Genomic DNA, 144,179 nt, shown 5'->3' on the forward strand with positions numbered 1-144,179 from the left:
CGACACGTTACCGGCAACTGCTTCAATGATTCATCTGCGTTCACATTGTAATGAATGTAGGGTTTTGTACTCAATAAAAAGTGAGAAAATACGTATTATAACAGTGAGTTTTGTATAAAAACTTGTGTCTTCTGGTATTGGTGGACAAAGAAATAAATTCATAGAACTCAGGTCAATCCGGCCTTTTTTGTTATCCTGCTCTTCTGCCACATTAGGCGGAATACTCAGGAGTATACTGTATAAGGAACTTGCTTCATATGCTAATCATTTAATATATTTGAAATACAACAAGCATCATATCTGGACTTGAAATTTAAAATCATAAGCTAATACTTAGAAATTAAGTTATCTTAAAATTGTATTTCAACTGTCAAACCTTTTTTTCTGCAACGCTTGCTTTTCAGCTGGCGAGCCACCGTGGACAAGAATGCGAAGAAGAATGTGCTGTTGGCCCCTCTGTGTGACGAGGCGGAGGAAGCGTGTCGTGCCATGGTCAGAAAATTTGCCCTTCCTTCGAAAATCCCCATCCACTTTCCTAGGTGATGAATGAACGCCCATCCCCGGCGGCAGGTGCTCGCCTCCACGCAAATGATGGACGAGAAAATCCTCTCGCTGAAGGGCTTAGTGATGACTCGCTAAGCGATACAGATGATGCGTTGCTCTTCTTCGCAGATTTTTTTCTTTCTTCTTGCTCATTAAGCAAAAAAAAAAAAAAAAAATCAGAGCAACAACCTCAACTTCTATTTTTTTTCTCTCTCTTTTTGAGTGGTTGTTCTTTCTGTCGTCTTTGCTAAGTAGTTGAGATATCACAGTATGGCAATATTTTCAGTTGGTGTGGTTACTTTTTTTACCTAAGGATTTGCTGTGCACGCAATTTTATGGAAAAAAATTTAGTAATTTACTTAATCTTTGGAAAATATACAGAGAAAATATAGCAATCTCCAAAATTACTTTCGATTCCTTCTCGGGATTTTTGTAAATCTCCATGCTAAAGCAAACGGTCGTGGAACATTTTATAATAATATCTATCTAACGGAGTGCATGGGGTGACGACAGCTCGAAAACAGACGAATGAAACTTGAAATAATACCAAAACTCTGGATTTGTATGAAATTTTGGACGAAAGTCGTTCATTTTTAACAAAATTCGAAATTTCAAAATAAGATAAATATCTACACAATAATGCAGAATATAGTCTATAATATTTATGAGTTAAATGTGCAGGAAAATAAGAGAATTGCAATTTCTAAAACCATAACTTATGGTCCTTCATTTTCCCCACATATAGAGAGACCTCTGCTCCCTGATTTGAGTTATTGCACTAAAATTTTGACTGTCGTAATATCTTCTTGCCGCATGCAGTCAAAAATATTTTCAAAAAAAAATCACCAAAAGTGGGATTAATTATTAAATCATTGAAAAGAAATAAATTTAATTTAAGAAATTTAAGAAACACAGTAAAATAGTAATATTTTTAAAAATTATTTATACATATTTTTTTTAAAAAAATTAATACATTTATTATAAATATAAAAGTATCTTCAATTCAATGTTTTGACCCAAATACATTCATAGAAGTAAAATTTAATTTAATGAATCGATTATTTGTTGATTATGTTCTGACACTATTGAGATTATGCATTTCCATCGAGAATGCACAAGTATACAAGATTTCAAAGTTATTATATCAAGAAGTGACATCGATTAAAAAATTATATTTCCATGAACTAAAGAGGAGTCAAACCAAAGTACGGGAAAAAGTTTTTTTCCCTGACGGAAACAATTAGTTCATTTCTTAATAAAATTGTTCAGGGATTTCATCGATTTTTTTTTTTTTTTTGGAGAATGCGAAGGTACCATTTTTATTAAAATTACTCGTTAATATGTATCATCTGAAAAAAAAACCCCTACTAAATTAAATTTATGATGAAATATTAATTTAAAATATTTATTCAAAAGAACTTGAAGATCAAAAACTTAGAATAAAAGTCAATCTTTAATTTAAATGAGCTAAATATATTTCCCTTCACTGATATAATAATTGAAACTTTCAAAGGACTATATTTTTCGTATTAATGGTATATTGAAATATTTTTAGGGTTGATTTAAGAAAGAAATTCTCATTCATACCATTAAATAAAATTAATTTTTTATTAATTTTAATTAAAAATTAATTAACAAATCAAAGTACTCCATTATGATTTAAGGAAAAAAGTTATGTCATCTAGGTTTTTATTTCGTCGGGAATTTGGCAAGAACTTAGGCTCATCTTTCTTCAGCGTAAAGGGGTGACACATTATCATCCGAAAAAAAAAATTAATAATGATTAATTTCATTGTTGAAACCATATTATATATAAATAGGTATAAATTGTCATATTGTCATTTATGAAATTATAAGAGAAAAGTAAGGTCAATGGTGAAATAATTTATCATTAATATTTAAAAACTAATGAATTTATCGGCAACTATACTTCCTATGACATTAAAAAGGGGTAAAATAATTGAAATTAGGCAATGGAAAAATTTGTTTTCCGCTTTGGAAATGAACATCAATGCCAACATTTCTCTCCTAAGAGAAAATTAAAAAAAAAAAAAAAAAAAAGAATGTTAAGTCCGGATTACCTCAGGCTAATCTTGTAAATTTTATTTCACTCTTTCTCTCTATTTGTATTTATGAAACCATTATTGAAGTGAGCCAGTATGTTTGTTGCCTTGATAATTGAAATTAATTTTTAAAATTAAAAAATCAGGCTTAAAACTGAATAATACCCTTTGAATTAGCTTTATACAAGAACCATAACAAAAAGTTTACAAATCTCTTTAAAATCAAAAACAACACAAGAAGTTCAGCTCAGACAGGACTACTTTTCCACGAGTGATTAAAAAATTTTCATCAGATCTCTTTTCATTGTCTTCTACTATGAATTTTTTTTTGCAGAAAGTAATTTTAAAAACCCGAAATAAAGTCGAAATTTTCATCCTAAAATTGGATTTTCTTATTACGAAGTGACAGTTTTCTACCCAAAACCCGCCTTTCGTCTGCAAAAACCGCCTTCTATTTCCCTTCAATGGCTGATGAGATTTCGTAGCTTCTCTTCATTGGACAAGCTTCCGCCAATGAAAGGACGACATTCGCACTCGCCGGAAAGTTCGCCTCGGGCTACGAGAGTCTATTAACTGGGGACAAAACGTAATTTGGCCTCAGGCGACAAGAGCACGTTGATCCAAACACACCGTAAGTATTTCCTTTTCTTCTTTTATTTATCGTTTGTTTTCTTCACGCTACGTTGAATGCTTTCTGCAAGGTTTATGCGTAAACAAAGTATGCCATTGTCTCTCCTACCCATTTGTGAGCAAAATATTTTTTATATGTAAAACATTGTTGATTTTTTTTTCTATTCAGAACCTTTTTATATCATATACTGACAATATTTTTAAAAAATATTAATGTTGCCTGCTTATTTGGTTGATACAGTTTTTCACGAATCTATGAGCATATGATATATTGTGAATGGCAAATGGTAAAAATTTCCATGGAGTTCTATGTTGCAGTAATTTTTGATAAATTATTCGTTTTATACATAGTTTAAATACTTCCTTAGATCAGTCGCTTGCTCCACTCTAGTTATACTATGCAAATTCTCCGACCTTAAAAAAAACATCTCCAAAAGGAAGTCGCTTTTTTTAATGGTCTTGTATTTATTTATTCTTAAAACCCCTTTGGTTAACTTGCAATTGATCTAATGTGTTCATCTAGTTGAGATCATATACAGTTTAATCATTTCTTGGGAAATACTTATTTATTTTCTCATACTTGATCCTCAAAGTAATTTTGCTAAGAATCCGCAAATCACATTTTCTTATTTATAACGAATCTTAAAGTTCTTCTGTCAATACTTACATCAATATTTATAAATGCCATTTTCTTTTATTAAAGAATTACTAAATTCAAAGCAAATTCATTATTAAATTATTAGCATATTAAATACAAAGATTAATTAAACGAATATCAAAATAAAGAGTAATCATAAAACTGAATCATCATGTATAGAAATTACAGTGGCAGTATGTTACCTAAACGTAATTAACCGTTGCTAATTACACGTATAGGAGAAATGAAACAAATTTAAATGGTTATGGTATGAACACTATTAAACTTTGAATGAAACGAATTTGAACATTTACTGCGTTGATTTTCAAAAGAAATAAAAAATACTCAACTCAGAAAAGTTATGAATCTAATTGAGGATTGCCGTCAATAGTTTTAATTCTGATATTAACCACCAAAATTTCGAATGGTGTCTTACTAAATGTATAATGAAATCTTACTAAAAAGTGATTTAATAAAACATCATTCAAACTATTTGTCCATACTGTGTATAAACAAAATGAAATGAATTGAAAGGAAATAAAATATTTATTAAAACAAATAATAATATAAATATATGATAATAATAAAAAAATTTGAAGCAAAATATATGATTTGCAAGCGCATCAAATATAATGATTAAAAAAATTAAAAATAAAAGCGTTTGAATTAAACTAGATTATCAGCTAAAGATAAATATAAAATTTATTATTCAGTTACAGGTTTGTTTCAAAAACAGTAATGAAATATCTTAATAAAGATAGCATTTAGAAATATAATTTGGACCGTTAAAATTGATATCAGAGCCATAATTTAAACAGACCATAGAGATTTTAAGAATATTAATAGAAATACTGGGGTGGAAAATAAAATGGTATTACCAATAGTAAGGGGAGAGGTAGAAAGAAAAAAAAAGGAAAAAAATAAAAAACACTTTTTTTGCCAGGATTAATAAAAATTAATTATTACAGTTAATTAATTAAACAAATTAATTAACTGTGTGTACTGATCGATTACATTGCACAAGTAGCTTTATTAAATACATTTATTTTATTTAATTTTTAATTTTTATTTATTTATTTTCCTTTATCTCCTGGATTAGTAAATGCATTATATTATTTATTCGGAGGTAATGAGCTGGTCTAACAGGTCGTTAAAACAAATATCAAATTTGTCATTTCATTAAAACGTATCCCTGATTTTAGAAAGAAAATTCATTCCAAAGCTGGAAGAACTAAAGTTAACATAAAATATTGTTGCTACATTAAAAATAAGTTAAGTTATCCATTTAAAATTCTCAAAGGTTTTTCCAGTAAATATTGGGTTATGTCCGATTATTTTCCGTTCGTACAAACTTTTTTACAGTTTTTAAAATATGAAATGCTGCATTGTAAAAAAAAATATGATAATTTTTCATTAATATTATAAATAATTTTGAGGGAACGCATAAACACAGCATAAGAAACTATTTTAGCATTTTAAAATTTTCAAGAATTTTTATAATTTTCAACCACAGGTTTAAGTGGATAAGAAAAAAATAATTTTTCATTTCATGTTCAGATTTCTTCTATTATAGTTTTTAAAGTTTTTTTTTTTTTGAAATACTGAATGTATATTATTAAATTGCTTAGATTCGTAACTGATTTATGTTGTCGAAAGATTGTTCAGTTTCTAAAGTAATCCTTGTTTTACCTCTACGTTTGTTTTAAATAATAATATAATTATGGGTTTACCAACATTGAAATGGAATATTCGATGAAAAAATTGTAAACATTTTTTAAAGTGTTTATATTGAATAAAATATTATTCAGTGAGTTCAACTAAGTAAAGATAATTTTTTATTACATGAGTCAAGAAAATGCGTTGTCAATTCATGTGCAGCCACAGTTCTATGACAAACGTAATTGCGCATGACATTAGTCCTTTCACTTTTCATTGTTTTATGTTGAATATTAACGTCACGCCGTTCGCCCACCTGAAAGAATGCGAATGAATTCCGAAATTTTATTGACTAACGTGAGCACGAACTAACGCTATTAGTAACACTGAATACAAGGATTCAAAATTAATCATAAATTATTAATAATTAATCAATAATACGTTAAGCATAAATAAAAATGCTGTTATAAATGTCGAATATATTGTTTATTCGAATAATATATAAAATGTCTTCAGAAAGATCTACTATTCTTCAGAAGAAGTACTGTATTATTAAAAATAAAAAAAAAATATTTCAATCAATAAAATTAATATTTATTCATTTTTATTATCAAAATTTAATAGAGAAACATCTGCAAAAAATAATTAACGCGTTTATTATAATTATTTTTCTAAATTTTTATATTGAAATATAATGATAAGTAAAGAAAAAAAAATGCTGATTAAGAACAATTCCAGATTTTTTTAAAATTGAAATAGTCTTTAAAAATCCATATACAGATAATTAGAATATTTTTTAAAAAATTCATAAACATGAAATGGAAAAAATGCTAAGAAAAATATGTATATATTTTATAGTACTGATCTATACTGCGGTAACTGTCATACTTATATACTTAAATTATAAAGCCCTTTAATGTTTTCACAAACGAGACTTAAATTTTTAAAAAGTCTTTCGTGAATGAATTCTTTATGATAAAGGTAGGTCTAACTATTAAATCGTTAGTAGATATTAGTTCAGCAGTAAAATTAAGTCGTAAAAATTTTTTTTTATTCAAAAAAGCCATGTGGAGAAACATCTCATGTGTTACTGAACCCTATCAAGAATGGTATTAAAAAAAACTTTATCATGATTTTTTATGTCCTGATTTCAATGACTTTTGATACCTTATAATTAGTGACATCTTATAATTTTTTGATACCTAGAATTTTAATCACTTTATGTTTCAATGACTAGTTTCTTATCATTTCAATTTGGTTATTATTAAAGCTCGTGCTCTACTGAGAAGTATATAATGAACAATGGGATCAAGGATTTTTATTGCGCCTGCGGAGATTTTTACCGCAAGGCTGTGACGCTGCGTGTATGGGATCAGTTGGAGAAAATTCATTTATACTTATATGATGCGAACAAATGTACCGCTTCATTTCAGTTTTGAAACTTTCAAGTTACCTCACGGCACAGATTAAAATAAAGCCATATGACTGCGTATTTACTCTTGTCTAAGGAGATCGACTCTATTTACTTTAAAGTTACGTGAGATAAAATGCGATAAAATATAGCCTGGTGTTCATTTGTCCATTGTAAATTTAATCTAAAATTTATTTTTACAGTATTATTATTATTTTTTTTACTGCCTTTTCAATTCATATACGCTCGAAGAACATTTCTAAATGGTACATAGATGTGTAATATAATTATAGCTTAATAGGCATTTTCTACACTATTACATAAATTCCATTTATGTTTCAATTATTAGACAGGAAAATTCAAATATAGGAGAGAAGTGCTCTACTTAATTTAAAGAAAACTCTGTATCTATTTATTTTACATGGAAACTTTATATTTCATATCTGCTCATTATTTTTTTCGCTAATTTATTAAAACAAATTCCAATGCTGAAGTATACAGAGTATTATTCTAATCGTAGCTAATTTTCTGAATCATTAGAGATAAGTACACTGTTCTAAAAGAAAAAAGAAATCCTTTAAATAATGTAAAGAATTTCACATTAATTTTTATAAATAAATATTTTATGTTGTTTCAATTAATAACTTTACTTACAAAAAACTACTTAATCTAAATTTTTATTCAATCTTCCGATTCTATTAATAACATTTAATATTATTTGCATATTAATATTTGAAATGTTTAAAACGTTTCACACTTCTACGGCTAAAGCTGACCGAGTTATGAAGCCCTAATTATTTTAGATGATTTCAGACTATTTCAATAGCTGCTTCGAAGGAGACACACCGATAGGCTAATGGGGCTTACTAAATTGACTTTAAAAAATGAAATTCCAAATCTGATATTTAGGCCAATTTTATTAAGAAAAGAAATTTTCTTTCTTAATTTAAAATGTTACTGCATCAAGAATATTTCATTGAATAAGACAAATTGTGTTGTGGGGGGGGGGTGAGAAACTGTATTTTTGGCATTTCATTTAACGACTTAAACAAAATAAATATAATCTGTTATACGATTTAAACGAAATAAATATAGTTTATTATATTTACTTGGATCATTTTTTTTCATTGGAAATCTATGCCTACATCTAACGATTTAGAAATTATCTATTATGTCTCCATTTTTTTGTCTCCATTTTTTTTCTTGTGATATGATTATTTAAATAAAATTAAACAATCGTTTTCTATTAAAAAATCTCAAGGCTTAATTTTAGAGATTTTTTTAAAAAAATCTAAGATTGAAAAAGAAATGTCTTAACGTAGGTAAATTGAAACGTTGTTTGATTAACTCAGCTAAATAATGTAGACAATTCAGTGCCTCGTGTTGGATGGAACTTGTTTTGACTTTTCTTATATTCGATGAATTAACAGCTTTTTGAACTACTAGCAGCTAAAATAGATTTGTTTTGTATTTTTGGAACAGCGGTGTTGTTAAGCTTTGTATAATAATAATAACTAAGCCTTTTTTCAAACAAAAAAAATTGTTTCTATTCAATAAGAAAATGAAACGAAGCTTTACATTTCAATATTATTAATTTTAAAAACAGTTTGATCTCCGTTTCTCCCAACCTTCAGCATGGCAGGCATTCCATTGTATTGCTAGTTTGAAAACATTGTAGCCATTTATTTGTTACGGTGAGTACTCTAACAGCATCACGATGACAAATGATCATAAAGAGCAAGACAGCATGCTGATTTCATAGCTCCAGATTAAGACAAGATTATTAGGCAAAACTATCTCAAAATTACATTAACGACAAAGTCTCTAGTACCTTTTTTCCAGAAATGATAATAACTTTGTACTGAATAATTATTAATAAAATATTAAGAATCTGAAAATAAAGAAAAAAAATTAAGTGCCATTTAAATTTTATTTAAATATGAATTACTTTAGAAAAAATGCCCTATCCGTGCAATATCGATGTGACACAATAAAATATTATAAGTTTGATAAGATGAAAGGTATCAAAATACTACACTGTATTTTTTATTTTTACTTTTAGAAAAGAAAGAGAAAAAAAGAAGACATTTCGGACATCGGCAGTCTTTGATAAATGCCTCACACAGGTAAGCATACATTCTTAGTTTCCTTTTTCATAATCAGTTGTTTAATTTTGTACAGAACAATAGAACTTATGAAAAGTCAAGTCAGAAATGAACAATGAAGCATTTTCAATACCTAAAAATAATTGTACATGGTACAAACAGATTCAGATAAACGAAATTTATTCTAAATCCTACCTTATCTGATCAAAGACATTACTACTTTTTCGTATATTATTGAAGCTTTTTTTAAAATAAATAATTATTAATAAAATAAATAATTAGAGTTTCAGCTGGCATTTCTCTCTCACCATTTTGAGATAAATAACCAAACTCTGTTTGTGAAAATTCTGTTATTTTCCAAATTCAGTTCTTTATTCGAAATAATAATAGATCTATTCGAAATAAAGACTTTACGAAGTCATCTACACATTCAAATATTCATGTCATAGATAATTTAACTTTAAAAAAAATTCTAATTTTATTGAATCGAAAATTTTTAATTTCGAAATATTCAGCTTCAGTTTTTAAAAATATTGATAGAGTAAATAATTTATAACAATTCTGTCCTTTTGAATTTCTTAAAAAATAATATTCAAAAAGGAAATTATATAATAGCAAGGATTTGCAAAATGTTCTTATATTATTCTAAATAAACGTAAAGTACAATTGGCAAGCAAATAATTACGAAAAATTTCATAATCCTCACCAAATCTAAGTTTTTTAAAGTAAGGCTGAGAATAAAGATTGCAAGGGATTAAAAAAAAAGTATTTACATTAATTCTGTTTTGCAGCTAAATGTAAAAAATGCCGCATTCATGGGAAAGTCATTGTTTAGTTTCTCCCAAAGTTTTTAGTGCGGGAAAGAAACTTATAACAACTTACTCTCTGATTAGGATAAAATTCGCATCTCTTTCTTTTATTAATTATATTTTGAATTTTACGAAGATTTTTGCACTCAATTAAATTAGTAATCTAGATATTAAATGGCCTAATTAATAATTTTCGATACACCAAAAACCATCGTGTCTGTGTCTTTCAAATACTCACGTAAAACTACATATAATCGAAATTTTAATAGACTTTTATTTTACAAATTTAACTCTCCTGATACAATTTCAATTAAAAGTAATTACTCAAACTTTTTTTATTGTAGTTCTAGTATCTTATTATAAAATATTAAAAATAATAATTCATTTTAAAATAAAATATTTATTAATAAAAGACAGACAAATGAATCGCTAATTATACATTTTTTTATTTTGTATGATTTGTGTGTATGACATCAAAATTTGATTTTAAAAAATAATATGTAAAATATGAAGTAAGAAGTTCAAAGCTTTCAATTTCGAAAAGTTTTTTTGTTTTGTTTTTTCAAAGGGAGATGCAGTATTTTTTTCGAGTTCTTCTTCTTCATTGCTGAAATTAACACCAAGCGATTTGTTTTTTAGTGATTTAATGACATTCAATAATTCGAAATTTACAATATCGTTGTTACAGTTCATATATTCCTAGAAATCCCCCCGGGGGCACCTTGAGATGAGGATGAGAAGCTTCCGGCGTGGTGGTTGGTTCTCGCCACTCTGGAGGGTACACGAAAAGGTAGGGGTCCGGCTCCTCCCAACGATGACGGTAGTACTTCCTTAGGGAAGGGTTGAATCGTGGCCAGTGATGGCCCTTAGGATTCAACCACAGCTCCCTCTGCTGTTGCTGTTGCGGCGTCCGGTTATTCAGTATTATTTATCCGTGTGCCTTCGATCGGGTCGGAGAGTCAGTGATATGACTATACTCCTAGAAGGCGACAATGAAACCAGCCGGAAAAATGGCGTATAATCGAAACTTTGAGATCCTTTTGCAGTGTAAACGAAGTACTTTAATATTACAATGGTTAGAATCGATACAATGATGTTTAAATTTAAATGATATATAAGTGAGAAAAAATATAAATAAACGGTGCAGTACTGCATATTCATATAAAGAGAGAGTGGAAATGGAAAGGAATGGCAAAGAAAGATTAATTAAAAAAATGTTGTTTTGTTGATACTTATGCTCAAATTATGTCTGTATATTGAAGAAAATTATTATTAGGATTATTGTAAGGATCAAAATGGTTCATCTGCCTTCTCATTATCTTTGGTTATAGAGCTGCGGGATATCCAAATGTTACAAAATTTGTACACATACTTTTTATGCCATTTTCACAATCAGACATATTTTAACTAATAATTTTTAATGCAATTCTTCGATATTTGCAGATTTTAATTTTCCCTTTTTATTTCACTTTTACGCAACATTACCTCAAGTGACATTGTTCTTACATTTGTGTTAAATTTAATGCTATATATCAAATCTTCCCAGACTTCTTTTATAGCATTTTGACGAAGCATTTTAATTTTAAAACTAAACAGTCTTTCTCTATTGTTCTTTTTGATCTGCAGTAAGAGAAAATGCACCATTAATCAATGAATAGCATTCCTACGCATTCGAAATGACATTTAACAATTCATTTCATATGATGACAAATTCATTTTCATGCTTAACCTTTTCTTTTGGGAGAAAAAAAAAAAAAAAAAAAAAACGAGAAATTCTTTCTCTGTAAAGTGAACAATGATTGATCTAGCTCTTGATTGCTTGATTCATACTGTTTTATAGTCTGTGTATTTTCTATAGGCAGTTCAAGGTCACATTTTCTACCACGTTACTGGTACCAGACAATAATAAGACAACCGTGAACCGCCTACAGAAATTACATAGACTATAGCAATATATTATGTATTAATATATAATTTCTGTATTAATTGCAAATTGCAATTAATCTTTTTTTTAATCTCTTAATTAATCTCTTTGCTTGGAATGTTGAGTAATTTATTAATTTACGATATATATATATATATATATATCAGTATTATCATACAGCATTTGTGAAAAGGCAAACGTTATTTTTATTTAAAAAACAGTAAAACAAAGAATGAATGAAGAGTTTTTCTTTTCTTTTTATTATAAGAGTTAAGAAAGAAAAACTTTCAGTGTTCTAGCTAGCCTTGAGGGCCGCGGTGGCCTGGTGGTAAGGTCTCGGCTTGTGAGCCGTAGGGTTGCAGGTTCGAGACCCGATTCCACCGAAGAAGCGTCGTGTAAGGGGGTCTGTTGCACGTTAAATCCGTTATGCCAAACGTACTACTGCTGGTGTGGTGTAGAGAGGGGGCTGCCAGCTCAGGTTTCATTCTCGTCATCTGACCGCGGTTCAAAATTATGAGATCCGTCCTAGAGAAGCCCTAGTGTTGCTTTACAACGGGACGTTAATATAACTAAAAAAAAATCTAGCTGGCGTCGGTCATCTAATTATCTTGCTAACATTTCTTTAAAAAAAATGATACTCAAATCACAAAGAAACCTTGAGTCATTCACAACGAGGTTATTAGCATAACGGGGGTAGGTGATGCCAGAATCATAATATGATTTTTTCGCCCCCGTCTGTCATCAGTGGTAAAAAAGTTAACGATGTCCTGCGCATGACATTATTTTTACGCCGGATCATAATATTTCTCTTCAAAAACTGGCATAAATACACTAATGTTTTACTTAGCCTTTTATTTTATCAAAGCAATTAGAATTGCAAACATAGAAATAAGGATTCTATTTATCACTTTTGAAAGTTTTTTTATATAAATATACATTTAAAACTTGAATATCTAAAAAAAAAAAAAAAATACACGTGACTTAAGTAGAAATAAATATTTATAAATATTTAATATTATCTTACAAATATTTAATAAAAAAATTAAGTAAGCTGCAAACATGAAAATCGCATTTTTCAAACAATGAATTTGCGATTTTGTGGAAGACACAAGTTGCAAATTTTAAATCAATATATTAATTTTAATCAAAAGATATTTTAAATACGGAAATTTTACAATACAAGCAAAATAAAACAAAATAAATAAATGATTAAGAAAAGGAAAAAAATATATGCGCTTGCTTTTACATTTTTAAACAAAACAATGGTTATTCATTTCCCAGAAATTAAATTATACTTTAGAAATACTTTGATTTTATAACTTGAGCTTGTCTGGAGCGAATTTTTTACTTACTTTACATTTTGCTTTATTTTCTTTTAAATTTTATTTACATTTTTGTATTTTTCTTTTTACAAAACCATCATAAATATGATTTTTCACGAAAACTGCAAAGAGTCGCCCCTCCCCACAAAATCTATAGCCAAGATTATCAGACAATCCGATTCACCTTCATGACAAGAAATTTCTGGTAAAGGACGAACGAATCCGGGACAATCGGATGCTTCGTATGCAAGCGTCCGGGGGAGGAGGGGTGGTACGAAGGAGCGTAAAAGTCCAAAAGGCCTTTTTTTACGATCGCCGGATATATTTGAGCGAATCGGGGAAAAACGCCGAAGAAAATGTGTCCCAATAAAACGCTACTCACTCGGAATACCAAAACCGAAATCGCGGCCAATATTGATAAAAGGAGGGGGGGATGTCGCAAATCAGAAACCCCTCTCCCCTCCTGCATTATACACCTCATAGTCCGCAAGTGCCGGCGACCGACTTTATTACGCCACTCGCTCAGATTGTGACGTCACAGGTGGACAACAGGTTGAGGGGTCGTCTAACAAGCAAACAGTGGAGTTAAACACACTGTAGAACACTTGAAAAAATTGTTCCATTAATCTTATAGTCTTTTTTTTAGCATTTGTCTTATTAGTTGTAATAATAATCTATTTTTAATATAACAAATTTAAAAAAGCGATATTAATATCAGTATTGTTTTCGAAATTTCATATAGAGCTATGAAAGTTCGTAACATATTTTTCAACCACTCCCACCCCAAAATTGTTCGACGAATTTTAATGGAAGAAAATTATATATCATTAAATAAATTCTCTTTTCTTTCCGGAAATGTTTGTAATCTTCATATCATCAGCACAATCTAGAAAAAACTAAAGAACTAATAAGGATTTAATCCAAGGGGATTAAAGCGAATTTGGACTAAAATGTGATGACCAGCATTAAATCTGGCGATAAAAATGAATGCCAAAACACTTAAATCGATAATTTTATAAGTTACTTCATTCAGAGAAACATGGATATCAATTTCAAAACTGTTTTTTTTCTCCCGCTCTCAAATAGATTTCAAACGTAAAACTTCGTAAAAATTAAGAAATCGACTTTTTTTTTTTTTTTTTTTTTTTTGACGAGTACAATATAGTGTGTTCGAGATAAATGTCCCAAAAATATTCCCAATTTTACAACCTATGAAAAAAATAGAAATCGGAAATAAAAGAAATAGCCGTTGAAAGTTTAAATTCAACATATTTATAAGAGTTCAGTGTGAGCCCTCTCTAGAAATCCGAATGATAGCGAGGCTGTATGATACCTCATTCTATACTAATTTCTACAAGTCTGGTGCAGAACTTTGAAACGCTGCAGATATGCGTGTAGGGACATAGTAGAATTATGCGTGTGTGTACAACAAATATTTTTTCCACCGTACTCGAATGACGTTGACAAAATTAAGATATGCATATTTTCAGCCTTTCAAATATTACGCTAGATTTATAGAAAATGACAAAAAGTGAACCGGATGAGTTATAGAATCGGCTTGGTGCCGTTCGAATTTCTGGAGGACCTCGCATCGAAGACTTATAAACGTATTGAATCTAAACTTCCAATTATTATTTTTCATTTTCGATGAACAACAAAATTGCATTTTATTTTGTTCTGTCTTAAAAGCTATGAAAACAAAAGAATAATTATAAGTTAGAGATGTGTGATATCATAATATTCCATACATTTGTCTCTTTTTAAATTGCTGCGTAATTTAGAAAAAGATATTTTACAATAAAAAAGTACGAATTTTAAACAGTAATTAGGGGATTGCACCTCCTGCTCGCTATCCTCTAACAAGTACGCTGTGATGCTTGTGGAATCAGCACGTGATCCCAGCGCGCTTAGCTCATTAGCCATATGTTTATACATTTGAGTTCGAAATGAAAAATTAAAAACAATCTCTAAAAATAAAGTTAAATTATCTGAATTGCATGAATTGCCAATATAAATTTTTCATCAATTACTAAAAATTAAATAATCAATTTCTAAAATTAAAATCTCCTGGCAACCAAGAGAGATACTTATAAAAGTTACAAAACAAAAATATATAATTCTAAGATGTTTAAATATCAAAAACGACTTCTTTTCCCTTGTTTTGATTAGATACATTTCAACAAAATTGGTTTACATGATGTCAATAAAATTAAAATAGCATCGCGCAATAGTGCTAGATCATTCTGAGTGGTCACCAAAGTAGCAAGATTGTTAAGAGACGAAATTGACTGGTGATGGTCCTGTAGTTTGGAAGCTTCATACACAAAAGCACTTTGAACCTCTGTTTCGCTCATTCCTTCAGGATTGTGTTATGAATGATTCTTTAACATTTTCATTCGCCTTAACTTCTCGTTTTTTAACAATTTCGATTTATAATCGAAACTACTAGACTGGCTCATTTTTTCGTGTTATAGAACTAAAATAATAAAAAAAAAACATCACTGCCTCAATAAAGGCCATGGCGGAAAACATATAAACTGTTAAAAAATTACGACTAACAAATTTGGCCTCATTTTGAATAAGTGTTATATATATATACATATAAAGGTAGTTTGATTTTGTATTTTCTACCCTTTGTTTCTTAATAATAAGCATTTCACATTTTGCCTTTACCACACGACAGTCCAGCCAGCTGCTTTTGCACTGAGTGCCCCGTCCCTCCTGCTGTCGATGTGAGAGGTGACCATTTACCATGACGTGTGGTGCCGCCGCAAATGAAACAAAATCTCATATGGGGGGCCCTCCCATTCAATAAGCGAGGCCGGCGGTCGCATAACTTCCACCTGATTAGCTGCATCCCCGGCTTCCTCTGAAACTTTATGGCCGAACCCCATAGCATGGACCATCGACTCGCAAAGTGCCACCCCCCGATCACGCCACTTTTCGCTCATGTCCAGCAGGATTCGGATCTTTTGTTTTTGTTTAGCCCAGTTTGGGTTGTAAAATATGGGTGTAAGCGGTTTTACGCCCCGCTTGCTTTTCTCACCAAAGTTATTAAGTTCGTTCCCAATTTCTATTGAGTCGGTATATTTCACCCGGGCCTTTTTTCATTTCTCCGCTTTTTGTTCCGTGGGCATTTTTTTCTTCTTTTATTTATTTATTTAGTTCTTTTTGTTTTCCGTTAAGTTTTGTCGAGTGTATTTCTCTTTACAGCTTTTATTTTAGTGTCCGAAGCAGGCTTCTGTATAATGCGATTAAGAATAGAATGTTATAAGTCACAAAAGCTGAAAGGAAAGAGATGGAAAACTTTTTATAAAAAATAATAGGTGAATGTGATTTTTGCCTTGATTCTTTGTTATCTGCGTCCACTAAAGCAAATGAAAATATTTGTCTTAAAAACTGATTTTTTTTAATTTTCTAGGCATTTTGATGGCCTGCTTTTAAAATTAGCAGTTATTATTATTTCTCTTTTTCTGATTTGGCGCCATAGTTTTTAGTTTCTGGCGATATTTTCGATGCCTTACAGAAACAATAAGTACAAAAATGACAATCTGCTTTAGTTAAGCTAAATTGTAATAACATTTTAGCTAATTTTAATAGATGTACAAGTCAAGACGGCTCGTCAAATCAAATATTTAGGCTGTGAAATGAACACACTTCACACATAACGCCAGAGATTTTCAACAGAGTCATATCTGCAAACAAATTTTTTTTACAACAAAAAATATTTAAAATTTAATTTAATGATAAAAAAAAGTTAATCATTTCCAAAATTTTGATCAGAACCGTTCTCACGCACTCTACTGAAACATGGGTAATGACTGAGAAAGATAAAGAAACTCTTGCTATGTTTGAAAAGGAAATTTAACCCCTTAACGGGCCATTTTTTTCTAGTCATATTATGTTAAAATATTTTTAGGTTTGAAATTAGAATAAGAAAAGGGATTCATTTAGCTCATTAGATAAATTTAATTTGATTAATTAATTAATTTGGTTAATTAATAATTAAGTAACAAATCAAGACACATCATTTTGTCTGCGACAAAGAACTGAAGCATCTAAGTTTCTGACTTACTAAAAAAAATTTGTTAGAACTTAGGACAACCTACATAATTTCATACAAAGATTGAAAAATTTGGTGGGAAGCATACTTCCCACGGCCCTAGAAAGGGTTTTAAGAAGCAAATTCAGTGGGATGAAATGCGATAATTATCGAAGAAGAACCACCTCGAAAATTTGCAAACTATTTAGAGAACCAGATAATATTAAATTTAGAGCAATACAGACCTTTAAATTTTCAGGACACTCAATAAAATTGAATGATAAACGAGCCACTGAAAAGATCATTTTAGCCAAGTCATTTAATTTAAAGGAGAAGAGAACCGAAGAAGAAGACCAAAACTTAAGTAAATTGACTGCCTGGAAAAAGACTTGAAAACTATTAAGATGACAAATAAGAAGATCTTAGACTCTGTTTTTGACAGCACTATAATGATACGGTTTGATAACATTTTACATTTTGATCAGACCGTCAGTTCTCATACATACACATCAAAATTTCCACGCGAACGAAGTCGTGGGTAATGGCTAGTATGATATAATGAAGAAACTTGTAACTGATTGAGAAAGACCTACGGAAAAATTGCAACATTTATTTTTATTCTAATACCATAATGTATACAACATTAAGCCCCGGGATTTGTTGATCGCCATTGTTAAAGCCATTTTTAAGAGAAATTGCAACCTCTTGAAACAAAATGGCAAGATGTTTGAAATAAAAGATATGCAGGGAATTAAAACGCTGTCTTCTTTAGCTGCTTCTGTAATAATGGTAACTTTTATAATATTACAGCCAAGCTCTCTGATACGAAGCCTGGTGCCGTTGCACAGTGCATCAAGATTTCGCATCAGCAGAGCTGGAACGCCAAATTTAATGCACCTGTTATCTCTGAGGAATTGAGAAATTCAACGTGGTAGGCAGTACTATAGTCATTAGCCATCATAGTTTCTATGGATGTGTATAATTTTGAATTTCCAACGATCATGTCTACATTTTTTTTAGTTTATTTTATTGACTCACTCGTTTTTTGGCGACAGCACTGCCCTCTCACACAACCATTTTTCATTATTTATATTAACCTCCAAATTGGAAAAAACTTGCATCTTCTGCAGCCACTGGATAGGAAAATTCTTCTGAAAATAGAATCATCCGATCTGCATCCGTTTCTAGACGACCCTCTCCAATATGCAGAATATTATTTGCAAAGACACTTGATTCATGGGCGTTGTATAGTTGCACGCGAATGTTGCTCGTAAGATGGAGTTTTTCATTCCTAGACCACAGAGGTGACGCCTTGAGACATGCGTTTATTTCATCCGCCGGTATGGCCCTCTCAATAACTGTCAGCGTCTGTCTAAAATAGCCTGGGCGCAAAATGACAACGCCGCCCATCACCGCCTGGTTGCCGAGGATGTCCTGCAGGTTTTGATTTAACGCCTCTAATGCATGCTTGTGTGACATTGTGCACTGATCCCATACTATTAACTTGCACTGCTTCAAAAGAACTCCCCGGCAGCGGGTTTTGGTGATGTTGCATGTCGGGATATTTTCGCTTCTAAGATTAAGCGGCAATTTGAAAACGGAATGTGCAGTCCGACTACCGTTAAGCAAAGTTGCAGCAATGCCCGAGGAAGCTACAGCCAGAGCTATATTGCGTTCCTTGCGGAGTTGGGCTAGCAGGTGATTCAGCACAAACGTCTTACCCGTACCCTCTGGTGCGTCAAGAAAGAATAATCCCTCCTCCTCTCTATTAATCGGTGCAGAATCGTTTCGTAGACTTGACGCTACTTGGGAAGTAATCATAGTGTCATTTCATTAAACTGCACTTCTAAGACCGCGGTGTCGTAGTTCAGCTCCTTCACAACTTCCCTTGATAATTCCCCTCTTCGCTGCAGTGTGGGTAGGCCGAAATCAGGGAGACATTTTCCAGATATGGAAACCATTTTATCCTCAATTAATACCAATCTCTGTTAATGATTAGGTCATTTAAGTGCCATCCAGCCTATGCACGATATCTTCTTATAAAACGTCTCTGTATGTATCCCACAGATGGAGGGGATTTGACAGTCCGCAAGTGCTCACTAAGATTACAAACAAGTCTTCCAGCTACTTTCATAGCTCTAGCTTTATTACTCCTCCTCGAAAGATTAGATTTGCGTTTTCTGGGAATTTCGAAAAAGTATGAAGTAATAACAAATAAAAAAAATTAAACTAGCCTAAAAAAACGATGTACTTAAAACTATAAATAAATTTATTAAAGTATATAATAAAACAAAATAGAAAATCAAGTCCGAATTTCTTTAAAATCAAGTCAAATCTATTTTATTTATCGATCGAGTTTGAGATAGCTACAACAGTAAAATACATATAATTTTTAAACTTTTAATTAAAATGAAAATATAGTTGTCAACAATCAGAACATACCACGCATGAGTGAATTTTCAACACCAGTTGACGTAATGCAAATGCATGAATTTTCCACGTCAGTTAGGGTAACACAATGCAGATTAGAAATTTTTTATTTCCTTTATTCTTTTTTATTTTAATTTAAAAGTACTTCAGAATGAATCCGAAAGATCTTTTAATTAACAATTTTTAATTTTAAATGCATCAAACACTAAGAAAATGAACAGAATCATTTGAAATAATCGATCGAAAGCATGTTAAGCCTAACCTCTTTAGTGTGGGAAAGAAAAACAACGGAAGCCCTACTCATTTGGCGATGGGAAAATGAAGACTTTTGGCAGGAAAGTTAGTTTTTAATTAATAAAAAATTAACCACTCAATTGACCGGAACAAATAGTAGCCTATGTCCTAGTCCAGACTTTAATCTATCCCTGTGCTAAATTTCATATGATTCCGTTCAGTTGTTCTGGCGTGATTGACTAACAAACATCCATCCATCCATCTATCCGTCCAAACTTTCACATTTATAATAGTAGTATAGATTTTGTTATTTATGTAAATTTATCCATACTGATACTCGCATCTTAATGAAGCAAAATTGTGGGATGACTATGAAAGCACTATCTCCTATAAAGTAGCGATTGATTACAGCATGCCTTACGAAGTGGTGATTCTTGGAAGTCTGATATTTTGTTAAAAAAACTAATTTATATAGTCCCAAAAATAAATGCCAAAATGTAAAGCTTCATCAATTTAATTTTAAAAACTTTATATAAATTGATAGCTGAATTAGAAGCTCTGAAATGCATATCTCCTGATATCCTATAAAGTAAATCTTCATCAAGGGATGTGATATTTTAAGATAGATGGAAATTAATAAAACTATCATTTGAGTAAGGAGTTTGTGCAAAAATAGGATATTGTTAAAAGAAAAAAAAAACATGAAATAATAGTATGGAGTTTTTCATATCATTAATCACAGTAATATGCAAGTCTAGTTGTAACTAAATAGCTAATTTCTATTCTCTTAGAGAAAGGCATATACGTACTTCTTGTTAGGAAAGCGCTTTAAATGGCGTAAAAATAATTATATTTTTTTGGTTGCTTAACTGTATAAAAGTATTGTTGAAATATTATAAAATATAATTTTTTTATTCAGTTTCCTGGCTTTATAAATGACATTTAATAAAATATTCTTGACATACTAACCTTTTAAACAAAAGAAATTCCACTTTTATGCGATTAAACTGATCATATTATTTTCCTTTATTATTTATTATTTTCTGATTTATAATTTTCATTTCATTATTAGACCAACCAAATTCCTCTCGCGTAAGAATCAAGAATCGCCCATTGATTTGTAGATCTGTTTCGAGGCGACCTTTGAAATCCAAAATAGAGATGAGAGAATTTTATAAAAAATATAAAATAGATATAATAATTTTTAGTGTATATTTAAAGATATAAACAACACAAATATAACTCTGTACATTTTATAGAAAATTTTCGAACTTGTTGAATATACCTAACTCTAACGCTATAGAAATTAGTTGCTTAGCTACAACTAGAGTGAACACCCTATATATGTATAGTGATTATCTTTGACATGAATATCATTGTTTCAAATTTAAATATAAGGCTATGCATATTATAATTTTACGTCAAATCGGCGATTACATTTTTGTAATTGTTGTTTCTTTGCTGTTATAGCGTTTGAGAAAAAAACTTTAGTTTCCAAAATTTACCATTCAATTTTCAATGGCTCTTACTTAATAAGTATTTTTATAAAATGTTTATAATGCATTGAGTTTTTATTAAGAATACACGAACATTTTCAAAATGCAATAAAAAACACTGTTTATGAAACATCGTAACAATATTTGTAACTCTTTAAAAATAGCATAGACATTTTAACTCATTCATTATTATCTTTTTTTTTCTCTCATTATTATTATTTTGAATCTTTGTCGTCGTCGACAGCTTAATAGACTTTTACCACCGATAGACTTTTTGTTGCCAATTATTTATTGTAACTACGTTTTTAGCATTCTTATGCAACAAGAACCTAAAAGCAACCTGCAGGAAATTGTTTGATTATTAGAGCTTGCAAATTTACACTGAAGCAATCAATAATAGGATTCAATGTTTTCTTTAGATAAATCTTTTTCTCTTGTTACATAATAAGTTAATTACTATTCTGTAGTTGTAATTTATAGATGTTTAGAATTGGTAAGGAGAAACAACTACTGTCATCAATATATTATAAATAAATATAATGTTTTGTTAGTTAGATAGATAGAAAAATGTAATAGGCTTTGTGTTAGCTTAGAAAAATGTTACAATTTTACTTTGAAAATAATAAATTGGCAAAGATGCTTAAAGAAAGCATATTTTTATTTTCTTTCTTTCAAACGTTATTAGAACAGTAGTGACAATTTTTATAATATAGTATAAGAATGACGAGAAAAAAAAAAAAGATATTTCGTGATCAAATAATAAATTTCATGCTATTTCATCCATTTAATAAAGCTACTTTTGCTTTGATTCGTTTTAAATATATCTATGTATGAAACCTAAAATATATGTATTTTAGATATGATGAAATTAACCTCCTCAAAATCATTTCAAAGGTCTGACTGTTCCCACTGCACGCCAATCCATAAAATAAGATCATTAATCTCATTTTCTAGATAGAATTAAAGACGCTCATCGATTTCAAAGTGAGCAGCCGACCCACGGGGGTGATTTCGCAGAGGAAGTCGCAGCTCTCACGCACCCTCTTTTCATTTTAAACGCGCAACGACATTTTGTTCCAGCCCAACTCGTTTTATTATCGTCTGCTCGTAATGCGCATTAGCCAATCCAATCCATTATTCATAACTGCAGGGATCGATCCTTTCTGTGTAAAGTGCCGCGCTTGCATCCGAAAAGAAAAGCATGCAATTGACTCGGCGATCGATTGAATACGAAAAGTATTGGAAGTCTTTTCTAGGTTTTTTTTTTTTTTTTCCCTTTCTCTTTTATGATTTCGATTGTTCGAACGAAAAATTAGTTTTCCTATGAATCAAAATGTTCTATTTATAAAATGTTAGTTCCGGAATTACGCTCCTCTATTGCATTTGCAATTTTTAATATGTCTTTTTATAGAAACAGAAATGCATGATTTTCCTTTTCTACATCAGCGAAATGTTTTACATTCCCAACGCACCTACCCTTATAATGTTGTATCAGTTTGAAATGCTCCAAACATGCTTACTTGAAAACGTTCATCATCACTTATCTGACTATTTAAATTGCGTTTGAATTATAAGAAAAATAATAGTCGTAATGATTTTTTCATTAAACTATTTTTGAACTTTAAATTGTTATAGACATCGATCTTACTCAATTATTTGGAGCTTTGCGTCTCTTCATTTGTATGAACAATTGAACAGAACTGATTATTATTAGCAGAAATGACTTTTAAACAAATACTGACTTTATAAACAGAAATGACTTGGGTTTGGATATTCAAAAGAAATGACTTTGCCTAAAATTTAGACTTTAATGCTAAAATAGAAATAATGTAAATTCGGCAAAAAAACTTGTTTCAACATTCGATACCATGGCTTCAATCATTTAAAATAAGATGCTACGACTTACTGATAACAATACTTTTTTTTAAAGCGGGAACGCACATAAGTAAAACTGGAATTAATGTAATTTATTTACACTGTCCGCATAGCAATTTCATATAATTCCCTTCGCAGAGTTCACTTTATTTAGAAATCACGCGACTAAATAAAACTGAGTGTCGTCACATCGACGGCCAGCGGTAAAGTATGTCCATGCATCTATGCGGCTCTTTGAAAAAACATGCTTTATGGGCGACGTTTTATATTTATCCTTTCATATTGTCCTTAATTAAAGTATCCTTAATTTTAATGTAGTGTAAAAATTAAATACGCACGATTTGGCTTCCAAATTCATCACTGAAAATGATTCCAGTTGAATTTTAAATTACTAGAAATTATGATTCCAAGTTGCACATTAGAGTCCGTTCATAATTTGTTTATGATCTATTATCGTTTAGTGTGATACAAACACCCTGTTCACTCGTTTAGAATTAGAAACGCTGCATATCTCACTTTCAGGTAGTAGAAACTAGGTCCCATATTTTATATTTAAATGGATCTTCGACCAGTCATAATTGTCAAAGGAGGAACTAAATAAAGACATTGATTTTTTCGAGGAAAAACTTTTCTAATATACATACTGAATAAAGAATACTGAAGTCATCCTTGAATTTTTATGTTTCAATCCATTGTTTTCAGTCGATTTCAAATGAAACAGCTGAAATCAACATAAATATTAAATAGTTAGACGGCCACCATTGCTAATATAATTAAGAGTAATTTTTCAGAATAACAGAAAAATCAAAAGATTATCATGCCATGTGAATGAGAAGTTCAAAAAGTTTTATTTTATTTATTTATTATTGTTTTAGTTCAGTTAGCAGTTTTTTTTTTCCATAGTACACTTTCAATTTCAATCTTTCTAGTTAAGTTCTTATAGAACTCATTTATTTACTATGCAGAAAAATAATAGATGCTCTCGTTGACCGATATATATATTATAGATAAAATATTATAAATTGTAGAAAAGAAATGAAATTAGATGAAAGAAAGAAAGATATGAAAATTGATAAAATAAAATTAGATGAAAATTTATTTATTTCAATAGTTATATATATATATATATATATATATATAAATGCTTGACCATCATAAGTATCTTTTCCACCAATGCTTACTTGGAGCCAGTTATTGTGTTTTAAGAATCTAGCTTGTAGCATGAACATACACTGATTCTCAGAATAATTTTTTGGAGGTGTTTGAATAACAAAACACATCAAGAATTTTATTTATTTATTTATTTCATTTTATTTATTGATTTATTTACTATGACTATTACTATTCCTAGAAAGGAAAAATGCCAAAATCTTTACTAAAATATTGTCGTAGTCAGAAATCATTTGTGTAACTATAAATGGAATATAGCTGATATTTAAGCTAATTTTTTTCACTAATTATATAATACAGAATATTTTCTACTCTTAACTGGTCTTAATAGGAAGAAAGGATGATATTATTCTCTTTCATACCTTTTTGAGAGAGAGAGAGAGAGAGAAAAATGAGGGTTAAATCAAACATCGGCGCTACATTTTTAATTACCATCTTAATTGAAATTTTTGACAATAAGTATCTGCAGCTCTGTGACCTTTAACCGACTGGATTAATTGTTTCCAATCGAGCCACGTTTAAGGAACCCTGCTCCTGAATGCTCGGCTTCATTCAGCGGTATCATCAGAATTGAATTAAGTTGATCAAATGTCCCTCTTGAATTTTCAAATGGTGCAAATATGAGTCAAAGAATGTAAGAGCTGCTTTTCTCCTTACGTAGTAATATATAAGATTTAAAAAAATATATTGCAATCCTTTATCATGTTCTTTTCCTAATACCATGTTCTTTTTTTTTAATTAATTCGATTTAACACAATAACAAACACAATAGATAAAATTTGTTTTATGGTCAATAAAAAACATAAATATCGATAAAATTTTAAATTAAATCCATTTACAGGAAAGCAGTCTTTCCTCGTTAAGGGAAAGGCACGAGAACTCAAAAAAGAAAAGAAATCTAAAAATACAATTAAGCCTTATGGTTCCCTCATTATAATTGTTAATCCTATCGTATCCTATTAATCCTATTTTGAACCAAATCTGTCAAAGAATTGACTGTCTGTTTGTCTTTTCGCTCGTAGATAAGTGAGAATTATTATGCCAATGAAAAAAGTGATGTCTTAGATAATTGAAATTTACTAAGTGTTTTGAAATTTACTAAAATTCTAGTTTTAATAAAATTTTGTTTCCAAATGGAATAAAACACTTATTTCACTATGGTACGATGCATATAACCCATGATATTGTGCAAGTATACTAAATAGTCGAAAAGAGTGTTCTCTCTACAATTTTTTTTTTCTTAATTCCAAATCTTTAAAACTTTCTAAACTAATCTTTAAAAATGGCAACTTTATTTCTTTATCGGGTCAGCTGCTCCTAAGGAAGGCCGTGATCTACAGTTGCAGCTTCACCCACGAGTACTAAAAAATTAAATTACAGTGATCCAATTTAAAACAATATGCATAATATCTGGCAAAGATGATGCAATGAGTGTAAATTAGTTAGAATGGATTTCAGTGGATTACACGAGAAACCTAAACAACAGTATGGATACGACAATACTAACGAATAAGAATTTTTAGTAATGCAAAATACAACCCCACTCAAAATCTAATTCCTCATATTATTTTATTATTTTACTAATCTAAAATTTTTTTTACAGACATAATGGGTTGGGGTGTCGATTTCCAATAACATATTATCGCATTTTGTGTTGTTGAAATTTTGATGAAAACCGAAAGGATACATTAAGTTCACAACAAGGATTCATTTCATAATCATAAGCATATTTTGAGGGAATCTAAGATGATTGAATAGTGTAATTACGTACCGCACATATATAATTTTCTTAAAAATTATCGAATTTTATTTCAAAAATTTCATAAAAAACGAATGACAAAAATACAATAATATTTAAGAAAAAAAATTTTTAATAATCAGATATTCTGCATAGCAAAGTTTTACGTTCATCAAGCAAAAATGCTAAATCCGAAAACAAAAGGACCAATTATCGTTATCGCCCTCTTATAATGCATAACTTAATCCATTATTTATAGTTCACTTCTTTTGTAGCAATCGATCCCTGCAGCGTAACAAAAATGAACGTAAAGCGCTTATGGAAAGGCATTTAATTGATTCGATTATCCATACTCAAAAAAATAAATAAATAAAGCCGCTCATGAGGGTAATTGAGCGGGACCTGTTAATGGCCTTCCAATGAGCTTCCAGCAGGCAAAGGGCGTGGTCTGTTGACGTCACTGATACGGAGGGCGGAATCAGAGTAAGTGAGGGGCAAATGAGCGACCTGGCCCCTCCCCTGGAACAGGTGCAACCACAACATCTGCTTCCGGTCGGAAGTCCTAAATCATTTCTGGACAAGGGTCACGTGCGACCACTTTGTAGAACGCTTTGGCCCCTGTTGACCTACGTGTTAAAGGGCGACCCCTCCCCCCGTCATCTCAGATTGCATGTTTGGAGAGGTTGAAACGTCAAAAAGGCACGTGCCATTCTCGTGGATATCAATTTTGGGTTAATTACCGTTACGAGTTCAGTCCAAACAAAGATAATACTAGATTACGGTTAAAAAATAACCCATTTTCCTAATATATAAAAGTTATTAAATAAAATATTCAAGCTTTTTCTTTTTGATACACTTTTGTGAATTTTAAATGTGTTTTCTGTTGTATACTATGACAAGGTTTGTATTTAGTTTCATCGTTTAGTGGGTGAGTGGAGAGGGAGAGTTGAATATATAGACTACATGAGTCCTGTCGATACAGATGTACAATATTAATTCCAAAACCATATACGAAATTGGGTGTTTCCAGCTCATTGCATTTTGAAATTATCATGTTTATATTGAAATAAGCAGAAAGACCTTATCGTATTTAAAATAGGATGGGGAAAAAAATCTAGCCAAAATAAGGAAAGAAAGAGGAATTGGTGGAAATATTTTCTCCATGTATTTCCCTTTAGCATAATCTATATTTTGCCAATAAATACATTCTAATATCTTTTGTAATCTTAGGAGTTTGGGACAAGCAAATCTGATTTTTCTACTATTTAAAATAATTTTTAAAATTTCACTGAAAAATTTTTTTTAATTGTTATTCATTTGCATTACAGTTCTGAAGATAAATAAGTCCTAGTTCTTAGTATAAAATCCTGGAAGACTTTCCAGATTCCAAGATGATGATTTTTTTATATCTTTTTCTTTCACTAAGAATTTTTAATAGACATATCTAGTTCTCAATTAGAAAAATGCAAGCGATACTCCGATCTAGCCAGAGACCATGCGGGAAAGTTGGTGGGGCCGCCGAAGAGCTACCCCATCTAGTACGACGGTACAAACGAGAGAGAACCCTCTAGAGAAAATATACATTGATTAGGAAAACAAAATTCAAAAAATAAATCTCAAGTAGGAAAACAAAAAGTGAACAAATGGACTTTGCGGCAATATTTTGACGTCTATTGACAAATGAATAATTTATTGAGATATATTTCAATCTGCATTTTTAATGCTCTCAACCCTAATCAAACACCCAATATTTCACGCAGTAATAGGGTTTTCAAACAAACCAGTTTTAGTTTCGATAAAAACAAAGCAAATATATATATCCAACAAATTAAATCAATTAATAAAATAAAGCTGCTTTTTTTATAAACATTTTCTTTTCTTTGCAAAGATTAAATTCAGGGCACAAAATTTGAAAGTGTTCACGTTCGGAATTCAATTTTTCCGTTCAAGGCATTTTTTTTTTTTTTTAATGACAGGCGACATTTTTAGTTAATGACAATTATGTTTTTTTAGCAATACTAAAGTAAGAAATTAATATAGCATTATATAGTTAAATAAAACAATAACCATATCAGTTATACTATTAAGTTTTTCCTGTAATAGTGGATTCATGTTAATACTGAAAAGCTTCGATTTTCCAAACTCATTGTCAGTCAGATAATCGAAAGATCGGTCAATAAAAATTAAATTATAAATCACGACTTCTACTAAGAGGATTTTGCAAACTTGTTTATTTGAAAGTATAAAAATAAAGCCTCAGGCATTTCTGAGTGCTAACAGCGTATCTCTTTATTAATTTGTTGCTGTACACTACATCGCTCTGATTAAAGCCCTTTCATACTTAATATTTTTAATGTAGAAACTACTTTTATATAAAATACTGATATACACAACCCTTTTCAAAACGTATGCAATAAAATAAAAGTGAAATTTGAAGAAATAGAGGTAAAGTGGAAATAGTTCTAGGCTTAATGTTGCCAGTAAGGGAGTCTCTGCAAATTTCCTTACATCAATATCATCTGCGTTAACATTTTAAATGAATTAAAAACAAATGAAAGTAAAATTGCTCTAAAAATATAGTTATTACCGTTGAAAAAAAAAACCCATTTTAAATCTTATAATGGTACAATTTTTTTAGGATAATTTTCTCGGAAATGTGTGGACGGAAAAGAGTAAAATATTGGTTAATTTCCCATAGCCCTATCTATCGGCGCACATATGTTTCACCTGATGGCAAAGGCTTTACTTTTCTTCCCTTCATTTGAGCCCCAAAGGAGGAGAATTCTGTGGTTCTCCTTCGCTATAGTTTGAGCGGTTGGCTTACACTATTTTTAGGCATTCTTAAGTTACTACTTAAAATTAAAGGACCTGGCAACAATACATGTATTAAAATAAAACAGAAGTTACAAAAATTCTGGTAGAGTGATTCAAAATTAAAGTTAATTTAATGTGTTCAAATTTTTTTTAAAAATTAATAACAGTTGAAAGAAATATTGCGCAAAAAATGAAACTGATATCATTGAAATAGTAATATTTTGAGATGGTATTAAAATATTTTTCGTAAGATTATTTTCTTCAAAAATACTTCATATTTCGTTTAATTTCTGTTTGATTGAATATTTAATAAATTTTTGCATTTTAAAAAAGTTGATAATATTCTTTCTCTGGCTTTAAACTAGCTGCAAAATTTATTTGAAATCGGCTCAGTCATTTAGGAAGAGACGTGGAATTGACCTATGACGTATATAGTCAAAATGACTTTTATTTATATCAAGATGAAACTCCTCATAACAAAATTCGCGAATGTTACTAATTTTTCCTCTTCTCTTTGCATTTGATCAATGATTCTTTAAGGATGTTCTGAAAAGAACAATGCTTAAGAATGAGACTGTCTTCTGCCGCCTCCCATTCTAAATACTTCAAAAGTTAGAAAAGTTTACCTTCCGATAAAGACATATAACAAATGTGTGCCCATTATGAAAATTGGATTCATTACTAATTTTGATTTCCTTTTATTAATTGTTCGTTGATTTGATTACACAAGAAAAAACATTTTCTGGTACAGTCGTCAACAAAACATAAGAAAGGAAGGAGGAAAGAAACACTTTTGTACCCTTGTTATTTATTATCGCATTTTTCTAATATTTGAATCGATGGAAAAAAATAGCTCGAAAACACAAGTGTGTTCTAATCGATAAATTGATTAAATTAATTAATTACTATATCAAAATTTTTCTATAACGAAAATCGAGATATTATAATAATTTGATCTAGCAGGTTTATGTATGAAATTTCATTCCAAATTCGCAGTAGTTCTTGAGATATACTTAAATTTGTTTGCTGAAATTCCGCCCCTCCAATAAAACCCCAACCCACTGGAGATCATATATTAAATAAATTTTAGGATATTGATAGCAAAATAAATAAATAAATAAAATTCTATCTTTCTTTTTTTATTCGCAGAAATTTCGGAAGAATAATCCTTACCTTTAATATGAGGATAAGCCATTACTTTTCAAATCATTCATTCAGTCATTTTAGTTGATCCCGCCCTATGAAATAAATAGCCATCAATTTTTATGGCGAATAAAATGCATTGTTTAATCCATTTTTTAAAAAATGTTAAAAAAATGTTTTAAAAAATGTAAGAAGCCAATATCGTCAACACACTTTCAGCCAATGAAATTATCGCTGCTTATTGAAAGGAGGGAATTTTATTTTCAGGAGAAAACGATTATTAATTGGATAGAAGATTTATTATAATAACCAGCGGGTGCGGTCTCCTCAAAACTTTCTCGCATACTCTCTAATAAGGGTTTTATCCCAATGAACACCTTGTATGGATTGACGTACAATAGATGCGAAATATTAACTTTTGGCGTGAATTCAGCATATTCACTGAATCTATTATCTGTCCTTGGGGAGTTATTTGGCGATTAATCCCTGGCATGTGATTAATAGTATCGGAAAATCGAATCTTGCATGGATTGACGTACAATAGATGCGAAATATTAACTTTTGGCGTGAATTCAGCATATTCACTGAATCTATTGTCTGTCCTTGGGGAGTTATTTGGCGATTAATCCCTGGCATGTGATTAATAGTATCGGAAAATCGAATCTTGCATGGATTGACGTACAATAGATGCGAAATATTAACTTTTGGCGTGAATTCAGCATATTCACTGAATCTATTGTCTGTCCTTGGGGAGTTATTTGGCGATTAATCCCTGGCATGTGATTAATAGTATCGGAAAATCGAATCTTGCATGGATTGACGTACAATAGATGCGAAATATTAACTTTTGGCCTGAATTCAGTATATTCACTGAATCTATTGTCTGTCTTTGGCGAGTTATTTGGCGATTAATCCCTGGCATGTGATTAATAGTATCGGAAAATCGAATCTTGCATGGATTGACGTACAATAGATGCGAAATATTAACTTTTGGCGTGAATTCAGCATATTCACTGAATCTATTGTCTGTCCTTGGCGAGTTATTTGGCGATTAATCCTGGCATATGATTAATAGTATCGGAAAATCGAATTTGTGTTTTAGATATGTTTTTCCCAACCGACTAAAATAAAAATTTGACACAAAACTACTCTCGTAGCCACAAAATCTCATACCAAGCTTAATATATTTAAGTCAATGAGTTTTGAGTTATTGCCTTTACATGTTTCTGAAAGTACAGACCGACAGACAATCAACACCAAGTTCGATTTGGCTCAAAATTTGATAGCTGTCTACACTGTAGAGATATGTGTATACTGAATTTTGTTCATCTAGCTCTCTTCGTTTTGAAGTTATCGTGTTAACGTGTATTGGAACAGCTGAACAGCCGGACTTCCTCTGATCAGATTTTGTTAAAAGTTTAACAGAAAATCTATACATTTGGTGTATAGACTGTATACCAAATTTCATCCGTCCAGCTCAAAGCAGTTTTGAGTTATTTTTGCCACTGACAGACATTTCTAAAAATGGTGGTCAGAAATCGTCAGTGGAAATTCGTAAAACTCTCGAGTTCGAATTTTTCTATGATTAAATTACTTTCTTTATATATGTATACGAAAAAGTAAAAATATCACACCTAAGATTATTAAATAGAGTTCAACACTATTTCAGTTATTTCCATGCTTAATCTATTGTCAAATATTTCAAGAATTTTTTTTCTAATAACATTATAATAATAAAATTTTTAATCACGAAAATATTACGGATGCAAAAATTAATAAACAGGATGAAATTCCGTCTACCTGTTTAAAGACCCGTATGAAGGTAATATTTATGGCGATAAAAAATATTTGGAATAATCCTATTTTTCTTGTCCTCATACGAATGACACAGTACAAAGAGCGGTAATCTTCAAATAAATTGCTCTAGATTTCAGAGAATTTTCACATTTCAGGTCACTCAGAGGCCGCAAAAACGCATATTTGAAATTACATCCATCCATCTACTGAATTACAAGGATGAACTTTTTTTCTGTGATCTTTACGTCAAAATAATGAATTTGAAAATTTTTTGTATGAAATCCGTTTAAAAGAAATCTATCCATCTGTCCACTTAATTCTATGCCAGCCTAACAAATGAAAAAAGCTAGATGAGTGAAATGTTGTAAAAGCTAATCCTCATCAGACTTGTATATCTCAGTTAAGTTTTGAAATTCCATTTCTGTTAGAAGGTTGTGTCTGTCAGTTTGTCTATTCCTAGACATGAAACGCGAATACTCATGTGCGTTACATGCTTAAAAACGCAAAATTCATTTTATAGTTTTATCATCTATTCTTTATCGAATTTTGGATTCGATCAGTCGAAGAGATAAGGCTTATAAGACATACCGGATTGTCTTCTGTAAACGAGGGAGCTTAGCAGAGCAGAAGTAACAGAAGCATATTTCGGCAGCATATGGAAAAATTGTGTAATTTAGAATCATAAATTGACTGAAAAGTTTTGATAGATTACATTTTTAAACATATTAATACTTGTAGACTTGTATGCTATTAGTAAGCTGCATGATGTACCGAACGAAACCACGCATTGAAAAAATAATGAACTATAAAATGCTGTTATAAGAATAACAGAGTAATGGACATTTTTTCTGTTGCACAATGACTGATGAAATACAAATAAAGACAAACGAATCAAGTCTGGAAAATTATCATACAATGATTTTTGAACTAAATGCTGGAAATAATGTTTCTACACAAACTTTATAACTTTTAAGAAATCATTTAAAAAAAATATTCTGAAAATATGCTCCATCTAATCAAAGAAATGTACGAATGAATGCTCAACACCATGCCATTGAATATAAAAACAAAAAGTGCTAATTAATTTCCACATTTTAGCTTTAGTTATTGGATGGTAAGAAATGGTGCAAATTTCATTAAATTATTTTATTTATTTATTTGTTTTGCAAACGACAACTGCTAGTAAAAGGTAAAAACTGATTGAACAGTCCTACAATCAATTCGTTCCGCAGTCAAATTTTGTACTATTTGAGTGAAAAAAAAATTATATTTTGAAAAGAAAACAAAATTTATGTTAGATTAAAATCATTTTATCTAAAAATACATTTTATATTTAGACAACTATGATATTATAAAGGTCATTGAAACTCGTGTTTCACAAAAAGTAGACCTTACTATAAGTGAGGTTGCAAGTCCAGCGAAGATTTTACAATTTTGTGAGTATTTCGAAAACTGTTTGTGGTTTTATGCACAGCTTTTTAAATTCTGACATTTTAGGTATTAACTTTTTCTTTTATGCACGAATTTTACTATGTTACAATTCACCTTTTTTCCACTTTCATAATTCAGAATTAATAAAAATATCTATATTAAATTTGTATTATGTACGCATTTTTTGATGAAATAAGATTTTCTTTATGAAATAAGTTAATTTTCTTACAGCGAGTGAGAGTTTTTTTTGGGAAATATAAAATAATTACCGAGGTAACAATGAAAGATCATAAGACTCAATGAAGCGTCATTTTTTAAGACCCTCAAACTTTCGAATTTTTCAACAGAATTTTGCAAAGTTTTATTTAGAGTTTCATAACAATATATTGATTCAGGGAAAAAACAAACAAGCAATGGAAATATTTTGAGATAGTAGCTAACTACTATCTCGAAGAGTTACTTAATATTGTTAATTAACTATGTTCGTTAATCAGTTTGTTAGTTGGAACAAATCTATATTCTCAAGTCATTTCCGTCGACATCAGTTTTCTTTTTTTGTTGTTGTTATTGATTTTTGTACCTACTCGATTAACGAAGATCTCGGTTATTTGAAACTCGGACAGTCGAATTTCTGCTGTATTTTAATAATTCCACTATTATTTAAATTTATTATTTATCAACAGGTATTTCTATTTTTTCTATAGTATTGCACATACGACATATACTTTACGGAAAAATAATTTTCAACAGTTTCTTTATTTCCATAATATTCCTCCATAATAATTTCGAATAAATAAGCTAAAAATTTTTGAAACTTTTCCGTGGTAATTTCTGTAATATGTATTATCTATGCAAATTTATAATGAGGTACATTAATGAATAAAACATGCGAGAGACATTTCATAGTATTTTACCGGTACTGCTGCTAACAGTTGCTCAATTTTTATTCTTAATAATATTTCATGATTATCAGAATTATTGTATTTCCTTTTCGTACAGCAACATTTATATGTGAATATGTGATGGCAATTCAAGCTGAAATATCTCTGAAATGTCAAATGTCATCATCTTTATTATAACTTTATAATCTTTCAATTATTTATTATTTTAATTAAATATTAGATCTTCTTTAAATTACAGGGCTTATTTTCGATAAAGAATAAAAATTAAAAGACGTCTCGTAGCATTAAATTAAGATCGGTTTCTTTTGCATTCAAATCAATACATTCAAATCTTTTGCAAATCAAAATCTAATATCAGTTATATTATTCATGAGCAAAACAATTCATAAAAAAATAACAGAATAAAACAAATAAACATAACATAACAATGAATAGGAAAAAAATTAACAAAAACAATAAATAAAAAGTGCCATTTTCTACAATTACGGTAAAAAAAAATATATAGAATTGATAAAAAGAAAAAATAAATACAGTGCCCTCTCTTTAATAAATCCAACACTCTTTGCAGCATAAAATGTGAGTCAAAGATCATTGGAACATTATCTTACTTCATGCTATTAATTAAAATTTTGAATGTTTGTGCGTTAACCATATCTATGATTTACAGTAACCAAATTTGATATATGTAATGATATTTTAAAATCTAATTTAAACTTAATTAATTTTCTAATTTTTAGTTCAATTTAGCCCATATCAACTTCATTCTAAAATATTCTCTTATTTCCTGATCCCATTCCACTTTTTCTATATAATTAATTCAAGACGAGTTCTAAAATTGTTGAATTGGCTAAAAGCCGACAAGTTCAGTCACTCCGAGTGAAAGGATAAAATACTGCTGATCTAAACAAATTCTTCTAATAGATCCCTATGATTCCCTTGCTTGGTTCGACGCGCATAGAGAAATCCCCATCGGAATCTTATGGTATATAAGACCAGAGATAAATAATTTCTCCCTTTTTTTTACGCTAATCTTCTCTTGTATTGTGCTCTGAGAGGACGTGCTTTGTCCGCGCTTCTTGTAAATAAATCATGCCACCCAGGAGAGAATAAAACGAAGTTAAAAATTCAAAGTGTTTTATCTGTCTTCGGCTACGACTCTGCTTGAAAAATTATATGTTTACATATTATATTGTGGTCGTGGTATATATTGTGGTCGAAGATAGAGAAGACACTTTCGAATTTTAAACTTCGCTTTTATTCCATCCCGGGAGGCAGGATTTATTTATAACAAGCGCTGACGGACTGGCGTCCGTTCATCAGGGATATAAGAGCAGAAGAGCGTAAAAGAGGCAAGAGAGAGAAAGAAATATTTTTCCTGTGTTATTTATACTATGAGATTCTGATAGGGATTTCTTTACACGTGTCAATTTAAGGGAATTATAGGGATCTTTCAAAAAGAATTCGCTTGGCTTGACAGTTTTTTTCTATCCCTTCACTTGGAGTGTGGGAACTTGTCGATTTCAACAATTTTAGAACTCTTATTGAATTAATTAAATAAAAAAGGTGGAATTGGATAAAGAAATAAGATAACATTTTAGAATTAACTTAATATGGGCTGAATTAAAGTAAAACCTTGGAAATTTTAAAATATCATTACACACACACACACACACATACCTTAGAAGATTAAAATGTGCAACTTCGAGCAATTTTTTAAACATTTTAATTAATTAAATTGAATTTTGACATTTATCCTAGATAACTTCTAAAAAGATTTATTGTACAAAAAAAAATAATTTTTAAACCTTTTCAAAAATTAAAAAAAAATTTCATTAGCATGCAATTTTCACAAATTTTCGTAATTTCTTAAAAAAATATTTTTCCTTTGGCCCAGTTTCCAATAACAGGTCACACTGTTTCCTGAAATTCAAATCATTTTCATTATTTCAATAAATATTTAACATAGTAATATTCTCCATTTGTAAAAAGCCCCCCCCCTCCCCAAAAAAAAGGATTATATTTAATATCCGTGTACTTACAAGATGAATTAAAAAGTGTAGTTACAATACCACGAAATTTAGAAAACAGGTGAGCCGATATTAATGATTTTAATAACGCTATGATGTCATAGGACTGTTCTTCATTAGAAAAATTAATGCGCATAATGAACAGAACATATGCAAGACAATTCGAATAATAGGTTTTAATGTCTTACAATTTGACAGATTCGCGAATATGAAGTTATATCTATGCGATTTAATTGAAATTAAACTTAATCAATATTCTCGGAGTAACAGTTGGTTGCCATAGATGTATAATTAGTAATAGAATAATTAATATCACAGTTTAAAATTTAACACATAGCCGGGAAAAAAAAGTTAGACAATTAATACAATATATATAATATATTGTATTAATTGTATTAATACAAAATAGAGTTCGACCTTATCATTGAAGATGCATATTAATGTTTACAGTATCCATAAAGTGGTATTCAAATTGTCATAATTAAATATTTAAAGAGTTTATAAAATTACAGTTAGGTATAAATATTAAAACAAACAATTTCATATTCATTGAAAAAATAGCAGATACAATCAACGAATAAAATCATAAAAGTTAAAAAAATTTCAAAGTGGCATAATATACTAACGTTATAAATTCTCCGTATTCGAATAAATAATATCCTTCTAGCAGATACAATTAAAATTTTAAATGCAAGAAAAAATTAAAATCATCTTACATAATATCAATGACAGAAAAACTTCATGCGTAGTCTTCCATTTAGATTTCTATAGAAATATCCAACGCGTTCTCTTCATCCTTCAAAACATGTCTTGCTACTGTTGCCAAACCCAACATATGAAACAAAACAAAATAAAAAATAATCCCATGGCCGTCTGTTCTGTTCACACAGGAACCAATTATACGATTTGAGTGGGTAATTGGTGGTTTTATTACAGCAATTCCAATACAAATACGAGTCCTCTCACCTCGTCACCTGCTCTGCGAGTGACAAACGCTTGTATTGGAAAGGCAGATGTGCAATTGTGCATCGGTTTAATTGGCGGATGAAATCAATCGTCTTTGATTTCAGGTTGTTACAAGTTACAATAGAAGGAAAACCGACGTAGCGTGTGAAAACTTCATTTCGTGAATACGGTGCGATGTGAGCTGCAGTGGATTCGTACAATTATAAGTCGATTAATGATTTTTCAGATACATTAAACAGGGATTTTAAACAATATTCTAAAAATACACTGTCATTTTTTTTATATGTGTCAATATAGATTTCAAAATTGAATCAATTGGATGCCATCAAAGTTTTTGCTTCAAATTCTTGCAGCTGTTTGTAATTAAGTGTACGGTATATAATAGAGTTGGTATAGCGACACTACGGAAAACAAATACTTTGTAAGTAAGATTTTATGAACGTAGCAATAGGTCTGAAACTGATTTTGTATTTTTGACTAAAGAACCACTTTTGCTAAAACGTCCGTTTAAAATTTCATTTGAAACAATATGATGTGCAATCGTTTAAAAGGAAACACTAATTAGTTTATATATATATATATATATATATATATATATATATATATATATATATATATATATATATATATATATATATATATATATATATATATATATATATATATATATATATATATATATATATATATATTTCTACTTCTACGTCTATTTATTTTAACAGTTATTTCAGCAGTTTAAAACCTAATGCTACTTAATGTGTTTAATTTATTATATTCTTCTAAACTGAATTTGCAGACCTAGATGAATCAATAAGGGCAATTCAAAATTCAGTCTCAAATCATTTTTAATACCATTATTAGCTATTAAATTCAATACGTTGCTGCTGTTACAAATGCTATATAAGGAAATTCAACAATATATTTATTTCCCTTAGTTGAAATGGTAATTTAGGGACTTCTTTGCCTTTTTTTTTTTTTTAAACAAGTATTTTTAATTTTCTTGGGGGAAAAAAAGGAAGGAAAGAAAGAAAAGAAAAGGCATTAAAAACTACTGATTCTGCAAAAGGTTTTGAATATCTGCAAGATTGTCTTTTTTTTTTCTTTATTTATTTCAATAAGGCATCTTCGGGAAAAAAAAAAATGACGAAAAGTAATCTTTTATATATAAAATCATGAACGCTGAATATTACTTTAATAAAACTAGTTAAAATAAGCATTAGCTGTATGTTACTGTTATTTTAGCTGTATGTTGCTGTATTTTAGCTGTATTCGCTGTATGTTGCTGTATTTTATCTGTATTCACTGTATGTTGCTGTATTTTAGCTGTATTCGCTGTATGTTAGCTGTATTTACCAGATTAACTAATAATAAACTGGATGAAACAATTTTTTAAAAGCACACGCTTCTTTATTCCCCAAAAAAGTTTTAAAAAATTATTTTAATTGTTTTCTATTGTTTGGTATCCATTTTATGATTTATCTTCATAAATATTAAAAAATCTTGAAATTCTTCTTTTCCGAAAATTTACCAACAAGTGGATCCGTTGTGCAGAATCAAATTTTACTTAAACTAGCCGATTGACAGATAATTTTGGTTTGAAAATATTAAAATAATATACGGCCATCAAGAATACACAAGTATTCAAATTTTCAAAACATAGAACATCCGGAAGTAAGCTAGAAATTCATTCCCTCTTTGGAAACATGAGAGAAATCAAATTAAATAAAAGTGATTAAAAATATACAGATTAAACAAAAGGCGCTAATCTAAAAGTTATTGAAAGTTGCATTTTTTTAATTTTATTTATTCCTTGTTTCTTTTGGACGTAAGGTGGTTGTAATTTTTAAGGAATAAAGCCTCCAAATGATATAAATTGTATTAAAAAACTCATTTCAAATCAGCCTTGTTTCTATGAGAATTATCTCAATCTAAAACATTTTTATATTTCATTCCTATAATTTTGCAGTTTTTCAGTGTCTAAAATTAAATATCAGATATAAAAAAAAAAATCAGCTGTTAATTAGTTCAAAATACATGGAAACACTTATGGATTTTATATATTATAATGATTAAAATGCATCTAGGTTACCATGTATTTCCCCTTATTTATTGCTAAAGGAAGGATATAAATATTATCTTTCAAGTTTTCTCAGTCTGTGTCTTTTTCTTCATTTGATGGAAAATGCTGAATTGGATAACTAAAAGTTGACAAAGGAGTATAGATAGCAAAGAAGAAAAAAGCGTGAGAGAGGTTTCTCCGAGACTTTCTCAAATGCTTCCTAATAAAGAATACATACTTCCTCTCTCCGCATTAAAACTGTCAAATTTGAGCAAAGCCGTAAATGCTCAGATTTTTATTTTCAGCACTCCTGCACAGGAGCGCTCTATCTTTTGTAATATAGTAAAGAAAATAGAGTATGCATTTCTGTCGACCAATTGAAACAGAAATTTGGCATAGAACTACAAATTTCTTAATAAGATCACATACCAAATTTCACTTTTCTGAGTTATTACGTTTTTGAGCTATCTCGTTCAAACAAGCATGCGAATATATAGGCAGACAGACGGTCAATCTGTTAATGGATTTGGTTCAAAATTTCATGCCGCTTTACTTTAGAATTTAACTTGTGTGTCACTTTAGAATTTAAAATTGTGTACCAAATTTATCCATGCAGCTGGTTTCGCTTTGAAGTTATGGTCTTTGTTCACTTGGAGAACAATCTAACTTCCTGTGAATGGATTTCGTTCAAAATTGGATATTCCTCCACTTTAGATGCTAAAACTGTGTACCGAATTTCATCTGCCTACCTAGATCTTTACATTTTGTGGTTATTGTATTCACTCACACTCAGACAGAGAAAAAAGACAACTCCATCCAATCCAGATAGAGATAACAAACAAATCCACCCAATGCATGCAGAGATAACTTCCTCTGAATGGATATTTTTAAATAAGCGAAATTCTTAAAACTTTTCGATTTAAGAAAGAATTTATTTAGATACACACATGAATTTGGTATCAAGAAAGTTATAAAATGTATTAACTGCAAAGAGATATTTAGTTGTAATAAAAAAATAAAAAAAAAAAAAACGAAAAATGAGTCAAAATTAAAATACATAAATACTATGAAATATCGTTATTAATGTGAATTATATAAATACTAAAACTTTAAATAAAATAAATTGCATAAATTATTTTTTTTCTTTAAATACAAATGCTTTCATATCACATTATGAATAGGCAATAAAATTTTATTTTAAAAAAACACAAATTCTGCTTATAAAACAGAAATAATAATTAAATACCATTTTTTGGAATGCTTTAATTTAAGACCGAAATGATATTATTAAAATTCAAAACGATTAATTTAGATTCATTATCAATTTAAATTTCTAAGAACAAGAACAATTTTGAATTAACATTAGATCCTCATTAATTCGATAGAAACAATAATAAAGTAAAAAATTTTTCTTCGGAGGAAAAATATTACATCCACCATATTTACATTACAAAAAAATGTATAACATGACTTATTTTAACATAAGCAAAAACTTCTAATAGAAAAGAATAGTATAATAATATTGCAATTGTTAAATAAAAACTGAATGAAGAATGAAAAAAATCTTTTACTGTGTAATTTTGAATAAATAAACAGAAACTAATTTTGCTTAATATTCACAAGGAAGAATGTACTTCAGTTTTGCATTGATTCCATCTCCACTATAATCTTAATTAATTTAACATTAGGTAGAAAAAGAATAAAACAAATATTTTTCTTTAATCTACGCAGACGATTTTTTTTTTTTCATTTCAAGCGATGAATTTCATAGGCAATAATAAAAAAAATATTTTTCATAGCTGTAATAATGAAACGAACACAATACCTTTTTTAATTTTTAGATTACATATTCTTAAGAAAAATAAGATTTTTTTTATCAATAAAACAATAAAATATTTATCAAGAAACTTTTTTTTTGGTACTATTTAATAAAAGGAAGACAATGTTTGAGTGAATATACTTTAATTTGTATATATACATTAATAATTTGTCCTATTATTTCTCAAGAATTTGGGTGACGTATTGTTCATGGAGAATAAAGTAGTGTTTGATATTTATTTTAAATTTACTCTTTAAAAAACAACAACTACCAAACTAATAGATGTTTGTTTATTTATATATAAAGAATAACGATTTCTAATTGAATAAAATCTGACATTTAACAAGCTTGTCATAATACAGCACCGATTAATAAATCTGGAATTCTATATATTACAAAGAAAATAGGGAAATTAATAACGAATTTGAGTGAGCTTTTACATTTGGATAGCTGCTATTAATAAAATTTCATTATTAAACAAATATTTTATATGATATTTATACTTGCAATGTGTACGAATTGAATTTTTAAATGATAATATGAGCAAAAAATAAATAAATAAATAATAAAATAGAAAAGTAAATCGTCTTTTTTCAATAAAATAATTATTCGTTTACTAATGCATTCTATAATAACAAAATGATTAAATGTATCGATTATTATATCAAGTTTTTACATTGAGAGATTTTTAATTTTTGACAACTGTTATTACTTTTTAAATAAACACTTTCTGATTACTTGTATTTTTTACAAACATTGATCCGAATAATTAAAATAGAATAAAATGAAGAACTTACTTTTATCTGTTAAAATAACAATTTAAATCGTCTGCTAATGGTCAAACGATAAAATATTCTTCTGACTGCGTCAACAGTTTCTTTATTACCAGTTACTAATGGAAGAAATCAGTTTCACACTTTTTGATGCGTGCTGTAGTAAATTGGAGAGGAAGCCGTAATAGAAAACCGAAATTGTATGTGTCGCTTTAGGGGTAGATTTCCAAGTGCCCACCTGGCTCACAATGTGCGTGTCTTCTTTCCTTTCATGGTTGAAGAGGAAACCATTAGGACAAGTTTTTCTTTTCTACTTTTTTTCAATCCTTAACCGCAGGAAAGCACCTGGCATATATTGAAATCAGATGCGCTAAAAAATAAAGTTGTTTTAATTACATATTAAGAGTGGTGACAATAATCTAATTATGGGATTTTCTACCCTTTCATCTTCCAGTGCCGCTTCAGTCATTTAGCAATTCTAAATATAAAGAAAACGTAGTCATAAGCCGTATTTCGTATTTAGATACAGATTTCTCAAAGAGATCAACTTTCCATGTTTTTAAGGAATATAATATGCATGGAGAAAATACAGACAGTATACAGTCTTTTTATTTCCTTGGTCATGAAATATTCAAAGAGAAATTAATGCAAAATTTAAAAAAAAAATCGACCTTTAAGATTTTGTCGAACTTTCATTATTTTAACATTCTTGAGATTGAAAAAACATATCTTTCGAATTATGTCTATATGCTTGCCTGTTTTTTTGTACGTAAACACGATAACTCAAAAACGAAACGACCCGAAGAATGATATTTGATATATAATCTTAAAATAAAACTGTAACCAAATCTTTAAAAATGATAATGCTGCTCTTATGTATATGGCCAAGTATATCATCTCAAGTGTCATAATCTGACCACTATTGAAAATACTAGGTCCGTCCTCAAATAGACCTAGTGTTGCAAAGTGTAGCGAAATGTAACCGCCACCAGGCGTCGATGTTGTGACGTCAGCCTGCGAGCTGCGTGTTATATTCAGTACGGATTGTGATCTCTGCGTAGCAGTGTGATTTTTATAAGTGTATCTGTGTTTGTGTCGTCCATTTGTCAATAAACGTTATGTGTCTGAAAAACCTTTGAACTTATTTTGACTTAAGTACCCCGCATCTGGTAGATGCAAACCTGTTTTAATATCTGAAAGATTCTATGTTTAGTTTGGTTTCCGAACACTTAGTGTTGCTTTAAAACGGAGCATTAATGTAAAAAAATAAATAAACTAGACTGCTGAAATGCTGAAGTTTCACAATTTATATTTTGCGCTGGGGAGGAGACGGCGGGGGAATTACACCTTTATTAGAGAATATACTAGAAATCAAGACACTCTCGTAGTTTTTTTTTTTTTTTCTTTTCGTATTTTGCTTTAATTATACTAAAATATTCAAAAAACCGCATATCTATGTGCATATAAAAATAATGAAAACTTTCAGCCGCTTTTAAGCCATTTCGCTTTTAATAATAATTTTTTCTCTTTCCATTTCAGATGCTTCTTCCTGGGCTTTTTCTTATAAAGCAGGGAGTTTTTTTTTTTTTGTGTTATGTTTCAAAAGGTGATGAAAAGAACACCAAATATGCATTCAAACTTTTTCATTTTGGCTGTTTGGTTCGAAATTTGATAAAAATTTACGATTTTGATATCAAAACAGCAATCATTCAAAAACAGAAGGACTTAAATCAATGAAATTCGATATATTATCTTTGACTATAATTATAGTTCCGTGTCATATTTTGCTTTCATTTGATCGACAATAACAACAACAACAAAAGAAAACGACTTTCAAAATATATATTCCCATGATAGATCAGTAAAAATGCTAGATTCTTGCCAAAGAACTATATTTTGTAGCTTTTGCTCATTCGGAGCTCATAGACAAGATCCACAATTTTATGTGGGAGGAGGGAGATAAAACCTTAATTGGAGCATATGCGAGAAAACTTCGGGAAGACAGCTCCCTCTGGCTTCCTTTAATTATTGATAAGCATGTGTTTCGTTAAATCCATTAAAAATATACCTCCAGCGTCGCGCATGCTCTTGAATACACACATAAGCACCTCCAACATCCTGTCTCCATCAACACACATATAAGCACAACGAAATAAAATCTGATGTATTGCGACGCTAAATGGCAGCGAGGAACTATTAATCATGGCATCCAATTGCCAGAACTCATTGACAGGTAAATAAGTCTGCGTTTCCAGTACCTCCATTATACTTTCCATCCCATAATTAAGGAATGGCTTCCTTCCTGTTTTGGGATGAAAATTCTGTTTGGAAATCTGAAACGGTCCCCGAGGAAGTTTGTTGTGCTAATGTTTTCAAATTGCTTGGGCATGAGCTCGGCACGCGGCTTTCTTTCTCCTGTTGGGTCGATATTGATTCAAAGATGATTTTCAAAAATTGTCTGTTTTTATTATGTATTCGCGAAGATCTACACGACAAAAAGCATACAGAAAGTGCAATTATTATTGTATAACCCATAATGCTGAGCTAAGAACTACATCATAATAGGCATCCTCCTGCTCGTTAATTTTGGTTTTTATCTGATAAAATATTTTGGAGGTGGGGAATCAGTTTCATTCTCCCATTTAATTTTTTCTACAAAAGAGAATTGCTTTTCTTCCGTACTTTAGGGATAGTTGCAGTTGTGGCTCTATAGATGAATTTGATTTTCTTTTTCTTCTTTACGCAAAACATAATAAAACGTTTAATTGCATGTAAATAGCTTATATATTAGTCCGCCATTCAGATTATCCGTCGTTTTACCTTTGCACCGATTCATTCCTGTTATTCTCAATGTCAAAAAAAAAAAAAAGCTTTTACACTCTTAAAACTATTCTATTGTACATCGTTTAAGCTATACGGGATGAGTTTTAGGAATATAAATTAAACGATAATCATTTTTTCGAAGCAAAATTAATATTTGATCAGTTTCTAGTAGTCCAAAAAATACTGAAATAAGGATAACTATTTGCTTTCGTTTTCTTTTTCGTAAAATGATCTAAAATATTCTAACATAGCTACTTCGTTACATAATTTCTGACAAAAATTCAAGAAAGTAATCTCTATAAATGGACACTGAAAAAGTCTCTATAAATGGATACTTGTTTGCAATAATAATGCTGCATTTATCATTACTCGCTGTTGGATTATTTGAAAAAAAAAATCAAACAGTAGCATTTTTAAAGTAATATTGTAAATATTTTAAATTTAATTATATCTTCTGGAATAATAAGCGTATTTATTGACCGAAGTGGATATGAATTTCAGTAATAGACAAATATAATTATATTGTATTCCTAACATAAGAGCTTAATTTCTTTTTAAACGAAGATTCTTTGATATGTTAGCCCCCCCCCTTGCGGTTCCTTCCCCGTCTCATACTTGGATATCCTGATATTTAGTGCAAGATAATTCTATAATAATACTAATGCACATTTTTGATTCATTGTTTAGATATATGCTGACAAACATAAAGGCGGACATACATTCTTTTTTTTAACTCAAGGTCTAAAACACGGAGCTTAGTTAAGAAAATCGAAGTTTTCGGCGATCACTGTATTTTCTCTTTAGATACTTTATGTATAAGAGAGCAAAAACATTTGTCTTATTATTTCTTTCCCCATAATTAATAGAATATTTCTTTCTTTCTAGGTCAGGCTGGTGTGAATCAACTGGGAGGCGTCTTCGTCAATGGACGCCCACTGCCTGACTACGTACGCCGTCGTATCGTAGAGCTTGCCTTGATGGGAGTGCGGCCCTGTGATATCTCCAGACAATTACTAGTATCTCATGGATGCGTCTCCAAGATTCTCACTAGGTTTTATGAAACGGGCTCTATCAAACCGGGATCGATAGGGGGAAGCAAACCTAAGGTAAGGTAAAATGTTTAGTTTATTCCAGAAATGTGACAATAAGAATTTTAGTAATATTCTGACAGAAAAAAAAATTCCTTTGGATGTCTAAATTACATTTTTAAAATCCTTTCAACCAAAAGAGCCTTCCAACCATAAATGCATGGTGTTGCATTTATTATTGAGGTTCCAAAGACATTTTAAATATACTTCAGTACATTCTAAAAGGAAGCAGCTTTGAGTAAAGAATGCATAATAATGATTTTTAAGAAAGTTTCCTTGACTTGACTGTTAATTTAAAGCAGAAAAAAAGGCATTAATAATTTCTGTATAGCAAGAAATGCCGTCAGCGCTTTCATTTTTCTTATTTTAAACTCTTAAACTAAATGCAAAAGCTTTCAATTAAAGGCCTTAGACAGTGGTATAACGATGGTAAGTGGGCGTAATTTCATTTATTCACTGCCATTTGCCATGAATATATGACTTCCAGAGCATGGTATCATTTTTTTCGCTCTCCTTTCTTTATATGTGGATTTGAAATGTACTACACATGCAATAATGCTTTTTCTCCATAGCGCTACATAAAGCTACTGTCCAAGATATCTTTAATCCTCCATCTGACATCCCGTGGCCTTACCATTAGTAAAAAGCAGATAATCTATTGATAATAATGGTTTCTGAATGAAAAGATGTGACATTAACCAAGCCTTGTAATTAATTCAATCGCTCAAAAGCCTTCGCTCTAATTTTTTTCTCTTTAACTTTATATTGTTAAGTTAAAAGTTAATTAGCCGTGAGTGACTAATTTCCAAAACTGAGGGAAAATTATTATTTCTTCAGTGATATATGAAATTGCACTCAGGGATTTCTGTATATTTTTGTCATGTCTTCAATACAAAACAAGTTTAAATAATTTAACTTCATATAAATTAGAAGGAAAAGTAATTAACAATTGCCTTTGTATTACAGCAAGTAGCCACACCACACGTTGTGAGAAAAATATTACGCTACAAGCAAGAAAATCCTTCCATCTTCGCCTGGGAGATCAGGGATCTTCTCCGGAGCCAAAGAGTGTGCGACGAACAGTCTATCCCCAGCGTCTCTTCCATAAATCGAATTCTCAGGAACAGTGGTCATGTGGTTCTCGATGAATCCCTGCCTGCTCCCAATGGTTAGTGCTTTGTTTTACCATGAGAAGTGTTCTAATTTGATTGTATTTAGAGAAATATTTTACATAACCGTTTCTCGTCCATCATTTTTTCGCTAAGCCGATATCATATGATGTCAATAAACACTAGCTGGGGAGTTTACCCTCTTAATTGTTCTTACACTACGTAATATGGAAAGAATATATTCTGCATTTGCTCCCTTAGATCGACCAGCTCCAAAATTTAGTATCGATCAATATTTATGTTGATAAAACGATATGTTAGGTTCCATCTATCTTGCAAGAGCATTTATGAGTTATAGTGTATAAATGCACACTGTTGAATAAATGAAAGGACAACCCGCAGATGGATTTTGACTACAATTCGTTCCATTTATATATGTATAAAGAATTCCTAGAATCGCTGATCTGAAGTGGGAGGACGCAAATAAATCAATTAAAAATACTGTTAGCCCAGTTGTTAAATTAATAAATTGGTACAAAAAACCCTGAAATTATATGGATTATGAAATATCAGAATAATGTTAATATTTGTCAAGTATTATTAGTCAGATTCCTATCATTTTTTATTTAGTTTTGTTTCTGCAGTTTTAAGATCAAGCGTCTGTTTAATATATAAATGAGAATGCGGTGCAGTAATAAGTCATAATAAATAAATAAAAATATATTTATTTCCACAAGCTAAATATGTTTAAATTAAATATCGTTATGCATTTAAACTAAATACGTTTATGCTAAATATCATTCAAACGTTCATTCAGTTTAAAAGTGTTTTAAAATTTCAAATAAAATCGACCACTTTGTTGAAAAGTTTTTAGGTCTCTTAAAGCGCAATGCTTAGTTCCTCAAAATGCCAAAAATCGGCCTCAATATCGAGTGCCATTAGTTTATTTGGTATCATTTTTTCGTTTTTTCTTAATAAAAAAAAAGCATATATATTTTTAAAAAAAAATGTTTTTCTGAGTTCGGAGAGGCCTAAAATGTAAATATTTATCAAAATCTCGAGTTCAATTTTTTTTTTTTTTTTTTTTTGAAAATTACAATGTACTTTTACCTATTTCTTAATATACACTTTGTATATTTCTTAATCGATAAAATTAAATAAACACATTTAAAATTACGTAATATTTTTAAAATCTGGATGCTCGTGCGGCGTATTTCGATACTAAATTATATAAAGAGATATCTCTTTTTTCCGTTTTTATTGTAATCTTTTTCCTCCTTTTTTCAGGTTCTCATTCTTCTCCTGTAAGTCCCAATTGTTACACCACCCCCTACCTTCTTCCAGAATCGCCCTTGTTGTCAACAGCAGCTCCCCCTCCTGCCCTAGATGTATCGAACCCTGGTCCTTCGCGATCCACTGCAGGATCTTCACCACTTAAGGAAGCAACATCTTCACAATCAACAGAAAGCAAATCTAGTAGCGGTTATTCCATAGAGGAACTCCTCAAACCCAGCAGAGGCAAACCCAGTAAAAGGAGAGGGTCAGATTCAGAAGAGGACTGTGATTCAGACGCCAAAGTGACAGGTATGAATTTACATAAAACAGTATGGTCTTAACTATAGGGTATTCCAAAATTCAAGCAAGATTTTGCGTCATTTGTGCTGTAAAGTGTTGTCAACGAAAGGAAAAAATGTCTGCATGACAGCTATACTTTAAAAACAGGGAATGTGTGACCAATTTTTGTGCGAAGTATGGTCGGTGTTATATTTACAGTTAATTATAAAGTCCGATTCAAGGACTGAAAGTTCAAGTCCTTGTTCCGATTCAAGTTCCGAAACAATTCAAGTACTGTGCGAGTCATTTACTGGTCGTATAATTTTCCGTTTAGATGATCAGAATTGGCCATCCAGATCATGAGATTTAAAGACATTGGACTTTTTACTTTTCTTCCTCAATTTATAGTGTTATATAAATGTGATTGAATTTCATTATGCATTAAATTTCATTCTTGAAGATGTGGATGTTCGTGGGTTTATTGGCAAAATGCTTGGACGTCCTAAAACTCCAATGATGTTAAATTGCACGATCTGGACAGCAATTTCTGATCACCAAAACGAGAAATTACACGACTAGGAAATGACTTCTGCAGCTTGAATGGTTTCTCGGACTGCATGGCGCTCTATTTTAAATAACCCTGATCTGTCGGCCTTCACGCTTTTTAATTTTAAGTTGACAATACTTTATGGCAAAAAATTCAAATTTTGTGAATTTAGAACATACTTTGTAATGTTGCTGTTCAGCTTACGATATCGTACTTTAATTATTGAAAAACATTAATTGAATTTTAAAATTAGCATTTATTATAAAAGTGAAACACAATCTTTTTTGCTAAGTTGTAATTCTTATCTTATACGAATTATATACACGGAGGTTTAAATAATATTATTTAATATTCATCTGTCCAGCTGATTGTTTGTGCAAATTAAGTACAACATTTGAAAATAATTCAATTCTATGATTGTTTTTCAGTAGTGTTTTAAAAAGAAAATAAGTTTGAATTTTTCATTGACGTCCATTGCATCCTGAAAAAAATTGGAATAACTTCCTCATACTCTGATTTTTATTAATTCATTGTGAAAATAATTCTGAAATCATGACATTGATATCACAACTCTTTTACTTCTCGGATACGAATTTTGCTTTCCAGCAATTCCAGTCTTGTCCAGCACTGAAATATGACATTTGTCTGAAGTTTTACATCTTATAAACGATGTATTTTATCATTATAAGGGTTATACGATGTATTTTATCATTATAAGGGTTATGAAGCTATCGGGACGTTGTAAACGTTATACAAATGAGAAATACATAAACTTTTTTTTACCTGTTATTTCATTCAAATAAATGCGACTTTCATATTTTTTTCAAGGTTAGAAATTCCTTTTCTTCTTTTTACTTTTCAAAAATAAATAAATAAATCCCCATATAAAAAATCCATTTATAAAAAGTATAAAGTGTAGAAATTTGAAGGAAAATTTTCAAATTTACACCATGCTGTGCACAGCATTCTTTTATGTAAACTTTTTTTTTCAACATATTTACTAATTAGATTATAGAAAACAAAGTATCTAATAAATAGCTTAATTAAATACAATATTGGCCACCAAAAATACATAACATATATTTTTTTATTAACACGGAATTGCAAATTTAAAATGGGCAAATAAATATTATTGAAATGAAAACAGTTTTGATCGTTTTCTCTATTACGTCATCCTCATGTATAAAATATGACAAAATCCAAGGTGGAACATTTTCATTTACATTCTTATAAATTATAAAATGAAAACCTAAAGCAATTGAAATAAGACTTATTCTAACATGCTAATGACTATAGCTGATGCTAATACAAATATAAAACAATATAATTAACACAGATAAGATTTAGAACCCAATTAAAAAAATAAAAATAATCCATGTTCTAATGTAAGAACTAGAATTATCTTAAGAAAGAATGTATTTGGCAAGAAGAAATTTCAAGCATTAAGATAATTGTTCCTAACATTACGAATAAAAAATGCCATAATAAAGAATTCCAAATTTAAATTGATAATTGATAAGAAGTTCTTTTTTGACTCAAAAGAACCTTTTAATTGGACGTCTAATAATTTAAAGCATCCATTCGATAGTTGGTAGATGACTAAGTAATTTCAAGAAATGAATTTCTTTCATTTCTGAAGCTATAACAATAATTTTCCGTGCTTTATTCATAATTATTCATGGTATCACAATGTATTTTAATTCCCTGTTTGTTTCTAAAGATTCTAATTGAAAAAAGAAATACCATTCGTATGTTCATAATTTTATTCAGTCTGTTTTTTAAATAAAGTTTCATAAACCTTCTTTGCTACTTAAACTTTAGAACAAAAGTTGTGTGAATATTTAAAAAAAAAATACAGATGATTGTAGAAGGCTTAATCCATTATTTCATTCTTAAAATTGATATACCATTTTTAATATTTATCATTTACCGAACTGTCTCTTTTTCAGGAATTGCATTCATCCCTTGATTCTTATAGCTGCATTTCATTTAAAGCCATTTTTTTACACCACAATTACATAGAATTTCGTGTTACAACCACTATTAGGAAAAATTATATATATATTTTAGAAATTAAATTGAAAATTAATCATACATGTTTAATTTACATATATTAACGAGCGTTTGTATTTAAATTTTATGAATATTTCAGGTCCTTCACCTAAATCGACTCGTCTGCAAGTTCCAGACATAGTCTCCACAGAATTAGGCCCCGCTCCTTTGCTGACTCGACCCTATCTCCTGAATGCATCTAGTTCTCAACTACACTGTTGGTCTCCAACGACAGGAGGATCATCCGCTTTCTCTTTTCCACGATTTGTGCCATTTCCTTGTCCCTACTTTCCATCACCGTACTCCTCGGTTTATTCTCTGAGGAAAGATTTCCAACCAAAATGACATGCAGAGTTCAGGTTTCTGAAATAGTTGCTTCAGTAAGGGAATCGCATCCAAAGTATTTTCTTTTACATTGTGATGGAAACTGAAATGTTCATCCTTGTAGAACTGAAACATGCTGTAATTTCTTTGAATTGATTCGAATGCATGTTGGAGACAATACTGATGGAACCTGACAAACAAAGACATCGTGGATGCAACTACAAAACCAGTCCATGTTTTTTTTAATGATACAAGTGTTTAAGAATTGGTTTGGTACAACATAAAGACTCTGAATATGCAAATGCAAGATCATTCCATTCCTTTGTACAGCGTTAACAGGCACAACTAGGACAGATAGGTTCGATGCATATTGAATAATGATGATTCTTGTGCCATAAAACACATAGAACTAGCCGATCTCTAAGAATTGATTTGATAGTAGTTGTTTTTCTGTTCAGAAAGATACTACTTGTATGATGTTTGCGCCATGATAAGTTAGAAATATAATATATATTGAACTGAAAAATGGAAAAAAAATCGCTGATTATATACAGAAACTGTGAAAGGATTTTCTTCAACTAAATCAAGTCTCCTAAGCCCGTCAACAGCTGTCAAGCAATAGTGACTAGCAATGAAGGGAAAAATGCAATGATACTTTCAACTTAAACCATCCTTATTTGGGGCAGTCTAAGGTGAAATATATTGTTTTAAATCTTTTATTGCGCCTCAAAATTTAATCAAATCTTTCTCGACTCAGTCCTAAATCTAAGTGGCTACTGTAGTCATACTTAAAGTTTTCTTTACCTAATTTTCTGAGGTTTCTGCATAGTCTATGTTTAATCTCAGATTGAAGAAAAGGGTAATGGCACTCAAATAAAAATCCAAGTAAAACAAGGATTTTATTTGTAAACATAAGTAAAACAAGGATAGTACTAGTGAACAGGGATATACTAATTCCCTATAGAACCGAAAATAATTTCTTAGCATTAGATTCTTCTAAGAAACATGATTGGGAGCGCCGCTTAGTAATAAACAGTGCGATCTGGAATATTTACTTGAAATAATTTATAGCTCACTATCTGTTATAAGTTATGGCTGAAATAAGACATAACTCTAGGCAGCAGAGCAACGCATCATATTGAGGAATAAGTGAAACACTAAGAGAAGATTTTATTAAAAGGATTAATGAAAACTGACGAATGAAAGTGGAGAAGGGGGAAAAAAAAAAAAAAACCTCAGTACACAGTAACGATTTTTTTTCTGAAGAAGTAAAAGAACATCCAGTTAAAATTTCATTAATGGAATGTTTCTCTGTTAATTGAGTCTTAATAAACTATTCTGATAATCCCATTTGTATGATATGCTTATTTATGTAATATTAGTCTTAACTTTCAAAGAATCTAACTGGAGATTAAGTGCTTGGCTGTAAAGTTTCAATATGGAATTTCAAAACATAGTAGAATTGCATCAGTTCGAAGTAAACGGGACCACAATAAAAGAATTGAAAATTATTCAGAAATTTAAATTCTGTGTGTAAATATGAGTAAATACATTAAGAGGAATTTTGCTTTACTATTTGACAGTTTTAATAAACAATACAAAATTAATAAAAAGTGCGTATTTAATAATATAATTATAATAATTATTATTTTAAAATATTTTACTAAATAGGTATGTAGAAGAAACCTTAAAATAATCAATTTCTAATAATTATTGATTTGCATACTAAGACACATTAAGGCAGACATTGAGTTTTCTAAATACTAAATAGATTTTACAAAAATTAAAAACACATGCAGGACACAAGGAATAAAGCATATTTAGCTTACAAAAATATAGAAGAAATAAAAGTATATATTTTATAGCTTTTGACACCATTAAATTAACCAAAATAAATTCGATTTACACTTTTATTAAATTTTAAAAAAATACAAATCATAGATAAATTCAAATTAAACACATTATTATTAACTAACTTCCATTTCATTGTAAAATTTCTTATGTAAGGCAAAAGATCAAACGAAAAAAGTTTGCATGCGATATCGAACCAGTTTTAGCAGATTAAGAATAAATATTCAATAAGTATTGTAATAAAAATCCACCAGTAATTCGCCTAAAAATCAAACCAGATTTTAACATGTAGATTCTCAATTTTAAGATAAACTAGCAGTACCCGCACAGCGTTGGCCGTGGCATAACATCCAAGAAGAAAAATTAACTTTGAACTTAAGTCTAGCCTCCCAGGGCGGAGTACTCCTTTTTGGACCAAACATCAGGAACGTTTGTTCTTTCATTTCTTCTCCTCTGTCTCCAATTTAAATGTCTTTCTCTGTCAGCAGACAGGCGATCATTTCGCTCCTCATGAGATTCATTCTGCCTCTGTAATTTAATTGCAGTGCGATTTAAAGAGAGAAAGTTATTTCGCTCAGAAGAAGACACTTCTTCCCTAAGTGTGGACATTCTTTCTCTGATATTCGCCAACCGAACGTTCCTTTCCTCTACCTTTTCATTATCGCGCAACAAACGGAGCGTTTTGGCATTTAATGTGCTCTAGCCAAGGTTGGATTTCTTTTTTTTGGGGGGGGGGGCATAATGAGTTTTAATCGCTGTTTGAAATAAGACGTAAACAAAGGAATGTATCGCATATGCATAACCACATCTCTTACTATTTGAGCATGCGCAGTTTGAGGTTTTTGCACATGCGCGGATAAGTGCAAGGCGCAGATACTGTTGTTTTACTAATGTTTTATCGTAGTAGGAAAATAATTAAAATCGCAATTATAAAACTTTTTTATTTTATTTTGATATGCCTTTAATATACTAAAACCTTCCCCAGCAAATGCCCTACAAAATGGTACAAATATCACCAATATCAGTTAAGTATTTCTTGAGTTTTTTTCTTTCAAATATGCAGACACTTTCAGGATACTTCATTTTACACTATGTATAGATATTTAAAAAGTATTGAGATTAAAAATATTCTGTGAATCATATGCTTTATACCATGATGCTTTGACGTTTCTTTCAGCGTAAGCACTCCGAGAACTCCAGGCATCCATTAATGTGTATACGAATTAATGTCATATGAAACTTAACTGTCTCGAATCAAAAGGGAAAGTTGTAAAAACTCAATTCATCCAAAGTTCAAATTAAGAAAACTATGTCTATAAATGAAAAAAGAAAGAAAAAAATGGCAATATCAAATTCAAATTAATCTTCTTGATTTATATTTAATAATTTTTATAAATAAAGACATAATAATTTATTTGCAATAAATATTCTTGATGAATAAATTGGTGAATTTTAAAGATTTATTTTATAAATAAATAAGTAGTCTTTTTTATAATTGAAAACATTATTTGACAATTAGAATATAATAATTTCAAAAATATTTCTTCAAATTAAATATCATATTTCACATTATGTTCAAAGTTCTATAAAAAGTGTGAAGTATTTTTATTTCTTGTCTGATTGAGTATATTGCTGCGCAACTAATATAAATAATTCATAAATAAAAAAATTGCAGTTTTAGTTTTGATTTCAAATCAATCAAAATAAAATCGAATTATAGGCAACATTTTAATAATGTGCTGCCAGAAAATAGGAGGAGAAAAATTCAGATTTTCGGCGAATTCGATTTAAAAGCAATTGAATTAACCAAATTCAATAAAATTACTTTTTGTTTTATCTATATTTGCATTCTTTTTAAATAAACATTATATTCAAGGGATATGAAAACACGCATGTATGATAATTTATTATCAGTTTCCGATATCTGTTCGTCCTTTATTTTATTTTAGCATTTCATTTAGCAACAAATTTTTCTTTGAAATAAAAAATAAATAAACACTAAAAGGTTTGCCAGCTAAAGATAACATCCATGTAGATTAGTTTAGGAGCAATTTGCTATAATAGACATTTTCTGGAACATTCTTTGTAAGTTTTCCTTCTTTTTTAGTTTGCAGTTGATTTCTTTTGATTGTTTCATTAGTATGTCATCATAGTTTTCATATAATTATCATTGTAAATATATATAAATATTATAAACTGTTGAATTTATAAATAAAATAAGACTTAATACAGTTTTTCCTTATTTTTAGTAATGTAATTCAATAGTTCATTTTAAAATACCATGCACCGGAAAAATTCTTGCAATATTTATAACCATTTGCATATATTACAAAGCTATTTTGGATTATAAAAAGTATAAATAAAACAATATTTTTTTTTAAATCTTATATCTATTTTCATAAACAATATACAATCTTTTTTTTTTTAATTTCTTAAATCTTTTTTAATTACCAAATGGAATCACTGACGTGGAAAAAAAATTTAACTAAAATGAATCGACTAATTGGAAATTAAGTTCTGACAATAGTAAACTACTGTATTGTCATTAGAAGCACACAATTGAACGAAATTTCTGAACTCTGTCTTATCAAAAAGCAAACATGAAATCAATTTTTAAATTTCATCTTCACACCTATGAAATTTTTTTTAAAAAAGTAGCTAGCAATAGAAAATAACAGTAAAATTATTTCCTACCATAACAAGTTTCTAAAGCTCATGATTAGGTTCAGAAATTCCTACTTTTTTATTGTAATGTAATTTATCAGCGCACTTCATATTATTCTATTAAAGAAACATTTTTTTTTCAAATAAAATGTTTATTATATCAAGTAAATAAGAGAAAAAAAATAATATTAATAAGTGAGCAATCACTTTGAAATCCCTCACATTCTAAATAATTACCTTTAATGAATAACATAACACTTGTAAACGGTTGTCTTTATTGAATTCAACTACGGAAATCTTGAATGGGGCAGATTTGAGACCTATATTTTCCTTGATATTTTGACGTAGTTGAAATAATAACACATGCGTTCGATTTTCAGAAAAATGTCTATGTATCTGGAAACAACGGAGTAGAAGAAATCAATTACAGAACTCGTTGCACGCAGTCCTCACTGGAAACCAAGAAAATTAATAATCATTTTTATATTCTCGTATAAGAAGCATACAAAGAGAAAATATTGTAATTGACAAAAAATTCGACCTCAAGATTTTGAAGAATTTTCCGTTTCAAAATTCCCTAACTCCGAAAAACACAATTTTGTAATTGCATCTGCCTATCTATGAATACAATAACTCAAAAACATTTTGAACTAGATGGATGATATTTGGTATATGACATTTATTCCAAATTTGTAGTTTTCTATTAAATTTTGAACGAAATCCATTCATAGGAAATTTATTTGGCAGCTGCCCGAATACAAGATAACTCTATAACTACAAAACATAAAGAGTTAGATAGAACAAAATTTGGTACACAGATTTATCATCCGCATTGTATACACCTATCATATTTTGAGCCAAATCCAACGAGAGGTTGAACGACTACGGGACTGCGCTTTTAGAAGTATATAAACTTGATAATTCAAAAATGCAATGACTTAAATATATCGATTTTTCATACGTGATTTTATGAGCACAATTGTAGTTCCATGTCAAATTTTGGTTTCAATCAGTTGGGAAAAAACGTGTATAAAACATAAATTCAATTTTATTAGAGTACATGCGAGAAAGTTTGGGATGACCACTTCGGATAATTGTCATAACAATGAAATGCATCTTTCTGGATTAACATTGTTTCCTGGTTTTATAAGTTATTTTAATACACTGAAATTACCTGCTTTGCTGTCTAGACTTTTCCTATCACCAGAATCCAACTAAAACCTCCAGAAATCAAAAGAGTGTGGATTTTGGCTATAATATTCAAATTGCATGACGGCTTAACAAAAATAACAACTTTATTTTACGGAAACATTAAGAAGAAGAAAGATACAGTTGCAGTTAAAAATGCAGTAGAATAAAATCTCGTGCACGTATAATAAATCGCTTGCAGGATCACGCAACTTAAACAGTGACGTCGTTTTGATGAAAGCAGGTCCACCACAGTACTCCCCCCTCTGGAATGCAGCAGGCACTGGATTAGAGATAACGAGGATTAGAGCGTACACGACGGCCAGATCTGGTTACACAAGGTGGTGGAGCAGTATTCGAAGGTAACTCAGGAGTCGACAAAGAAGGTTCAAGTACTGACTGCTTTGAAGATGGAACTGCGGCTGATGGTGGTGATATGATTGGTGCAGGTGACTGATGATAATTTTCGAAGAACGCAGACTTCACACGATCAATGCTGATCGTGGATTCTTTACCGTTCTTCTCAATTGTAAAAGTTTTATCAGTACGTCTGAGTACACAGTAAGGGCCATCATATGGTGCTTGCACGGGTTTCTTAATTGCGTCGTGGCGCACGAACACATGACTGCAAGACTCTAAAGCCGGATGTATAAATACTTTTTTATTATCGTGAGATGCAGCTGGTGCAGGTTTCAGTTGCTCCATCACAGTTCGTAAATTTCTTAAAAAATCGTGAGGTTCGACGTTAAGTGAAGGGGTCTCAAAAAATTCCGTAGGTAGTCTCAGTGTTGAGCCATAAACCAATTCTGCTGATGTGCACCGCAGATCCTCCTTTAATGCCGTTCGGAGTCCAAGTAAAACAAGTGGAATTGATTCAGTCCATTTTGTGGGTGCGTGACATCTGAGACTTTGCTTTAAAGAACGATGAAATCGCTCAACAATTCCATTGCTAGATGGGTGATAAGGAGTTGTTCTGATCTTTTGGACACCCAGAAGTTTGCTCAGCAAGGAAAACAAATTGCTTTCGAATTGTCGTCAATGATCCGTCGTGATGACTGAAGGTAAACCGAAGCGTGAGATCCACTGACCAATGAATGCACGCGCAACGGTTTCGGCAGAAATGTCAGAGATGGGAACTGCTTCAGGCCATCGTGTGAAACGGTCTATACAGGTTAGTAAGTATTCACAGTTATTTGAAGGTGGAAGAAGTCCTACGAGATCAAGATGAACATGACTAAATCTCGCTGAAGGCAGATGGAAAGATTTCAGGGGACTATTGGTGTGTCGAATTACCTTGCATCTTTGACAATTTTGACATGAACGAGTCCAATTTGAAATGTCTTTTTGCATAGATGGCCATACGAATCTCTCCGAAATAAGACGTTTAGTTGCACGGATACTTGAATGAGACAGATTGTGCAAAGATTGGAAAATTATCTTTCTGAAATTCTCTGGTACATAAGGTCTGACTATGTCTTTCCTGACGTCACAGTAGAGTTTCAATGAAGTAGGATCAGTCGAGAGAGGTTATAAAACAAGTGACATGTCATTCTTTGATAAAATTTTTTGGAGTTCTGCATCAGAAGCTTGTGCATTCGCCAAGGCCGAAAAATCAACTTTTGGTAATTGCACGCCATTAATTCTGGACAATGTGTCGGCAACTACATTTTTTGAACCCGATATGGGCCTAATATCAGTGCTGAACTGAGATATGAAATCGAGATATCTTAGCTGTCTTGGAGAAGAAGAATCTGATTTTTTAGTAAACGCAAATGTTAGAGGTCAATGATCAGTAAATATTATGAAATTTTGACCTTCCAGTAAGTATCGGAAATGTTTAATGGTTACATATATCGCCAAAAGTTCCTTATCATACGTACTATATTTACGTTCTGAAGGTGAAAGTTTCCGCGAATAAAATGCAAGTGGTTTTTGACCATTGGATGTAGTAGTATGAAGGACGCCTCCAATAGCTAAGTCAGAAGCATCGACCATGATGGATAGTTGCTGATTAGGTTCATGGAAAGTAAGAGTAGCTGCGTTAGCAATATCAGCTTTGCATTTCTCAAAAGCTTCCAAAGAGATGTCTAGCTGTCTTGGTCGCTTATCGTTCTTTTTCGAATTTTTTAAAAGTTCATGTAAACTAGCTTGTGTTTGCGCGGCATTAGGCAAAAAACGACGATAAAAATTAAGCATTGCCAAAAAAACGCTTAAGCTCAGTAATAGTTTGAGGTTTAGGAAATTGAGAAATAGCCTCAACCTTCTCTGGTAGAGGTTTGACACCTTCTGATGTGATCAGACATCCCAAAAACTTTATTGACGGTTGTCCAAGAACACATTTCAAAGGGTTGAGTTTTAAACCATGCTGAGAAAATCGCTCAAATACTTGCTTTAAATGGTGTTTATGTTCTTCTACGTTATTCGATGCAATTAGTACATCATCAAAATACGGCACACAGAAATCAAAGTTAGACAAAACTTGATGGATATAGCGTTGAAACGTTTGGCCGGCGTTTCGTAAGCCAAAGGGCATAAAAACATATTCGAAAAGACCAAATGGAGTTGTAATAGCTGTTTTTGGTATGTCAGCCGGATTAACCGGAATTTGGTGATAAGCCCTCTTCAAATCTAGGGTGGAAAAAATGGTCTTATTGGATAAAATTTGAGTACAATCTTGGATATGAGGTACCGGATAACTATCAGGAATGGTAATTGCATTCAAAGGACGGTAGTCACCACAGGGTCTCCATTCGCCGTTAGATTTCTTTACAATGTGTAGAGGACTTGCCCAAGAGCTGCTAGAAGGACGCACAATCCCTTGAAATATTAAAAATTCAAATTCCTGACGTGCTATTTTAAGCAACTCGGGAGATAAGCGACGAGGTCTTGAAAATACTGGTTGGCCAGTTGTTTCAATAAAATGATGGATTTTAGTGGGCTTATTATTTTTCATTGGCTGAGAGGGATTGGTGAGTTCCGGAAATTGAGATAAAATTCCGTAAAACTCTGAATCACCAAGCAATATTGATATACCAGACGTTAGTGATTTAGTGCTTGTGTATTTGCCTTGCGTAATTAATTTAGTTATGCCATCAATCAAACAGCCATTTTTAACATCCACCAAAAGATTGTAGTGTTTCAAGAAGTCAATACCGATTATTGGTTGATTAACATTTGCAATTATAAAAGACCAAGTAAAAGTTCGACGCAAATTCAAATCTAGAGTCAGGTGCTTTCGACCAAAAGTCGGTATTTTTGTACCATTAGCGGCTATAAGAAGTAATTCATTTGAGGGAGCGGCTTTTGGAGCATAATGTTTCGGCAAAACTGACACATCTGCCCCAGTATCCACTAAAAAATTCAATGCACTATTTTTATCGGCCAACATGATTCGATTTATGAAGCGATCGTTTCCAAGGCTAGTGGACGATCGCTCATTTAGTTTTCCTTAGAATTGAAAGAGCAAGGTAAATTACATTTTTTTGCATTTTTGCCAAAATTAGTATGATAAAAGCAGATGCCATTTGAAGGTTCTTTATATTTCCAGAACCGGTCTCGAGAGCGGCTGCGTCCTTAGCTAAACTGTCTATTCCTACTTGGCGAACGTGTTTGGCGTATTGTTGAAGTGAGCTCGCCAACCAATATAGTTAGCTGAGCGACTTGCTGCTCAAGTTGAGTAACTCGGGTGTCGGAAGTTGTAGGTGTAGCCTTAACTGTATTAATATTTGAATGGCATGTCAAATCACTAATTTTATCTGCGATGGATGCCACCCAAATCTTCTCTCAAAGCAGCCAAGATCGTTTGAGTGCCGTTTGGAAGTCTACCTAGCCAAAGGGATTTCAATAGTGGTTCGCCAACAGTCTCACCAGCCAAGGCCTTCATGCGTGTTAACAATTGAGATGGCCTCGGATCGCCAAGCTCCAATCCTTGCAAGAGTGTACGAATTTTTGAAGCCTCACTTTCGGAATGTAATTCAATCAAACGTTTTTTTAAAATAGTATATTTATCATTATCGGGCGGTTTCAAGATTATGTCACTAACAGAATTTAAAATATCAGAATCAACTGCAGAAATAACATAATTAAATTTGGTATCATCAGCAGTAATTCCGGCCAAGACAAATTGTGCCTCGAGCTGTACAAACCATAATGCAGGATTAGCCTTCCAAAAAGGCGGTAATTTGATGCCAACACGAGAAATTGTGACGTCATTGCTGGCGGAATCTTGATTATCATTAGACATGTTTGAAATAAGCGAGGTCGAATTCACTATAGATCATTAACTATTCGCTAAATTTTAGATTTTTTTTTTTTTAGCTTAAAAAATCTGAATGTTACCAAATGTTCGAAAACTCGCCAAATATAGTTCAACGATGCCAAACTTTTAGTACTGAGTCTATGGAGAAAATTCGGTTTTGGCGTGAATCAAAAGTAAACATTGGCGCTATAGGGCGACTTTTGAAGGTTTCATAGGACTACTGTTAAAGATTAAATAAGATCAGAAAACACTAAAAACAGTTATAATTCTTCCTAATTTTTGATAAAAGGCAACTTACTTATTGTTTTCATTTGATGCAGAGAGGTTTTGAGTGATGAAAAAGTCTTATTGTATTTCCCAATTTTTTACTTGAATTGCTTCAATGAAGAGTTCCAATTACCGTCTATGAAGACTTTTACTTGGTTATAACTTTTGAATTATAGGACGGATTCAAAAATATTTTTACTATCGTAAGCAGAAAAACTTCTTCTTTTTTATTGACGTAAAATTTTTGAAGATGGGATTCGGAGGATTTTGATGATGATGGGTTTCGAAAGCTTCGAGTGAGAGCAATAGATAACGTTGTTTTTCGTTAAACGATCAGGTTCGCCATTTTTTCAGAATTTTCTGATGACTTCATTTAATTATTTTTCAAAATCGGAAATGATTTCATTTGCTTTTCGAGTCACCAATGTGGATGTTGGCTATAATATTCAAATTGGATGACGGCTTAACAAAAATAACAACTTTATTTTACGGAAACATTAAGAAGAAGAAAGATACAGTTGCAGTTAAAAATGCAGTAGAATAAAATCTCGTGCACGTATAATAAATCGCTTGCAGGATCACGTAACTTAAACAGTGACGCCGTTTTGATGAAAGCAGGTCCACCACAAGAGTATGATCCACAAAAGAATATGAATTCACATGATAATATGAATGTATATAAACATATAGAGAAGCACATATCAAGACAGATAAACAAAAATACCCAAAATTAGATATTTCCAACATAAGGGCACTAACAGGTACATGGACATTTTCTTCATCTTATAACGATACGTAGTGTACAGCAAATGTTAGTGTTCCGTCATAAATAGCCTTAAAAATTGATGAAAAAAGATATTTTCCTGAAACAGAGTTGTTGAAAACTTTAAACCTTCAATTAAAACATGTCTAGAATAATTAGCTTTTTCACAAAGAAAGTGTGCAAGTTTGAGGTTCGAATTCGCAACGTTAGGGTTCATAGGCGAATAACAAAGCCACTAGACAAAAGTGTACACTCTTGTCCGGAGGTTGTTATCTGGCTTATGAAGTTACCGCCACAAAAGTAAATATCAAATTTTAAGAACTTAATTGTTTACTGCACGAGCGAACCTTCTTAACAAATTCAAGTTTCATAGTATCATTAAACTCTCCGCATAATCTCTCATCTATTTGCATACCGCCTTTCCCTATACTTTATTTTCACTTATATGGCGAGTAGGACATTATTCTCCCTATTCTGGTGTATGATTGTACAACAGGGGAATTGGATCTACATTAGGCAAAAAATATAGATTTCTTAGTTTAGATTAAGTATTAGCATACATAATTCATTATTTGTACTCTAGATAATATATCAAATGTATTGAAATATAGAAAGAAGTGTGATGAAATTGTAAGTAGCTTCATAACATCAATTCAAAGAGACGTCAGAAAGGAATCCTATCAGAAATATGACGAAGGGTGTAGAAAGCTTGTTTTTTCCACTGAAAGTTGTCAATGGGGTCAATTCACGGTCATGTGTCAGGTACCAAACAAACTGTTTCTGTTCAATTTTCAACCATTCTGCGCATGTCGGGATGTCTGCCGATAACGTTGATGAAACCATTGTTTAGTAAATGTTACGCTAGCTGATCAATTATTAAAAACTTCTGATTTTTTTTTAAAGATATTATTTTGAATTATTTTCCCCAAATTTTCTTAGTTATATAATTTTATTACTTATATTAAAATTTTAATTAGTATTTTCAATGGAATTATTGTTTTTGCATAATTAATTAACATCGCTTTTTAATTCGTTTGGTGCCGCTTTATTCTTTCCTTTCCCACATCCTCCCCCATTTTTTATCCGAAGAATACATTTTGACAAATGACTATGGCAGTGTTTTTGAAAAATTACATATGTTCTTTTTTTACATATTATTTAAATATTATTGAATGTTGAATCTTATAAATATAGTTCTTTTTAAAAATAAATTATTACTCTTAGATAAGTTAATATTTTAAAGCTTATTAACAAAATTATTACATTTTTTTCTTATGTAATGATTTTTATTAGTAGTGAGACTTTGATATTACAGATGTTGAAACAATCTGTAAATTAATTTAAAAAGCTTAATTAGAAAACGCACGTCTACATTTATAACTACTTTCTTTTAAAATTAAATTATAATTTCAAGCATTAAAAAATTATAATTTATTTTTGCAAAAAAGGAAAAATATGAGGAATGTATTAATTGAAACTATTCATAAATTGTTAATTTAATTTAAATACTTTTGTAGAAATTAAAAGAAAAACAAAAGGCACACCGAAGCCAGCACCGAAATACAGTGACAGTGATAACTTAATATACAATCTATGCCGTAAGTTAGAAGGCTGTTTTCTGCAAATTGGCCGGTGGTTGAGTTTAAATATTTTAATGAATGAACATAGTAAAAATATACTTCCATATCTTATCTCGAATCCAATTTTCCAGCTTTCGCCTCCGCTTGATTAGCTTGGCCATCACGATTTATCAAAGCTACAAAGCTGCTGGTCAAACAGTTTTTACCAATGGCCCTCTAGAGCTATTCAACAAATTGCAAGCCGCAATCATCTTCTATTAACGGGAATATTACATCTCAATTATTGAAACTTTATTTGTGTTTTTCGCATATCGACTGTAAAGGATGCTATACTGTGTATACTGTGCTCATTCAAATAAGTTAGACCCGATAAACAAATAAATTTTGCTATTAGTTGAGTTCACTGTGACTGCGCAAGAAGAACTACCTATTTTTGTTTACGTTTTTTTGACAATTGAAGAAGGTGGTCCTACTCAATAGATCAGCCATTTTAAAATAATATGTTGGAAATTTAAACAACATTGATTGATAATTCATAAATTTTTATGCTTTGTTTAGGGTGAGAAATGTAATAACACCATTTGCATTACATTGCGGGTGTTCAAAGTACAAATTAAAATTGACTTTTCGAAATAATGTTTTCTTTCAGAGCTAATATTCCGACCGATTGCATGGAAATGGATTCTCTAAATGAACTGACATTGCCATCTATAGATGAATGTTGTTATACATCATGTTATTGGTAAATTAATATGACTGATTGAGTAACGAATTCTTTTCTTTGTTAAGTTTATTAATGTACTTATTGCATCCTTAATAATTTTATTTTTGCTTGTAGTGAAGAGAATGTTTGGAAATTATGTGAATATGTGAAAAATAACCAGAACAGTTTTTTACCAGCCTGCTATGCCGTTTTTATTTCTAACAGAAATCAAACGGTAAGTCTATAGACCTAATTGTAGTTTTTGTTACAATAAATTTCTGATTCTGAAATGTATGCTATATCGTTTGAGCGGTACTTAAATTTGAACTGCATATTATAAAGAAATGTAAAACTGATAATTAAGCATTTAGTATGCTCCGAATTACAATATGTAAGGCTACATTATTTATATTCTGTTAATCAGTTCTATTTTGTTTTGTTAAGATACATTTTCGCTCAGTTTTATTTATATTTATGTATGTTATTATAAATTATTTTATTTATGTGGATATTTAAAAATGATCTCCAGAAGATTAGTTTTTAAAATAAAATGTTCTTAGACCATAATAAAAGTAACTTAGCATTAATTACAGATTTATTAACAAAGTTATTTTTGTGAAATTTTTAGACTCAATTAGTTTTGATAATTTTTTAAGTAAATTCTAATGCCTTTAATATTGGTGCACATTTTCTATAGTTATACATGACAAAACTTAAAATTTGAAATAGCTTGTATGATTAAAAATTGTCATATTTCTAATATTAATCAGTATAAAGAATAAAATTACAAAATTATAATAACCTTTTCTCAAAGAGTAATTTTGTTTTTTAGTTTCAGTTGTTTGTTTTAGTAAAAAAAAAAGTGTCTTCTATTGAATATTTTCTTTTTGTTGTATTGAATTCTAATTATTACACCTTTGTTTAAAAATGCTTTCAGATTCCCTTGTGGTTTCAAAAGTCCGGAAAGGATGAAAATTATTTGGCTATCTGGGTAATTAACTTTTTTTTTTGCATTTTTTGTTGAAATAGACTAATTTGAATTTTTACTGTATCAATTTAATGTAGAAGAATGTAATACAATTGCTGTTTTTTAAAAAAATATTTTTGGTAAAAAGGGTTCTATGTAATAAAGAAACTCTTGCCCCCCCCACCCACATACAAAAACATGTTTCCTTTTGAATTGTAATTTTTTTTATAAAAAAAAGAGTGATGTAGCATGTAAAAATTTAAAAAAAAAAAAAAAAACTTTGTGTAAATATTACTTATTGGTGCTTTATCTCTGTCCATGCCCTCTTTTATAATGTTCATTGAATGAATGGCCACAAAGGCTTAATTTTTCTTATACAAATTTTTTTATTTAATTATCAAATAACTACCTTTAGTAACCACCTGTTCATCTGTCACATTAATAATTTTAATTTTGTAATGCCAACCAACTTTGATAAACTACATCTTATTACAGTAATGGAAGTATCATTTTTGAATTATACTTGCATAATAAATATGGATAATGTTGATTTGTTAACTTTGCATGTAAAGTGGTAAATAAAATGAGCAATATTTATCCAGTTGTTTAGGCTAAAAGAGAGAGCTGTGTGAAGATTTGTCATATATATATATATATATATATATGTAAACATATTTTAGTTGTTGCATGGCCCAAGAAGAAGAAACTTTTGAAATTTTAAAAACTTTGATTTATTTCGTCACGGGAGGCATACTATGTACAAGAAGTTATAATAAAATTGATGTCCATTTACATCACAGTACATGTGAAAAGAGGCAGAAATTTTTCCCCTCTATCATTTTACTATGAAATTTTTATAGGGATTCCTTTGCCACATGTCAATTTAGGCAAGGGGAATTTAGGTATCTAAAAGAATGTAAACACTAGGGATTTTTATCCCTTCTCTCTGAGTGTGGGAAATGCATCAGTTTTCTAGAGCGCATGTAGAATTAATTTAATAAAAAAGTGGGAATTGGATTAGGAAATAAGGAAACATTTTAGAATGAAATTAATACAGGCTAAATTAACATAAAAATTATGAAGTAGATTGTTTTAAGTTAGACTTTAAAATTTCATAACGTATATGCATATATTGTTACGAATCTGTAGTGTTGCTCCCCAGCATAGTTTCATCATAGGGAAAACTGCTTTACAATCAATTGCCAAATCCTGGAGTTTATTATAGAAGCAGCATCAAATCGCATGTAGTAGTGTGTCAGCTGTTGGATACATCTAAAGCAAGGAGATAGTGGAGAATTGCAGGCATTTGGAGAAACCATAGAGAATATCTAATAGTAGCTAATGGAATAGCTAATTCCTCCTGCTGGATTCTGTCTGGCCATTTTGTGTGCTATGATTGATGTTAGCTACCAATTGCTACTTGTGGGCTACTGTTTGCATTAAGTGTGCTGCTTGTGAATGTCCCGTCTGTGTATTTGTGTCTATGTGTTAATAAACACCGTTGTTTTCTATTGAAGTCTGCAGATTGTTTCTCACAATAAACCCACTACGAGTAAAGCCGGTGACTTTACGGACTTAGTTGAGGAAGTTCCGTAACTATATATATATATATATATATATATAAGAAATGAAGGATGGAGAAGAGTTGGTGACCATTATCAATCTGTTTAACATTGTGAGTTTTCAAATGGTATACAAACTTTGGAAATTGATACCTTTGTTAAGGGTGGGGTACTCTGTGATGATCACCCTCCCTATAGATAATATGTTTTGGAATTTCATATGACATAATGTTTTTGAAATTTCACTAAAAAATGATGGGTGGTGAGGGTGTAGCAGTCATTGATGATATATTTAGTAACCATTAATTTTTCATAAAATTAAAAATTAGCAATATCAGATAAGTGGTTAGGGTTGGGGATTGGTCCTTTTTGTCCATTATTTTAAATATATAGACAGCAGGCTTTTGCTATCTTGTTGTATATTGATAAATATAGTAATGTATTTTCCTATAGAAAGTGTTTGACAATAATACCTAATTATTTGGTAATTTATTCGTGTTTTGTGCATGATTGTAATAATAAACAAGTGTTTAGTTTTAATAATATTATTACATGTATTAGTTTGCAAATTATCTTATTCTAGTCTAAGTGAAGACCATGTCTTAAGCCAAAGCATTGGTTTTGTTAAAATGTTATTTGCAATTAAAAAAACAATACTTTGGTTACTTTGAAATTGTTTGATTTCTGCAAAATGTGATTTTATTAGTTTCATAAAGAAAATATATCATTAACTGTTTGTACGAGCAGATTTGTGGCTGTGACTGTAATTTCTGGAATTTATTCATATAAATATATACTGCAAATTAATCACTGAATATGAGGCATCTTAATATTGTAAGATTTTAATATATAGGTAATATAAAAATCACATCACAATATCTCAATTTTAAATATAAATCATTATATCAGAATTTTTAAAATAAAAATTGTTGTGTTGTCCCCTTTTGCTACTATTTAAGCATTAAGTTGGAAAGTCAATTTAATCCTTTGTCAATTCAGTATAAAGACTACATCTTGAAAAAAAAATTAAATTTTTCTGTGTAAAACAAATTAATACTCATGCATTAAATGAATGTCTAAATATTTTTCCTGTGAAGTAAAGAAAACTCATTCTAGCTCTTTCTACCAAATTAGAGAGTAACAGTTATTTGAAATTGATTTGTATTGATAAATCATGTATTCAAGAGCAGTGTACATTATAGCTGTTACTATGGGTTAAAACATGTTCATTAACACATAAATTCAGAGGGTTCTATGGTATTTCAGATGTAATCCATATAATTAGAACACAATTTGACATTATGAGTTTTATTCCAAAATTACTTTTGAATTTTTAAAAACAAAATAAGATTTAAACAAATATAAAAAGACCTATTATGTATAAAACCCCTTTTTTATATTGTTTTTGTAAATAATCAAATCCACTATAAAAATAATAAGTTTCATTTTAATATTATAAAACTAATTAATATTATAATTTTTTATAAATATAATTATCATAAAAATTTTACTTATTGAAAGGGTATTATTGGGCCACTTTTTATTTGGCAATATTTTGTCCTTGAAATTGCTTAATAATGGTCATTGCAGGTTAGTTTAAGAAGCTCTGTATAATGTTAAAGTGTTCAAATGAACACTTGAATAAAACATGATAAGTGTGGAATTTCTGTAGAAAAATTTATTTTGCTTTACTCATAGTTTTATTTCAATCAGAATATTCTTTGAAGATGTTATAATAATAAATGATTTCTAACACAAATGTAAAAAGAAATATAAACGAAATAAATTTTCAACACAGAGAAATAATGGAGTCATGTTTTTTTTTTTTTTTTAAATCTATACTTATATAAAGCTCAATGTGTGTGTGTTGGTGCTCTACAGCCCAAACCGTTTGACCTACAGTTACCAAATTTTGTACATGTATACCTTGTAGGTCGGGAATGTACACCTGGGGTCTCTTTTTTTGAATTTTCTATTAGAATTTTAATTATTAATTAAGAACTAACTTTCCCACCAAAAAAAATCTTTTCATTTTCCCCATTGCCAAATGAGTAAAGCTTCAGTTTTTATTCCCACGCTAATGAGGCTAGGCTTAAAATTTTTCGGCTGATTATTTCAAACGATTCTGTTTATTTTCTTAACATTTCAGCATTTAAAATTAAACATTGTTAATTATTCGACCTTTGAGATTCATTCTGAAGTACTTTTGAATTAAAATAAAACAGAATAAAGGAAATTACAAATTTCTAATCTGTATAGCGTTACCCCAATTGGCGTATAAAAATTCACACATGCGCATTGTGTTCTGATTGTTGACAACTATTTTCAATTGATGCGGTCTTGATTAAAATTTTTTTTAGGTTAATTGTGTGCTTTTGTAATTAAATTGTATTTATGTTAGTTATATATTTTTTGTATATGCTTATAGTTTTAAGTACATCATGTTTTCAAGTAGTTTTTTTAACTTGTTTCTGACCAATTATTTAAAATGATTCTGTTTATTTTCTTAGTGTTTGATCAAACATTTTTAATTAATTGATCTGCTCATGATGACCTGAGAAAATTTTTTTGACAAATTCTTGAGATATTACATAAATTAAGAAAGACATTCTTTAGTGCCCATAAGGTTTAAATGCTCAGCCACTCTGTTATCAGTAATCATATTATAAAAAAAATGCTTTGTTTCAGTAAAAAATATTATTGCATTAATTGCAGATTAATCCTTTCCACTTTAATTTAAAGCATAAATTCTACAGGAGCTAATAGAAAATTAGAGAGGTGCATATTACATTATGACTGAAGGCCTTTATAATATTATGAGTGAATTATATGACTATCAAAATTTGAAGTTGTAAAATTTTTGGATGAAGAAGCTATTAAAATAGGAATTGCATAAAATATTTAATTATTAAAATTTTAACGAACATTAAGATAGGCAAACTGGCTGGTCACCAAAGGCAGCTAGTTAACAATAAAATTTTAATTCCTAAGCACAAATATATGTATAAATTATATATTATAAAAAAAACATAGCACTACAAAAGTGTTTTTTGTATTATAACTTAATCTCGATACAAATTCAAGATATAATAAATAGAATTTAATAACTTTAACTCACTTTTTTTTTCTTTCAGGATTATCATGTCATATTCATTTACAATTCATGCAATGACAAGGGAACTTTGGTATATGATTTAGACAGTATTTTGCCATTTCCATCTCCTCTCGATGAATATGCAACTATGACATTTCAGTTTGATGCTTGTTTAAAACCCATCTATCATAGGTAAATATATTTTCTTTTTTTTTTATCTTGTTACATTTAACATTTCTGAGAATATACCATCTTAATAGTAAATTTTGATTGAATATACCATCTTATAGAAATTGGCAATTAAACCCATGAGGTATGGGTTTAATTGCCAATTTCTTTTATGCATCCTATTGCTTATATTGACTCAGTTCATGTTAAATTTCTTGTCAATGGTTTAAAATTCATCCTGTTGATGATGAAGTTTGAAAAATGGTATTTTGGTCAAGGTAATTCCCGTATTATCTGTTTACACTTCAAAATTACTAGGTCCATCAGGAGTGGGCCCCATTTTTTAGCTTCATTTATTTTCTAGAATAAAATTCTTTGCAATGTGAATAATATGTATTAATAGCTTTTAAATATTAGTGCTTTGCTTTTTAAGTTTCTCAAAACAAATTTTATTCCTAAAATTTTCATGGCATTAAGCAGAGGCTTTATCTATTTTAGTAAAACCTTTCAGTCATTTGACATAGCCCAAATACTAACAATTTATTAAAAAAGACATTGAGTTTCTCAAACAATAATCAACAGGTTGAAGCTAATTGTAATGGCACTCAAATTGGACACATCGTACTATTTGTACTATGTTATTTCCCTCTCTCTCCCCCAAAAGTACTCTTTATAATTTATTTTATTTTTTAAATTTATAAATGTATTTTATATTATTTTTAATGTTTCCTTGTGTATTTTCTCAATTTTGTGCTTATAAATCTGATTTTATGTAAAACTTCAAATGTATAAATTGGAAGGTTGCTATTTCAATATACTCATCGAGTTAGTGTAATTTCCATATTATAGTTTCTTTGATCTGCTTTTTGTATTTTAATGTTTTGAATCATATTCTGTAATTTAATATATTTTGTAATACATTTTTTTCTGTGCCCCACTTTAATCCATCCTATTCTTTAGTATAATAGTGAAGTGTTTATTCTTTTATTCAGTCAAAATACCATTCTTGTTCTTTTCCTATATATATATATATATATAATATATATATATATATATATATATATATATATATATATATATATACAAAAGTATTAGAATCAAGTTAATAGGAAAAACAAAAATCAAATAAAAATTAAACCAAAAAAATTATTAAAAAATATTAAAAAAGAATCCGGCCTGAAGACTTTTTCAAGGGTCACCCTCAGGCAGTGATTCAAATAAAGGGATTTTTTCTGTGAGGACATACAGACATTAAGTCTAATAATGATTCCTCGTGACCCGAAAATCCCCCGAAATTATGCTCAAGAGATATACCATTTTAACAGAAAGGAAATACAAAATAACAAATTAGAAAAAAACCACAAAGTAAAAATACAATGAAAACAATAACAATAAAAACAAAAACAGCATTAAAATTAAAATTAAAATTAAAAACGAAAAGGCCAGAACATACCTTCCAACAGTGAATGAAACTTTAAACAATCGATTGTGATTTCCTGTTTTTGAAAGTTAACGGTAAATTATGTAAACAGAGGTAGGCACCCAGCGCCATCTATTGAGTGATCCAATATGCAAGTAAATTTCTATTTTTATTTAAGCCAAAAGATTAATCCCAAACCATACCTTGTTTAATTAAAAAATTGACATTACAGTAATTTCTAGGAAAATCATTTTTAATTAAATTTTTAAGGAGGATATTTGATGCTTCAATATAAGAATTTTTATTATTGCAAACCCTTTTGATCCTGTTAACTTGTGAGAAAATTAGATTTTTGAAAATTTTAGAGTTTAGATTGGAATGGTAGTTACATAGTTTTGTTATTTTAAAGTTGAAATCATCCCTTTTATCGTATATACCAACTATTGTTTTATCATTAGCAATTTCGATTTTTAAATCCAGAAAGGTAGCCTCAAGTTGATTTATATTTGTATCTTTTAGAATTAAATCTTTTGGATAGCAATTAGTAATAATATTAGTATTGTCGAAGTTAATCAAAAGTAGGTCATCAATATATCTCCACCCGTTTATTAAATTATATTTAATTATTTTTTTCTCATAGCAATGCAGGAAAATATTAGCTAAAGCACTTGAGAAAGCTGTCCCCATTGGAATGCCCTTGACTTGTTTATAAAAATTAATACCATTAAACACGTAATTTTCAGTAATATTAAAATTACATAACTCAAGCCAGTTATTTTTAGGAATGATATTTTCATTTAAATATTCGTCATATATAAATATTCGTCATATATTGGATCACTCAATAGATGGCGCTGGGTGCCTACCTCTGTTTACATAATTTACCGTTAACTTTCAAAAACAGGAAATCACAATCGATTGTTTAAAGTTTCATTCACTGTTGGAAGGTATGTTCTGGCCTTTTCGTTTTTAATTTTAATTTTAATTTTAATGCTGTTTTTGTTTTTATTGTTATTGTTTTCATTGTATTTTTACTTTGTGGTTTTTTTCTAATTTGTTATTTTGTATTTCCTTTCTGTTAAAATGGTATATCTCTTGAGCATAATTTCGGGGGATTTTCGGGTCACGAGGAATCATTATTAGACTTAATGTCTGTATGTCCTCACAGAAAAAATCCCTTTATTTGAATCCCTGCCTGAGGGTGACCCTTGAAAAAGTCTTCAGGCCGGATTCTTTTTTAATATTTTTTAATAATTTTTTTGGTTTAATTTTTATTTGATTTTTGTTTTTCCTATTAACTTGATTCTAATACTTTTGTATAAATTCATCTGTGTTTTAGAAGTAGCTGCAATTGCGCTCTCTAAATACTATGAAGTTCCTTTTTGGTTTTAGTTTAAATAGGTAATAAATTTTAGTTGCGATTTCGAAACTGTTTTGTTTCGTTTTCATTTTAGTTTCGTTTACAAACTTTTTCTTACTTTAGATTGGTTATATATATATATATATATATATAAGTAACCAATCTAAAGTAAGAAATAGTTTGAAAACAAAACTAAATTGAAAACAAAATAAAACAGTTTCGAAATCGCAACTAAAAATTATTACCTGTTCAAACTAAAACCAAAAAAGGAAAAGGAAAGAAACTTCATAGTATTTAGAGAGTGCAACTGCAGCTACTTCTAAAACACAGATGAATTGATACAAAAGTATTAAAATCAAGTTAATAGGAAAATCAAATAAACCAAATAAAAATTAAACGAAATAAAAAAGAATCCAGCCTGAAGACTTTTTCAAGGGTCACCCTCAGACAGGGATTCAAAGAAAGGGATTTTTTCTGTGAAGGAAATCGAGACAAAGGTCTAATAATGATTCCTCGTGACTTATGAAGTCACGAGGAAGTCCTCGTGAGTCACCCTTGAAAAAGTCTTCAGGCTGGATTCTTTTTTATTTGGTTTATTTGATTTTCCTATTAACTTGATTTTAATACTTTTGTATACATATATGTCTTATATTATTATTTTTTACTTTGAAATGAAAAAAATCATCTAGAAAATAAGTATGATTCTATAACATGAAAGGTTTTAAAGGTTTTTTTTATGACTTTAAATAATAAAAAAATAATAATTAAAAAAATATTTGCACCTGAATGCAAATAAATAGTACAAATTTTGCTGTGAGTATACTGACGCATAAAGACTTTCTTACTTTATGCAATTTACTTTTTTTACTTACTTTATGCAATTTACTTTTTTTACTTACTTTATGCAATTTACTTTTATTACTTACTTTATGCAATTTACAAAATTTAAAACTTTATTTTGCTTTCAAAACTTAAGTAATATCTTGTAGATTCTTGTATAATATATGACCTCTTAAATAATATTTAATCTTCTATCTCTTGTAGAATGTTTTTCAGATCATTTATTCATATTTCTGTGTGAATGCTGCTTGGTGATTTCTTATAGTTAAAAACTACAATTCTTTCAGATCCTTTCGAGTGATACCTGCAGACACATTTTTAAAAGCTTTTGCATCTGATCGCTCAAGAATGAGAAAACCAGATGGTACATGGATTAAAGATCCTCCACCCTATCCTTGTTTATCAACACCAGGTAATTTCTTTTTCATTATTGTATTTAAACTGCTGATACTCTTCACCTTTTGAATTGTTTCTAAATATATAATATGACCTTATTCAAGAATTGTCAAAACTTATATTGTTGAAATAAAATCTTGTCCTGTTTTTAATATGAAGAAAAATACATTTTAAATTTTTTCTTATTTGCTAAAATAAGAAAATAAGCTAAATTTTGAATTAATCAAAATTAAGTCCAATTTTGATTGTTGAATTATTCTTCAAGCTAGCTGTTTTATTTAGTATTATTAAAGCTTTAAATTATTGAAATTTTTTTAATCATTTATGTGTTATCAATATTATCTCTGCTAAAAGGATGCTGACTTGTCATATATTGGTAGACCATTTGACCTAGAACTACAAATTTAGTATAAATTTTGGGGAATAGGAATATGCACCTAAAAAGCAGTTTTATTTTTTTAATTAAAAATTAAGCAGGATTTAGCATTTTCTGCAATTGTTTCTGAAATTATTATTGCTTAAAATGATTTTTTCATTTTAAAATTAAAAAAAAAAACCATGTTTCTAATAATATTTATTTTGTAGTCTTCTAATTTTTTTTCTGAATTTTGATAAGCTTTTAAATATATATGTAATTATAACTCTAAATTTAAATTAAATCCTAATTAATTTTCTAATTTTTATCTTAATTTAACCCATATTAACTTAATTCTAGAATGTTCTTTTATTTCCTGATCCAATTCCACTTTTTTTATTTAATTAATTCAATATATGAGTTCTGTAAAACTGCTTTGATCAGCACTTTCACACGCTTCAAGTGAAGGGATAAAAATCTGTAAAACTAAGCTAATTCTTTGAAAAGGTACCTATATTTCCATTTCTTAAATCTACTTATGTCAAAGAATTTCTATCAGAATCTCATAGTATAAAATCACTGGGGAAAAATATTTTGCGCTTTTTCACTGTTTTGCATTTGTATTGAGATGTGAATGGACGTCAGTTTCATTATCTCTTCTTTCTTGTTGCTCCTTGGGATGGAATAAAGCAAAGTTTTTAAATTTTCAAAAGTATTCCTCTTTTTGACCATGCTAATGCTTTAAAAATATGTTTTAACGTTAAATATATATTGCATAATAATCAACAAACATTTAATCATTGCAATGAAATTAAAATTCTTTTCTATATTTCAATGTATTTTTCAAAACTGAAGAATAAAGATTTTGACTTTATCTGTACAAAAGATAATGTGCTTTATGAAGATGAATTACTTGTAGAATTACATTTTAATAGTACTACACTGTGCCAATAAGTATTTGGACACCCATGCAAATGAAAATATCTGCAATCTTGATCTGCTTAATACTAATGATGCTTTCTGTACTTAAATATCGTGTAGAAAACAGCATGCAAGATATTGCGAAATTCAGAGCTCTCTGACTTTGAGAAAGAAGTAATTGTCAGATATCATAGAAATGACCGATCCTTTAGGAACATATCTAGAGAGTTAAACATTTCAAAATCGACCGTGGATTTTGTGATTTAGAAGTGGAAGGTGAGTGTTGATTGTCAGAATACGCTTCTAACTGGCAGGCCCACGAAACTATGCGATAGAGACTGATGATTACTGTCCAAAGAAATTCAGAAAAACTCTTGGTTTCCATGTTCGTACTTCTGCTCGTAAGCCTTTGATTACAAAATCCAACCATGTTGCTAGGGTGAGGTGGTGCAAGACACATTGATATTGGACCATAGTGAGTTCAGGTTCAGGTGAGTGCAGGTTCTCTGGAATGATGAATTAAGCTTCAATCGCTACCAGTCGGATGGCAGAGTGTCTGGATTTGGTGCATGCGTGGAGAACAACTTTTGCCAGAATGCATTGTGTGTACAGTAAAGTTTGATGGAGGTGGAATTATGATCTGGGGATATTTCTCATGGTATGGAAATATCCCCTTCATCCCAATTCATAATAAGCTCAATGCCATCCCCTCCTCCACTATTCTAGACAACAATGTGCTTCCTTTGCTGCAGCTATTTTATGGATGGATCATTATTATTTTCAGGATGACAACTTCACTTATCATATTGTAAGGTCCACCATGGATTGGTATGATGACAATGAGGGACTGGTCCTGTCCAGAGTCTAGACTTGAATCCTATAGAAAACCTCTGAGATGAGCTGGATCGCTGAATTAAGGGGTTCAAAATCAATGAAAGAACTTACATGTCTTCTTAAAGCAGAGTTGAAGAAAATACTACTATTTATCATCCAAACACTTGTGGAAAGCATGCCCCAGAGGGTTAAGATTGTAATTGCCTCTACCAGCTATTGAATATGAATAAATTATGTTTATCTCTTTTATCAGAGGTGTCCAATTACTTATTGGTAGTTATTATGTCATTGGACTGGATTAAATTTGGAATATACATGTACACAATAAACTGAAGAAAAAATAGGAACAATTTTGTATCTATCATAATATGAGACTTATATATTTTATTCATAAACATTAAGTTATATAAATCATAAGCATTAAGTTATACTGTTCATTTTCAGATTCTAAAACCCTCTGTGCTTTTGTGTTTCCATTAGGATGTGTTTATTTAGTCAAAATGAGAGGAGATATTTATATTTAACAATATGAGCTCGTAACTTAGGGTGTGTGAAAATTGTAAATAACTCATAATATTGTTGGAAAAATATTCTAATTTGCAATGAAATACTTTAGAGCTATTTTTGTTTACTGTAAGAAGCTGAAACATTAAATTATGGTAAACAAATGGAAGATTGCGATTTCTATTTTTAAAATTTGGTAATTCATCTTTTTACAAAACAATAATAATTTTTTTGTAATGAAACTTTTTAAAATTTGTTATTGAATTTTTTAATAACATTTTGAGATTAACAAAGGTAGATAATCTCGGTCACATTTAATGATATTATTCAAAAATGTTCTTGACACTCCTGAAAGCTTTTTCGCCACTTGAAGTTCATGCATTCATGTGCATATATGAATTAAAATAAAATGGCCTGGTTAGAAATGACACAACATTTACATATATCTGGAAAAAGAATTAAGGAAAAAGTATCTAATGCAATGGAAATCAAGATCAAAGAATGACAGAAGAATTGTAGAAATATGCTTATCTTTCCACATCTCGCCACTTAAAACAACTCATTCATCTCACTATCATCAAAAAGTGGTAATCATGGGATGCTGCAATGAGCAGTACATTAGAGATTTTAAACCTTAGCAAGATTCCCCTTGAGCAGCTGGTTATAAAAAGCAGTTAGTTATATGCAATATAAAAGCGAAGAATGCCATTACAACCATCTTTTCCCATGATAGGATTTCTGCTTTTGATTTAGGCTAGTTACCGTAGATCTAATTTATCATATCACTTCATAATGAAATTGATTGGATTGGAAAATCCAAACTTTATTTCCTCCCTTTTTGTTTAGTATTAGTTGATTCTTGTTTCATTGTAGAATCATTGATAATTCTTTCCATAGCTCTAATATGTGCAGTATAATTTACACTTATTATTCTACAATTCTAAAATCATGAGGTTTTGAAGATTCTGCCTTTTCTAAATTTAAATAGGGAAAATAATTGTTTTTATGCTGTAATACTTTTATGAATGTATTATATAACAACAATTGATTGTAGCAAATATTATAAAAACTAGAAGGTGTGTCCATCTAGATGTACTGTTATCTTATTAACTAAATCTTGGTTATGATTGACATATGTTGACTAATGAATGTTGTAAAAAATTTGATCCATATTGGCAGAGTGCTTAAGAAATGAATATAAAACAATTATTTGATGTACATTTTTAATATAGATATATAGTTACAGTAAAAATTTTGTTTCCATGCTCTAAAGTTCACTAACACTGTATAAAAACTAATCATTAAAATTCATTTGAAACAAATAGTAATCCATTAACTGAAGAAAAATACAATACCAAATAAAAGTAATGTCTAAAAAATGTTAACAATAACTTCCATATGAAGTGAGAATATTATGAATCAGCAAGTTTTACTCATTAACTTTTCTGCAATATAACATAAAAAAATGTAACTAGAATATAAAATTAGTGATCCCTTTATTAATTTTTCTACGTTTGTCTTTATTTTGCCCTCTATCATGCAGTTCTCTCATACACAAACTTTTATTTCTCTGAAGTGCAATCTGAATACACAAATTAACGATTTAATTTTGTGTTCATGAACACTCAAATTAAAACTTATAATTAAAAGGGGATTGAAACTAATAGTAATCTACTAATAGAAAAAAAATGCATTACTAAATAAAAACTAAAATTAAAAACTATAACCATGTTAATTTTACCATGTGTATAATTTATAAAGTTATCCTTTTTAGTTAACTTCTTAACTTGATTGGCTTCTTCTTCTTTAGGGATTAATTCTTAATGTGTTCTGTTCTAAAATAGAAGCATCAGATTTGTGAAAGTAAATCTTTAGTAATTAAATTTAACTGAGAAAATAACTGAAAACTATCTTTGTTATAATTTCTTCTGTAAGTTAGGTGCAGATTTTCTAGTACAACATAAAGACTGTTTTAAGTAAATTTATATAGAAAATAATATCTTAAGTTAATCATCATTATATATTACTTATTTATATCAGAATTCTCTTTATTTGAATGAAGTCATTTTTCATGTACAATATTTAACTTAGCATAGTTTGAAGTTAAAAATATCAGTTTCCTTTTCCTTTAACAGTAAAGGCTGAGTTTAAGCTTTCCTTAGACTGGGTCTGAAACATTATCCATATTTTCATACAAGAACTTAATAATCCAATACATATACTTAAGGCTGCTATGGAATAATTTGTTAAATTCTTAAATAGAAGTTTCATGACATTAAAATTTTAGCCATTTTGGTTTGAAAAGGAATAATGATTCAATTTTTTTTTTCATAAGAATTATCTGTAATGCAATTTTGTAATTAAATAGTTTGTTTTAAAACATATTCATGGGTTTCGTTTTTTTGATTTGATGTTCTGGAAATTTCTTAAGCTGTAATCATTTTAACCACAACAACTTAAAAAATGGTCACAACTACTGAGTATGAATCTCTGCCACTGCTTTCATACCCACCCAAGCCTTTTCCTAACCATTTACAATTATATTCAATGATGCATTGGAAATAAGTTGATAGTGTAATATCTTGAGTCTGACCAATCAATAAAAGAGTAGTGTAACAAAACAATTCTTTTATGTATAGCCTTATATATATACGCAAACACAACTTGCCCTTATATAGGCTAATATTATTTACAAAATTCACACAACAGTTGAAAGTTAATCATGAAATAGTTCCTCTATCAATTCGGAGAATAAACACCAAAAAAGCGTTCAACAGGTTGTTAGCTCAAACGGCTACTCCAGAAATCCACCAATCTTTATCAGGTAGATCTTAACTCAGAAACCCAAATCACACGGTGCTTCTCACAAAATCAGGAACACCTTTGAACACTCATGTCTCTCTGACTTCTCCTTAAACGGCTCTTTTCTTCTTCTTTCAAAACATACCACATTTTATTTCTGCCAGATCTCCCCTCTGAATTTCTCATTGGTGAACATGAGTTCATTATCACCCAATAGCCTCACAGCAATGCTTCGTCAGTGGCTTCCAGTCGTTCGTGAGAATGTCTGTTTATGATTCATCTTCGTAGCTGACCCTTTCCGAACACATGTTAATTATATTCAATTCACCGCTAACACCAGCTGAAGTCCACTTGACTTCCACACTTAATGAAAATGGTTGTTGGTGATTGATTGTTCCTCGAAGATGTGTGGAATCCCTTCATAATGGAAAAAAAGTTTAACATCTGGATGATTTGAGGCTCCAGAAGAAGGTTACAGGTTCTCCTTTGAAGATATGATGGATCTGTTTGAAATGAGGAAACACATATATAAGGTTGTTTTGTCTGGATACAAAAAAAAAAAAAATGACTAGACACAATGACTCGAATGGCAAAGAGGATCCCAATATGGCGGTCTGGAGGCACTTAACGATGTGTGGAGCAACAGGTGATGTTGCATCTGGCCGGAATGTCAATTATCATGTGAGGGAAACGTTGCAATTGATATTACTATGCTAATGCTGAGGATTTTTTTAGAAATTTTTTTATTGAAATCGATTTTTGAGTATTAGTTTCCATTTGTTTGAAGTGCTGACTTTTCAAACTTGATTTAATAATTAATTGATAATGTATTAAGTTATGAATTTCTGGCTTAAGAAATATTCTTGTAAATATGCTAAGGAAATCAATTTACATCTGTAGGATTGAAACAGAATTCTTTTATAGAGAAATATTATATCTCCTTTGAAAACCAATTTAAAAATGATTTTAATATGAATGATTTTCTTCTAAAAAGAACAAAGCATAAGTTCTTATTCATTTAAAAAGACTGAGATGTGGGTATATATTGCTTATATTAGATTTTTGTGAAAAAATCCTAAAATACTTTTATGATTTTATGAGATTCATTGTGATATTTGATTTATGTATTAGTAATAAAATGGTATAATTGCTTTTTTATAGAGTCTACAAACAATATTGATGAATTCATCAGCATGGATCCATCTGTAGGTGTTGGAGAAGTCATGAAATTAAATCAATTTTTAGAGAAATTTTTATAATTTTACAGGTTGTGATATGCAAATTATATTTATTTTATTGTAGATAGTGACAGAAAATATATATTTATTTATTACATTTCTTTTGAAATTATTTAATGCTCTTATAGCTTTTGTCTCATTTTTTTATTAAATAACCTGATTTTCAAATTGTTACAAATTTATTTGATTTTGTGACATAATTTTAATGTCTTTGATTAATTTTGAGCTCTAAATTTAAACTTGAGGTTTTAATTTTTTTTTAACATGTGAAAATGAAAATAGATTCTACATGTATAGAGATCGTGTTTACTCTGCAATTTTACAAATAGCATGTTTTTCATATATTTATACAAAAACTGAAAATTCATTCTTTGCCTACTACACTGGTATAGTTTAAAAAAACCAGTTTATTTTTCAAGTAAAACGAAAGTTCCAAATATATAAAGAAGTAATTAAAATGTGTATTATTTTGATTATTTTAATCATTTAGAAAGAAATGTGAAATGCAGCAAAGAAGATTATGCTAATGAACATAAATAAATAGTAATTAAAAGAAAAATGTTTGAAAACTAAAATTTGTTTCAGTTATTTAAAGTTGTCATTGAAGATATAAATAAATCTCAAACAAAAGTTTTTAAAAATAAAGTATTAAAATGAATTAATCCTTTCCGGTAAGATTTAATAATGAAAATGTGTGCATGAAATAACCATTTAATTTTTATTTAAAAAAACTTGTTTCATTTTATAATTTTTGTTGTTACTTATGGCACTTGTCATAAACAAGGCCGCTGATGAAGTTAATGATTTAAGCAAAGTTTGTGCAGTAGCTTCGAAGGGTAAAGACCACTCAGCACCTGACTTTATCTCATATGAAAATTAGAAGTTTGACTTTATCTCATATGAAGATGACATTTACACACTCGCTTGCACAACCCCTTCTTACAGGGGTGCACTTTCACACACCTCACAGATAGAACACAGGGTTAAGAACAACCAGGCCTGAAACAGGACTCGAACCTGGGATGTCCAGATCGCGGGGAAGACGCGCTATCCCTAGACCAGGACGCCGGTCTTATAATTTTAATATGTTGTTCATTAAAATTACATTATTAGTATGGATATTATTATAATTTGTAAGTTCATATTCAACATTTCTTCAAAAAGCTCTAATGACTTCGGATTAGCTTTTAGTTCTTCCAAAATCAGAGCATTTATGCCAGGCACTCCTATACATTTCTGTATTTCAGGCACATTATCTATTTCCCTCCATACTTATGATGGTGTCTCTTCGATTCCAGAACATTCACTGGAATCATTTATTAGTCTCCTAGCGTATCTTCATTTTCTTGATAATATTTCATTTCCATGAATTTCATTATCAATATATATATGCTTAATCATGCTTAATATATGTATATATATATCAGGTAAACATATGCTTATTTATTCTGAATTTTCAGAATCTCTCTAATCATTTTGATCTTCATAGTCTACTTTACTCTTACCCATTACAACATTTATTTCACAACATGTTTTTCCTTTAGTAAAAATATACATTGACCAAACCGATGTTCACTCTGAATGTTTATATGAATGTAATCCCACCGACTAACAACAATTTGAGCATGATTTATATCAAGAAATTCTAACAGTATACAATAGTCATCTATTATATTAATATAAGTGATAAAGAAGTACTGTTGGGTTCAGTACTGCAGAAATTTTAAACCAAATTTATTATATTTAACAATAACTTTAGTTGCATGATGAGCTTAGCTCATCATTGTGCTGTATGGCATGAAAATTCAATGACGAGTTATACTCATCATTTTATTGGAAGGGGTTCTGAGCATTGATTGGAATTGGTATTGAGCATTGATAAAAATAAATATATAAAATAAATAAATAATTCACATCGAATTCTTTTTGCATATTGAGATTTTATATTGAAGCTACAATTTTCTGATTGCAGTATTTCAAATGAATGATGATTATGTCATGAGCTTTAATTTTTTAATTCTCATAATGATGACAAAATTTCTGAAAATATCATGGGTATGATGATTGAATGATGATGAATATGTTAATGATGATTATTTCATAAGTTTTAGCTTTACTTTTTAAATTTTTATAATGATAGTAATTTTTTTTCAAAATATCATGAGTATGATTGAATGATGATGAATATGTTGAATGATGATGAATATGTTGAATGATGATTATATCATGAGTTTAATTTTTATAATGATGACAACATTTCTCAAAATATTGTGGGTAATCATGTTATGATTTATGTGAAAATTTGAAATATGGGCTTCTACTCAATTATCTGTACTGCACTTAATAATATAGATGCAGCTTTTATGTTATTCTTTGTGTTAGTGAGCAAAAAAATAAATTTAAAATCGGTTTCTGTGATAACATTAAAATTACCAGGCTCATATTTAACCACTTTTTCTTGCAAGTTATCCGAATGATTGTGAAACTTTATTTGCAGAGACATATTTTGAATTTCTTCTAGAACATACTGTCACATTCATTACCAATGATGTTTTACATAAAGTGAAAGAACATCATTGTAGTAAATCAGTATATTTATTTGTTCAAATTTTTAATTCTTGTATTTTATCTATTTCCCCCAGAATAATTTTTGTTCACACAATTTTGTAAATTATTTATTAAAATGTTTTGAAATATCATTATTTTAATATATTTAATAGACATCAAATGTTAGTTTCAAGAAAATTTCTAAAAGATTTCAATTTTGTAACTTATTGGCACTGTTGAAGAATGTACAGTAAAATTGTTATCTGTAAAAGTGAAGCTTCCTTTTATAACATGACTTTAATACTTGTAACTGTATCTCTCATGTTTTCTTGCACATCAACATGTTTTGTGTAAATTCAGTATTTTCAATTTGATTCATGTTTTGATCTTAAATATGTAAGTTGCATCTTTTTTGTGTCTCATTATATATTGGACTTTTGAATAAAGTTTACTATCTGTTTTTTTAAAAACTGCATTACACTTTTCTCTTTAGTCTCTTGTAATGATACTCATGTTTCTTAATTATACTCTAGTGCGCTTCCTTTTGTCCAAAGCTAAACTAAATCCACTTTGTGCATGTGGCCCTCAGTAAATATTTTTATGACTACCAAACATAATAAAAATACTGAAAAATTTTTAATAATAGTTTCATGGAATAATTTTTAAAATCCTAATTAAATTTCTGCGTAAATAAAATTCGTGAATAATTGCATTGTTTAAAAGTGCTTCGAAAAGATTTTTAAGCCTTATTAACTGAATTTGAAATAGATTTTGAATACTTTAAATCCTTGAAAGAAAAAAGAACCTAATCACATGGAAATTGAGGTAATTGATGCTTTTCAGTTTTGAAGATAAATTTTGATGAAACTGGGGGCCCAAATTTTACAAATGTTTATTAACCAGGTTTGAAAACACTCAAAAAGTTGATATATGAAATTTTTTCTATATTTGGAGGTACTCATTAGTGGTATTAATTATTTTCGCATATAACGAGATAATAAGTTTCCAGTCTAATCAAGAATAACTCAACATTAATCATGGATCGGGTTTGAAATGAATAATTGCCGACAAGAATCTCTCAAAGTTTGAAAGATGATAGTAGAGAAGAGACGATAAATGTTATGATGGGAAGATTAACTATGCCATTTTCCTTGTTCTTTTTTTACATTGTGTTTTTATGTATGTTTCTATAAAAGTCTATTTTTATTTTGTGGTTGACATGGATCTAGATCTTGTATATTTGTTCCTTTCTATAAAAAAAAAGTCTTCAGTTATCTTAGTGGGTATTCATGTACCATATATCACCTCTACAATGGCCACCACACCACTGCAACATGCAATGATCAAAACTACATTAAAAAAATAACAAGAAAGCATTTAAATTCAATAATTTACTCATGAATATATTTACCTTTGTTTAATATTATATTTGCAGTAGTTAAGTTGTATTTGCTCAAAAATTTCATATTTATTTTAGAGTAGTAGACAAAGAATAAATTATTTTTATTTCTACAATTGCGCAGTAAATCTGTTATCAATTTTCATTGACTGCTAAGATGCAAATTTCACTTAATTCTTACAAAGTTAAAAACAATTAAATCTCAATTATCTGAAATTTAAAAATTAATTCATAAGTGGCATTAAAATTTTTTTTGAAATTTTAACTAACTGTAATAATAAGCATTAATTAACATTATATTACAATTTTCTCTTATATAAAAAAAATAGCTGAAAAAAATAGTCTTAATATCTTGCTTTTGTTAAGTAATTTAATTTTATTGACTTACAAATCTCTGACGTGGAGATTTTGAAAGTAAACGGTGTTTGGAATTTTGCCCAAATTTTAATTTAATTTGTAAAAAATGCAAATTATAATTATAAAATATTTGAATAATATTAACTTTTTATTGGTTTTAATTTATTGTAAGCCACAATAATTAATTAAAACTAATTGTAAGCTTGGTTTCAAAACCTTGTAAGTCTAAATTTTTATGATTATGATTTAATTAGATTCTAATAGGGGGAAGATCAAAAAATGTTATTTTAAAGCCCTTGTATGCCATTTCACTGAATTAGTGCTCCTAGTGGACATTATTAGTGCCTTGTGAAACGGTTATTAGTGTCTTCTGAAAAATCTCGGTTTTTCGTTATATGGTTTGAAAACAGGCGGACAAAATGCAAATAATTAAACTAGTATAGTTAATTAACCCGTTGGTTAAAAATGAGTTGAAATGTAAACTGAATTGATTAGTTTATTAAAACGGGGGGGAGGGTCCTGCCGCCTTAAAATGCCTGAATCCTTCAAAGGTTCCAGCCCTTTTTTTATTCCCCTGGAAAGATGGGTTGTTTAAAATATTTAAGCATAAAGTACGCCTTCAGCGATTGCAGGGGCCGTGGTGTCCTGGTGGTAAGGTCTCGGCTTTGGAACCAGAGGGTTTCAGCCTCGTGACCCGATCCCACGGAAGAACCGTCGTGTAAGCGAGTCTGGTCACGCTATATCCGTGGGGCCCAAACATCCTCCCGCTGGTGTGATGTGGAAATTTGGAGAGGGGGAGTTGTCAGTTAAGGTGTCGTCCTCGTCATTTGACAGTGATTCAAAATTACGAAATCCGTCCCAAAATAGCCCTAGTGTTGCTTTAAAACGGGACGTAATATAACTAAACTAAACAAAATTTCAGGGATTGCAGATTAATTAGGACTGTACTCTTAAATAAGAGAAGCATCGACTGCTAAGGGCGATTGGGCACTTTGAATCTCACTTCAAAGGAAAGGAAATTTCATACAGAAAATCTGACGAAATCTTACCAACATTGTTAAAGGAGATATATCTATTATCGATTCAAGCATTTGAAAGCTATTTGTATCTTTGTACCTAAGAAGTTGGAATTCAGCTGCAATATGTCAGTCTGCAAATACATTTTAAATAATTACTGCCTGCCTTTAGCGAGACCAGATTGTTCGCCCGGTATGTTGTCATTTTTTGGCTCTTAAATTTATAATTCAAAATGCATAACTATTTAAAATTTTCCTAGAATGTTCCCATTTCCCTGAAGACTAAAAAAACGTGATATTATGAAATAAATTAGCTAAACTATTACTACTGCTTAGGGGCTCTGGAAAAGTGGAGGCAAACGAACATTGATTATGCATTTGTGAGGCATGATCTTTTTACGAAATAAAAATTTACCAAAGTGGGAAAGAATTTGGGACTGTCAGCCCACACAGAGTATGCATTGAATCCTTGACAGTTTTTCGATTACAATGAATAAATAAAATATTTAATGTACAAAATTCTCCAGTTTTTATTTCATATTGCCGCATTGAAAAGAAGCAGTCGACTCTCCATAGCCGAATAGTCATCACACTGGTCTCGTACTCAAGAGATCGTGAGTTCGAATCCCGCTAGCGACAATAGGATTCAACATTTGTGTAAATATTTATTTAATTCCTTGAATTATGTTCTTCTTTATTTCATGCTCCATAAGATCTGGACCTTTCTTTAGTTTACCAGATAAGTGCTCTGGACTTTTCTTACTCTCTCCAGAAAATTATTCTGGAACTTTCCCTGCTAGTATAAAAGCCGAAGATCTCTCAGCCACGGTGTTCCGAGTTGTGCAGAGCTTGTATTTGTACTTTGCTCCTTGAGTTGAGTTAATAAATTGATTTAGATTTACTTCCTGTGTGTCATTGGGTTCCACGCTAAATTACGTACGTGACAATATGAACTTTCTTGATCTCTATTACATTATTAAGGGTCACAACTTCTGATTCCCTATTTCCGAGAGATATTACAAAATTCAGAGCACCTAACCCTCAATATGTGAATTATTTCGCCAATTTTCGTCGTCATTGTATTGATTCATCTCTGTAAGCATAGCTAATCAGCAAAAGACTGTACCATTATTATGGAATCACAATTTAAAATAGCACTTTCTTTTAATAAGATGTTGTTGTAACTTGTCATAGACAAATCCGCTGATGAAGTCAGCGATTTTAAGTCGAGTTTTAGCATCTCTTGTTTCAGTAGCGCCATCTAAGGCCGAGAGTACGTCTTAGCTACTCATGCGTCAAGGCCCTTTTCACGGGACTGACTTCATTCATGCATTTCATTCACTCATCCACAGATCGTAATTTAGACCTGAATCAGAGGACAATCACCTCTTATCTAATACCCCCAGTGGCATTGTCTTGACTTGAAGAATTTTTTTTACTAAGATAGATTTAAAAGCCCACCAGCCACCATGTATATGGAGAGTCTTCTGCCAGCGGGGTTCGAACTCACAATACAAGGGATGTGAATCTAACGCCGTACCAACCAGGCTATCCTGGCCTATTGATAAGATGTATTTCTCCAAAACTGATCGATATGACTGTATAAATCCCATTAACTGAGTCACCGAAAAATGCTAGTATTATTAATTTAGTCGTGTCAATCAACTTTGATGAGCTACGACAAATTATAACAAAAGTATAATCACAATGATGTAAGTAAAAATTGCCCCAAATCATAATACACTCTAGTTTATTAGCTATACTTCAGAGTGGCGAAATTGATAAATTGGTAAGGAAAATTGGCGAAATCAGTCCAGTTGTTGAGGAGTAAGGCTGTATCAAAGTTTTATTTTGCAAGGTATAATGAAAGGTCGAATTGGAGAGGTTGGTTGGTTGGTTGTTTTATTGGCACAAGAGCCAATGTAGGCTATACTGCGCCAGACGTATGGTTAATAAAAGTTCTTTCTAATACAACCTAAAAACATAACTTTAATAGGAATAAAAGATGCATTACAAGTCGACGTTAGAATCAAAACGAAACGGTAGAAAACTGAACAAATTTAAAATTATGAAGTTTAAATGGAATTATAAAAACCAATTGCCCTAATAAATTTAAAAAGGTTTTTGTGAGGATTCTCTCCCAACAGTGTTGGCATGTCTAGTGATGAGGAGTTAAAATACCGTAAACGATGGAAATTAAAATCGGGACATTCAATAAAAATATGACGAATCGTTAAAAGCACTTGGCATCTTGAACAGAGAGGAGCTCGATCACCAAATAGAAGGTATTTGTGAGTGATACGAGTATGACCAATGTGGAGTCTAGTCAATTTGACATCGAGCTCACGCATTGGATGAGAGGGCCAGGATGTAATTGTTGGTTTTATGTTATGCAATTTATTATTTATCTGCTGATCCCATGATTGTTGCCATAACGAATAAATATTCCTTGAATAAAGGTTCTTCGCGTCGGGGAAGGGTATTTCATGCTGCATAAACAAAGTTGCTGTTTTAGCAGCGTTATCCGCCAGCTCATTTCCGATTACTCCGATATGACTTGGGACCCAACAGAATAATATTTCATAGTCTCTATTCCTTAAAGTCCTCAAAAGATCCAAAATTTCCAAGGAAATGGGATGAAGCCGACTATGAAAATGGGAAAGAGTTTCTAGGGAACTCATGCTGTCAGTATAAACACAAAATTTGCGTTCAGAGCTTTGAGAAATTTTCTGTAAGCCATAGAAAATTGCTAATAATTCGGCAGACAAAAACAGAGAGGCATGTATGTAGACTGTAGCCGAATGCTTGTGTTCCAAAAACAATACCACACCCAACATGATCATCTGACCTAGAACCATCTGTAAAAATAGGCATATATGATGAAAACTGACAGCGATGAGAACCGAAGAATTGGAGAGGAATGGGTAAACGACAATCGACATATCTAGGGAGCATGAGCGACATATCTAGGGGTCTAGAAATATTGCGACGGATTTTCCCGATAGAGAATTTGCAGTGAAGCAGCTTTTTTCGATTTCTCTAGAATACGTAGGCAGAGACTCTTGATGGCAAATATTGTGATTACAAGCATTTTATACAATAAATAAATAAATAAAGCAAGAAGAGAAAAATGGCAAAAATCGCACCAGTGGTTATGGCTGAAGAACTCAATCGCAGTTTTTCCTCTTAGAGAATGTATGCATGTTTGGATTTCTTTAGAAAATGTTATGTGGAAGAAGGTAGGTTAGGTTATGATCTGTTATCTGGAGATCATAAGTTTTAATATGAAATGAAAATTGATCAATGGTTGGGGTTGGTAAAACTTTGTTGTGGAATTTTTCAATAATGACGATCAGTGAAGCAGTTTTTTTTCAAACTCTTTCGAAAGTGGAGGGTGAAGGAGGAACTTTTATGATACTTCTAGAAATTTTAAGCTTTCATATGAAGCAAAAATTGGCGAAATTGAACCAGTGGTTGTGGCTGAGGAATTCTGCAAATGTATTAAAACCAAAACCAACTCATTCTGATCAGTAATACTTCTTAATTTACAGCATTTCAAAATCTTATCTTTTTTAATAATGATCCTATAGATAATCATTTAATGCTACTACAGATGGGAATTTGCATAATTAAAACTTTTTTCATCTTAATTATCAAAGTAAATTCCAGTTACCTAATTAACACCAACTGTCTCGGTGATGATCCGCTCATTAAATGTTTTGTTAGTTTTCAGTTTGTTATTACTTAAAAATTGCTTATTTAGCAATCAAATTAAATAAAATATCTGGAAATTTTGGAAATTGATTTAACGGAGGACTCAAAATTTGCATTGCCTAAAAGTTTTTAGTCGGATCTGTTTAATACCTTATATGGTCTGATTCCAATAATGGAATTATAGCACATTTCTTATCCAGTGAATGCCCATTTAACAAACCTTTTTATTTCATGTAATTTTCGGCACAAATTTATTTTTGAACGACATTTACATATTATTTATACACCATAATTAGAAAGATAATTTTTATGTAATAAAGTTTTTCCGGTTAAGTTTTTGCCTTGTATTTTTTTAATGTTTCGCTGCATTCTATATGTCGAAATAAGAATAAAATTTAAAAGAATAAGACTGTCTGAAAACTGTCTACATCTGAAAGATATGTGATTTTCTGAATAAGGTATAGAGCTGTCTAATTTTCTCTAAGTTAATAAAAACATTATGAAATCTGAATACCTTACAAAACATGACATATCTTTAAAATGTTACGAAATCCAATAAAGATACTATAATGATTGATGATTATATTGAGGAAGTTATTAAAAAAACATTTACAAGAGCAAATGCTAACGCATTTGACATCACAAAGATGATTGGAATTTCAAGAAAATGTTACAGATGATGCTTTTCGATCTTTAGAAACGATATTTCAAAATTTGTTCAAATGGATGATTTTAAATAAAATTTAAAAAAAAAAAATTGGATAATTTTTAAAAACCATTTTCTAAAACGTTCTTTATAAAAATGTACAAATCATAGTGACATATTTTTTAGAATTTAAGTTATATATTTAATTCAATTAAGGGGATAAGTGAATTACAGTCTTTTAAGTTTTCTTAGTGGCATGATTTCGTTTTATAAATACTCTACACTATTTAAATCAATGGGTTTAAATAGTGTTTTTAAATTTACTAATCTTGAAAGTACCACTTTTGCTTGAAGAAAATAATAACTATTTCTACTATAATAAAATTGAGCGTGTCTGCCTGTCGGTCTCTCTGCATAGGAATGTGTCGTCTCTTTATAGGGTAGAATGTAGGACCTGCTGTTGTCAAATTTGACATGTATACACCTTGGAGGATGGGAATATGCACTTCAGAGGAAGTTTTAAAAATAATTAATTAAAAAATTAAGCTGAATTTTGATGTTTTTTTCCGGAATAACTTAAAAAAATACAGCACAAAAATCATTTTTACGTCATCTTAAAATTAAAAAAAATTACCTTTTCAGTAATAATACCATTTTAATAGTTGTGCAAAGATTTCTTGAATTTTTGAAATTTTCTGAATATATATATTGCCTAATTTTTAACAATAGATTACATTGTTCTCCCGTAATTCTAAACGTTTTCATTGTTTCATCAAAAATTTAAAGGCATTCTTTTTTTCCATTATTGTAAGCTAAAGAATATTTATGTAGTTTGCATGATGCATAAAAAAGTAAAATTAATAGAGTTATATTTTATGGGGCTAGTCTCTATTAAAAAATTTAATTTACACAATAAATAGAACATGCGTAAGTCAATTAAAACAATACGGCTTTAATGCCTAACAATGATGGAATCATGGAAATTAAGTTAAATATAAATGAATTAACTAAAATTTAATATAAACGATATCCCTGATGAGGCAGCTGATTGTCAAAGGCGGCTAGCAACTAATAAATGAGAGACAAATTATGATTTTAAATTGATTACAGCAGCTAGGCCGGATGTATAATAAACAAATTTTCATATTTCTAAATATAATTTAATTATTTTGAAATATTTCTATTATTCTGACTGTTGTGTAGGAAATTTAATTCTCATAAGAGCCCAATGAAACTTATATAAAATTTGGACCACGGTCTCTCGTCCCATTGCTATGAATGAAATTAATAAATGATAGGAATAACACGGATATACTTGTGAGTAAGATGATTTGAATGCTTCTCGATTTCATTGGTTAATTGGCATGCGTATTAATAACATTTTAAGCTTAAAAGAAATTGTAAACAAAATGATAAACATTTTTAATCTCAACCTAAACATAAATGCCACTTTGGCACAGCTACACAGTAACCATTACCTCAGCTTCGATTTATTTATTCAATCAATTAGCAGCGAAACCTCATATTGAAATTTTTATTTAATTTAAAAACATGAAAAAAACATAGAAATACTATACTGAAATTTAAATAATATTACTATTTGATTAAATTCGAATACATGGCTCTTGTAAAGATATTAAATTAGTTTACTTTAGAAATGTCACAAATAACAATCTCATATCTCGTAGCTAGGGATTGCAATATCGGACCAAAAGTTCAATACCGGTATTCGGTATTTTTTAGATCTTAATACCGGTAATAGAAATTTTAGAAAAAGAAAGAAAACACAGGTGTTTCTTTGTTTTATTTTCCAGTTTTATTAGAGAGTGTTAATGTCACAAAAAATAATTTGTAACTTAAAAATTATAACAGTATATAAAGAATCACAAAAAAGTAAAGGAACATTTTATTTATTTAAATCACAAAAAAAGTGTAAATATCACTATTAAGTCTGTGGTACTATTACAAATTTTTGAAATGTGATCTTAAAAAACATAATGCATCAATTGTACTGTCATTAAGCCTGGAACGTAATTTTGTGCAGAAATTACCAGCTGTCGAAAACGCTCTTTCGGCATCTACGCTAGTTGGTGGCACTGATAGCAATGCGCGATATACTTTTTCCAAGTATTTGCCTCTAAATCCCTCATCTTCAAATAAATTGATTTCTCGTCGGATGGTTTTGGATATAGCTGATTTCTGTATTGTATTTTGGTTTGTTGAACTTTCTTTATTTATCGCTAATTGTAATTTTTGTTCAAGAGACAATTCCTTTTCACTATCGACATTAGTGTCATCATAATCTTCGATAACTGTACCGAATTCTTCTGAATGTGGATAAGTTTGTGGTAAAAAATTTTAAGAAAATTTACTATAAACTTGATCAGATTTGAATTGGTTAGTCTCTTTTCTTCTTTTACATTTTCATTTTTAAAATCATTAGAATTATGTAAATACCGTGAGACATTTTCTATTTCGGTATGCCTTTCTTCTGTGCGAGTTTTCAATGTAATATATAATTCTTCAGATAGTTCTTCCAGTGACTGCAACATGAAATTTATTGTTGCATTAGCTATTAGAATCTCTCCGACATAATGCCTCGACAACCACTTTTATTGGAAGTAGAAATGATACAATTCTGGATATTAAGTCGAATTCACAATCTGAAAAATTAATTTGCAGGTTTAAGTTGTTTATTGATTTTTGGATTGGACTTCTCAGTTTCAAAAATTGTTCCATCATTAGGAATAAACTGTTCCAACGTGTTTTAGAATCTCCTCTTAAACATCTCCTCCTTTCATCTTTCCTCTCACCTCTATTTTGTAGAAATAAACCCATCTTAACGCATGCGCAAAAGCGCGGAGGGTTTTGCAATCTGTTGTCAAACAGTATTTTATCATTTCTCTTGATTGTACGATGCAACTTAGTATTCACAGTCTAATTAATTTTTGCCCGTTAGGGAGACATAAAAACAAAACGTATTATAAACGTAAACTATTTTGCTATGTTGACGATCCCTGAACATATAGTGGAGACAATTTCAAAAATTTCTTTAAATACCGAAAAAACGATATTTAAACTTGTGAATACCGGTATTACAAAATTGTACAAATGGCTCAAAATACCGGTATTCGATATCCCGGAATACCGGTATTGCAATCCCTACTCGTAGCCCCATGCCTGTAGGCAACAGATTATTTAATAATCCAGCGCTAGTGTTACGGCTTTGTATGTTTGCTGTCTTTACTGGGAAATAGAATAAATAATGAAAACAAACGAAGTGAAAGATCAAAGTTAATTTCCAAATAAGCTGAAATGCCCCCCCCCTTTTTTTTTACTTTCCCATTTACTTCCCATATCAAGTAGTACACAAAGAGAAAGTCTTGTCAAAAAATTCAAATTCATTTTGACGAATTTCCACTTTTTTGACCTGTCCGAGTCCGAAAATCAATTTCTTAAAATTATGTTTATCGATGAATACCATGAATCAAAAACGATCTGAACTGGATGGATGAAATTTGGTATATGGTGGCCTTTACACCAAATTGCAAATTTCCGTCAAATTTTGAATGAAATCCATTCATTTGTCTGTCTGGCTCTTTGAATATTAGTCGATATGAATAAGTCAAACGAAGAGAACTCGATGGATAAGATTCGGTACAAATCGGAAGTGCAGATATTTTTCAAATTTCAAACGAAATTTATTCAAGGGGTCTTTCGATATATACTTTCATAAGCATGTAAATGCTATAACTCAAAAACGCATATAAATATATGAAATTTGGTATGTGATTTTATGACTATAATTGTAGTTTTGTGTCAAATTTTGATTTCAGTTGATCGAAAGTAGGAGTCCAAAATACGCATTCTTTCTTCTGGCATTTGGATACTAAACCCATCCCAGCAATTAATCGCTAAAGATCGTATGTTAATAGACTTTTTGTAGCTGTTGCTCGTCATTAGCATGAAATTAAAAACACACCATTCATTATAGAGTATAAGAGAAAGTTTGTGGAGACCACGCCAGCTAGTTTGCTCTATACGTAAGGTGACCATTCGTACTGATTTTACCAGTACAGTACTGGTTTTCAGGGCATAAGTCCTGGTTAGTCATTAAACAAAACCAGTACACGAAAAGTACTGGTTTTAGATTAGAAAACATTAAAACAAAAAAGTAATAAAATAAAAATAATAAAATTAGAACTGGCAACCCTGACAATTCCATGTGATATCGTCAGGTGTCGCATGAGCAGGACTGCCACGACGTCATACAAGCCAGTGGTGGTCTGATGTACTAACTACTGTGATGTACCTACCTTATTATTATCATGGCGGCAAAACGACGAAAGTGCGTATTTAATGATGATTTAAAATTAAAGTATACATTTATTAAAGAAAGTAATAGTATTGATCCTAGTGAAGTATATTGTGAAAAATGTAGAAGTACGTTTTCTTATTTAGTTTTTATAAGTTTTTTATTTACTTAGGTATGCAGGTTGGCCGTTGGGTGAATTTTTGATAAAAATTTATAAAATTTGGGCGTGGCTGGTCAAAATTCATGTTGTCCTGGTTTCAAGTTAAAAAAAAATGGTCACTTTATCTATACGTTAAATCAGATATATTTACTGGAAAATCATCGATTTGAATAAAAAGTATGTTGGAAAATTATGGTTCTATTTCTGTAGCAAACCATAAAATCATAACCAAAGATGATATTTAGTGTTAGATATTTAGTGTAAATTCCCCTTGCTGAGTAAAAGGCACGTTGGAAAATTCTGAGTCTATTTCTCCAGCAAGCTAAAAAATTATAATTCAAAGTGTTGACAGATAAAATCATAATCCAGAGTGAATTACATGCCCTGGAAAAATTTGAACTTATCCACAACATTGGTGATACAATCAAATTCCAAATGTCATCGATTAAATTTTTTGCATTTTATGAATTATCACCCTCATTTGTACATGAATAGATAAACAAACAGACATTCTTAGAAGGATTTCGTTAAAAACTTCATACAAATCTAGAATTTTGGAGTAAAGTTAGGTTATATATTAACGTCCCGTTTGAAGAAACACTAGGGCTATATTGGGACGGACCTCGTCATTTTGAACCGCGGTCAGATGACAAGGACGACACCTGAGCTGGCACCCCCCTCTCCACACCACACCACACCAACAGGAGGACGTTTGGTCATGACGGATTTAACGTGCAACAGACCCCCTTACACGATGGTTCTTCGGTGGAATCGGGTCACGAACCTGAAACCCTACCCTCCGGTTTCGAAACCGAGACCTTACCACCAGGCCACCGCAGCCCTTTGGTGTAAAGATCGTATACCAAGTTTCATATATCAACATGTTTGGATTTGAGTGATTATTTTCTCAAATAGATATAAGACATTTAATTTTTTTTCTGGACGCGGGGAAGTTTAAAACGTAAAGGTTCAGTATTCCGAAGTGGAATTTTTTGCCAGTTACTATCCATTCTCCTTTTATACTTTTCATACAAAATAGAATTGTTAGTCCTGTAAAAATAGCGTGAATTTCTTCCAACAACTAGATTGTTTTAATTTATAAAGAATACTCTATTTGTCTGTTAATAATAATTTAACAATAAAATAAAGAGGAACTGTTCTTAGAGACCAAACAAGAAATTTTCGCTTTTTATTCTTCACTTCAAAAACTGTTAATTATAATTTTTCGCATACATTTTGCTAGGTCATCCTTCAGATTTCAAGCATTCAAACTCATGTCAAAAAGTATAATTAACTAACCAGTTTGAAATTTTATTACTTATAGATGAATATTATGCGATTAAAATAATTGAGCTCTTTGAGTTTTTTTAAAGAACAGAACTTCTAATCTGGAAATTTAAAAAAAAAAAGGTATTTTCGAACATGGAAGAAAAATCTTTCATGAAAGCTGTCTAACATTCTTATCATATTTTCCTAGAATATAGAAAATTCTAGTATTTCTGCATCACCTATGCAACAGACTATCAACAATGTGAACTCTCCAGCGCATCTCCTTGTGCGCCGTTGGGCGGGGATCTCTCGGGCGCGTATTTAATCTTCCGCTCTCCGTCGCATCCTCAAGAAGTATCCTGCGAAGGTCGAAGAATGTCCCTTTTCCTGGCAACTTCGCTCCTGTGCTTTTTGGTCCTGGCTTCGGGAGTCCAGGATACCGTTTTCGCGGACGCCGAACAGATGAAGGTGAGATGTTCTTTATTTTACCGAAATTAGAAAAATAACCTAAAAATATAATTTTTAAAAACATTTTTTTTTTTTTTTGTAATTTTTAAACATTTTTTGAGTGTTCTTCAGATTAAACAATGTTATTCCAATTATTTTAGTATTTATTAAACAAAAATATGTTCTTTTTTTTCTGAACGAACAAAATAATTTCTCTGATTTAAATACAGAAGAAAGTAATTCATTGATTTAAATAAGTGAAATTAATTCATTCGAAGCTGAAGAGAACGACACCACAATAAATATTCGATTTATCTAAAATCGATTTATCGTTCCAATTAAGAAAAATTTAAACAAAACTTAGGAGTTTTAAATCATTTTAATATTAAAATCCTTTAACACTTAATATATTATTGATAAATAAACAGTACATTTAATGAATACAATAATATAATATAATTATAAACAAAATAATTAATTAAATAAATTCAATAAATAGATCATTTTTAACCCATCTTTTGCAAGATTTTTCTTTTTTTGTGAAATAAATCAGTGTGATATATTTCCTGTTCTAGATTAAAGGAAAAATGTTTAAAAAAATCTTAATATAAATATATAATATAAATTAATTAAAAAAACAGTATGATGGAAGTATCCATCATCAAGAAAATTTTCATGTTAAGCTCAGTACCAAATCTTCAATGTCTCTCTCTTCTAAATTTCTCTACTCGTTATCACTTTTATGAGAAAAAAAGTCTCAGATTAGTTATAAAAAAGATTAGAGAAATCGCACGTTTCTTCCAACTACAACAAACAGCGGAATGACAAGTTCAAACCCTCTTTAATAATTATGACATTTGATTTTTTTAAAAAATTTTGACAGCTACTTTCCTTACTACGCAATAGTCGTGAAAAAAGTTGCCAGCATCAACCAATTTACAGTACACCTGTTTTGAGTACAATTTTTTGTTCACTAAATGTTTTGATGGAAATTTCCATCATCATGCAAAGAAGGGTTATTAAAGAAATGAAATTTTGTTGTGAAATTTAAAATGATCTGATGTGTTCAGAATTATACAAAGGAAAAATTCTTTATATATATATATATATATATATATATATATATATATATATATATATATATATATATATATATATATATATATATATATATATATATATATATATATATATATATATATATATATATTTAAATATAATGTGCTACAGTAAAGTTTTCAAAGGAACTGAATACCTTAAAAATTATTTAATTAAGATTAGTGAGGCCACGAAGTATGGATATAATTAAATAACGAAATCCTTCATTAACATTCAGAAATTAAAACCATTTTTAGTTTTGGCATCGAATTAATTAAAATCTAATAATTATATAATTAATGTAATTAAATTATAATTAATGTACTATACACAGTATTGTAAAATTAATGTAATAGGAAATTTAAGAGAGAGAAAAGTTTAACTAACCAACGAATTCGAATTGAAAATATTCGAATAAATCAAGTTACATTGCACTTAAAACACGAAGAGGAAGAAAAGGAAGGGAAAAAAAAAAAAAAAAAAAAAAGAAGAAGAAGAGAAGAAGATATGTGATTCATGACTATCCATTACTTTTGCAACCACTCTTTCTATAATCATACATTTAAACTTTTTAATACACCTTTTTACTATAACTTTTTCTATGTTTTATTTATATATATATATATATATATATATATATATATATATATATATATATATCTAATATATAAAATTCTCGTGTCACAGTTTTCGTTGCCATACTCCTCCGAAACGGCTTGACCGATTTTGATGAAATTTTTTGTGCTTATCCGGTATCTATGAGAATCGGCCAACATCTATTTTTCATCCCCCTAAATGTTAGGGGTAGTCCATTATTAATTAAAAACTAACTTTCCCGCCAAAAAAATCTTCCATTTTTCCCAACGCCAACTTTTCCGCCAAAAAAATCTTCCATTTTCCCCATCGCCAAATAAGTAAGGCATCAGTTGTTTTTTTCTCCCAACAGTAATTAGGCTAGGGTTAACATTTTTCGACGGATTATTTCAAACGATTCTGTTTATTTTCTTAATGTTTTATGCATTTAAAATTAAACATTGTTAATTAATCCATGTTTCACATTCATTCTGAAGTACTTTTGAATTAAAATAACACAGAATAAAGGAAATTAAAAATGTCTAATCTGCATAGCGTTACCCCAACTGGCGTAGAAAAATTTACGCATTTGCGTTGACGTAACTGGCGAAGAAAATCCACGCATGCGCATTGTTCTGATTGTTGGCATGACAACCAACGGACGATTTAAATTATTTTTAGGTTAGTTGCATGCTTTTGTAAGTAAAATGTATTTATGTTAGTTATATATTTTTTGTATATGCTTATAGTTTTAAGTACATCGTTTTTTAAGTAGATTTTTTTAAACCTGTTTTCGACCGATTATTTTAAACGATTCATTTTATTTTCTTAGTGTTTGATGCATTTAAAATTAAACATTGTTAATTAATCGATCTGTTCATGATGAATCTGAGAAAATTTTGTTGACAAATTCTTGAGATATTACATAAATTAAGAAAGATATTCTTTAGTGACCATAAAGTTTAAACGCTCAGTGACTCTATTATCAGTAATCATATTATTAAAAAAAATGCTTTGTTTCAGTAAAAAATATTATATTAATTGCAGATTAATCATTTACACTGTAATTTAAAGCATAATTTCTACGAGGGGTAACAGAAAATTAGAGAGATATATATCACGCTATAACTGAAGGCCTTTATAATATTATGAGTGAATTATATGACTATCAAAATTTGAAGTTTTAAAATATTTTGCTGAAGAATCTATTAAAGTTGGAATTGCGTAAAATGTTTAATGGTACGACCGGAGTTTTATCCCCTGCTTGGCGAAATTTTTAAAAATCGCAAACAACGGCCTTGCGAAATGTTCAAAAGCAAAGAAGCAGATGTTCAATTATAGTGCATAATAAAGATTGCCAGCTTTGGTGCGTTATCGCAACTTGGCGAAGAAGGGGGTTAAACTCCGGTTAAACCTATTTAATTATTAAAATTTAAACGAACATTAAGATTGGCGAACCGGCTGGTCGCCAAAGGCGGCTAGTATATATATATATATATATATATGTAATGGATTTCGTCGAATCCTGCCGGCTAAATAATATGTAACATATTATTTTTGGTTTTAGTAGAGTGCAGGTTCGAAACAGTGAAGAGACGTGGTATTTTTAATTATCTTTTTATTCTATTCCGAGTGGCAGGCATGGTTATATACAAGAAAACGCAGCGCGTCACACACAGAAGTAAGAAAAGGGAAAAAAGGGACGAAACAGATGATGACTTGCCTTATATAACATAGGATTTCCGGCCACGCGCCGAGGGAATGACCTTTGACACCTGTTCAAGGGTACCGAAGTATCACTCTCATGTGAAACGTAGTTCTTGATGGCGCATTATTTTTACAAAGGATAAATAATGCGCCATAAATAATGCTATTAATTAAACTGAAAGTGGAATTGGATCACGAAATAAGAGAATATTTTAGAATGAAGTTAGGAAGGGCTAAATTAAGGTAAAGTTTTGGAAATTAATTTGGATTAAATTAAGAATTTAAAATATCATTTCATATATATATTATATATATGTTATGTTATATATATATATATATATATATATATATATTTAACATACATTTTTTTAATAAGGGCAGCGTGGCATTTTTTAATTCGTATTTTCTCTAGTCACTTGTTGATTTTTATCTCATTTTGTAGTTACAGCTTTAAAACAGAGTTCAAATTGATATGGTTTTTATAATATACAAACAAATAGTTTCAACTTATTTAGCAGCGCTTTGAGGATTGTAATTCTAGAAATCCGGAGTTTATGCGAATGTATTTAATGTTTATTATTTTTTCTAAAAGGCATTTTTATTCATTATCTTTCAAAAGTCTTACAGGATTGAGAAAGAATTTAAGACATCTCTGAAGTTTATTGGTAATATTGTGTAAATTATTAGCCCTTCCTAAGCCTCATATAAGGTACGGCTTTCATATCATGTTTTTTTAACTTCGATGTCTTAATCTTTAATTTTTATTTTTAAATGTCAAAAAAAAAAAAAAATGTTTATTTTATTTTCGCAATGTTTGAAAAATCGCATTTTTCCTCCCTCCCCGATTCACGTAACTCACAATTATAGTATCAAGCAAAGATCCTACCTTTTAAAGGTCACCGTGATTTTAAACAATCATTCATAACTTTTAAAGAGAATTTGACCACCACCTTAATCCATTTTGTATTAAACAGTTATTACAATAATATAAATTTGAAATATGTAAATAAAAAAAATAATGAGGGATGGGGTAAATACCTGCATATGGCAATGGGTAATTAATGCTGAAATTTCTTTCATCCCCAACTCTCGAATGCCTATATAGTTTAAAAAGAATCAAAACTAAACTATTATCAACCGACTTATATGGATATCGGAAAGATGCTACTCGGCTTCTATGACGCGGTACGCATAGTTATCCACGGTCGCCTATGACTTGCTTCTAGGTCGACGTAGTTTGGTCATGAGTCGAAAACTAATTTTAAGGAAGAACTCAAAATATACTCCAGCGATCTAACAGTTTGTTGAATAAAGTTGGGCTATATAAGTCCAGCATTTGAGAATTTTCCGACTGTCAAAAGATGCCGTGATATTTACATAGTCAACACATCGTCAGTTTAGAACTTTGACTTGTCAAAATGGTCTCTGTTTAGAGAAATTATCAAAAGCTTTCTTGAGCTATCCTCATTTTATTGAGAACTCTATTTCACCAGTAGTTATTTTTGATTTAATATTCCTAAATAAAATAAGTCTAAAAACAGTATAGTTTATTATAATTCAATTAATGTTCTAAAATCAAAAGGATAAAATGGATGTTCTAAAATCAAAAGGATTCTAAGCACAGAATCGACGAATAAAAATGGTATCGGAAAGATGTCTCTTTTTAAATTTTTTTTTTATTTAGAAGCCTTTTTGTTGGTATCTATATGTTTTAAATAATTATTAAAACAAAGTACTAAGTAAGCAGGTATTTCCCAGCCCAAAGCGATTTCATTCAGTCTTTCTTGTGAAAACTTGCGATTCTTCATTAAATACGGAAAGTCAACTATCTAACTCTCCGACCCGCCACGAAGGCACACGGATTTAAACCATAAAAACTGAATGACCGGACCGCCGCAACAGCAACATTGGCGGGAACTGTGGTTGAGTCCTAAGGGCCGTCACCGGCCACGGTGCAACCAGGAAGTACGTCCCGCCATTGATGGGAGGAATCAGATCCCCCACCTATTAGTGTACCCTCCAGGGTGGCGAGATCCAACCACCATGCCGGAACCAACCTCATCCTCATTTCGAGATGCCCCCCCGGGGGTCTTCATTAAATACGGAAAATCTAAATGTTCAACGGAAAAATCTTTAAAAAAATCCACTTTATTATACATTCTCTAAAACAAAACAAAATCCACTACAAATTTCTCAATCTGAAACATTCTACCGATTTCGCCAATTTTTATTTTTTAAGCTCAAGAAGCCATAGATAAATCATTAATGATAACACCTGCCATCCTCCAGTTTCAGGAGATATCACAAATAAAACTTTGGCAGAACCCTCAGCCTCAACAATTAGAGCGATTTCATCAATTACATCGCTATCTTTCAAACATTTTTAACTAATCATAATATTCTATTTATGGAGCGAATTTAATTTAAAATGAAGCTTTATTTTGTTGTGAGGAGATAGAATTCATGGAAGATGGTTGATAACTATATTAATACTATTATTATGGTGGACGAATAATTAGTCGATGAAGGCTGCTCGTATCTTTATTAAAATAAGCCAATGCTTCTTCTTAATTACGTGTGTACTTCACTTCCATTTACTTTTGATGTAATTGATTAAAGCTATTCTAATTAAAAGGACCATAAGGAATTAGATGAACAGATGTTATGATATTTCACATTGAGGGAACTCTTTAACATTCAGGCGTTACTACACATGTAATGAAAAGAAAGGAAATATCCTATTGATATTTTTCTGTTCGAAGTGTACTTCGTGTTTCCACTTGTAAATAACCAGTGTGGTTTCTTTTACCTTTCCCATTACACAAATGGAAAACTTGATATAGTATCTAATCCTGATATATTTTATGGCAGACAGAAGTGATTTCGTGACGGTTGTGATAAAATTGAACAAAGATCATGCTGCGATGACGATCCAGTTATTCTTCACTTGTATACGGAAGAAGAAAGCTGTTCGTGATGTAACACCATAATAATTAAGAAAGATAATTGTTGCTACAATTATCAGTTGTTAATAGATTTATTATTTACAGTGCTAATACAGAATTTTCAAGACGAGAGAGTAATGAAAGAAAAAAAAAATACAAGTTGCACTAAATAATCAATCTACGCATTTTGTACTAAAATCAATGTAAATTATAATTCCGGGATTTACAGACGATAACATTTGTTAATATATTTTTATACAATAAATTTTTTATTTTGTCATCTTCAAAGATCAATAACAGTAATCACCCCCCAAAAAATCCTTAGATTTTCTGGAGTCTCCATGTTTTAAAATTCCTTAAATAAGAGGAACATATTTTTGAGCTCAAAGAACATATTGGCCTAAATTCGAAAGCCACTTTTTGAATTCTGTTTGTGAGCACGATAATTAAAATTGCTGAAACAGCTGGGCAGTTGAAATTGTTTAGCTGTATTTAATTATGCTATATATTCAATTAGACAGATGGAATTTACTTTTGCCATTTTTACTAATTTGTAAATTGTATATATCAAATTATAGATGTCTATTTTAAACGAAATTTGCCTACGGGATCTCTGATTGCCAGTCCTTTCGTATAACTGTTCGAGACCCGCAGCATCTCTCTCACTCACTCTTATTTTACTGGAAAGTTGTTGAGCTGTTATGACTATTATTTCTTCCTCTCCTGATCAAATCTCTTTCATAACTTTTTGAGGGCCGCGGTGGCCTTGTGGTAAGGTCTCGGCTCGTGAGCCGTAGGGTTTCAAGTTCGAGATCCGATTCCACCGAAGAACCGTCGTGTAAGGGGGTCTGTTGCACGCTAAATCCGTCCTGACCAAACGTTTTCCCGCTGGTGTGGTGTGGAGAGGGGGGGTGCCAGCTCAGGTGTCGTCCTCGTCATCTGACCGCGGTTCAAAATGACGAGGTTCGTCCCAAAATAGCCCTAGTGTTGCTTCAAACGGGACGTTAATATAACTAAATTAAACTTCGTATAATTGTTAAAATAATATATTATAACTCGCATATTCGAAATCGATGATCACTTATGATTTTATGACTAAAATTATGTGTTTGAATCATAATTAGTACCAAATATTGTATCGGACTAAATGTCTCTCGGTATGTTAATTCGCATGCCCATAAACATGTAAAACACAATATGTGAGATAAAGGAAGTGTGCAGTATGGACACCAAGATTTTAACATCTATATTAAATTTTGGACTCAGAATCTTCAAAATGCATATTCTACTTTCTTCACTTTACTAAGAAGTTTAATATAAACTGTGCCACGGCATTCAAAAGGTGAAAAATCTCACTTTTCCATACTTTTTTTAAAATTTTTAAATGAAAATGTTAACATCTGTATTAATTAAAATGCATCTGTATTAGAAATGGCATAATTAAAATGTATCTGTATTAGAAATGGCATAATTAAAATGTATCTGTATTAAAAATGGCATAATTAAAATGTATCTGTATTAAAAATGGCATAATTAAAATGTATCTGTATTAGAAATGGCATAATTAAAATGTATCTGTATTAAAAATGGCATAATTAAAATGTTAAAATCTGTATTAAATTCTGGCCATAACTCCAAAATGTATGCTACATTTTTCTTTACTGTACTACAACAATTTTAACTCAAAAAAGTGCCCCGAAATTTGAGTGGAGAATAGTCACACTGGTCTCCTTTTGCCATACTTTTATTAGACTTTTAAATATCCCCTGTTTGAGTTAAATTACAAATGTTAGTGAATTCTGAAAGACTCAGCTCGATATCATCAAGTCCACTATTAGCTGTTGAAGAATGAGTTAAGAAAAAGAAACTGCAATTGCACTACCACTATTGAAAAAGTAGCGAAAAAGAAATTTCATTCATGGCTTCCGGATTTTAATGAAGTGCCGATTAGTCTGTTTTTGCATTTTAATGACCATCTAAAAAAATTCAAATGTTGTGCTATTGAAGAAAAGTAACTAATTTTTCCAAGGTAAGTGAAAAATCTAGCTTGGATTTTGAAGGTAAACTTTTTCACGTGAAATTAAGCTGAAAATTTCTTTTCGTAGCTGTAAAAATAATCCAGTTTTTTAAAATTAATTGCTGAAAAAGATTTTTTACTTTCTCGCTTTTTTTTTAGTTTAGTTACATTAACGTCTCGTTGTAAAGCAACACTAGGGCTATTTTGGGATGGACCTCGTCATTTTGAACCACGGTCAGATGACGAGGACGACACCTGAGCTGGCACCCCTCTCTCCACACCACACCAGTGGGAGGACGTTTGGCATGACGGATTTAACGTGCAACAGACCCCCTTACACGACGACTCTTCGGTGGAATCGGGTCTCGAACCTGAAACCCTACGGCTCACAAGCCGAGACCTTACCACCATGCCACCGCGGCCCTTTTACTTTTTCGCATACGTAGTATAGTGAACGTACAGTAATCGTCAAAAGATTCGATATTTTGACGAACCTCTGCGTTTAAAGCCTTCCTGAGTTCCAAAAACATATTTTTGGAAAATGTCTGTCTATCTGTCTGTGACTAAGTTAACTCAAAAATGCTATGAGCTAGACTTTTAAAAATTGGTATACGGCCTTGACACCGAATTGGCAGATTTCTATCAAATTTTGAGGAAAATCTGTTCAGAGGAAGTCCGTCTGTCCGGCTGTTCGATTAAAAGTTAACACGATATCTGCAAAACGAAGAGTGCTAGACAGGAAAAATTCAGTATACAGATTTAGCATCTACAGTGTAGACAACTGTCAGAGTTTGAGCAAAAATCCAACAAACAATTGACCGTCTGTCGGTCTGTACTTTCAGAAATATGTTAACGCGATGATTCAAAAATGCAATGACATAAATATATAAAATTTGGTATTGGATTTTGTGACTACAAGTGCGATTTTGTGTCAAATTTTTGTTTCAATCGGTTGAGAGAAACTTGTCTAAAACACAAATTTAATTTTTAGATATTATTAACGCATGCCAACGATTAATCGACAAATAACTCACCAAGGATGACACGATAGATTTCGTAAAATACCAAAATCATGCCAAAAGTTATTATTTCGTAACTATTGCAAGCCAATGCCGTATGTGGTGTTCTCTGGTATGGTAAGTTTATTAGAGTGTATGTGAAAAAGTTTTTGGAAGACCATTTCCGCTAGTTTCATAAGTACAGGTTGGCCATATTATTACCAGACCAGAAATACTCATCTTCTGTTACTTTTGGCATTATTAATATTCCTGGCAGTATTGCTTCAGGTTGAGTCAATCTCTGATTAAATGCAAGATGTCTATAATTCGAAGCAAATTAAAAAAAAAAGTCAATAATTCGTAAACGAAAGAAGATAGAAAGATGTCATTTGCGCAAAAAAAAGATCAGAAATGAAACCGAAAACTTTTTTTTTGTTGTTGCGAAACTAAAATTTATTGATAGCCTAGTTAAAATTATTGACAGCATTGATAAAATTTGGTTCAAAGATTGATATCTAAAATTTGCATTCATATCAAATTTTAATCCAATCTGACAAGAGGTTGACTATAAACGTAATCATTCAAAAACACAATGAATTAAATAAATGGAATTTGGTATGGGTATTTTATGACCACCGTTATAGTCATATGCCAAATTTTGATTTCAATCGATCAGAGAAAAGACGTCAAAAATTCATATTCGGTTTTCTGGCACTTGTGCATTACCTTCATACCAGTGTTTTTTTAGTCTAAAAATAAATAGCACAGAATGCATCCAATTGTCTTCTTCTATATCTATACTTATAATAAAGCTCAATGTGTGTGTGTGTGTGTGTGTGTTGGTGCTCTACAGGCCAGGTCATTTGACATACAGCTATCAAATTTGGTACATGTATACCTTAGAGGTCGGGAATGTGCACATGGTGTCCCTTTTTTTGAAATTTTAATTAGAATTTTAATTATTAATTAAAAACTAACTTTCCCGCCAAAAAAAATCTTCAATTTTCCCCACCGCCAACTTTTCCGCCAAAAAAATCTTCCATTTTCCCCACCGCCAAATGAGTAAGACTTCAATTTTTTTTTCTCCCAACAGAAATGAGGCTAGGGTTAACATTTTTCGGCGGATTATTTCAAACGATTCTGTTTATTTTCTTAATATTTTATGCATTTAAAATTAAACATTGTTAATTAATCCATGTTTCAGATTCATTCTGAAGTACTTTTGAATTAAAATAACACAAAATAAAGGAAATTAAAAATGTATAATCTGCATAGCGTTACCCCAACTGGCGTAGAAAAATTCACGCATTTGCGTTACCGGAGCTGGCGAAGAAAATTCACGCATGCGCATTCTGATTGTTGCCATAACAACCGTTATCAACGGATGATTTAAATTATTTTTAGGTTAGTTGCATGCTTTTGTAAGTAAATTGTATTTATGTTAGTTATATATTTTTTGTATATGCTTATAGTTTTAAGTACATCGTTTTTTAAGTAGTTTTTTTTAACCTGTTTTCAATGATTTAAATTATTTTTAGGTTAGTTGTGTACTTTTGTAATTAAATTGTATTTATGTTAGTTACATATTTTTTTGTATATGCTTATAGTTTTAAGTACACCGTTTTTAAAGTAGTTTTTTAAACCTGTTTCCGATCGATTATTTTAAACGATTCATTTTATTTTCTTAAAGTTTGATGCATTTAAAATGAAACATTGTTTATGAATCGATCTGTTCATGATGAATCTGAAAAAATTTTGTTGACAAATTCTTGAGATATTACATAACTTAAGAAAGATATTCTTTAGTGCCCATAAAGTTTAAACGCTCAGTGACTCTATTATCAGTAATCATATTATTAAAAAAAATACTTTGTTTCAGTAAAAAATAATTTTATATTAATTGCAGATTAATCATTTACACTTTAATTTAAAGCATAAATTCTACGAGGGGTAACAGAAAATGAGAGAGATACATATCACGTTATGACTGAAGGCATTTATAATATTATGAGTGAATTATATGACTATCAAAATTTGAAGTTTTAAAATATTTTGCTGAAGAATCTATTAAAGTTGGAATTGCTTAAAATATTTAATTATTAAAATTTTAACGAACATTAAGATTGGCGAACCGGCTGGTGGCCAAAGGCGGCTAGTTATTAAATATAGCAGTCTTACAAGGTTTAATTTAATTTTATTTATATTAACGTCGCGTTTTAAAGTAACACTAAGACTATTTTGGGACGGACCTTGTAATTTTGAACCACTGTCAGATGAAGGGGACGACAATTGGACTGGCCACACCCTCTCCAAGCTTCCACACCACACCATCGGGATGACAATTTGCCCCTACGGATTTAACGTGTAGCAGACCCGCTTACACGACGATTCTTTGGTGCAACCGGGTCTGAAACTTAAAACTTTCCGATTTCGAAGCCGAGACCTTACCACCAGGCCCTCTTCATATCAGAGATTAAATGTTAAAGATATGAAACGTTCTCACACTAGATTCAGTAAAAACTTTACATTCTCACCAAAGATTAAGTACCTGTTTTTATTAATACACTACGAAGCACACAACTCTCATGTGTAAAAATAAAAATCTTACCACTCTCGGCTTTCATGACTTGTTTTTTTTGGCCAAGATCCATAATTTATACGGGGAATCACATCTTTATTAAAGAATATGTTAGGAGACCACTTAAAAGCAGGGCTTCATTAGAGTATTAAAAAATAATATTCGTTTATGAAAAACTATATCAAAAGAAAGAATATGGATTGTTTATATAAATATTCTAGAAAATTGGAATCCTATTCACAATTTTTTGGCAACTTATTATTTAATGTATATTCAATAATTTCTTCCTAATGATATTCATTGCAAGTAAATTTTTATATAGTATTATTTTCTGCCTGTTAAAATTTATTATAATTTAAAATTAATTTTAAAAGTATTGCAGATTGTTCCTTAAATGAATTTAAATTTTAGTTAGAAACAAAACAAACGATTAATTAATAACTGAGCTCTGAAAATATTGAAATTATGTATTATCACAGGAACACACAATTGTACAAAATCTCATAACTCCAGCGGATCAGGAATCGAGTGAAAAATCAATTGCGAAGTTCAATCTATACAAATATGAAGCGTTTCATGTTATATAAAGACTCGTAAAAAATTAAACTTGACATTAAAATCTCAACACATTAATTCCTGATAAATAATTTTTTTTGAATAAAATCTTTAATAAAATAAGTGAAAAATTCCTGTTTATTTCAGATAGCATTCTCGGACAGAAAAATATCCAAAACAAAGAGTAAATAATTTATAATTCAGCGATAAAATTCGAAGACCAGAAAAGCATTTTTATGTACTTTTAAGCGTTGTGCTTTCTTAACAAAACTTTTTATTATTCTTCTCCTTAATCTGATGATGCGTGGTTGAATTTTAGAAAAAGTCACGTCCAAGTGAATTGTTTTCTGTTCGAAAACTTTTCTATTTCGATCTTCCAAACAAAACATTACAGGTAGTTTTATGAGAATATAAATTCGCAGGAACAAAATGGGAGAAATTATTACGGCTTTTTTTTACCTTAAACTGTAATCCCCTCTACATAAAATAATTGAAATTTATTTAATAAAGGAAATAAACTATTTGCTTTATCATCTATTATTTCTGTCTATGAATGAAAAGAATTTTAATGTTCTAATATTTTTTTTTAGTAATAATACTAATGAAAAAGTTTTTAGAAAATCTTTTGCAATTTTCTTAAACTTTATTTCCTATTATTTAATTATTATAGTAGTAAAAATAATAAACGAAAAATTCAAATAATGTAACAAATGAAAAATTACAAGTTGGTTTTGTATTAGAATATAAAGTTGAGATTAAAATATTTTTATTAAGAAGGCTGCATTTTCGGTTAATTATCTACCCTTCTTAGATTAATTCCCTCAGTGCCCTAAATCAATTGCTTGACGCCTAGTTTGATAATGTAGTTAGCAAATAACGAACATAATCCGTTCTAAGATGAAGTTCTATCCGAATTTTCAATAAACCATCAATGGTTTATCAAAGAATTGGTTGAGAATTTGAGAAAATAATTCTGAAAAGGGAAATAAACAAATAATAATGATAATTTTAATTAAAATAAAAAAAACTAATTGCTTACAGCGTTTAATTATATGCTAATACAATAGATATTTTTCGGTTACTTTCTCTGGTACTTGACATTCTTCTTTTCTTAGTCTCCATAATATTATCAATCATTTCACAAAGATCATAAAAGGGCTCGTAAAAGGTCGTATTCATATTTATCAGAATTTCTTTTCAGAAATCTCTACGGATGCATAAAAATTCACACTTCTCAATTTTTCAAATAAATTGATAAGTGTGAATTTTAATTTTTTTGATGTTTTTATTTGTTAATATGAAGAATTCACCGCTTCCCTTAGCAAGTCAATGGTATCTTGCTTTTGTATGTTATTATCTGCTTTGGCATTAACAGTTCAGATATAGTTTTAAAACACAATAAGAAATTTCTTCTTGGATTTGTTCTAAAAAAATTATTAACCAGATATGTGTTCGTTGTCGGTGCTTAACTATTTTCTGCGAGTCCGATTGGTTCGTAATTCCAAACGTTTGTGACCGAGTTGTTATGAGCAAGAAATAACAGATCGTATTAAAGTACACCAAGAGGTTTCAAACCTCGTATTTAGTTTAGAATCCAGTGTAAAATCCAGGACCTGTGTAGGAAATTCCTTAACCAGTTCAATTAAAAAAATATTTTCAACATGATTTCACCTAACAGATTCCAGTCTCATCGTATTCTAAATTATAAAGTCTAATTTTAACAAACTGGGTTTTCTTGAGTTGGTAATTTAAAAATTCTAACTGTAAAATAACATCTGACACAAGATTGGTGCTTGAAGTACCTATAATATTTCAACGAATCATCATGTCATGCCACAACCCTCATGTTTGACATGAGGTTAACGATGTGAGAATAATTGAAGTAATACCAGTTCTGTTGACGTTTTGGATGGAGTAGTCTATCATTTTAATAAAATTTGGAACAATTAAACATCCAATTCCACAAAATGATTCTTTCTTTTTTGGAGTCGCAGGGGCATAAACCAAACCAGAAGTAGTCAGTCACTGGTGAATATAAAAAGCAGCCATAAGTTGTTTTCTTATTGAGTGATTCTTAAAAGCCATTTCACTCAAGTCATCAACACGATGACTTGCTTGAAGGACCATAAACATTTCTAGATAACATAAATATTTTATCGGCTGTTATTACATGGTTGCCATTATTAAATATCAAAACTTTGTATATATTAATACTAGCATTTCATTCTATAACTCAGAGAATAAAAATCTGTTTTCGAATTTTACCTTAAAACTTTATTCTTTAATTGTTAAAAAAAATCACAAAAACAGAAGAAAATTCGTATAGCAATTTCTTCAGACTAACAACATAGCTTTAAATACAAGTGAACAAGCAACTAAGATTTTAAATAATTCTGTGACCAACAGCAATTTTCCCTACACTGATTTCCTGCGTCATTATATTGACGCAGGAAATGTTTTCTTTGTAAACGACAATGACTCCGAAGAATTTTAGCTCTTCTGTAATTTGATAGCGGCACATGTCCAATAGTTCTTTTTCAATGCTCATAAAATATGATCTTAAGGTAAGTTTAACGAAAATTTTGATTTAATATACCTGAATCCTAAAATCAGTTGGAATAAGATATGCAACAGGGAATCTATTTCAATACATATGTATTTTGGGATAGATATATTTTAGCAAAATATTACATAAAAATATTAATATAGTATTTAACCAAAATTCATAATTGCTTTACTGTAGTTTGTTGACTAACGGATTTCGCAATTATGCAGGGTAAATTACACATTTAGGTACAGTTTAATATAGTGATTATATTTCTATTATATTTCTTTTATTATATTTCTGCACTCAAATATAGCGAAGCTTTTCTAATTAGAACTGTAACATAATAACTATGAAGAAGTTAGCACCATAATCATAACGAACATTCAATTTATCCAAAAGTTTGAATTAAAAAAATGAATGCAGCAAGATAAAACAATTTTTAAATTAATTTTGATAGTAACAATTTATTCTAATATTTATTAAGTAATTCTAATATTTAATTAGTAATAATTTATTCTAATAAATATTATATAAATAGTGAGTAACTTTAATAAATTGACATTGCTATTATTAAAAGTTTTAATAGTCTTCAAATCATAATTTCAGTGAAAACGCAGGTAACTTCATAAACAAACAGTATATTATACTTTGGATATAACATTCGATATATTTAAAATAATTAGGAAAAGAACCAATACCCAACCTTAATGAGTGATCCGATTTCTTCAATTTTTATTTCATGTGAAAACACGTGATCTTAGATGTGTCATCAGTGGTTACCTTCCTTCCTCTCTATTTTCGAAAAAAAGTCTCAAAAACGTTACTTCACTGTACATTTCCTATTGGAAAAAGTGATAATCCTCCACCTCCAAACATTGTATAGATTTAACTAATTTGTATTTCATTTGAAAACTTATGATGTTTAAATAAGTCACCAATAGCTGGCTGTCTTCCTTTACCTTTCATTATCGAGAGATATAGCAAAAAAAAAAAAAAAAAAAAAAAGCCTTGACACTTAATTGATTGATTACTCCCAACACAACAGTTGGTCCGATATTGTCAATTAATTCTCTCCTTTGTATATATAGCTTTCATTGAAAATATGTTTCTGCTTACTGTGCAAGTGTGATTTAAAACAATACTTTCATTTCATAAAAAAAGTAGCTGTCAATATTAAATTAATGCTATTAATATCGTGAGCGAGCAGCTGGTCACCGAAGTCTGCTTGTTATATAATAAAAGCTCGAAACAAACAACATAATTTACATTTAACTTGTTCAAAATATTTTAAAACAGTTATAAATTTTATTGCTTTTTTATTGTATATCTAGTACAGAAGAAAAGCCTCGAGTAAATTAAATACATTAAAATATTATTCACTTTACGATCACAGGGAGCTATTAGCTAACGGAATATTTAGCTAACTAATTCAAAAATTAATTATTTAGTTTGTATTTCATTTGAAAATAATTTTGAAATAAAACAACTTTTGGATTTGGCTTCGAATTATTCTACAAAAATCGAATTATGGATGATATTTTACAAATATGATAGTATGCAATTCAAAAGATCAGAGAGAAATACTAACATTTTTCTGATACGAAAAATTACTTACGAATCAGATTTAAAAATGTTCGAGTTAACTTAATTCCTTTGTATAATTTCTGCCCATTAATTCTTTACCGTTTATACATCCAAACAAAATTAACAAAATCCTTGCACCCTAAAATATCAAAGCATTTTGAACCAATTATGTTTTCAGAAAATGCACATAACAAAACTGACTAATTTAAAATTCGGTGAAATTCTGAGAACAGGAAGTGTCTGATTTACTTAAAAACAGTACCGCTCTCTTTCTCTCTCTCCCCTAAGCGTCTCTATTATTGTCGTTTTGATGTAGCGGTGCGTGATTGAATTTTGCAAAAAGTCACGTTCAGCAGATCAAACAGGAGCGGAAAAGCGAATTGTTTTTTGTCCGAAATCTTTTATGTTCTAGGAGGAAATTTCCAGAAAGTGATATTCTAGAAGCGATTAAATTTTTTTAAAATTTCAAATGCATTTCCAACAAAAAAAAAAAAAAAAAAAAAAAAAAAAAAAAAAAAAAATTGAAATCTCCTAGCGCAAATTTCAAGTTGTCATGTGAGAACATTTTTTTCAATGAATTGCTTAGATCTAGAAAGTGATATTTGAAACGAAACGGAGACGTTTTGTGTTGAATGTTGATGGTTGTGATTTAGAATTCAAATGGACAAGTTCTGTGTTTGAAGTTGAGTGTTGCGATTGAGAATCTGGAACGGGAACGAAGAAAGCGTAAACATATGCAGTGTGTTGCAGATTCTCAATAGCAATCGAATTTGTAAATTTCGAGACCCGTGTTCCGGTAAAAATGAGATTTGACTATTCTTCGAGACGAGAGTTTAGAGTGGCCGCACTCGTCTCTATGTTACATAGAAACCGAGATATAACAACACCGGAAGTTGACGTTATCGACATCCCGAAATCCATAGGAACTCTATGGTATTGATCCGACATTGATTTGACCAATATTAAGCAAAATCCGTACTGGGCATGCGCAATGGATCCAAAATTTTATGAGCTTAGAGGACCCCCTTCTTCTTCTTGCGTACAGCCGACCACTCCGCTACAACTGAACGTAGCAGTATCGACAGGATTTGTTGTGGTCTACTGCTATCTCTTAGAGGACCCCCGGGGGTACTTCTAAGTGAAAAACCCCATGTCTCTAACATATGCAGTTTACGAGATATAACAAAAATAATCTGCGCATGCGCAGTAGAGGACTCCATGGAGGTTTTCTATAACAACGTAGGATTACTATGTTGAAAACCCATTGTCTCTAACATATATAGTTTACGAGATGTAACGAAAACTATCTGCTCATGTGGAGTAGATGACTCCATGAGGGGGGGGGGTCTTCTATAGCCCCGTAGGATTACTATGGTGAAAACCCCATGTCTCTAACAGCAGGTCCCATCTGCTTTCAAAGAAGCATACATAATAATAATGCAATACTGGTAGAAGCAGATGAAGATGAAAATTGTCATTTATACTTTATTCATTGTATACGCGATTTCGAGCTTCAATTATTCATTGCCTTCTATTATTCAAAACCCCGTAACGAAAAAAACATCATGTTTTCACATGATAAAAATATCGGCATTTTTTTAACTTTAAAATTTTAATCTAGAAAATAAATTTGTTTTAATCAGCACAATAAATAGTGTCTAATTTATGAATTCAATCTTGGGGGGAACTTTTATAAATTTTGAAAATCTTTTTCTATTCTGATATTTAGAAATAATATAAATAAAAGACCAGCAAAAAAAAAAAAAAAAAAATCACCATAAAGATTGTTATGGCAAAGAATTGATTGCTAAGAATGTTAACTTTTAATAAGGCACTAGAGATATTTATCCAAAAATTCACTATCAAATGAACCCTCTGCATCAAATTAAAAACAAATAAAACCAAACTATAAATTGATGATAAAATTCTGAGAATATTAAAATATTAATATAAATTTGTAATACACGCATGTAAAGAAATTCAGAGAAACAGCATATATAAAAATATTGTAGAGCTTTATGTTTACAAACAAAAAATAAATCCAATTAAATGAAAACTTGGAAATATTTTCCTTTTCCCCCAAATAATACAGTTTTAGTAAGAAAATCGTTTGCCGCTTTATGCAAATACTTTTTCGGATAATTATTCGTTATATTTTTAAAGAAATTCGCCCAAATAAAAGAGATTTAGATAGAAAATCGTTTGCAACTTTGTACAAAGAAATACTTTTATGGAAAATTATTCGCGAGAATTATTATATTTAAAATTTTTACTATCAAAAAAATGCTTGTTTTTAAGAAATACTACTATGCTACGTATAGAATATTTCCCAAAATTTCGGCGAAATACAATGTAAAAAATTATGTTGAAAATCATTCTGGTTCAATTCTAAGAAACCTGAGTTTCAGGTAACCATTACTTTCCAACGAATTACTTTATTTCAAATATCTAATCTTTCAAGAGAACATGGAAAAGGCGGTGAAAGAACTCATTATTGTTACTTAAGGAAAGTTTATTTTTTTAATCATTCTTTTTTGCAAAATAAAAAAAAAATACTTTCAAGTAGTTTTATAACATTTTTTTATTCTCCAATTTTCTTTTTAATTTCAGAATATTTGATTTCGATATTTTTCAATGAAATTCTTTGTACATTTTTACAATTTTTCCTTTCTTTACAATGTTTAATTTCTTTTTATTCTGTAGATTTTTACAGTTTTTGAAAATCCTTATAAGGAACTAGGGGAAAAATGCATTTCTTATTTTTTTAGATATTTGCTTACAATATGTTACCTATATATTGCAGTTTATTAGTGAGTATTATCAGTACACAAAATTTTTTGATTGATTTATTACATTTAAAGTGATTTTAAATTCATACGTCCCAAGAAATAACTTTTAACACTTCTTCATCTTATCTGTCCAATTTTTTCTAATTCGAAGACATTTTTAATATAATTGACTCCAGTTTTTAAATTAATTGGAATCCTAATATATTTAAATAGATTATTTAATCGATATTGAAGATAGAAACATGTATGCTTCTTTCATATAATTTTAACTTTCCAGTTTATAATTTTTTCCTTATCTAATGTCGGAAAAATTTTTCAAATTATCAAGGGATTAAATATTTACTTATATCGAAATGTATACAAGATACATAACTAAACTGATTGGTTTTATATTGCATATTAAACCTAATAACTAAATGTATTGACTGAACTCTCTGTCTTTGACATCAAGTCCAAATTATAAAATATTTCTGAAGGGCATTGATTATTTATTTTCAAACCATCTTTTGCTATACGGTGCAAACAGCCATATTTATTTCTATTTTTAATTATTTGTGCAAATTACATTAAAAAAATATTTCGTATCTCTAAGTAAACTTGTTCTCGGAACTAAAATATCATAGAATATGGTTTCTATTTACAATTAGAAAGAAAAGCAGATGTATACGTACATGTTAAAAAATATATGGCTGCCGATGTAAATCGGTATTTACCAAATTTAACATTCTTCTTTTCTTTATCTCAAGATAAAAGGCAAATCTCACAATTGTATTTTAACCAAGAATTATGAAATGTAATTAAATTTATAAATATTAATCTTGTTTTATTGGTTTATTGATTTGGTTTTTATAAAGTTTATCAGTTCAATAAATCCATAACATTTTTTAAGAACTACATATTTCATTAAAAATAGGTACGATTGTAAGAGTGACTCTTTAAGTGAATTTTTAATCCCCATATAATTAAGAATTTCACATTTTTAGTATCTATTTTCGAAAGCAAAAGAGACCTTTATTAATTACTTTATTACATACGGAACAAAAAGTGCCTAATTTATTTTAGTATCAGATCAGAATGTTTGTTTTATCTGCGAGTCTATAATTTTTATATCATAAATTGCGTCTTTTAAACATTTTTTTACAATTAAATTATTGTGATTATTAGGCATGCAATATTATAAGGGTATTTGTCAAGTAATTGTAATATGAAAGTCTTTTCTTCAAATTAATAACATTGGTGGAGGTCAAGATCCTTCGGGTACATTGAAAAGCTTTAACCCACCTGCACATTGAAAAGATTTATTTCCTCTATTAAAAATTACAGTTTGTTGCATTTTATTCTTTTGCAGATATGAACAAGTTAATTTTTGTGGAGCAAATTTATTTAAAATAATTTTTTTTTTGCATGTGAAAGCAATAGATTATTTTATGCAAAGTTTCATTCATTTCATATTATACATTTATTTCATAGTATATATAAACTCCTACATGATACTTCGATAACTTAAGCTGATTAGTACTACAAAAAATTGAAACAAATAAATTCAAATAAATGCATTCTGGTACTTCAAATATACCCTGAGTCAATTGTCAATAAGTCTTTTATGAATTGAAACATTCAGAACTTCTATTTTCATTCTGCAACAGAATTCGAAGGAAATTAATTTAAGAATTGCAATAAGAATTATATCATTTAACCCCCCTTTTAAAAATTCTTTTTCGTTAAAATTCTTAATAGGCTATTCTTGTATATGCATTCAGTAGAGGCATTTAAGTCTTTCTTTGTCTTTAGTGTCAGAATCTTATTTTGGAATAAATTTAACATGTGAATTGAGTACTTATTTTGTGAAGGATAGAATGACGTTTAAAATCCAAAGCGGAATTCCAAATGGGCATCACTGATGAGTTTATATATTTTTAATCATGAAACATACCATTTAGATGCCTTTGGCTTCAAACATCTAACCGAATTTAAAAATTCCATTGCTTTAACATTTTTTTTTCATATCGAATATTTTTTCGATTACATGATAAAAAGAAAATAAATTACTTTACTAAGTAAAATTTGACTCTACAAAGGCTTATGTGTGGACAGCAGAAATGAGATTTCTTTCATTTTGTATTAAAAAGGAAGAAATCATCTTTTAGAAAAAGCTTTAGTATTATTCTCGCAGAATCGTAAAGAATTTTCATGAATAAAATATGCAAAAAAAAATATACAATTGACAGAGAACAGCTGTTAAGCAGAGCAATTTTTAAGTTGTTCTAGAATACATCATGCTATTTCGAGAAAAATGAGTATTTTTCGCATATTGCTTTAAAGAAAGGAAGGGAAGAAAATATCTATCAATCAAGTCTCTCTTTTCAATGCAGATATTCGAGAAAATATTCTTCCATTCGGCATCTCAAATGTTTTTACACTTTTTTCTGGAACATTCGTATATTTTTCTTTCTTCTCAATTCACAAATCTCTGAATGGCAAAGAATAAGGTTTGTTATGAAGTTAATGAAATGTTTACGTAGAAATGCCATTATGTGCAATAATTCTTAAATACAATCCAGAATGTTCTAAAAAATGCAAAAGCATGTCAGGATTTCAGGATACTGAACAAAACAGTAATAATAAGTAGACAGGTATCTAAAATAAAAAAAATCTATAATACGTAAATAAAATAGTTAATTATTAAAGTTTCATAATATTTTTACCATAATATTTTTCAGACATAATATTTATCAGATTTGTAACGAAGATATTTTGTAATCGATTTGTCAAACACTTTCTAATGTGCTGGAATTTTGTACTTTTGCGTATTCTTGATAAAAATACACGGCTTTTATGTTTTTCAAGATATATTTTCAGTTAATTAATTGTATTTAATAAATTTTGATTCCATATCAAGATGACATCTGGAAGAGAATTTTACATAAAATAATTTCTGGATTCCATGATACTCATAGCAATGAAAATAATTAAAACAATAAATTATATTTTTGTATTATAATAAAATGTGGTTTTAAAATGTTTTATTAAACTAATTTAATGACATGAAATGTGGTGCATTTCAAGAGAAAACTGGTCCACAATTGTGTTTCTTCAGAAAGAAAACATATAGTTGCCCGTTGGACAATAGCAAAAAATACGATTTTAAATTGCATTTTGGTTTTCCTGTTTTGAAAAATACTGGTTAAGAAGATGCAAACCATAATTTTCATCCTTTGTTTAATATTTCTTAGCCATAGTACCTGAACCCACAAGTCCACATACGGACTTGAAGATAGTTCCGTCCTTTAAATTAACCAAATGTTTTTTTTATTACTACAACTTTTTTTTTTCCAATTTGCTTCCTGTTTACGGTGTATTATTCCAGATTCTAGCGCATGATTTCGTAGATCTTTAGAAAATATTAATTTAATAATTTTATATATTTATAATTTAATCAAAAAATTATTTGTTCACGATTATGTGAATACAAACGACAATTTTAAAACCTCTTTTTTTGTAATTCATTTGTAGCTGTCTGATATTCCCAGAGTTACTTAGTATGGAAATATTTTCATATTTAATTTTAACTTTGTTAGAAGATAACATCATAGAAATCTTTTTTAAAAACATTAAAAGTTTCAAAAAAGCTATTTAGCATCAATAAAGTTTCAAAAAAAAATCCTTGACTGTAACAAAACATTTATAGCCATCTAGCTGCTAGTTTTTTCCCCATATGTTATTAATAGTTTTAAAAAGAAGATACCACATTTTATTAGACCTTCTAACGAGCAACTCGGAGTCAAATAAATAACATGAATAAAAATGTTCCTAATATTTTCATTTAACAAAAGTGGCAACACTAAATATAAAGTAATTTTTTCTAGGCATAGAAAAATATTTTATAGTTACTGAAAAAGTTGCTTACTTGTCACGAAATCTTCACCAAAACTATTTTTATGCTTCACTGATTTGTAAGCAAAATTTAAATAAAATTTATTGTTAGATATCAATACTCATTTTCCCTTTCTTTTCCCCTTTTATCCTTAAGTAGAATCTGACATTATGTAAGCTGCCAAAGCTGCGCATGCGTCAAATGCTAGGCGTATTCTTCATCATTGAGAATCCTTACCATGCTTGTGCTAACCTTATTCCATGTTTTTAGTTAATCTTTTACTGTAATGTTTGCTGTATAAATAAATGCTTTTGATGTTTTGCAATAGTCGTTGCGTAAATCTCCAATACCTATTTCATGAACTGAACTTCTGTTGCATTCAAATTACTCATAAATTTTTCTCTTTTAAGTAGATTGGTATTTATAAGCTTTAATAATATTGCTTTCATATAATGTAATTTTTTAGATCAATGAAGGAAAAGCTTTAAAAGTGTGATAATTGTATATACCATACTTAATAAGTTTAGGTAACAAGAATAGTTGTTTTATAGTAAATAAGAGGTTTTTAGGGAAAGAGGAAACAACTTTTCTTAACCATTGTTTAGCATCATTTTGTTTCGTTATTGACATAACTTAACGTGTTCGAATAAATCTACAAACATTTTCCCCCAAGCAATTCCAAAAAATGGCCATTTCGCGTGCACGCAGTAATGAGAACGGTGGAAAATCTTTTAAAATGTTGCAGCTGCTCATTTTGAAATACACGAATTCTTTATTGCGTTTTCCCCAACAGAATTTTAAGATAAAATGGCTAAGGAATTCAGCCTGTAAAACACAATACAGTCTTAAGATTTTTTTTTTCATTTGAGTACATTAGCCGTTGAGTGTGGAATTTTTTTTTTATTTCATATAAATAGTTTTAATAGTAAGGGACCATCAAGGCTGTAGTTTAAAATAATGTAACAGAAAACTGCTTAGTTGTAGAAAAGGGTGATTTTGGTAAGTGATAAAACACATAAAGATGATGAACGTCAGTTACTTGGATTCTTGCTGTGAGCAGCTTAATAAAAGTCAAAGGATGTTCGAATTTTTTTAAATAATAAGTTTGCATTGAGTTTTTAGCTGATCACGTATTTTTACCTATTCCTGCATGAAACATATAAAAAAAGAAAGTATTGTAATCGTCAAAAAATTCTGCCTCGATATTTAATTTAATTTTTACGTTTTAGACCTCTATAAATTTAAAAAACATGTTTTTGAAATTATCTGTAGTATACTGTTGTATATCTGTTACTATAATATTTTTACTATAATATTTTGATAGGAATTTCTTTGACACGTGTAGACTTAGGAAAGAGAAATTTAGGTATTTTAAAAAGAATGTTGCAAGCATTAGGAATTTTTATCCGTTCACTCAGAGCGTGAGAACCTGTCGAATTCGTCAATTTTACAGAGCCTGTGGAGAATTAATTAAATAAAAAAGTAGGAATTGGATCAGGAAACAAGAGATCATTTTAGAAGGAATTTAATATGGGCTAAATTAAGATCAAAATCAGGAAATTAATTAAGACTTAAATTAGATTAAAATATATAAGTAAAAAGATATGAAAGTAAAAATGATGGCGATGTTCATTGATATTACAAAGAATTGTAATAAATAAGATTTTTTTAAAAATATTTTTAGAAGATGGCAAAATGTGTAAGCCGATAGGCAAAGGAAAACTGTATAAAAATTTTAAAAAAAATTAGAAAGAAGATTAAGGAAAAAGAAGTAAATTGTCGTTTTGCGAAAGGCCATAGGTTTAACTAACAAAGCACTTCCCTTTTTATTACCTTAGTAATCACTTTTATTGTTCCTAGTTCAAGCGGTAAAATAGGGTAAGAGCCAATTCAGGTAAGATATATATATATATATTTTTTTGTTAAACAATGCAATTGTTGAGTGAGTTCGTTTTTAATTGGTTTCATTTTTCATTACTTGTTTAAAAGTTCCCAAATCAGAAAAAAAAAAAAAAAAATGCCGGGTTTCCATTAACCGAGACAGTACCAGAAAATCGAAATATGGTTTTCATTTTATATTTTAGTGAACTATGTTTTCAAAAAAGTTTATCGAATTCAGCATTGGTGCCAAGTTTCATGATACTGAAAGCTTGCAAAAATATCATTAACGGAGGTCATATTTTATATTTTCTATTAAGTTATTTAGAGGGGAAAAATTAAAAGCATTCCATTTATACGGACTTCAATTTCGATGTGAACAAATTTGATGCAAAGAGAATAGCGAAAATCAGAAAATTTGAGAACATTATTTAAATATAATTATTGTTTAAAAAATGTTTGTAAGCAGTTTGATAATTAATAAAAAAAATCCGTTAAAATTTTAATACATAATTGAACTTAAAGGTTTAAATAAACAATTTGCAGGTGGACCATTTCAGGTGGGTAAAGTATGTTGATTGTTTTCCCAGTATTCTACGAGTGCGATTCAGATGTGAAAGTGAGCAGTGGCAGTTAACTCTTTAAAAGGCCATTTTTTTCTGGTCATGATATATTAAAAAAATTTTAGGTATGAGATTAACTTATGAAAAGTGATTCATTTAGCTTATTAAATAAATTTAATTTGATTAATTAATAACTAATTAACAAATCAAGACACAGCATTCTGTGTGAGATAAGGAACTGAAGCTTCTAAGTTTCTCTCTCATTGAAAAAATTCGTGAGAACTTATGCCAATCAACATAATTTCATTCAAAGATTGATGAATTTGATTGGAAGCATGCTTCCCATGGCCCTAAAAAGGGTTAAATAACTAAATTTTGTTCATGACGCACTGAAAGTGTGCGAGAGGATGCTGGAATTATTCCTGACATTTCAGAACTACAACCGTGACTGGAACTCCAAATTTTAGACGGATTTTGGTAGAAACTCTGAGTAGACGCATGTTCAGTGAGTTTCCTTTGTAATCTTTTTCCTAAATATTATGAATTATATCTATATCGTAGATAATATATATAGAAACATTTGTTCTAGTTTCATAAGTCGAGCATGCTTGACATGCTTCTTACATTGACTGAATATACTACAGCAGCCATGATTTAAAATTTAGCATTTATTAACCGAGTTTCCCATAATCCGATATTATCAAGGTTCATCCTGCTAAAGATTAGGTGAATCAAGGTTAGGTATATTGTATTTTGAAGATTATTAAATTAGTTCTTGTAAGTTACTATCATCTTACATAAAGTATATCTTAGAAGCAGAAAATTTTCAGAGAAAGCTGAAAACGCAATTTACAAAGAGCATTTGGAGATTCTCTTACCGCTATAGTTAAATGCAAGTGGGATTTGCTAACTCTACCAAAATTCCATACCATGTTCCGCCTCTATCGTGCAACTTTACTTTAATTTTGTTTCTAAGAGAAGAGAAGATAATGGAGCAATTTGGAATTCTGAAAAGCCCTGTATTCTAAAGAAATAAACTCTTTATATTCTAATTGCAGTTCAAAGTGCACTTTAATCAAATTTATATTTTTGAAATAAGACTACTTTTCCTCAGAGACCTCATAAGGACGCGATGAGTGTAGTTAATATAGCAGAGAGCAGAAATTAAATTATTTTTATTATTAATGAAATTATATGATTATTGTTAAAAAGTATTAACTTCTTTATTGACATTATTCGGCACGAAACTATATAAAGATGCAAATATATATATATATATATATATATATATATATATAAGAGAATTAATTTAAGATATGAAGCTTGAACAATTTTAAAAATTCAATTTAAATATTCAGTTTTAACTTCAGTTTTCAGTTTTAATACTCTAATTTTTGTCTTGGGAGATTGTATGCTTCAAAGTATTACAAGCATGAAATTATTTCTAAGCAATTAGCAAATTTCTAAGAAAAGAATTTTGAAAAATAATATTATTGCAATTAGTTCTTTAATAAAAAATATATTTAATGAAAATAGTTTTTAAGACGAAATTTAATTTAAATTGCTGAAAATATTTCATTTAGAATTATTTCAATTTTCAGTTCAGAATTCATTATTTCATTATGAAATCTTGAAATAAATTTTTCTCGAATTCAATTCAGTGATGCTAATGGCGGGGAATCAAAGATTAATTAAATTAATTAATTAACTGCTAATAAGAGTCTGAAAAATTAAATTAATATATTTTTATTACAGAAGAATACAAAGTTGTCAAAAATATAAAATTTTCTCGAATTCAATACCAGTGATGCCAATGGCGGGGAATTAAAGATTAATTAAATTAATCAATTAACTGCTAATAAGAGTCTGAAAAAATTAAATTAATATATTTTTATTACAGAAGAATACAAAGTTGTCAAGAATACAAAATTTTCTCGAATTCAATACCAGTGATGCCAATGGAGGAATCAAATATTAATTAAATTAATCAATTAACTGATGATTAAATTTTGAAAATATTAAGTTAATATATTTTTATTACTCAAGAATGCACAGTTTCGGAACTCTAAAACATAAGAAAGAGAATTAAATTCCGTCTGTACAAATATGAGCAAATAATCTATACTTATAATAAAGCTCAATGTGTGTGTGTGTGTGTCTGTGTTGGCGCTCTACAGGCCAGGCTATTTGACCTACAGCTACCAAATTTCGTACATGTATACCTTAGAGCTCGGGAATGTGCACCTGAGGTCCCTTTTTTGAAATTTTAATTAGAATTTTAATTATTAATTAAAAACTAACTTTCCCGCCAAAAAATCTTCCATTTTCCCCACCGCCAAATGAAAAAGGCTTCAGTTTCTTTTTTCTCCCAACAGAAATGAGGCTAGGGTTAACATTTTTCGGCGGATTATTTTAAACGATTCTGTTTATTTTCTTAATGTTTTATGCATTTAAAATTAAACATTGTTAATTAATCCATGTTTCAGATTCATTCTGAAGTACTTTTGAATTAAAATAACGCAGAATAAAGGAAATTAAAAATGTATAATCTGCATAGCGTTACCCCAACTGGAGTAAAAAAATTCACGCATTTGCGTTACCTAACTGGCGAAGAAAATTCATGCATGCGCATTGTTCTGATTGTTGTCATGACAACCACTTTCAACGGATGATTTAAATTATTTTTAGGTTAGTTGCATGCTTTTGTAAGTAAATTGTATTTATATTAGTTATATATTTTTTGTATATGCTTATCGTTTTAAGTACATCGTTTTTTAAGTAGTTTTTTTAACCTGTTTTCAATGATTTAAATTATTTTTAGGTTAGTTGCATGCTTTTGTAATTAAATTGTATTTATGTTAGTTATATATTTTTTTGTATATGCTTATAGTTTTAAGTACATCGTTTTTTAAGTAGTTTTTTTAAACCTGTTTTAAAAAAAGACCGATTATTTTAAACGATTCATTTTATTTTCTTAGTGTTTAATGCATTTAAAATGAAACATTGTTCATTAATCGATCTGTTCATGATGAATCTGAGAAAATTTTAATGACAAATTCTTGAGATATTACATAAATTAAGAAAGATATTCTTTAGTGCCCATAAAGTTTAAACGCTCAGTGACTCTATTATCAGTAATCATATTATTAAAAAAATGCTTTGTTTCCGTTAAATATATTATTATATTAATTGCAGATTAATCACTTACACTTTAATTTAAAGCATAAATTCTACGAGGGGTAACAGAAAATGAGAGAGATACATATCACGTTATGACTGAAGGCCTTTATAATATTATGAGTGAATTATATGACTATCAAAATTTGAAGTTTTAAAATATTTTGCTGAAGAATCTATTAAAGTTGGAATTGCATAAAATATTTAAATATTAAAATTTTAACGAACATTAAGATTGGCGAACCGGCTGGTTGCCAAAGTCGGCTAGTTTTAAATAAAAATGTTATGTTTATTCACTACTTTAAAATTTTTCTAAAAACAGCGACGTTTTCTTTATACATTAATGCGATTATTTTTCGCTTGCTAAATTGAGCAACTACCATTATCTAAATCCCCAAATTTTGCATAAAATGCACGTTCCCCGCTCTTATTGATAGAACGACCGATCTAGAATAAATCATCAGCTTCCTTGGATCAATTCTCGAATTCGTTTTCACCTGTGCCATTGCAAAACTTTTGAGAAAGTTTTAGAAAGAATTAATGGGATTTGACTAGATGTCATTTCAGTTTGAGATATATTAGCATATTAATTTGCCGTCCTTCGCATTTCGCTCACGTGCAGCCGATTTCATTCCAATTATCTTTCTGCACAAAGCTTTACAGAGGATGATTTTCCTTTCATTACTTGCTTAAAAGGAAATCGCTTGAGGTATTTGAAGATTTCCAGCATTTGGATTTGTATGGAATGCTTTCGTTTGCTTGGGAATGATTTAAATACGAAATGGGGGAAATATGGCTTTTGAAAATCGTTTGGCATAAATGTTTCCCTATTAATATTCAGACTTTAACTTGTAGCTTGGGAATTATTTTATTGAAGAAATTTTGATTTTACATTTTGCATAGATATTTTTTAATAGGCTGAAAAGAAATGTACTGAAGTACTGTAAATATTTTCATTGGAATATCCGAGATAGCATTTTTTATTGTACATTGAAATAAATAAATAAAAACTAAAAACTTTCTCACCTCTGTGAATCGAATCCGTGTGCAGTTCAAAAAGTGTTGAAATTGAATTCTTATTTTATGTTACCTAAATTCAAAATAATTGCATTTAAGTCGAAGTTAGTAATAAAATTCATAAAATCAATAATTTTAATAAACCTCCTCCCCTCCAGCAAAACAGGTTTGTTTTAAAAAAAACTTTCTTAAAAAAAAAAGAAGAAGATATTTTTTCTTGCATGGAAGCATTTCGCATTGATGTTATAATTTTATAAGCATTTTTAAGGAAATCTTAAAATAGAAACTGAAAAAGGTTTCATGATGAAATATTATTCTGTCTGAATAACATTAGTGAGTGTTCGAAATAATATGCTCATTATCTTTTTTCTTTTTTTTCAATGTTGTGAATATCAGAAAATAATTTTTTTTTTTAAATTTCGGAAATTGTATTTCATTTCCTTTCTGAAACATATTGCATTTCATATTTTTAATTAAATTAATTAATTAATTTCTTATAGGAGGATAATTTTTTTTGTGAAATGAGTAGATTTAATTATCTGCTTATTATTGGTAGCGTCTACTTTGTGTAATAAAATCCCAGCATTTGACCTTTCCCCTTAAATAATCAATTTTAACAATTACAATGATGTAGAAAGAGCAGAGAAACGGGACACATTATTTCGATTCTTAGTGTTTTTTCAAAAAACTTTTTCGATTTTATTACCAATTTACTTATAAATTATTTCGGTTAGTGAATAATTTAAAAATGAATAAAAACACTATGTAGAAGCCTAGAAGCCAAGTATTACTTTAACTGCACACGTTTCATGTTATGATTCAAACTCGGATATTTTGCTGGTTATTTTTAGGAAAATAGTAGCCAAATTTACCATTTACAATTCAAATTTTTCTAAATGAATTTGTTCATTTAATTAGATATTTCAATAAACAGGCCGTTGCTTGTCTTTATTAGTTATATTTAGCATTAGACCATAGAGCATTATGGGCCAGAGATATCTAATGATGTCTCTGGCCTCTTCTTGCCTTTAGGTTTTAGACCGAGGATGTCATATAATGCCTTACTTCCTATTTAGAACAAAATTAAAAGTCCTCACACTTGTGTGGCACTAAAGATTGGACAGCGGAGTTTTGACTCAGATGTCGGTCTCGTCATACAAGCGTGGTTTAAAATTACTAAGTTCATTCCAAAATTTATTGTTTAAAAAAGGAACGTTCATATAATTAAAACTAACATTACTGTTTGAAATTAAACACCGACTACTTTCACAGCTAAAACTCATTGTAATTCATTGATAATGTGCGATGGCTGGGTTACTACCAATAGCAGAATTCGGATACTAGGATTTCAGGTTAGAAAACCGCTTTCACTAAAGATCCTCTCTGCCTATAGATTTAATACATAATAAATCTGAAGCCGAATGTCCAACTGCTTATTGCTGGCGTGGAATGGAAATTTGAAGGGGGCGAGCAGATTCAGGTGCCTCTCTCGTGGTCTTACTACAATTCAAATTTGTGAGATCAGTCCCACATATGATTTCTGTGATATTTCATAAAGGAATATTAATATAACTTAACTAAATCATAACCTAACCTATACTATAAATAGCCATCACCCATTAATTGTTCTCTAACCATATGTGTAAGTTCCTATAAAAAATCCTGTGCAACAATGTGTTTATAAGTTTTTTCTTTTAAATAGAGACAATGTTTCTTGCGATAAAACACAATTCTTTTTACCCTAGGAGGGATATCATCTTATTTCCATAACAAAAACTATTTAAGAAGGGCTTTATTGGATGCTTGCCCTTGACATTTATTCATTCGCTAGCTGATAATAAACACAAATTTGAGTATAGGGCAAAGGACATCGGAACGGAAAAATCTTACTCAGAAATCTATTCTTTTGTGATGGAGATTTGGTAAAAAGAAAAAGATTGCAACTGTGAGCTTTTCTTGAATGTCAATTTATTTTCTCAAAGCATGGATTTTGCAACCGAATTTTCATTCACTTCACTGGGTAGTAGAACTCTGAAATTTTATACAGTTATGTGCTCCCGATGGCAATACAATATTTTAATATTTTCATAGCTAAATTTTTTGTTAATCGATTAATTTCAATCGAGATTTAATGCTTGTCAATTTACGGAAAATTCGTTACAATCTATAATAATTATAATAAATGATGATTTAAGAATTGGAAATAAAGGTTGTTCACTAAAGTCCATCTTCCTTATATTAACTTGAGAACGATGATTACTATTGCCACACACTTAATATCTAGGTATAGTAAAAAGACTATGCGTTATACGGTGAAATAGGTTAAGCGCCATCTGGCGGCAAATGACGAAGTTAGCATTCCTATTTTGAAAACGGTGCAAAATAGGGGGGAAAATTCAATTACAAAATTCTAAAACGATTTAGTACGAAAAGATGTTTTGAACGCAATAATTTTAGAAACAAAACGTGTAAAATGCGAATTTGTTTCAAACCTGTAACTTAACTACAAGACAAACGATGAAACAATATCACCCTTAGAACAATAAATGTCGACCCTATGGCTTAGAGCATTTCGAACACCTAACATAAAAATATCATCTGATAACTAATTGTTCTGTGTTATTTCTAATACTTTTCTGGCGTGAGTATTGGAAAGTACGATCAAGAAATGAGCGCAGTATTTTCTCGTACTGAATAGAAGACACTTCAATTTTGTAATAGACTTTTTTCCTTTCTTGTACCGTTTGCCGAAAAAGGATGCTAATGCCTTCGTTTTTCACCAGGGGAAGCTGTAAGTAATCGTACCATGTAGTAATTTCCTTTTTTTAAAATTATATTTAGACACTAAATTTGTGACAATAGTTATCGCTGTTCTAAAATTAATTTCGTGAGAAGGATTTAATTGGATATCCTGTATGTGGATTTAATAATATGAAATACTTTGATACAATCGTTTTGCTCATTATAACATCACGTACGGTCAAGTACTTGATGGCACATGAAAATATTTTTTTCCCACATACTCCTCATGCGTCCTCACCAGTTCCTGATGAAGAAATTAACTTACTAGCAGAAAAGCTACCTGTTTTAGCAGTTTACGCAGTGTACTTGTTCTGTGCAATGATTTAAAGTGGATTTACGAGTTTGCTTTGAATTTCGGGACCACTAAAATGATTTGTAAAAGACTGGCACATGACACTATAAAGGAAGTAACGGGAATGCAGAATCTCTTTGTCAGAAATATACTTGCCACTTTTGGCGATCATATAAATCGCCAGAAATATTGGTTTGATTAAAAACTTAAGAGTCTGGTTAATTTATTTCAAAATAAACTTCGTCTTTTGCGCAAATATAATTTTACTTTTTAATATCTCATACAAAGTGCTTAGGTAATTAGCAGTAACTTTTGTCCTTAGCTTTGGGTAACAGAAGTAACTCGCAAGATTAAATATCTGTTGAAACAAGGAAAATGATATGAATCTCAGAGAAAATGTGAATTCTATTGTTGAAAATAGTGCAACAAAATTTATTGAAAACTGCACGGCAGTATAATTGGTATCATTAAAAAGACATTTTTGTTTCATTTTAAAATTGTGTGAAGTGTGAATTGTAAATATTTTCGGAAGATGTGTTAGGAAAAAACATCAAAATTTCGCCTCATTTTAATTATTTAAAATTTCAAAATTCACTTTCAGATTCTAACCCTCTCTTTTTACAGTGTACTTGTGCCGTAGTAGTACTTCTACGTCTATGTATACAGTATAGCGCCGACACGCACACATATACAGAGACACTTCCTTTTATACATATCATAGATTAAAACCTTTTCTTTAACCAAAAGTTGATAAATTATGTTTTTTTAATTCATTGTTGAGACTTTTCTTATATGAAATAATCTAAAAATAAAACTGATGTTTTTTCTTAAATTGAAACATTATATAGTTCCGGATCTGGCATAAAAAATAAATCACTTATTCAACTTTTCTTTTTCAAAAATCGAAGGAAAAAAACTTATCAGCAAGTCAATGTTGATAGTAAAACAACTTTCTTTCTTTTCATATTTCTGATTAATTTTTTCTCGGCTGTATTTATTTTCTCCAGTACAGTAAAGATTGTAATATTGGAACGTTGTAAATCGGAATTAATTCCAAAATTACCGAACAAACAAGTTAAATGTGATAGCCGAAGTTCATCACTAATAAAGATTAAAACAAAATATGAAAAGAAGTGTGACATTTTACATTTATTTAAAAAAAAAATTGTGCCACCAAAAATAATAAAAACATGCCATTGATGTCACAAATACTAGAAATTGAGAATCCCTTCCTCTAGATATTGAGAATCACAATGCTAGCTTGTTTGAAAAAAAGATGCACACTTCCCCTTCTATCAATTTATCCTGTCCCTCTTTCTTCCGTGCCTTTTAGACTCAAATTTGAAACAACAATCACAAAGTAATTGTATCTTTACCTATACCCGTCGCATCCGTAGAGAAACGGTAATGATGGCGATTCAGCCCAATTACACTCCATAATCCAATTTCCTTGGGACACTACTCCGGGAGGAAAAAGTCTCCGAAGCTTCTCTCTAAATTGAATGGGTTTTTCAATTTCACCATAACAGTTTCTGTGCAAAGCAATTAAGCGAGTCTTAACAGATGCTACAAATAGGATTAAACATAAGCGCCCTGGAAGCTTTGTTGATAGTTAAGCATTATGTGCATGCAAGAAACTGTAAAACGTGCTCTCCAAGGCCTTTTGTTTAATTAACTTTTAATGAGAACGCCCGCCAAGAGTCATTATGCAAACGTTTCCCATCGAGTCATCTCAATTCGTTTTCTTCCCAGTGATGAAGATTCAGTTTTACATCAATGTAAAAGAGCTAAACGAATAGCTTCTATAAATAAAAACTTCTGGTAGATACTGCATTTTAAGTGTCTAGAAAGGGAAGATTTGTAATATTTGCTGAAACATATATAGGCTTTTAAATGCAAATATTAAATGGAACTGGAAACTTTCTTTGAAATTATTGTATAAATTCTAAGGATATTCGCAACTATTAGTTTAATAAAATAATGGACTATCTTTTCATGACTAATTAAATTATTATTCAGATAATTAAAATTATACGGAAATGTTTGAATTCCAAAAATTTGCCTTGCCTATAAAGAGAATTAAAATGTTCCAAACATTAATTTTTATTTCAAATTATCAAGATTACAAAACAATCTGAGATTCTATTTAGTTCCCAAATGTTACTCTTATCCGATTTTACGATCTATATAAATAAAATTGCAATGAATAAATATTTTGGGCCGTATAGAAATCCAAATAACTGAATAGATTTTCTTCAATTTTTGTCTATAAAAGCTATGAAATATATTGGTGACTTTAGCTGAAATTTTGTAACAACTCATTAAATCTTTACTTTTTTTAATAATTAAAATTGTTTCTATACGCATGCGCAATGTTGTGCAAGCAAACAATATAATGGCACCCTATATTTATTTAGTAAAGTGAATTCAGAAGAGCCATAAGAGAAAGATAATCCAATAAGATTAATTTTATCTTATTAATACAAAAAGTGTTTCCTTTATTTGAAAATTGTTTTTGATATTTCTTATTGTTCAGATTATTATGAATGAGATTTATTTAAAAGTTATTTAAAACTTGACTATCAATTTTTAACATTTGATAGTGTTTCAAATTCATTGTTGACAATTACTGTCTTTATATTTCATACTGTAAACACATATTTAAGTTGTCTCTCATATTCTTTACATAAATGCTGTAGCGTTCTTTAAAAATTATTAATAATCTATAAAAAAACATTATGGGGATTTTTTTCATTTGAGACAGAACGTATATTTCAAGAAATTACTTATACAGTTAAATTTCTCACCTACAACAAATTTTCTCATTTTTTATTAAAAATAAAGTTGTAAACGGTAAATAAATTTTCTGAATGCAAAATAATACAAGATTACAAAACCTTGCGTTGTATTTAAAGCTAAAATAAGGATAATAATAAAGCATATAATTGAATTTTGTTTTTGTTCTCACCGGACAGAGAGACGCAAAATACAAGATTATTTAAAATAATTATACCGATTACAAATGGCAGAAATGTCCACATAAAAAGCGTCTGCGTGAGAAATTTAAATAGAAAACGAATGAAAGCTTAAAATTTCATTTGCATTTTTAAGAACTGCGCAATGTGAACACCCCTGGTCATACTGGGAACATCGATGTGATAATCTATTTCATTGCCATCTTAAGCATTTCCATTTTGTACTTTCAGTTCTCCGTTGTACGCAAAAGCATTAAAACAGAGTTGGAAATGGAATCCCAAGAATTAATTCCAAAAGCTTATATAGCCAAATATAATCGAACGCGCATCAGTGGTTGCCAACATACTTCACAATATTTAACGTGAAATGGACAATCCGATAAATGCTGCTTTTCTGACCAGGAAAGATCAGAGAAGGCAATTATTACTTTTACAAACAAAACTTCAAGCCTCCTTCTGTATAATGTTCAAATTTCTTCCTCTTATAGCCATTTATAATAGGTGCAATTGTTTTGAATAACCCTGCATTATGTTGTTTCAGACGGTTCAGTATCCCAATAAACATGGCACTTCTTTAAAAATATTGAAAAATATATTTATTATCTGTATTATCATTTCTTATGCTTGAGCATATGTCTTTCAATTCCGAAGTCAGCTTTAATAAATGCAATAGCTGCATAAAATAACCAGCGAAACAAAAAGATGACAGAGAAAAATGTATAGCAAATAAATGAAATTTTAGATATTGCTCACCACTGCATTTTGGAATTTGAATTGCAAGACTCTGGAATACTTTTAAATTATGGCTCCTCCGTCATATTCTAACCGACAAACAATAAATAAAAATATCATCCGTTTCTTTTTCAATTTCACTTCGCATCGACAGAAATTTGATTACGATGGATCATACATAATTTTTTTTTTGGAAGTAAGCCTTTATAATATATCAAATACTTTTATAGTTTGTCTTATTGTGGCATTCTTTTAAAGGAATATTTTCAAAAATCAACTGAAACTGTCGAGAAATTTTTATGTGTATTTGTTCATCTGATCTATAACACATAATAAGTTTTTTTTTCAGCATTATCTTCTGCGAAAAATTGCTACATTTTTATACGTGGTGATATTTTTGAACAGATAGTTGAGTCTTAATTAATAAATTACTGAGTCAAATTCCAATTAAAAATAATTTCGAACAGAAGCCATAAGACAAAAATGAAAAATGAACTATCACAAGGTGATAAGCAGATAATTAAGTATTAATTAATTAATTATTGAATAAAATTCTAATTAGGAATAATTTTAAATAGATATCATAAGAGACGAAAAACGAACTAGCATAAGCCCTCTTCAAGCCTCCATGCCACTTTTAGGAAAGATGTTAGGCTCCCGTTAGTAAGAACCTGCATACGTGGTTTACTTTTGATGGAATCGAGTTCGAACCTATAAATCTTTGGCCTTATCAGAACCTGAGACCTTACCATGAGGTCGGCGCTGCTGCCTAATTTTGAATCTCAATCAGATCATAAATGCGCGAGTTGAGTCCCTAATTTTAAATCTCCATCAGAAAGCAAACGTGGCATCTTAGTTTCTGATTTTGAATCTCCATCAGATGACTAACGTGACAGCTGAATCCCTGATTTGTAATCTCAATCAGATCATAAATATGCGAGTTGAGTCCCTGATTTTGAATCTCCATCAGATGACTAACGTGACAGCTGAATCCCTGATTTGTAATCTCAATCAGATCATAAATGTGCGAGTTGAATCCCTGATTTTGAATCTCCATCAGATGACTAACGTGACAGCTGAATCCCTGATTTGTAATCTCAATCAGATCATAAATATGCGAGTTGAGTCCCTGATTTTGAATCTCCATCAGATGACTAACGTGACAGCTGAATCCCTGATTTGTAATCTCAATCAGATCATAAATGTGCGAGTTGAGTCCCTGATTTTGAATCTCCATCAGATGACTAACGTGACAGCTGAATCCCTGATTTGTAATCTCAATCAGATCATAAATGTGCGAGTTGAGTCCCTGATTTTGAATCTCCATCAGAAAGCAAACGTGACATCTGAGTTCCTGATTTTGAATCTCCATCAGATGACTAACGTGACAGCTGAATCCCTGATTTGTAATCTCAATCAGATCATAAATATGCGAGTTGAGTCCCTGATTTTGAATCTCCATCAGATGACTAACGTGACAGCTGAATCCCTGATTTGTAATCTCAATCAGATCATAAATATGCGAGTTGAGTCCCTGATTTTGAATCTCCATCAGATGACTAACGTGACAGTTGAATCCCTGATTTGTAATCTCAATCAGATCATAAATGTGCGAGTTGAATCCCTGATTTTGAATCTCCATCAGATGACTAACGTGACAGCTGAATCCCTGATTTGTAATCTCAATCAGATCATAAATGTGCGAGTTGAGTCCCTGATTTTGAATCTCCATCAGAAAGCAAACGTGACATCTGAGTTCCTGATTTTGAATCTCCATCAGATGACTAACGTGACGCTGAGTCCCTGATTTTCAATCTCATTTAGATTATAAACGTGATAGCTGAGTCCTTGATTTTGAATCTCAATCAGATGACAAACGCGACAGTTGAGTCGATATACCACTCTGAAAGCAGAGGAAGCGTATTCGACTATCTTCTAAGGGCCTCGTGCATGTTGGCTATTCAGTAATTTTGGATCTTAATCCTAGGAATTTTCCATACTTGAATCAAAACTCTGTCCCTTAGACACATGTTTTTATTAAACAGAAGGAATTATAATTCATATAAGTATTTTGATGTTTACTGCATTAAAAGTATTTTATTACACATGCAAGAGTTTTTGAAAAATTTTGCTACTAAATCAGAAAAAGCATTCATATTACCGAATTTCTCGTATATTACCTCAATAGAACACTTTTTGTATATATATATATATATATCCCATATAGTCCCAGCTTTCATAAATAGATATGATGGTAAAAAAAATCTTTCAGACTGAGAAAGATTACTTTATCTATTTTGTTTATGAGTAATTAAAAATTTGCGTGTTATTTGTTAATTGATTTTTTTTTCATCTGAGGGAAAAAAAATACATCACGTTCCTTACTTTTCCAAAACACGTTTATTTAAGTAACTAATACAAAAACGAAAACTGCAGAGAAATGAAAAATAACCTAGAAATTGTACAAGTAATCACGCAAATAATGAAATCGTGAACCACTGTACTCTGTCATCCAGGTTTCTTATTTGTACTAATTCTCTTTCATCCTTGTTTTTGCTTAGTAATATTTCTTCTTGCAACATAATTGTAGTGAATTTTCACATCACTCTTTACGAGCTTAAAGCAAGAGGAATTAGTGTCTGTTTTTCGCATGCCAGTATGTCCTCATTTTAGGGAATGAAAGAGCCGATTGGCTTGCAAAGGAAGCTACAAAGCTGAAGATCATTGATCCTATGAGCATCCCCAAATCTCACATTCGCAATGAGAATCACAAAAAGACCATTCTCTTATGGAATGAGCTGTACCAGAATTCATCAACTGCCCCTTTAACTAAATTATTTTCCCCCACAATTCCTCAAAGGTTAAATAACAAGCATTTCTTCATTGATTTTCACTTAACAAAATTTCTTACTGTCCACGGTCATTTCAAATACTATCTCAAGAAATATGGGTTATCGGACACTGATCTGTGCTCTTGCAGCGTGGGTGGAGTTCAAAATGTCGATCACTTGCTTTTTGACTGCTCCAAACTTACTGAAGGGAGAAGGGACTTATTGTGGATCTCGATGCCTATAATATTAAGTTCCCACCTCCGCTTCATGTTTCGGTCGACCACAAAATGGCTTTTTCCTCATTCTGTAAATTCTGTATCTGTTTTTTTCTCTATGTATGTAGTTGTTTTTACTTACTTCTGTAAGCCTTGTGCTGTACTTTGTGGTGCAAAAAAAATATCCATATATATAAAATTTTACTCATTTCAGTAAGATTCCGTGAGATTTCATGACTTGTATTAAATAGCGAAGCATTAAGCATAATATATAATTTTCTAAATTGAGAATAAAAAACATATAAATCTGTATACCTATTTTTAAAGTAAGCAAAAGCAATTCTAAAAAGATAAACAGTTAACGGATTTTATCAAGATATCAAAAGATTTTCTCATTTTTGAATAGAGAAGGAAAAATTTTTGGTGCCTTTGCAATGGACTGATAAAGATAAGAGCACTTCTTTATTATATTTTTTCAAAATTTTGCAATTAATTATAAGATACCTATAGTACAGAAAGCAAGTGCTGTTTTGGTATTAAAAAGTTTGCTTAATTTTCGACAAAACTATTTTATTTTTACATAAGAGAATATAAAGCATACATTGAATGAATTTTCAAAGTAATTTCTACCAATTTGGAGATTTTATTTATAACTTAAAATCTCTTTTATGATTCTTTCCTCAAAGAAGGACCATGGCAATAAAAATAGTGCAGTATTATTACCGTATTTGTTTTTGTTTTTTTATGTAATCATTGTCGTCGAAGTGCTGATCGTCAACGGATCACTGGAGTAAAGAAAATAAGTAGTTGTCAATAAGAGTTAATTCGTGACTATTAGTTGGTAATTTAACTACCCCAATGGAAACTAAATCTCTTAATCAGGCTCTTGGAGCCCTGACAACACGCGTTGAGTTTTATAGTGAAGCAACAAAACTAACAAATCTCTCTCTCTTTTGATTTCATAACTCAGACTTTTATGTTTATCGAAATAAATCAAAGTATTTAGGATCTCAAGCAGGGGCGACTTAAGATTCTAGGTAGCACACGTTATAAGACACCTCTTTTCGTACAGTGGTCAATTTCATTTCAGCGCACTTTTATCATCCTTTTCATGAGTTATTTTATTATTATTAATTTTAATAATTCTATGAAAATATAATTATTTTTATTCATTTATTTTACATCCTCATTTTTCCCCACAAAATTATCTAAATAGACATTCAATGTTTATAAATGCTGCAATAATTAAGAGAAAAAGATTAAATATATAGGAATCTGACTAATAATACCTGACAAAATGCTAATGTTATCCTATTATTTTATAATATATAAAATTAACATTTGTACTAACTTTTTTATTTCGCAACTAGGATAATAATATTTTTAATCTACCAGACTTTCCCCTCCACTTAGCCTAGTGGCCCTAGGCAGCTGTCTAGCACACCCGATTGGGAATGCTTGCCTGATTTATCTGAGGTCTCAAGCAATAAAACCTCTTTCTGCTCCTAGAAGATAGATTGATCTTTCGCATTGAAATGGACGTCTTGAATTTCTATATTGAATTATATTGTTTCATGGGTTTTTTTTTTTTTAAATTTTCGAAGACTTGGTCTATTGTGATTTCGTAGTCTGCGGTTGAAATTTTGCATTAATGTGAGAGAGGCTTCATCATCAATTACTGTTTTTTTCTTTTCCTTTGAGACTGTTTTTTAGAACCAAAATTATTTTCATAGGCGTTACCGTTCATTGAGGAAAAGGGCGAAGAAAAAAAGTCACTTCGAGCTGTGTAAAATGCTTTGATTTCGAGGGATACTAAGATTTAGATATGTTGTTTCACGTTATAATGAAATAATTTTGATTTTACAGGCCTAAATTGCACTACAATTGAAATACAAGATGTGCTAGAAAATAACAGATGCGCTAAAACTTTTAATTTTTAATTTTACATAATTTTGATAATAAACCGCAGGATAATGAACTATGCTGCCTTTCCAGGTACACCATACACTACTCCATATAAACTTTTGTGTATTTAACCATAGATGAATTAGATTTGTGCTGCCATCTATAAGCTAATGCCAGTACTAATAGCAAAAAATACAAACAAACACATTCTACTTTCTTTTTGGGGCAGGGTGAGAAGAAAAGTGGTCAGATGCTGGAAGCCCTTCTGGATCGGGAAGAAAGCCGCTGCTACGGAAAGAAATGTTTCCATTCCGAAGAATGCTGTAGAGGCGCAGCCTGTGTGGACATTGAAGGATGTGAGTACCATATAAATTTTATTTTATTTTTATGAAACTTACTTAACGCATCAAACATCGTTGAATGATACCTAATTACTGCGAAATCGCTTTGAAATATGTTCAGGTTTATTATGCAGTTTTACGGCTCACCAGTTGCTTAATGGGTTAAAGTATAACATGGCTGAGGAACATAATCACTAACTGATAAGACTGAATGATCGGACTACCACGACACCAATACTGGCGGGAACTGTGGTTGAGTCCTATGGGTCGTCACCGGTAATGGTACAACCCTTCCCTTGGGAAGTACGTCCCGTCATCGGAGGGAGGTAACCAACCCCGGCTCTTTCTGTTCCCATCAGGGCGGAGAGAACCAACTATCATACCAGAAGCTTCTCCTTCTCATTTTTGTGGTGCCCTCGAATGGGAGGATTGAGGAACATAAATTGGAAGAAATTTCTGGAAATGACTAATGTTATGAAAAGGAAGAAAGTTATGAGAGTGAAGTCCTCTTCTGTATTCTCATTTAGCATTATATAAAAAGTGCTAAATCTATATATCTTTTAGCAATGAATTGCTCTCTGCAACCAGGGGGGGGGGACTATAGCAAGTGGAATTTTTCCAAGCAAATTATTAAACTTAAAAATTTAATAGTAAGTTGGTTTGGTTATATTAACGTTCCCTTTGAAGCAACACTAGGGCTATTTTGGGACGGACCTCGTAATTTTGAACTACGGTCAGATGACGAGAACGACACCTGAGCTGGTATCCCCCTCTCCGCACCACACTAGCGGGAGGACGCATGGTCATGACGGGTTTAACGTACAACAGACCCCCTTACACGACGGTTCTTCGGTGGAATTGGGACTCGAACCTGAAACCCTCCGGTTCCGAAGCCGAGACCTTACCACCAGGCCACTGCGGTCCCCAATTTAACAGTAAAGAAGTAAAGTAAAGTAAATTTAGCAGTAAAATAATAAAGTAAAGCTTTATACAGTAAAACTACTATACACCTTCGATCCTATTCAGACCTTCGATCATATTCAGTAAAATAAACTTGGCAATCTGATATTTCAATCTCCTTAATCAATTCTGACTATGTAATAATGCTTCGAAATCTTTATTCTATGAGAATCAAGAAATTTCATTATTTTTGGCCAATCAGTCTTGGGGAAACTCCAGGTGCTGGTTAGTATATCTTCTTTAAGACGGTCGATAGAGATATCTAAATTTGCACATATTGATAGAATAGAGAAATAAAAAAAAATTTTATACTGAAAACAGGATAACTTTTTTATTTAAAATATGAGTGTTTCAAGAATAATTTATTAAATACGATGCACAGGACAGAAGACCTATATAAAAATTTAAAATTCGTAATTCATGAGAACATTTATTGATTCAATTTGCATGAAGTATAATTATTTACTTCATTTAGACCTTTTTTTTATTAGACGCATAAGCTTATCACTAAAATTTTATAAATTAGCTTTTGTGCCTTAATTATTCTGTATATATATTGTTACAAAAATTTTCTTCTACTACAAATACCGTCAATTAATCGTAATGACGCAGCACAATTAATTAATCATTAGTTCAGCAACTTGCTTGCTTGCTAATCCTTCAGTTTCTCTACGTGTCGGCGACTCCGACTCCTCTCACACACACACAACTTTTGACGATCCACACAACTTCTTCCGATACACACGACTTCCTCTTCAGATTCAGATTGCCTGTCTTTTATAGTTCCGGGAGGCAGGGCTGGAATCTTCAGACCAATCAGGGCGTACCTGGCTGTATCTCGGGTCTTAGTGGATGGATCGTGAAAGTTCTCAAACTTTCCAGTAGTATCCATTTAGTCGCCAAACTCGCCAAATTCGTCGCCAAGTCGCCAAATGGTCGCCAAGCTCACAGGTCATTGACGCACAGGACAGATCTTACAAAGGGTCTTTCTTACGGTGATACTAGCCGTGATGGGAAGCAAATTACAAGTTTGTAACAATATACAGGGTGTTTATAAAGTCCCGGACCCATTTTGATGTTTAATAACTCATAAAATAATAAAGATAGATTTAAATTAATAACATAAATGGTTAAATAGACTCAAAAAGTTTCATGACCCTTGTCAATGAACTTCCACGTGTGCCCCCTTCGTCGCACGGAGAATATCAAGTCGATAGTCAATTTCACGCCAGGTAGCGACAAGCATGTCGGCATCCACAGAGCCATTTGCGCACTTTATGGCGATTAACAATGCCAGAAACATGAAAGGATGCTTAATCGGAGAACATTATGCTCTTCAGAAAATCAGCAGCATCTTCTATCCTCCTTAGCATATCTGTTGCAAAGGCCATCCTCCTAGGCCTATCGTTCGGTTCCAAAACTTGAACAATTTGAACTTTGTATGCCTGTAGTCTTAATTTTTTCTTAATAACCTTGTACACTGTCGAAATTGGCATATCCAATTCTGTTGCCGCTGATCTCACAGATATTCTAGGATTGTGTAAAAATGTCTCTCTGACACGCTCAACATCAAAATCACTTGTGCAAGGACGTCTGGAACGTTTCTTATCTTCGATACTTCCAATTTCTAGAAAATTCTTTTTCCACCGCAAGGTGCTGTTTTTGGACGGAGGATCTTTTTGGTAAATTCTTCGGAAATTTCTCTGTGCTTGCACTATCGATTTCATTTCTATGAACCACCATAAAATCTGGGCTTTCTATTGTGGTGTATGCATTCTCCTTAATATCCACTAGAATATAACATCACATACAAAAGTACTACATAGAACAAACACATCAAAAGTAAACATAACATTGCAATAGTTGCCAAAAACAAAAGAGAGAAAAATGCAATTAATAAGTAGACAATATTTAGAAAAGTACAGATATTTAGACTGGAAAATGAAATTATCTGAAATTAACCACACGCGCAGACGATATTTACAAAAGTAAAAATATTCAAACCTGAAAAGGAAAATATATGAGTTATTCCATCAATAAATGCCATAAGTGTGTTTATATCTTTATTATTTTATGAGTTATTAAACATCAAAATGGGTCCGGGACTTTATAAACACCCTGTATATTAAACCACGTTCGCCTTAAATAAAACTAAATTCATAATGCAGATAATATAAAAGGTAATAGAAAACTTTTGCTTGCACTTATTATTTTAGAAAATACCACATTTCGTATTTATTTTAATTCATGTAGGCATATGCTGAAAATTATGTTTTTCTAAATTCAATATGCAGTAAAAGTTAATTTAATTCTTTTAATTTGAGTTTTTGTCAGCACGTTGATAAAAGCTAATTTTTCCCGTGCGCAGGTAACATGCTGCTACAGATTAAATTTTATTTTTATTCTATGTGAAATAAATTGTTGGAAAATATGCAGCTTGTTCGCGCAGAGTATTGAATTTTAGTCTATTAGATGATTAATATAGAATGCAATTAAAAAAATTATCTTGATATTTTATGTGACTGGGAAACATGAAATCTGTTGAATCAATTTACTGCAAATTAAAAATTTGTATATTAACCCTACAGTGGATCGTATAGCCATTTGGCTACAAGTTTTTATTTCAATTGATAAGCTCACATGACTGTTCCAAAGGGCAACTATGAGGGTTTGGAAATCCTTCATTAGATGTTTTTTGATAAATACTTGTAGACAAGACCTACATGTGGCAATAACGGTGCTAGAATTTGATTTAATTTGGAAACCTGGAAAAGTACAGAAATGGCTGTTGCATTAATAACTCTACCATTAAAAATACTATCAATATATCTTTTGTTTTGAATTGCAAAAAAGATATATTGGTAAAGAAGAGCTTTTATTTTTATTGCAGAACTGTTGTAATATCATTTGCGTCACTGCGACATTGTTTCATTCATAATGTAGCCATTTGCCACAATTTAAATTTTTTAATTTCTCAAAAAAATTAAAAATAATTTTAAAATTATATATAGTATGGAATAAATATATTAAATATAAATTATATGCAATTATAAAATTATATTGTAACAAATTATTTCTTAATTAAACATTTCCTGCAATTTAAGTATAATTTGCACATATATTTATAATCATCTTATGCTTTATTTCAGTAAAACTTTTATAACTGTAACTTTTACTTATATTTCCCCTGACTGCCATTCCCAAAGGAAGGCCACTTCTCTGGAGATGAATAGTTAAACGCGAGCAAATACGTGAAGGGAAAGGAAAAAACAACACACCCAACTGTTTTGCGAAGCAAAAACACAAAGCACATACAAAGAACTGTTGTTCTGGAAGCAAACCGCGCAGAGGCAGATCTTGTTAAAGCTAGCACAACAACAGAAAAAAAGGAAGTTTAAGAACACTTGTGCTTCCTTATTTTAGTACTTTTTGCACCGAAGAAGTAAAAGTTTCTCTTGAAGTAAAAGTGATTATGTAGACGTGATGGGAAGAAAAAGCATACTTTTTCGCCATTCCAAGAGTTTATTATCGAGTAGATCCAAGTCGACTCTGAAACTGCCATTTTGGATAACTTATTAGTTTGAAGAATAGCAGGGAATGCAGCTCTTAAAAGTTTGCTCTTTTAGAGTCTTAGGAGAGGTTATTAGCAGGTAAGTGAAAAGGCGACTGGCGCTAAACTTCATTGACGGTGCGCTAAAAATGCACTTTCCTAGTAAAGTATACCATCAAGCAAAATAAACATTAGTGTGAAAAGGAAGTGTATTCTGAATTTTATTAATTTTTTTTTGTTCGTAAATTAGATTATCAGTGATAAATTCGAGGACCACTTGAATAAAATTTCGTTAGCCAATAAAATTTCGTTAGCCAAATTGTTTTAGTTGACTTACTAACAAAATTTGTTCCAATTATATCGGAATTGAAACAGTTCTATAAAATATTATAAAATAACATAAACTAAGTAGAAATGTCTTGAAAAGTATTTTTAATTATCAGTAAATTACGTGGTCTCTTAGAAATCCCTCTACGAAAGCAACAGGAGCCGCGGTGGCCTGATGGTCAGGTCTCGGCTTCATAACCGGAGGGTTTCAGACTTGAGACCCGATTCCACGTCGTGTAAGCTGATATGATACACGCTAAATCAGTCGGTGCCAAACCTCCTCCTTCTATTGTGGTGTGGAAGTTTGGAGAAGAGTGCCAGCTTAGGTGTCGTCATCTGACCGCGATGCAAAATGACGAGGTCCATCCCAAAATAGCCCTAGTGTTTCTTTAAAACGGGCGTTAATATAACTCTTAACTAAATTAAAATA

The 144,179-nt window shown here is 30.2% G+C and overlaps 4 protein-coding genes across 5 annotated transcripts in view; 3 read left to right on the forward strand and 1 right to left on the reverse strand.

Annotated features, from left to right (window-relative positions):
* The first annotated feature begins 3,202 nt into the window (after positions 1–3,202).
* Positions 3,203–51,518, forward strand: LOC129961750 (paired box pox-neuro protein-like). The gene is made up of 6 exons (XM_056075297.1): positions 3,203–3,237; positions 9,003–9,066; positions 45,525–45,745; positions 46,694–46,895; positions 48,124–48,420; positions 51,090–51,518. Exons 2-6 carry the CDS (start codon positions 9,054–9,056, stop codon positions 51,332–51,334), a joined length of 978 nt encoding a protein of 325 aa, XP_055931272.1. The 5' UTR covers positions 3,203–3,237; positions 9,003–9,053; the 3' UTR covers positions 51,335–51,518.
* Positions 51,519–57,304: 5,786 nt separating this feature from the next.
* LOC129962304 (uncharacterized) lies at positions 57,305–59,011 on the reverse strand. The gene is made up of 2 exons (XM_056076051.1): positions 58,865–59,011; positions 57,305–57,994 (listed from the first exon to the last, which is right to left on the reverse strand). Exons 1-2 carry the CDS (start codon positions 59,009–59,011, stop codon positions 57,305–57,307), a joined length of 837 nt encoding a protein of 278 aa, XP_055932026.1.
* Positions 59,012–64,304: 5,293 nt separating this feature from the next.
* Positions 64,305–84,024, forward strand: LOC129961660 (protein N-terminal glutamine amidohydrolase-like). Of its 2 annotated transcripts, XM_056075187.1 has the most exons (7): positions 64,305–64,443; positions 64,534–64,626; positions 64,723–64,822; positions 65,525–65,578; positions 70,251–70,402; positions 74,286–74,410; positions 80,972–84,024. In XM_056075187.1, exons 1-7 carry the CDS (start codon positions 64,430–64,432, stop codon positions 81,067–81,069), a joined length of 636 nt encoding a protein of 211 aa, XP_055931162.1. In that variant the 5' UTR covers positions 64,305–64,429; the 3' UTR covers positions 81,070–84,024. The 2 variants fall into 2 exon arrangements, with proteins under 2 accessions (XP_055931162.1, XP_055931163.1); XM_056075188.1 differs by lacking the exon at positions 80,972–84,024 and adding an exon at positions 76,455–76,669 and having other exon boundaries at positions 64,330–64,626.
* A 12,754-nt stretch (positions 84,025–96,778) lies between these two features.
* Positions 96,779–144,179, forward strand: part of LOC129989186 (ITG-like peptide) — a 59,444-nt gene continuing 12,043 nt past the window's right edge. The window contains exons 1-2 of the mRNA XM_056097565.1: positions 96,779–96,939; positions 138,801–138,927. Of these exons, the coding sequence (XP_055953540.1) occupies positions 96,847–96,939; positions 138,801–138,927 (220 nt within the window). The 5' untranslated portion in view covers positions 96,779–96,846. The remainder of the gene's footprint in view (positions 96,940–138,800; positions 138,928–144,179) is intronic.

This window comes from Argiope bruennichi, chromosome 2, assembly GCF_947563725.1.
Source record: "Argiope bruennichi chromosome 2, qqArgBrue1.1, whole genome shotgun sequence".
NCBI classification, from domain to species: Eukaryota; Metazoa; Arthropoda; class Arachnida; order Araneae; family Araneidae; genus Argiope; species Argiope bruennichi.

Bases quoted from the DNA above. Each gene is read 5' to 3' on its own strand.
- LOC129961750 (XM_056075297.1), top strand. The intron at 46,896-48,123 runs GTTAGTGCTTTG...TCCTTTTTTCAG, and splicing joins ATCCCTGCCTGCTCCCAATG to GTTCTCATTCTTCTCCTGTA. The intron at 48,421-51,089 runs GTATGAATTTAC...TGAATATTTCAG, and splicing joins TTCAGACGCCAAAGTGACAG to GTCCTTCACCTAAATCGACT.
- LOC129961660 (XM_056075187.1), top strand. The intron at 64,823-65,524 runs GTAAGTCTATAG...AAATGCTTTCAG, and splicing joins TTTCTAACAGAAATCAAACG to ATTCCCTTGTGGTTTCAAAA. The intron at 74,411-80,971 runs GTAATTTCTTTT...GCTTTTTTATAG, and splicing joins TCCTTGTTTATCAACACCAG to AGTCTACAAACAATATTGAT.
- LOC129962304 (XM_056076051.1), bottom strand. From the start codon at position 59,011: ATGGTCGATGCTTCTGACTTAGCTATTGGAGGCGTCCTTCATACTACT. The intron at 57,995-58,864 runs GTAACCATTAAA...GGTGTCCAAAAG, and splicing joins AGGAACTTTTGGCGATATAT to ATCAGAACAACTCCTTATCA.